Genomic DNA, 144179 nt, shown 5'->3' on the forward strand with positions numbered 1-144179 from the left:
ACCAGATAGTTTTTGGGGTCACCTCGGGCACCCTATGCCAGCAGCTCCTCAAGATAAAAAGCCTCACCCTAGCCACTGCCATCAAAGCCTGCGTCCTCCATGAAAATGCGACCAGCCGCTACTCCCAATTCCAAGCGGCCGAATCGGCACGGCAGGGGTCCTACGAAGCCGAGCGGGTCCAATCCATCGAGTTCCTCCCGGCCCGCGGCCCAGACGAGGGCAGCCATTTCGCGCGCTTTTCGCGGCCTCCCGTGCTTGTACGCGCCAAAAGAGATGTCAACGCAGAGGGACGTGACGCGCAGGCACGATCTACGCAGGACCGAACAGCGCATGCGTGATGGCGCTACGAACGCCATGACGTCACAACGTGCGGCAACTGTGGATCCGCACATTTAAAGCGGCAATGTCCAGCGAAGAACCGACAATGCCTCCACTGTGGCATGATGGGCCACTACGCTGTCTGCTGTCGAGCAGCTCAACCTGCCAACGCTCCCCAATTCCGCCAGCCTCGCAGAGACGTGCGGACAATTCACCCTCCGTACTCCGAGTCATACCTGGACGACACACAGACCGGTGAGACAGACGACCGGGAAGCCTTCCGCGTTGCGGTCATCGACAGGAACCGGATGTCTCCAAGCAGGACCCACCAGCCGATGCCAGTGAACAGTGTCAATCCGGGTGATGAATGGTGTGCCACCCTAATGGTCAACTGATCACCAATCACCAATCACATTCCGTCTGGACACTGGTGCCTCCGCCAACCTGATAGCATGGTCAGCCTTCTACGCCTTGAAGGTCAGACCACCAATTCGGCCATCCCGTTGTAAGATGGTCGACTATAACGGAAACGTTATCCCGGCCATGAGATCCTGCCAGCTCCAGGTGATTCACAATGTGTATAAGGCCACACTGTCCTTTGAGATTGTTGGTTCATCAAAGGACTCCCTGCTAGGCGCACAGGCGTGCAAGGTTCTCCACCTCGTTCAGCGGGTACACACTCTGTCTCCAGAAGGCACATCAGACTTCCCGGATGCTGAAGTTAGGGCACAGCTCCACTCAGTCCTCGCCCACAACCAGGAGGCATTCGAGGGCATGGGCACACTGCCCTATACCTACAGAATACGGCTCAAACCAGATGCCACCCCGGTCATTCACGCACCTCGTAGAGTCCCAGCACCACTCAAAGACCACCTCAAGCAGCAGCTGCAGGATCTCCAGGACCAAGGAGTGCTATCCCTGGTCAAGGAGCCCACGCCATGGGTCAGCTCCATGGTGTGCGTTAAAAAACCCTCTGTCGAACTCCGGATCTGCATCGACCCGAAAGACCTGAACAACAACATCATGAGGGAACACTACCCCATATCCAAACGGGAGGAGATCATGAGCGAAATGGACCGGGCTAAAATTTTCACAAAGCTTGATGCCTCGAAGGGTTTTTGGCAGATCCAACTGGATCAGTCCAGCCGAAAGCTGTGCACCTTCAACACTCCTTTCGGCAGGTTCTGCTATAACAGAATGCCGTTTGGCATCATCTCGGCATCCGAGGTATTCCACAGAATCATGGAACAGATGATGGAGGGCATCGAAGGGCTGCGCGTCTATGTTGACGACGTCATCATCTGGTACTCCACACCACAGGAGCACATCAGTCGTCTCCAGCATGTCTTCGCGTGGATACGGGAACACGGCCTGCGCCTCAACCGAGCAAAGTGCTCCTTTGGCCAAACTGAGCTAAAGTTTCTGGGGGACCATATATCCCTGTCGGGAGTGCGTCCGGATGCAGACAAAGTGAGCGCCATTACTGCCATGCCGCAGCCGGCAGACAAGAAAGCGGTGCTACGCTTTCTCGGGATGGTCAACTTCCTGGGGAAGTTCATTCCCAACCTTGCCTCCCACACAACGGCTCATTGCCACCTAGTTAAGAAGTCCACGGAGTTCCAGTGGCTGCCCGCACACCAGAAGGAATGGGAGGAGCTCAGAATTAAGCTCATCACAGCCCCGGTATTGGCGTTCTTCGACACCTCTCGGGATACGAAGATCTCGACTGATGCCAGCCAGTCCGGCATTGGGGCGGTACTCCTGCAACGGGACGACACTGCATCATGGGCCCCGGTCGCCTAGGCCATGACCCCCACAGAACAGCGCTATACGCAGATCGAGAAGGAGTGCCTGGGTTTGTGGACCGGCATAGATAAGTTCCACGATTACGTATATGGTCTCCCCCAGTTTACCGTGGAAACCGACCATCGTCCCCAGGTCAGCATCATGCATAAAGACCTGAACGAGATGCCCCCTTGCCTCCAGTGCATCCTGTTCAAGCTCCGGAGGTACGACGTCCAACTGGTCTACACCCTGGGTAAGGACCTCATCATTGCAGAGCAGGAAGCACACCACCCGATTCGGAGGGGTTCGTCTGTCAAGTCGAAGCGCATGTGGCCTTCACATCGGCCAATCTGCCAGCTGACGATTCAAGTCTGGCCCGTATTCGCCGGGAGACTGCGGCTGACCCCCTTCAACAATGTGTGATGCGCCACATGACGGGAGGGTGGCTCAAAGGACAGTGCCCACAGTTCTACAATGTCCGGGACGACTTGGCCGTCATTGACGGTGTCTTCCTAAAGCTGGACCGGATTGTGATTCCACACAGCATGCACAAGCTGGTCCTCGACCAACTGCACGAAGGCCATCTCAGGGTTGAGAAGTGCATACGGAGGGCCCGAGAAACTGTATACTGGCCGGGCATCAGTGATGACATTGCCAACATGGTGCTCAACTGTCCCACCTGCCAAGGGTTTCAGCCGGCGCAACCCCCTGAGACGCTTCAGTCCCATGAGTTGGTGACGTCCCCCTGGGCGAAGGTGGGTGTGGACCGCTTTCATGCGCTTGGCATGGACTACGTAATCATCATAGATTACTTTTCAAATTATCCAGAGGTCATACGCCTGCACGATCTAACATCGTCGGCTCTCATAAGGGCATGCAAAGACACCTTCGCTCGACATGGCATTCCGATTACTGTCATGTTGGACAATGGGCCCTGTTTTGCAAGCCAAGAATGGTCTTCTTTTGCTGCTTCGTATGGCTTCACACACGTGACGTCGAACCCTCTGCATCCCCAGTCAAATGGAGAGGCGAAAAAGGGCGTTCATATCGTCAAGCGGCTCCTCTGCAAGGCTGCTGATGCCGGATCGGATTTCTGCTTAGCCCTGCTGGCCTATCGCTTGGCCCCACTAGCCACTGGCCTCTCACCAGCCCAGCTGTTGATGGGTCGCGCCCTCAGGACCACTGTGCCATCCATTCTGGTCCCTACACTCGACCACATTCCAGTACGGCAAAGGATGCGTCAGCAGCGTGCTCAGCAGAAGGTGGCACACGACACTTGGGCAACTGATCTTCCTGCCTTGGCGCCTGGAGACAACGTCCGCATCCACCTACCGGACGGTGGCTGGTCGGCAACTGCCGAAGTTCTCCGATGCGTGGCTCCCTGATCGTTCCTGGTTCGCATGCCTGATGGCTCCATTCGGCGGCGCAATCGCCGGGCTCTTCGCCTGCTTCCGCGCTCGCTACTTGATCATCCGCCAGTGCCACGCCCTCCTGTTGTTCCTGATGTCGAATTCATGGAGCTTCCTGCCACCATGCCCATTCCTCTGCTGCCTGTGGCCAGGCCCATTCCTCAGCCGGTGGTTCCTGACCCACCCTTGAGGCGGTCAACCCGAATTCGTCACCCACCTACTCGGCTGGACTTATGAGCCTGTTTGAACATTGGACTCACTAAAAATTTTATGCCACCATGTTAATAAGTTTCTCTTTTGGCGTTACAGGAGTTCGTTTTGATGCTTGATGTTTACACTTGTTTTGTTGATGGTACAACCTCGTTGCTATGTTGCACCTGACACCTTCCTATGTATATAGTTTAGCCTCATGTACATGTTGTAGATATTGCACACACACACATTCAGCTGCACTCAGTACACATCTATATTTATTACCACATAGGCACATATTCTTGTAAAAAAAGGGGGATGTCATGATATTCAGATAAACATCATGGTGCAAACACACATACACACTGATGGACAGATCAATGGACCAATCAATACACACGCAACATCACAGCCAATCACAAGCAAGAGCAGACACACTATAAAACGGGGAACACGACACTTCCGATTCATTCCAGCAGGAGACAGCTCAGGGCACAGGGCTCACAGCAAGCCACTCAGACATTCACCATGTGCTGAGTGCCTCTCCAAGATAGTGTTAGGGCTGGGTCCACAGGTTAGAGGGTAATGAACGAACCACAGCAACCAGCTTACAAATGTTAATAATTGTGAGTAATAAAACTGAGTTGTACCTTCCGCAACCGTGTTGGTTCGCCTGTGTAGCAGAGCACCCAACACGACAAGAGGGTCGTTTACGAGTCTGGTAACAGTGGGGAAGAAGCTGTTTTTCAATCTGTTTGTTCGTGCGTGTTCTCAGACTTTTGCATCTCCTGCCCGATGGAAGAAGTTGGAAGAGTGAGTAAACCAGTTGGGAGAGGTCTTTGATTATGCTGCTCGCTTTCCCCAAGCAGCGGGAGGTGTAGATAGAATCAATGGATAACTGGGACGTCCTGTGGTTGTGAAAGTTGCTATATCAATGCGCATCTTTCTTTTTCCTCTCAATGGAAATGAAGAAACTAAGATTTGGGCTATAAACGAGGTGAAGGAGAGACAGTGACATCTTAACAAAGGGTTTAAAATGTCTCTTTTTACAGTAGTTAATGTGTCTTCAACTTCACGAGTTACAGATTCATTGGGAGAGATTTCCAGCTCTCCAGCTGCCCAGTCTATTTTCCTCTTTTCCTGTTATTGAAGGAATTTATTTGGCAACTTGATAAAAACATTTAAATAACCATAAATTATTTTGAAGTTTTTACTGTTTGAATTAAATGAACATTTATGATTCAGTGGTTCGTGGAACAAACACATTACTGGATATACAGACACTACTGCCATCATTTGTTCAACATATGTATTGCACAATTAGGAATAAGCTCCACTTTTGAACCCATATTGGTCAAATCTTATCTTTTTACATTTGGGTAAATGTCAGATACCACATGCAATGTAACTTCAAACCCAGAAATCGATGCTGTTTTGACTGTCAGACCACAGATTGGAGTTAGCACACCCACCTATCAGACTCAAACTTAATAATGATTAAACAGACATTTGTAGCTCACACTGTTTTCACTTGACAAACAGACCCATAGCTTCCCTCCGCTTCAATGAAGAGTGCAGGAGGGCAGGTCAGGAGCAGCACAAGGCATTCCTAAAAGTGAGGCGTCGATCTGGTGAAACTACACCACTTTGACATTTACGTGGCAAACAGCAAAAGCAGTGTGTGATACATCGCTAACTGATCCCACAAACAATACGGATGAAGGAGCTGCGATCCAAAAGCTAGTGATTCGAAACAAACCTGTTGGACTTTAACCTGGTGTTGTAAGACTTCTTACTGTGCCCACCCCAGTGCAATGGCGGCATCATGCATGCATACTGTATTTGAAGATTCTTACACAAATCACTTGAGACACAAATATCTGGATCAATATCACTTTTAGTTGAAGATGTTGCTGCATCACACAGCACATCATTCATCATTGCTGTGTTCTTGTTCTCTTCCTCCATCTAGTGGGAATCCTAAAAATGCAAGGCACCTGTCATTCCACTGATCATTGCAACTTATAGACTTCAATCATAGTTGCATTCTTTGCAACAGAATGAGCCGTCTATTCATTTACGTACTGAATGCAATTGTTTTGCCATTCTGTCCCATTTCTTCAGTACTCTGTGGGCAGTCACTACCTCTCAAATACAGACAATAGATTGTGCAATTAGGTTTTGCTCAATTCATTGAAAGGGAAGCAAAGTGTCATAACTTTCGAGTTAATGATGGTGTTTTGGCACACTATAGGTATAATCCCCACAGCAACACGATCTTCATTTCCAGAATATGCCTCAACGCTGCACGCGTTGCATCTGAAATGTCAATAACAGGCAAATGTTGACAGGAGGTGTCACAAAAGTGCACAATGCAAGGACTGCAAGAAGTAATCCATCACTGGGTGTAAAAGCTGTCACTGTCTTCACTTCAATCACATGGAAAAAGCCAGAGTAATAGCTTCAACTAAACAGCTGCAGACTCGGATTCCCATTCAGACGACTCGTATTGAAATCTTGGTCCTAGCCATCACTTGATTATCACAAACTAACTTCTCAAGTTAATCCAGATGCATAATTTATACTAGGGATGTTTTCCATTCCAAAGAGCACAAAAAGTTATCAGAGCCCACCAAAACAGCAGCCCCCACCCCCATCTCCAGGACCCCACTCATCCCTGCCCCCAACCCCACCCATAAAAGAAACATCCCCAATTAGCTCATCCTGAATGGGAGATGTATTTTAACATGGATCATGTTGGTTTCCCAGATAAAGAGTTACCATTTTCAGAACTACTGGAGGTTTTTTGTTGTTGCAGAGAGCAAGTTTCAAAGAGTACTTTACCTGTCAATACGTTACCCAACGGTTCAGCTGATGAAGCACTGTACACTCAAATCACATGGGATAGGAGACCGCATTTTTAATTCCTGGTTTGTGCAAAGGTGGGATGGGGTAATTAGGGGTCACCATATTTCATCACAACATCGCAGGGATTCCACCCGATTGCTGTCTCATGATCCCTTGCTGAAAGTGTGAGGACATTGATTGAGGCTTTTCAACTGTGTCTTCCCTTCGCTGGCTAATTACCAGTGGGACTAATTGTGGTAAACCACTGAACATACACTACATGTATTACGGTACACTGCCAGTGTATTCCAGTCATTACAGTAAATCCCGGCCTGCTGGCTGCACCCAGCAGGCTCTGTATAAAAGTGTACGCTCTCCTGCACTGCCCCCATTCTTGGGTCCAGCTGCCGGAGGCTTCACATCTAGCACAATAGTTCACCATTCGTCTCGTGGTCATTGATGGTACATCACTAATGGCACTCAGTTAAGATTGACAATCATCGCCATTCGAGTAGAGTTCAATTAGCATCTGTAGAAAATGCCCCAGCCGGAAAGCGTGCAATGAAGCGAAGTAGGGAAAGAGGAAGAAAAAGGAAACACAGCAAAAATGGGTACGCACATTTGTACATAACGGAGAATCGCGAACCAAGCCCCCCCTCCCCCATTGGAGCTTCTTGTACAACATATGCGGTCAACGATGAAGGCAAAGAGAAGCCTCATAAAGATATCCAACCTCTGACAAAGGTTACTGCCATACTCCTGCCGGAGAATATGTGCATGAGACCAGACTACACTGATGTAGGCTACCCCCACAGCTCATTGGCAAATGCACTCCTCCTGATGTAGGCTGGACTATTAAATATAATGTTCATTTTCCAGTTTTCTTTCATTTCCTCCATGGGAGTTTGCAGTCCTCCATTACATTGTAAGAAGTCTTACAAACCAGGTTAAAGTCCAACAGGTTTGTTTCAAATCACTAGCTTTCGGAGCACTGCTCCTTCCTCAGGTGAATGAAGAGGTATGTTCCAGAAACATACATATAAACAAAGTCAAAGATGCAAGACAATGCTTTGAATGCGAGCATTTGCAGGTAATTAAGTCCCCATTACATTGACCATTTTTCATAGGCAAGCTTGGGTTATATGTTGTGACAGATTGCTCAAATGTAATAATAATAATCGCTTATTGTCACGAGTAGGCTTCAATGAAGTTACTGTGAAAAGCCCCTAGTCGCCACATTCCGGCGCCTGTTCGGGGAGGCCGGTACGGGAATTGAACCCGCGCTGCTGGCATCGTTCCGTATTACAAGCCAGCAATTTAGCCTCCTGAGCTAAACCAGCCCCGTGGAGAGTACCACAGTGATTGTTTAGTCAAAAATGAAGAGTGGAAAATGGAACAAGCATCAAAGAGCAGATTTTCATCTTCAGTGCATATGGCATGCAGTTTACAAACACTTTCTAGGAGCCTCCCGAATTTCCTTCCATTCATTTCAAAGAATGAAATGAAGATCAGACGGGATCTGTGAAAAGGGAACAATTTATCTGGCAGACCAAGGCCTAAGCAAGTACAAAAATCTACCTAATTTGGTTGAGAAACAGAAAATCATTGCTGCAATCAGCTGCTTTACTCCCCTGTCATTCCAGCGCATTTGTGCATTTTTTAATTAATTCACTAATGTTTAGGTTGCTGTTAATTTAGGTAAAATATCTTAAACCTTAACTCATTCAAAGATATGGCACAGTTTCACACATTATCATTACTCATGGCTTCAGAACAACCTTGAAGCTGTAAATGTGGGATAACAAGTAGTAGTGTACCAGTTAAAGAGAAGCACACAGTAGGACTATGAATATTCCCTAATTCCACCTGTGAAAATACTAACCTGTCAATTATTCATGTAAAAAGATTAATCCAGCAACCTGGCCAGTGTACATCTAACATTGAGTTCTTTATTATTTTAAACATTCCGTCAGCAGATGTTTGTGGTGATGTGCATCAATGTAAATACATGTAGGTTAGCTAGACACTAGAGGGAGCACCAGAGACATCACACACACTCAACCAATAGATCAGTTAGATATGACACGACCAATGGACATTCATGATACACACAGAGGTGACACGACCACAGGAGGGCATTATACCAACCCATATATAAAGGACACCACACACATGATATGCCTCTTTCCAGTGGAGACAGTCAGTGAGTAGAGACACAGGGTTGATTCAATATTACACCCACCACGTGGATTGCAGCAACTGGTTAGTCAATCTGGGTAGCTATAGTAGGATTAGCAGTAGTGTCGAACCCGAGTAATAGAAGTGTAAATAGCGGGCAGCACGGTAGCATTGTGGATAGCACAATTGCTTTACAGCTCCAGAGTCCCAGGTTCGATTCCGGCTTGGGTCACTGTCTGTGCGGAGTCTGCACATCCTCCCCGTGTGTGTGTGGGTTTCCTCCGGGTGCTCCAGTTTCCTCCCACAGTCCAAAGATGTGCAGGTTAGGTGGATTGGCCATGATAAATTGCCCTTAGTGTCCAAAATTGCCCTTAGTGTTGGGTGGGGTTACTGGGTTATGGCGATAGGGTGGAGGTGTTTGACCTTGGGTAGGGTGCTCTTTCCAAGAGCCGGTGCAGACTCGATGGGCCGAATGGCCTCCTTCTGCACTGTAAATTCTATGATTAGTACCAGTCGTAGTTCCATTGGTGTTTTTGTCGTGCTTGTTGTCGACGTTGTTACCTTTGGTATGCTTCTTGCTATTGGCTTTGGTGTTGTTGTTGTGGTTGGTTTTGTTGCAATGTTTGCTGCGCTCAAGGACCACACTCTGAGGATAATACGAGTCCTTCACACAGTTACTCGTGTTAGCGTGCTTTGTGGCATCTGCTGTCTCCTTGAGCGTGCCGTCACTGAGTTTGCGGCGCTTCCCGTCTGGAGTCATGTCCGGCTTACTTGAATCAGCTTTGGCTTGTCTATGCTCCACGTCTGGAGCCCTTTCTGGTTCACCTGAATCAGCTTTGATTTCTGGATGTTCCCCATCCGGAGTCATTTCAGGTTCACTTGCATCTTCTGAGGTTTCTTGATGCTCCACACTCAAAACATTCAGGAATGCATTTGCTTGTGGAGAGGCTCGAGTGAATGAGGTTTGAAGTAACATGGTGTCACCGGAGTCACCAGTAGTCTCGCTGCGATTGCCGAGTGTCTCTGTACATTCTAGCTGAGGTCTGTCACGTTGCACATCTGGTATGGGAAGTGGGTAGAGCCACGTGTGTTCTTGTCGTTCACTTGAGCTGGGTAGACTGTCAGAGTCTTTTTCTGGTGGCTCAAATAATCTGGGGGGACTGTCATAGTCTGCTTGCTGTACACTTGAGCGTGGCAGACTGTCATAGTCTTTCTGTTGTTCACTTGAGCGTGGCAGACTTGCATCGTCTGCTGCTGGTTGCTCAGAGGAGGTTGCTAGACCCTCATGGTCTTGTTCATGCAAGGACTGCGCTCTGGAGTCTTGCGTTGCTTCTATCGTGGAGGCTGTCCACGAGTTCGCTGTGGAGGCTTGTGACACTGGAGTCACTTCTTGTGTGGAGACATGCAGTTGTCTCGCTGTGGAGTCTTTCATCGCTTTCTGTATGGAGGCTGGGACCTGTTGTGGTGCGTGGACCACTGTCTGTGTGGAATCGGGGACCCTTCGTGGTGCGTGGACCACTCTCGGTGTGGCAGCAGGCCGCTCTCTGTGGGCTTGTACCGCTCTCGGTCTCGTGGTGTCAGGCCACAGCATCATCCTGCACTCACGAGTCGGGATGTCATATCTGCTGGGCTGAAGATCCTCAAATCCGAAGAACTTGTCGTTGGGGTCGTCAATGTGCAACATGTCTAGTTGCGGTTCGGATTTGGTACTGGGGTACCTCCCAAGGTGAAAGCTTCTTCTGAGTCGTTGTCTTCCAAGACCATATCATCACGTTTTGTGTCGGAGCTGGCATTGGGCTCGCGATGTCCAAAGAAGAATTCAAGGTCTGAGTCATGGTCTTCAAGGACTGGATCATCTCTTTGGGCAGTGCTAACTGCTTGTTGCAGGGTTCTGTGGAGGTTACTTTCAGCTACTGATTGACATTCAGGCATTGTGCTGTCGTTCCAGGTGAAAGAATCTGGTTTTGAGGCTTTACATTTTTGTGTGTGTGTTGTGGGACATTTCCCCTTTAGGTGGGCGTGGTCCGGGGCCTCTGACGTCATGAAGCGTGAGACGTAGTGCGTAGGAAGCGATTGCGCATGCGCAGATCGCTGTTCCTTTATTTGGGGCCTTGTTCTCAATTGCGCATGTGCGGTATCTCGCGCATGCACAAACGGACCTTCCCGTTCTGTGCGCTCTTCGCGCAACTGCGCATGTGCAGCACCTTTTCCAAGATGGCTGCAATTCAATACTGCCGTTCGTTGCTGCAAGCCTACCTCACGGTGCGTTTTGGCACCTGTTACCTTTTCTTCGTGTATGTTCCTCACAGAATTCTTGGAATTTGTCCAGGACTGCCTGGAAATCGCTCATTTTGCGCTTTGAGTATTTGAAGGTCTGGAAGATTTCAGCTGCTTCTGGACCCGCGATGCTAAGTAGAAGCTTTATTTTCTCTGCATCCGCCACACCATCTAGGTCGGACGCTACCAGGTAGATTTCGAATCTCTGCCTGAACCAACGCCAGTTTTCACTGAGATTGCCTTGGTACCTGAGCTGCTGTGGAACCGGAATCTCGAACATCATCTTGCCTGGCTGCTGTTGCTGCTGGTCACTATTTGCTGAGTTTTAACTATATGGATTGAAACAGTTCACTCCAGGAACCATGTTTTGTTGTGCTCTTGACATAGCATAAGCTGCTTCCTTGGTGTGCACTCTGACAAAGGAAGGTTCAGGCTTGGAGATAGCTTTAACACGTTTATTAAACTATTAACAATTCTCCTACTTGGATTCAACGCTACTGTTAATCCTGCTACAGCTACTCAGACTGACAAACCAGTCTGCTACAATCTACGTGGTGGGAGTGATGTTCAATCAACCCTGTGTCTGTACTCACTGAGTGTCTCCACTGGAAAGAGGCAGAGCATGTGTGATGTGTCGTTTTATATGGGTTTGTGATAATGCCCTCCTGTGGCAGTGTCACCTCTGTGTATATCGTGAATGCCCACATGCCTATTTTACTGACCTGTTGGTTGACTGTCTGTGTGTCATGTCTCTGGTGCTCCATCTAGTGTTTAGCTAGGTGTAGTGTAGGTACATTAACCCTTTGTGTACTTAGTGATGTATATCACCACAGTCCCCACCCTCCATCAATGGAGATACACATACCTCGGTGGGACATGTTAGTGGTCAGGCTTCTGGGGCACAATCTGGTGAGCACCTCCTTGGCTACCCGCAGAAGCTCTTCTCCCAGGTTCACGTTTGACAAAAGGAGTACACAATGGTGCGGACCATGGGGAACCGCTGGGACTGGCAAAGCCAGATGATGCAAGGGCAGCCTGGGCTCGAACCAGCTGCCGCTCCATCCCAGGGCCACATGGGCACCGAACGGGAGGAGGGGGTGGAGTGCCAACCCAAACCCATCCCATGGAGTGGGGATGGTGGCCACCAGCTCGCCAGAGATCCACCCCTCTGATGAGGCCGCATCTCGAAATCAGCACACGGGTCAGGGCGGCACTGATGTGCATGTGCCACTGATAAGTAAGCCAGGGCCCCCCGGCCACAGAGTTGTCAGACGATGCCCGCCAGGGGCATCGCAAAACACGGGTTGAGGTAAGCAGCTGGTTGCCTCCACCACAGATGTGCATCCTGGGGACACATCTAGACGTAGCGGTAGAGCTAGTAGGACAAAGCACGTTGAGATTCACTGAGTGTACAAGGGGAAGGGGGTAGAGGGTGGGGGGGGGGGTAGGTAAGGGGTGGGTGGTATGGGGGGAGCGGCACCATGGGGAGAGTGAGGACTTGTATAACACATTAAACACCCTTGTGCACAACCAGTATGATGCCTCTGTCACTTTCTTCCGTAATGCGGGCCGACCTCCGAATCCTTGGCCCATCTCTTCAGGCATCTCCCCTCCCCATGGCACCCACCCACCCTCCAGCCGTGGACATGATCCCAGAGCTGTATCCCATCCCCTGGGTGTTCGGATTTTGGCTGCTGCGTGTGTGGTGTTTCCTCCTGCAGTGTTCAGGCACAGTGTCCAGGCAACAAGGCGTGATTGGGATGCTAGGCAATGACTCCCACATGCTACATGCCCATCCAGGGGAATCCACTTGGTTTATGCGAAGTGCTCAGTTAATCATGATTGCCAATTCCCTATGAGCGATAGCGTTCAGCTGCACGGCCAGTGGCCTCGACAGTCGGTGGGGGTTATGGATGGTCCGTGGGGCAAATGGGCAGGGACAAGGGTTGCCCCCAGAACGGGTAAACACTATCCAGGAGTTGGCATAGTGGTGCGGCAAGTGGTTGCCCCCCAGTTGCCACCCCACAGCACCTCCCCCCCCCCCCCCACCTTCCTATGGTGGCTCACCCGTGCAAAGGGTCCTCAACTCCGCCGAGCAGTGACAGCAATCCCACCAAACCCAGTCACTTTGTCTGTGAGCAAAAATGGCTACTTACCTCCTCGGCTCCCCACAGAAGCCCTCCTGCCAGGTTCACGTTTTTCAAAGTACTAATCAGCACCAGCATGACCACTTGCTGGGAAGGCCGCTGAATGACAGGAGGCCGTTGGATGTGGGGTCGCTCTCGGTAATTGTATGGAAATAAGCCTTAAGTGGCCATAATTGGTTTTCGCCACGCTACAGTGGGATCCCGATTTCACCGACGGGTGCAGGCTGGTGGCATCCAGCAAAGGGCAACAGAGCGGAGCCGCTGATTGGCTGTTGTGGGGAAAATTTGCATCAGTGCATTGCGGTCACTGTATCCAGAAGGTGTACCTGAGCAAGACACCCTCCGTGTTCAAGTGAAGGCAAGCATCCAGCAGAGGGCAGAAGTGCGGAGCCACTGATTGGTTGTTGCGGGGACAATTTGCATCAGTGCATTGCGGTCACTGTATCCAGAAGGTGGTTTGTGGAGGAGCTGTTGTCAAGTGACAGTTAAACCCCAAACACTTTTTCAGTGTTTCCCTCCCTAGCTCCTCCTCCAACCCAAAAACACCAATCACTGTAAGGATCCCAGCCGAGTAAAGATCAAGAGGGAGACTCAAGGGCAGGTAGAAGCAGAAGTTGAACCGTGACGTCACAACCAGCAGGTAAGTGATTGGCTGGTGACTGGTAAGTAGTTTTTCTTTTCCCTGAGGTGCGTTGATAAGGCACGGTTTTTCTATTTTTATTTTATCGTGTGATTGGTAACAATTATTTTTTTTTTCCTTTTTCATTTATCTATTATTTGCTATTACAGTTGGACGAAGTTAATCTTAAGATTAAAAATGGCAGGAGATCTCAGACCAGTGTTATGCTCCTCTTGCTCAATGTGGGAGTTCAGGGACGTGGCTGATGTCCGTGGCTCTTTCACGTGCGGGAAGTGTGTCCAGCTGCAGCTCTTGTTAAACCGCATGATGGCCCTGGAGCTGCGGATGGACTCACTTTGGAGCATCCGCGATGCACGTTTAGCAAATTGGTCACACCACAGATTAGGATTGCTGAGGGAGAAAGGGAATGGGTGACCAAAAGGCAGAGAAAAAGCAGGAAGGCAGTGCAGGTGTCCCCTGCGGTCATCTCCCTCCAAAACAGGTATACCGTTTTGGATACTGTTGGGTGAGATGGCTCACCAGGGGAAGCCAGCAGTAGCCAGGTTCATGGCACCGGTGCTGGCTCTGCTGTACAGAAGGGTGGGAAAAAAACGTGGAAGGGCTATATTCATAGGAGATTCAATTGTAAGGGGAGTAGATAGGCGGTTCTGTGGTCGAAAACGAGACTCGCGAATAGTATGTTGCCTCTCAGGTGCACAGTTCAGGGATGTCTTAGATCGGCTGCAGAACATTCTGAAGAGGGAGGGTGAACAGCCAGTTGCCGTGGTGCATATAGGCACCAATTATATAGATAAAAAACGGGATGAGGTCCTACAAGCAGAATTTAGGGAGTTAGGAGCCAAGTTAAAAATCAGACCTCAGAGGTAGTAATCTCAGGATTGCTACCAGTGCCACGTGGTAGTCAGAGTAGAAATGAAAGAATAGGCAGGATGAATGCATGGCTTGAGAGATGGTGCAGGAGGGAGGGGTTCAGATTTTTGGGACATTGGGACCGGTTTTGGGGGAGGTGGGACTACTACAAATTGGACGGTCTACACCTGGGCCGGACTGGAACCAATGTCCTTGGGGGTGCTTTTGCTAACGCTGTTGGGGAGGGTTTAAAGTAATGTGGCAGGGGGATGGGAACCAAATGAGGAGGTTAGTGGACAGTAAGGAGGTAGTAACTAAAGCCTGTAAGGAACTAGATCATGAAGTCAGCGTGACTAAGGGGAAGAGTAGGCAGGGAGCAGATGATGAACGCAAAGGGACTGGTGGTCTGAGGTGCATTTGTTTTAATGCAAGAAGTGTAGTAGGTAAGGCAGATGAACTTAGGGCTTGGGTTAGTACCTAGGAGTATGATGTTATTGCTATTACTGAGACTTGGTTGAGGGAAGGGCATGATTGGCAACTAAATATCCCAGGATATCGATGCTTCAGGCGGGATAGAGAGGGAGGTAAAAGGGGTGGAGGAGTTGCATTACTGGTCAGAGAGGATATCACAGCTGTGCTGAAGGAGGGCACTTTGGAGGACTCGAGCAGTGAGGCGATATGGGCAGAGCTCAGAAATAGGAAGGGTGCGGTAACAATGTTGGGGCTGTACTACAGACCTCCCAACAGCGAGCATGAGATAGAGGTACAAATATGTAAGCAGATTATGGAAAGATGCAGGAGCAACAGGGTGGTGGTGATGAGATTTTAATTTTCCCAACATTGACTTGGATACACTTAGTGTCAGAGGTCTAGATGGAGCATAATTTGTAAGGAGCATCCAGGAGAGTTTTCTAGAGCAGTATGTAAATAGTCCAACTCGGGAAGGCGCCATACTGGACTTGGTGTTGGGGAATGAGCCCGGCCAGGTGGTTGAAGTTTCAGTCGGGGATTACTTTGGGAATAGCGATCACAATTCCGTAAGTTTTAGAATACTCATGGACAAAGGCGAGAGTGGTCCTAAAGGAAGAGTGCTAAATTTGGGGAAGGCCAACTATACCAAAATTCGGTAGGAGCTGGGAAATGTGGATTGGGCGCAGCTGTTTGAAGGTAAATCCACATTTGATATGTGGGAGGCTTTTAAAGAGAGGTTGATTAGAGTGCAGGACAGACATGTCCCTGTGAAAATGAGGGATAGAAATGGCAAGATTAGGGAACCATGATGACAGGTGAAATTGAGAGGCTAGCTATGAGGAAAAAGGAAGCATACACAAGGTCTAGGCGACTGAAGACAGACAAAGCTTTGGAAGAATATCAGGAATGTAGGACCAATCTGAAACGAGGAATCAAGAGGGCTAAAAGAGGTCATAAAATATCTTTTTCAAACAGGCTTAAGGAAAATCCCAAAGCGTTTTATTCATATATAAGGAGCAAGAGGGTACCTAGAGAAAGGGTTGGTCCACTCAAGGTCAAAGGAGGAAAGTTATGCGTGGAGTCAGAGAAAATGAGTGAGATTCTTAACGAGTACTTTGCATCGGTATTCCCAGAGAGTGCCATGACGGATGTTGAGGTTAGGGATAGATATTTGATTACTCTAGGTCAAGTCGGCATAAGGAGGGAGGATGTGTTGGGTATTCTAAAAGGCATTAAGGTGGACAAGTCCCCAGGTCTGGATGGGATCTATCCCAGGTTACTGAGGGACGTGAGAGAGGAAATAGCTGGGGCCTTAACAGATATCTTTGCAGCATCCTTGAACACAGGTGAGGTACCGGAGGACTGGAGAATTGCTAATGTTGTCCCCTTGTTTTAAGAAGGGTAGCAGGGATAATCCAGCTAATTATAGATCGGTGAGCCTGACGTCAGTGGTAGGGAAGCTGCTGGTGAAGAAACTGAGGGATAGGATCTATTCCCATTTGGAAGAAAATGGGCTTATCAGTGATAGGCAACATGATTTTGTGCAGGGAAGGCCATGTCTCACCAACTTAATGGAATTCTTTGAGGAAGTGACAAAGTTGAATGATGAGGGAAGGGCTGTAGATGTCATATACATGGACTTCAGTAAGGCATTTGATAAGGTTCTCCATGGTAGGCTGATGGAGAAAGTGAAGTCTCATGGGGTCCAGGGTGTACTAGCTAGATGGATAAAGGACTGGCTGGGCAACAGGAGACAGAGAGTAGTGGTGGAAGGGAGTTTCTCAAAATGGAGAACTGTGACTAGTGGTGTTCCACAGGGATCTGTGCTGGGACCACTGTTGTTTGTGATGTACATAAAGGATCTGGAGGATGGTATAGGTGGTCTGATTAGCAAGTTTGCAGATGACACTAAGATTGGTGGAGTAGCAGATAGTGAAGGGGACTGTCAGAGAATAGAGCAGAATATAGATAGATTGGAGAGTTGGGCGGAGAAATGGCAGATGAAGTTCAATCCGGGCAAATGCGAGGTGATGCATTTTGGAAGATCCAATTCAAGAGCCAACTATACGGTAAATGAAAAAGCCCTGGGGAAAATTGATGTACAGAGAGATCTGGGTGTTTAGGTCCATTGTACCCTGAAGGTGGCTGCGCAGGTCGATAGAGTGGTCAAGAAGGCATAAGGCATGCTTTCCTTCATCGGAAGGGGTATTACGTACAAGAGTTGGCAGGTCATGTTACAGTTGTATAAGACTTTGGTTCGGCCACATTTGGAATACTGCGTAGTTCTGGTCGCCACATTACCAAAAGGATGTGGATGCTTTGGAGAAGGTGCAGAGGAGGTTCACCAGGATGTTGCCTGGTATGGAGGGTGCTAGCTATGAAGAGAGGTTGAGTAGATTAGGATTATTTTCATTAGAAAGACAGAGATTGAGGGGGGACCTCATTGAGGTCTACAAAATCATGAGAGGTATAGACAGGGTGGATAGCAAGAAGCTTTTTCCCCCGAGTGGGGGACTTAATTACTAGGGGTCACGCGTTCAAGGGGAGAGGGGAAAAGTTTACGGGAGATATGCGTGGAAAGCCCGGTTTGACCCTGGATCCTACCGCCCTCAACACCGTCCTCGCTACCCCCTTCCAAAATTCCTCCAGCGCTAGGCATGCCCAGAACATATGGGTGTGATTTGCTGGGCTCCCTGAGCACCTAACACACCTGTCCTCACCCCCAAAGAACCTGCTCATCCTTGTCCCGGTCATGTGTGCCCTGTGCAGCACCTTAAACTGTATGAGGCTGAGCCTCGCGCATGAAGAGGAAGAGTTCACCCTTCCTAGGGCATCTGCCCACGTCCCCTCTTCGATCTCCTCTCCCAACTCCTCCTCCCACTTACCTTTCAACTCCACCACCGAGGCCTCCTCCTCCTGCATCACCTGGTAAGTTTCCGAGATCTTCCCCACTCCCCCCCCCGCCCCCCGAGAGCACCCTGTCCTGTGTGTGGCAGTAGCCGTGGGAATTCCACCACCTGCCGTCTGGCAAACGCCCTTACCTGTAAGTACCTGAAGGTGTTCCCCGGGGGGAGCCCATACTTCTCCTCCAGCTCACCCAAGCTCGCGAACTTCCCGTCCACAAACAGGTCCCCCAACTTTCGTATGCCTGCCCTGTGCCACCCTGAAAACCCTCCACCTGTTCTTCCTGGGGCGAACCGGTGGTTCCCCCGTAATGGGGTCCACGCCGAGGCCCTAACTTCCCCCCTATGCCGCCTCCACTGCCCCCAAATTTCGAGGGCCGCCACCACCACTGGGCTCATGGTATACCTCCTTGGAGGGAGCGGCAGCGGCGCCGTTGCCAGCACCCCCAGACTCATACCCACACAGGACGCCGTCTCCAGCCTCTTCCATGCAGCCCCCTCCCCCTCCATCACCCACTTGCGCACCATCGTCGCATTGGCGGCCCTGTAGTACCCACAGAGGTTGGGCAGCGCCAGCCCCCCCCTATCTCTACTCCGCTCCAGGAACACCCTTCTCACCCTCGGAGTCCCTCGCGCCTCCTGTTAACCCGCCTGAAAAAAGCCTTCGGGATAAACACGGGGAGGCACTGGAACAGGAACAAAAACCTTGGGAGCACCGTCATTTTGATTGACTGCACCCTACCCGCCAGGGACAGCGGCAACGCGTCCCACCTCTTGAACTCCTCCTCCATTTGCTCCACCAGCCTTGTAAAGTTAAGCCTATGCAGGGCCCCCCAGCTCCTGGCCACCTGGACCCCCAAATATCTGAAACTCCTCTCCGCCCTTTTTAGTGGGAGCTCGCCAATCCCCCTCTCCTGGTCCCCTAGCTGAACTACGAACAGCTAGCTCTTCCCCATATTGAGTTTGTACCCCGAAAAGTCCCCGAATTCCCTAAGGATCCTCATTACCTCTGGCATTCCTCCCACCGGGTCCGCCACATACAGCAGCAGGTCGTCCGCATAAAGCGACACCCTATGCTCCTCCCCACCCCGCACCAACCCCCTCCAGTTCCTCAACTCTCTGTGCCATAGCCAGGGGTTCAATCGCCAGTGCAAAGAGTAGGGGGGACAGGGGTCACCCGTCTCGTCCCTCGGTGCAACCGAAAGTACTCGGACCTCCTCCTATTTGTGGCCAGACTCGCCATCGTGACCTCATACAACAGCCTAACCCACCAGACAAACCCCTCCCCAAACCCGAACCTCTTCAGCGCCTCCCACAGGTACCCCCACTCTACCCTATCGAAGGCTTTCTCAGCGTCCATCGCCACCACTATCTCCGCCTCCCCCTCCCTCGCCGGCATCATGATAACGTTCAAAAGCCTCCGCACATTCGCGTTCAACTGTCTCCCCTTCACAAACCCCGTCTGGTCTTCATGGATGATCTGCAGCACACAATCCTCAATCCTCGTGGCTAAGACCTTCGCCAGCACCTTGGCATCTACATTTAGCAAGGAAATCAGTCTGTAAGACCCACATTGCAGGGGATCCTTGTCCCGCTTCAGGATCAAGGAGATCAATGCCCGGGACATGTTCAGGGGTAAAGCCCCCCCTTCCCTTGCCTCATTGAAGGTCCTAACTAACAGTGGGCCCAACAGGTCCATATATTTTTTATAGAACTCGACCGGGAAACCATCCGGCCCCGGTGCCTTCCCCGCCTGCATGCTTCCTATCCCTTTGATCAGCTCCTCCAGCCCAATCTGGGCCCCCAGTCCCGCTTCCACCTTTGGAAACCTCAATTGGTCCAGGAAACGGCCCATCCCTCCCTCCTCCCGTGGGGGCTCGGATCGGTACAATTCCTCGTAGAAGTCCCTGAAGACCCCATTGATGCCAACCCCACTCCGCACCACGCTCCCTCCCCTGTCCTTAACTCCCCCGATCTCCCTAGCTGCGTCCCGCTTCCGAAGCTGATGCGCCAGCATCCGGCTTGCCTTTTCCCCATACTCGTCATACCCATACTCCCATACTCATACTCCCATACCCTGGGCCTTCCTCCACTGCACCTCCGCCTTCCTGGTGGTCACCAGGTCAAATTCGGCCTGGAGGCTGCGCCTCTTCCTCAACAATCCTTCCTCAGGTTCTTCCGCATACCTCCTGTCTACCCTCACCATCTCCCCCACCAGCCTCTCCCTCTCCCCCCACTCCCTCCGCTCCTTGTGGGCCCTGATGGAGATCAGCTCTCCCCTCACCACCCCCTTCAGTGCCTCCCATACCATCCCCACTCGGACCTCCCCGTTGTCGTTGGTCTCCAAGTACCTCTCTATACTTCCTCGGACCCGCTCGCTCATCTCCTCGTCCGCCAACAGCCCCACCTCCAAGCGCTACAGCGGGCGCTGGTCCCTCTCCTCCCCCATCTCCAAGTCCACCCAATGTGGGGCGTGGTCCGAAATGGCTATTGCCGAATACTCGGTATCCTCTACTCTCGCTATCAGCGCCCTACTCAAAATGAAAAAGTCGATTTGAGAATAAGCCTTATGGACATGAGAAGAATTAAAATTCCCCGGCCTTGCAAATCTCCAAGGGTCCACCCCTCCCATTTGGTCCATAAATCCCCTCAACACTCTAGCCGCCGCCGGCTTCCTACCCGTCCTAGACCTGGAGCTATCCAGTGCAGGATCCAACACCGTGTTAAAGTCTCCCCCCATTATCAGGCCCCCCACTTCCAAGTCTGGGATCCGACCCAACATACGCCGCATAAAACCCGCATCGTCCCAGTTCGGAGCATACACATTGACCAGTACCACCCTCTCTCCCTGCAACTTACCACTTACCATTATGTACCAACCGCCATTATCTGCCACAATGCTCGACGCCTCGAATAACACCTTCTTTCCCACCAAGATCACCACCTCTCGATTTTTGGCATCTAGCCCCGAGTGAAACACCTGACCTACCCACCCTTTCCTCAGTCTTACCTGGTCTGCCACCTTCAGGTGTGTCTCCTGGAGCATAACCACATCCACCTTGAGCCTTCAGGTGCGCGAACACGCGGGCCCGCTTAACCGGCCCATTCAGTCCCCTTACATTCCAGGTTATCAGTCGGATCAGGGGGCTACCCGTCCCCCCTCCCCCGCCGACTAGCCATGACCCCTCCTCGGCCAGCCACGCGTCCGCACCCCACACCCGGCCCGTTCCCCACAGCGGCATACCCCCGTCTCGACCCACCCCACTCGCCCCAGCTCCTCCTTGATCTTAGCAGCAGCAACTCGATTCCCCCCCCCACCCACCCCCCCACCGGCTAGGACCCATCCTAGCTGTAGCAACTCTATTCTCCCCCCCCCCCCCCCCTGGCTAGGACCCATCCTAGCTGGAGTCAGCATTCTTTAAGCAACAATGGGTAGTACACATTACTTCAATGGGCACTGGAGCAATTTATTAAGGCATTTTTGCAGCATCACCAAAATATGTGCATGCTAAAGCAATAAGTTGGCACTTATGTAGAAGATGTGATTCACAATGTGAAGATGTGATTTTATCTCCACAAGGACTGTGCAGTGGTCACTCCCACCAATATTGTCATGGGCAGATGCACCTGCGGCAGGCTGGTTGGTGAGCACGAGGAAGTGTGGTTTTCTCTCATCGGTTCCCACACTACCTGCCACAAACCCAGTCTACACCTTTAGGACTAAACAAGCCGGGTCTGTTGTGGTGCTACTGAGCCACTTGATGGACAAGTTCCCCACCCAAAATACATTCTGCACTTTTGCCAGGTGGTGTTTGACATAGAAGGGGGTAACATCCACCTGACTGTACACTACTGTCGCCTCTGCTGGACATACCTTACAGATCCTGATCCTGAGAGACAATTTTCTCCCAATTTTGAGGTAGGCCCCTAGATAAGGACATTGAGGGATCGACAGGGCTGAGTATGCGGTAGTCAGTTCTGGTATCATTCCTTTTGGACCTGCAAGTGGTTACTGGGCTATTTCAGAGGACATTTAAGAGTCAGATCAGAACAGATTAATGAACCAGATGGGTTTTTGCAACAATTTTATTGACTTCAATTCCACCATGTGCTATGGTGGGATTTGAACCCAGGTCCCCAGTGCGTTACCCTGGGTCTTGTGGTTACTAGACCAGTGACAGTACTACTACACTACCACCAACCCAGATGTGACAGCTAAATAGTTGTTGCAAAATACATCAATTGCAAACATCTTTATCGGTCTAATATAATTAATCATATTGCACATAGCACCAAGCTTCACATATGAAATTATTACACTGCTATCTAGCAGGTTCAAATATCATTGATGAAAACAACAAGCTACTTGGTGAACATTGTGATGCTAGAAAGGAGAGCGATGAAAGGGCAAGTTGCAATTAAGTACTAAACAACTAGAAGTTACCAAGTAATGCAGTGTCCCATGAGTATTTTTACATTCCACCACATTTTTATTCTATTTTTAAATACATGTTGACATTACGCACAAGCTTCAGATTGGAATATTTCCTAAATAATGCCAATAAGGTGATGCAAGAACTTTGAGCTTCAACTGGACGCACATTCACAAGCTGTAAACAGTCAAAACATGTAAACAAAAACAAAAATCACAAGAGCGAGCAGGTATTAAACAAGTCGGATTCATCATTCCTGGCTCAATCATTGTGGAAATACATAGGAAGTTTATGTGACATTTTAAAAGTCAGAATTTAATGCTCACACTCAATAGAATGGCGTGACAATTTGATACGTTGATGGTCTGATGTCAGGGGTCACACAGTTAGCTTATAATCACAATGTACTTCAGCCAGAACGAATCAAATATTCAGGTGCATTGTAGTACAGGTTGGTTGAAGGACAGGATAACTTCGAAAATATTCATTATCATTTGCCAAAATTGGAACACATTGAAAAGCACAACAGTTGATTTCTCCTGAACACTACATATAAACAGAACTACAATTTTACTTAACGCTAGTTTATTTGCCCTTCCCCACATCATAATGGCATGTAGCATGATCACTGCGCAATGGGTCAAACGGGTCACAGTGGCAAAAAGGCTACTTTTTTTAAAAAGGGCTTCTTGATACATTGTGTGAAGGAGCACATCAGAAAATATGGTAGCATTTACTTCTTTAAAAAAAAATATTGGAGCAAAGCAAGAAAGTGAAACAATTATTGATTTATATTGGTCCAAATATTTCAAGATATGCAAATCTACTGAGTGCAAACATGAGAACATATAGCTTCACTTTGGCCATAAACGTCAGTGCACAACATTGAAGAGAAACATCCTGCAAATTACAATAGCAATACCATTATTGTGAGCGTATCTCCAATAGTCAATATCTGTACCAGCCCAAAGGTCCGTTATCTTTAACATATCACAGGGAGAAGCTGGTCTTAGCTGTCACTACAGCAATGCAGAATAAGGATGATGATCCAAATGGAAAGCCAAACCAGGGTCCAGCCCACTCCAGAAGGGTTATGCGATTCTCAGTCTTAGATCAAGACAATCTGTCGTGAACAAAACAGAGACTGCTGTTTCTTACAAATTGCCCCATAAATAGTGCTGGGGGTGTGCACGCAAGCATGCGCATTGGGGGAGGTGGGGTGGAAGAAAGAGGTAGAGCAAAACAGAATGTCATTTAAAATTTTTCAGAACAAAATTAAATTTTAACTCATGATAACTGCTGTATAACATATCCCGGGCTGAGATCCGAGGAGTTTTAATCCTGCAAGCCTCTTATCAAAGTCACCCATTCATTTGGCCATCCCAGAAAATAAAACTTAATGTAGGATTTACAACAAATGCAAGATGAGAGGATTCCACAAAAATAATCCATGGTCCACTGAAAACCGGGCTCTCTAATGGTCATGAGATAATTATTCAATTGATGTATTAACACTGTCCCATTTCATTATGTTTACAACTGAGGTAATCACCATAGAAATCAGGGGAATGTGATTTACACAGTCTTGGAATGGAGGTAGCGGGTTCAACATATCCAAAGGTCTGACCCATACAATGACAAGATCAGTGTGAGGGCTTTAACTTCATATCTTCAGTCATGTAAATCTACAGGTACAAAGGTGGCTTTGGGATCATACCAACACCATGAGTGAATATTCACCGATGGCATGAGGGTATTAGACCCTAACCACAATACACGTGGTGCACCTATTTTTGCTGCAACATTTACAAATGCTTTATGAAATTCAATGTCAGCAGCTTAAAACTGAACCAGATAGGCTTTCCATTTATTGATCTTCACTTTTTATTAGATCAACTCCCAAGATATCCATAGCAGCTGAAATGATCTGCTTTAAACTTTATCCAAGCCAACAGGAAATCTCACATTTCCCTCTACTCTCCACGACGTTCCCTTTAAACCCAAATGAAAAGCGAGTTGAAGCCTTAACTACAGGAGATTCCCTCATTTATACCAGACAGGGGGATACAGGAGACATGGGCCAGCAATTTTTTTAAATGGTCACTCAGGCAGAAGGGAAGAAATGGGGGAGTTTGTTCAGTAACGTAGGACAGATATTGCTAATTGACTAATGTTTTCAGGAGAACCAGAGGAAAAGAAAGGCAAAGCAAGCAAGTGTAATTGCACAGTGACCAGAACAATTCTCCTGATGCAGCATTCAAGGTGATTTTTTTTTTTTTTAATTTCCTTACATAGCAACAAGTAAATCTTACAAAAGGTGGGTATTCTTAACAATTATCGAATAACTTCCCTCAGAGTGAATTTAGAGACACTTACAAGTTAATAGCTTCTATACACAGTCCTGTTTTGTGCACTGAACATTCACCCTGCCTGATAGCGGCCACTCAAGCTTCCTACAGCTAGATCATATATTTACAGGTTACAAATCATATGGTGCTTTCAATGTTTGGAGGCCAAGAATACCTTTCAGATGGTACATTCTACTGTCCACCTATCCCTCTCTCCCTGAAGTCCAACTCTCTACCCTTTTATAACCCACATAAAATTAAATAAATAAGTCTGTAGCTAGTTACAGTTTTGGAAATTTGCTTGTGTTGTGTCGTTACAAGGAGGTATAATACTGCAATACTGTCAGATTAGTCTTAGCCTTCCCAAGACCCAATAAGTGAAGCGCTTATCTATATGAACAAAACATGCGCTTATCAAAGGAACAATTATACTACAATAAACCATTAAGTGAACATTGAGTGGGACAGAAGTTCAGTTACAATGCAATATTCACACTTCACAACTGCATTGATTAAAAGGGAAAACATCTGGTTTCAGTGCATGCAGAAAAGTAACATCAAAATCAACTGCAACATTGTATTAGGATAGAGGGCATAAATTACATGATCTATATGCACATCACAAACCACACATTCACAACACAGGCAGACAGATCGTGAAAATTAATACATGTTCAGTTTTACTCTTCGAATTTTCCTTCAAGAATGCTTTCAAAGGAGAAGGGAACAAACTTGTAACCAGAGCCAGAGTAGAATTTGTTTTGGAATTCCACCCTGTGAAAACAAAAGATGCAGGTTAAATATGTTGCAGTAGAATCATGGCTGTAAAGACAAAACATTTAGATATCAACTATTTAGATAGAGCAGAGTACTTTCTAACTGGAAAAGGTTGGGTACAGTGGATGTCCAAAGAGACTTGGGGGTTCAGGTGCATAAGTCCTTAAAATGCCAAGAACAAGTGCAAAAAGTAATCAAAAAGGCTAATTCAATGCTAGCCTTTATATCTAGGGGACTGGAATATAAAGACACAAGGGTGATGCTGCTGCAATACAAAACCGTGGTTAGACCCCACTTGGGAGTATTGGGAGCAGTTCTGGGCACCACACCTTAGGAAGGATATTTTGGCCTTGGAGGGAGTGCAACGTAGGTTTACAAAAATGATTATAGATGGATTATAGGCGTTGAGTTACGAGGAGCGATTACTCAAATTAGACCTGTTTCCCCGAGAATTTGGACGGTTAAGGGGTGATCTGATCGAAATACTCAAGATGTTAACAGGGAAAGACAGGGTAGATAAAGATAAACTATTTCCACTGGCTGGAGATTCTTAAACTAGGAGGCAGTCTAAAAATTAGGGCTGGACCATTCAGTAGAGATGTTAGGAAGAACTCGTTCACGCAAAGGGTGGCAGAGCTTTGAAACTCTCTCCCACAAACAGTCGTTGAAGCTATAGATCAGTTGTTAATTTTAAATCGGAGACAGATAGTTTTTTTGTCAAACAACAACATTATGGCAGGTGTATGGAGTTAGGTCACAGATCAGCCATGATCTCATTGAATGGCAGGACAGGCTCGAAGGGCTGAATGGTCTACTCCTGTTCCGATGTAACATATCAGCACACTTGGCCACAGTAGAACACTGCTTCAGTATTCCACTACTTTGTGCTTTTCAAATGGCATGTCATAGATGAATGATCATGATTTCAAATAGATCTGAATAGTAATGCTGTGGACCATCAAGTGCGAAAACCTAAAAGATTCATCTGAAATTCCAATTTTAACACAGAAAATAATCTATTTAGTTTGAACAGGCTGATGCCTCAGTTGAAACAGCAGCAGAATTTCAGGTGAGTGCAATAAATTGTCTGCAAAGTAATTTAAAGGCAATTGAGTTCAGACTCAGCATCTGGGATGTTGCACCATTGTCCAGTGAGATAGAAAAAAATTGTTCAAGTGCTCTCACATCCTACCCTCGACTACTCATTGGACGAGATCACAAACCAGTGCCGGCAAAGGTCGAATGGGGACCTCTGCTCACCTCTGACTTAAGAGGACCAAACTTATTCAATCATCAGTTTAGAAACAGGTTACTGGAAAACAGGTTTTCTATTTCGGTTGACAATTAAAAATCAACTGAATTAGTAACCGTGCTGAAATGGGCACTACAGGGACACACAAGACGACTCCTTGGCTCTTGCCTGGGAAAATCTGACCCATCCAGAACGTCCACTTTTCAAGATCTCTGAATCTTCATCCAAAGAGTGCCAAGCTAACACAACACGACAGAAATTATTAAACGCTCATGGCAGACAATCACACTACAATTTCAGTTGCCCTGATCGAGATTCCCAACATTGTGCCCGGCACAGCTGCAATAATGTTCTTCATTTTAAATGAGAAACAGTGTCAGAATTACATGCCGATTTGGATCAGTGTTCCTCTGGCAGGCTTGCCATGTGAATTTCGCAGAATGAGATACCTCTACCCAGCAGTTTGATTCAATTTTTACATCAGGGCTAAAATGTACCCGAGCAGCGCCAGAGTGCGGCGACTAGGGGGTTGTCACAGTGACTTTATTGCAGTGTTAATGTAAGGCTACTTGTGACAATAAAGATTATTAAAAGTAATAAAGAGGAAGGGGGGCTGAGAAAGGATGTCCTGTTTGTGCAAGCCATGTTGGTTGGGGGGGGGGGGCGGGGTTATTTTGTTTTTGTGTTTTGTTACGGTTAAATACATTGCTGTTAAAATTATAAATGCCGGAATAAAATATTTTCAACATAAAAAATAATAAAGATTATTAAAAAGATACAGATGTGACAGCCTTAATTCGATGTCAGTTTTTGTGACTCATGACGAGTTGTGTGTGCCGAGAGTCTACAGTTAAACGCGATGAATCCAGCAGGAGGATACCTTCCATAAACCAGCTGAAACACTCGTCCATGATTTTGTTATCGTCTGGACTTCATATTCCAATGCACTCCTAACCAGCCTCCCAAGTTCTCTCCAAACCAGAGACAATTCAAAACTCTGCTGCCTGCATCCCAACTCACATCAGGTCCTACTCACTCCTCGAACCTGGATGCATTGACCCACAACGGCTGCATGGTTAAGCATTGCCCCAATCTTCAAAATATCATCCTAGTTTTCAAATTCCTGTGACCTCGTCTCTTCCTATCGCAGATTTCCTTTGGCTTTACAAACCTCAAGATCTCTACACTCAGCAATTGTAGCCTCCTAAGCATTCACAGTTTAAACTGCTTCACCACTGGTAGCCATGTATTCAGCTGCACTGGCTCTCAGGTCTGCAAATCCACACCAAACCTCTACCTCTCTTTTCCTGCTTTAAAATGCTCCTTTAAACCTGCCTCTTTAACCAAGCTTTTGGACACATACGGCACAGTATCGAATCTTGTTTGGTAACGCTTGGGAAGTTATATGTAAGGCACTATATAAATGCCAGACGATGCTGTTCTTTTTCTTATCCATAACACTTCATTTTAGCACATTAAGACCTCAATTCAGTTCACATGCTAGTTTTTGAAATCCCACAAAATCTAGTTTGTCATGCAAACAGCTAACAGACGATGAATATAGAACTTTGATAGTTACAATTTTTTTTATTCATTGTTGGGATGTGGGCCTTGCTGGCTAGGCCAGCATTTATTGCCCATCCCTAATTGCCCTTGGGAAAGTGGTGGTGAGCTGCTTTCTTGAACCGCTGCAATCCATGTGGTGTAGGTAAACCCAGAGTGCTGTTAGGGAGGGAGTCCCAGGATTTTGACCCAGCGACAGTGAAGGAACGGCGATATATTTCCAAGTCATGATGGTGAGTAGCTTGGAGAGGAATTTATAAGTGGTGGTTCTCATGTATCTGCTGAACCGGTTGTTCAGGATGTTAGCAGTCATGGGTTTGGGAGGTGCTGTCTAAGTGCACCTCGTCGATGGTATGCACTGCTGCCACTGTGCGACAGTGGTGGAGAGGCTGAATGTTTGTGGGCATGGCCTGCCATAGTTTTTATGTGGCTAACTCAGTTACTGCTAAATGGTAACCCCACCAGGATGCTGATAGTGGGGGATTAAGCAATGGTAATGCCACTGAATGTTAAGGGACGATGGTTAGATTCTCTCCTGTTGGAGATGGCCATCGCCCAGCACTTGCATGACAAATGTTACTTGTCACTCAGGTTTAGAGAGAGCTGGAGGATGCTGAATTCCAAAACGAGGGGGCAAAACAGGAGCAGAGGTAGAAATGGATAGATCATTGATGAAAAGTCACTCAGTGCAGAAGCAGAGGAAGCATAGAATAGATAATATTGTAGTAAAAAACTCAATTTGGGGACTTTGACAACAATAGACAACCTGCACTTTAAAAGGAAAGGGAGGAGGGGCAGAACTGTAGCTAAGCTACAGAAATACATCAATGAAGTAGAAAGAACCAAGTTGCACCTACACAACTGTACTCCCTATACACATGACTGTGTGGCAAGATTCAACTCCTCTCTATAAGTTTGCGGATGATACGACTGTGGTGGGCCGAATCTCAAAACAACAACGAATCAGACTGCAGAAGAGAGATAAATCACTTGGTTGCAACCTCTTTCTAAATATCGGAAAGACCAAGGAACTGATCATCGACTTCAGGAAGCGTAGCACAACACACACTCCCGTCTGCATCAATGGCTCCGAAGTGGAGATGGTCGATAGCTTTAAGTTCCTGGGGGTCACCATCACCAACAGTCTGTCCTGGTCCACTCATGTTGATGAAACAGTCAAGAAAGCCCAACATCGTCTCTACTTCCTACGGAAGCTAAAGAAATTTGGCATGTCTGCATCGACTCTCACAAACTTCTACAGATGTGCGATAGAGAGCATCCTATCCGACTGCATCACAGCATGGTATGGCAACTGCTCGGTCCAAGATCGCAAGAAACTGTAGAGTGTGGTGAACTCAGCCCAGCATATCACACAAGCTTGCCACTCCCACATTGATTCTGTATACAACTCCCGCTGCCTCAGGAAGGCAGACAGCATTATCAGCGATCCTCCTACCCAGGCATCGTCTTCTTCCAGACCCCTCTATCAGGCAGAAGGTACAGAAGTCTGAAGGCCCCCACATCCAGACATAGGAACAGCTTCTTCCCCACAGCTACAAAACTCCTCAACGACTCCCCCTCGGACTGATCTGTTCCCTGTAAGAAAACTATTCACGACGCCCTGTGCTGCTCTTGCTCATGTATTTGCTTTGTTTGGCCCCTTGTTCTGCACTGTAACCAATCACTGTTTGTCGATGTACCATTTGTCAATGTTTCTGTTAATTATTCTTGTCTACTATGTACGTACTGTGTACATTCCCTCGGCCGCAGAAAAATACTTTTCACTGTACTTTGGTACATGTGACAATAAATCAAAATCAATCAATCAACCGCAAGTGATATGTGCCACAAAGAACATTTCTTCTTCAGGTGAGTGGGCAGCACAGTGGTTAGCACTGCTGCTGCACAGCGCCAGGGACCTGGGTTCAATTCAGGCCTTGGGTGACTGTGCGGTGTTTGTACATTCTCCATGTCTGCGTGGATTTCTTCCAGGTGCTCCGGTTTCCTCCTACAGCCCAAGTGTGCAGGGTAGGTGGGGTTGCGGGGATAGGTCGGGTGAGTGGGTCTCGGTGGGTGCTCTTTCAGAGGGTTGGTGCAGACTCGATGGTCCAAATGACCTCCTTCTGCACTGTTGGGATTCTATGTATCGATGACACAAAAAGCTGAGAAAACTCATCTTTGACACAAAGGTAGATTAACCTAGAATACATTCCCAGACCAGTTATTTAGTTCAGGTTAATGTTATACAAATCAATTTAATCTTTTCATCTTCCTAGACAAACACAGCAAGAATGAGTATTCATTAGTTAATAAACATTTCCGTTTAGTCACTGCAGGACAAAAAGAATCCCTACAGACCTTTGTGGGATTGCAGTTCACCATGGCAGGTCAGAGCTGCCACTAAAATCTGCTTTGGGTTCATTTACACCACAAGCAAGGAAACTGCAATATCCAGTCACTGGAATTTCTACAAAATTTTAGGAACAGGTTTAATCTCGGTTAGCATTTATTCCTGAACAGCGTTCTCAAAGAAAGAATTGAGCTCACAGGTTCGACATATCAAATGGAGGATGTGCTTTGGCATTCACAGTAGGCCAAACTCTTAAAGATTAAGTAGAAAATAATAGTTCTGTCTTCCTAGCGCTGTTAAAGCCGGAAGTTAAGAGATGTTCTGCAGAGAGAGCAAACAGGTCTAAAGTTTAAAAATAAATCTCCCCCCCCCCATAAAAGCATTTACACATGACTAAAACACTATTTTTAGCACAGTAGCCTGGTGGTTAGCACAATTGCTTCACAGCTCCAGGGTCCCAGGTTGTATTCCCGGCTTGGTTCACTGTGTGTGCGGAGTCTGCACGTTCTCCCCGTGTGTGTGCATGGGTTTCCTCCGGGTGCTCCGGTTTCCTCCCGCAGTCCAAAGATGTGCGGGTTAGGTGGATTGGTCATGCTAAATTGCCCTTAGTGTCCAAAATTGCACTTGGTGTTGGGTCGGGTTACTGGGATAGGGTGGGGATGGGCTTGGGTAGGGTGCTCTTTCAAAGAGCCGGTGCAGACTCGATGGGTCGAATGGCCTCCTTCTGCACTGTAAATGCTACGATTCTTTTGATGATTGATTTAGATTGCTCATTAATTCTGCTTCATCATTCACTGCTTACAAAGAAGACATTTTCAACATAAGTGAATGAAGATGATTTGCGAATTGCCTGATAATGCATCATGGTACAGTAGGTGGCACCATAGGATAACAAAATGTTCTTTGACTTGGGTTCAAGTACAGCAATGAACAATAGAGTGAAAATTGCTTTTCCGGCAACTGAGAGGGCAATCAGTGAAACGGGTATAAATCTCTCCCAAATCAATTCCTAGTTGGTTGCACTCGCAGTGAAAAGTTGCCCATAATTTAACAAGAGCTGATACTAGTCAGTCTCACAACAGACAGTGGCAGATACCTTTCTTCTAAAGGCAAGAGTAAAGTACAGTATCGGGTAGAGAAGAACATGCAGCCTGAATCCACTTCCAAATTTACTATCCTAACTCGATAGTGCTAGACACTGGTGCTAAAAGTGGAAATTTCCTTTCCTTTTTTTTTAGAAAATATTTTACTGAAGCATTTGTAATTTTCATAATTTAACATGTTGATATTTCTAAAACAACCGCGCGGGTCGGCGCACAAAATACCCCCTAAAATAACAAATAAACCACGTACCCCACTTCTCCTGCCCTATTCCCAATTACCCGTATACTAAGTTCCCTGTCCTTATTTAACATGACCATGCCTCCTGTTTTCATCCCCCCCCCACCCAACCTTTTTCCCTTTCCCCCCTTACTGCTGATGTTCAGTTTTTGTTAAGGAAATCGATGAATGGCTGCCAACTTCGGGCAAATCCCTGGACTGATCCTCTCAAGAGCAAACTTGATTTTCTCCAGACTGAGAAAACCTCCCATATCGCTGACCCACACTCCTGATTACAGGGGCTCAGAGTCCCTCCATCTCAGCAAGATCCGTCTCCGGGCCACCAGGGAGGAGAAGGCCAGGATATCGGCCTCCCTCCCCCCCCCCCCCCCCCTTTGCCCCCGGATCCTCCGACACCCCAAATATTGCTAATTCTGGACTCGGAGTTACCCTACCTTCCAGGACTTCCGATGTAACATCTGCAAATCCCTGCCAGAATTCTCTCAGTTTCGGACATGCCCAAAACATATGAACATGGTTGGCCGGGCTACCCCCACACTGTTCACATCTGTCCTCCACCTCCTCGAAGAACCTACTCATCCGGGCTACCATGTGGGCCCTGTGGATTACCTTGAACTAAATCAAGCTGAGTCTAGCACAGGACGTGGATGCATTTACCCGTTTCAAGGCTTTTCCCCACAGTTCAGTTTCCAGCTCCCCTCCTAGCTCCTCTTCACGTCTCTGATAGGGGCCCCTTCCCACTCTAACGATTCCCTGTATATCTCCGAAACCTTCCCACCTCCAACCGCTGTTTTTGACAGCACTTTATCCTATAGTCCCCTCAGGGGCAGGCGAGGAAAGCTTGGGACCTGTCTCCGTACAAAGTCCCACACTTGAAGGTACCGAAACCCGTTCCCACCCGACAAAGCAAACTCCTCCTCTAAAGTCTCCAAGGTCAGAATGCCCTCCTGGATGAATAGATCCCCAAACCTCTGAATCACTGCCCGCTGTCATATCTTCAAGCCCCCATCCAGCCCCCCTGGGACAAACCAGTGATTGTCACAAATCGGTGATCACACTGACGCCCCCTCCAGTCTCATATGCTGCCTCCATCGCCCCCACGCCCTCAGAGCTGCCACCACCATAGGATTTGTGGAATACCGAGCCGGCGAGAACAGCAGGGGCGCTGTCAGTAAAGCCTCCAGACTCGTACCGTTGCAGGACGCTGCCTCCATCCGCTCCCAGACCAACCCCTCCCCCACTACCTGACCATCGATATGTTGACAGCCCAGAAATAGTTAATAAAGCTCGGGAGAGCCAAGCTCCCTTCCCCGCGGGCCCGTTCCAGGAGTGCCCTCTTTACTCTCGGGGTTTTACCCGACCATATACATCTCGATATCGCCACATACATACTTCTGAAAAAATCCTTTGGGACATATATCAGGAGACATTGAAAAAAGAAAAGCAGTCTCAGAAGGACAGTCATCTTCACCGTCTAAACCCTCCCCACCAGCGTCAGTGGGAGCATGTCCCATCTACAAAAATCCCTTCTCATTTGATCCACTGCTTTGCCCAAATCTAGCTCACAAAGCTGCCCCCAATCCTTAGCCACTTGAATCCCCAAATACCTAAAACACCTTCCAACCACTTTAAAAGGTAGCTCCTTCAGTCTCCTTTCCTGCCCCCATGCATGGATCACGAACATCTCTCTCTTTCTCATATTTAGGGCAGCACGGTAGCATTGTGGATAGCACAATTGCTTCACAGCTCCAGGGTCCCAGGTTCGATTCCAGCTTGGGTCACTGTCTGTGTGGAGTCTGCACATCCTCCCAGTGTGTGCGTGGGTTTAGTCCGGGTGCTCCGGTTTCCTCCCACAGTCCAAAGATGTGCAGGTTAGGTGGATTGGCCATGATAAATTGCCCTTGGTGTCCAAAATTGCCCTTAGTGTTGGGTGTGGTTACTGGGTTATGGGAATATGGTGGATGTGTGGACCTTGGGTAGGGTGCTCTTTCCAAGAGCTGGTGCAGGCTCGATGGGCCGAATGGCCTCCTTCTGCACTGTAAATTCTATGCAATTAACTTATGGCCTGAAAAATCGCCCAAATTCTCTTAATACCTCCATGATTTCGGTCATCCCCCCCACCGGGTCCGTGACATAAAGCAGCAAATCGTCTGCATAGAGAGAGACTCTGTGTTCCAACCCTCAAACCCCTTCCCCCCCCCCCCCCCCCCCCCCACCACTATACCCCGCCAGGTATTCGCTGCTCTAAGAGCCATTGCTAAGGGTTCTATGGCCATGGCAAACAGTAATGGGGAGAGCGGGCATCCCTGCCTTGCCCCCCGACAAAGACAAGTATTCTGACCGAACTCGGTTAGTTCTTACATTTGCCACTGGGGCCTAGTACAATTGCCAGACCCACTCCACAGATCCCTGTCCAAACCCAAACCTGCCTAATATATCCCATAGATACTTCCACTCTACCCGGTCGAAAGCCTTCTCCGTATCCATGGCAACTACCACCTCAGCCTCATGCCCCTCCGCTGGCATCATACTTACATGAAGAAACCGTCTAATGTTGGATGTCAGGTGCCTGCCCTTTACAAATCCCAATTACCTCCGGGACACAATCCTCTATTCGAGTGGCCAGGATCTTTGTCAATAATTTGGCATCTACATTCAAGAGGGAGGTTGGCCTGTACGATCCCCAGCTCTCCGGATCCTTGACACGCTTCAGGATGAGAGGTTATCTTTACTGTCACAAATGTGAGGTTATCCATTTTGGTAGGAATAATAGCAAAAGGGATTATTATTTAAATGATAAAATATTTAAACATGCCGCTGTGCAGAGAGACCTGGGTGTGCTAGTGCACGAGTCGCAAAACGTTGGTTTACAGGTGCAACAGGTGATTAAGGCGGCAAATGGAATTTTGTCCTTCATTGCTAGAGGGATGGAGTTTAAGATTAGGGAGGTTATGCTGCAATTGTATAAGGTGTTAGTGAGGCCACACCTGGAGTATTGTGTTCAGTTTTGGTCTCCTTACTTGAGAAAGGACGTACTGGCGCAGAGGAGATTCACTAGGTTAATCCCAGAGCTGAAGGGGTTGGATTAAGAGGGGAGGTTGAGTAGACTGGGACTGTACCCGTTGGAATTTAGAAGGATTTGGGGGATCTTATTGAAACGTATAAAATTATGAAGGGAATAGATAGGATAGATGCAGGCAGGTTGTTTCCACTGGCGGGTGAAAGCAGAACTAGGGGGCATAGCCTCAAAATAAGGGGAAGTACATTTAGGACTGAGTTTAGGAGGAACTTCTTCACCCAAAGGGTTGTGAATCTATGGAATTCCTTGCCCAGTGAAGCAGTTGAGGCTCCTTCATAGAATGTTTTTAAGATAAAGATAGATAGTTTTTTGAAGAATAAAGGGATTAAGGGTTATGGTGTTTGGGCCGGAAAGTGGAGCCGAGTCCAAAAAAGATCAGCCATAATCTCACTGAATGGCGGAGCAGGCTCGAGGGGCCTGAGGCCTACTCCTGCTCCTAGTTCTTATGAGAGAAATTGATGCCTGTGATAACGTTGGGGGGAGTTCTCCCAGCTCCTTGGACTCGTTAACAGCCTTAACCAGGAGCAGCCCCAGTAACCCAGAGAACTTCTTATAAAATTCCACTGGGAATCCATCAGGACTCGGGGCTTTATCCGATTGCATTGCCCCCAGTGCATCGATCACCTCCCCAAGGCCAATTGGCCCCCCACCCGGGCCTCCATCAGCTCGTCATTTACCTACGGGAACTCTAGCCTCCCCAGGAATTGATTCATGCCCTCCTCCCCAACCGGGGGTTCTGACTCGTATAGCTGGCTGTAAAATTCCTGGAAAACCTCATTCACCGCCCCCGGGTCCGTCACCGTCTTCCCCCTCATATCCTTTATTTTCCCTTTCTCTCGCCGCCTCCTGTTTCCTCAGCTGATGTGCCAGCATCCTGCTAGCTTTCTCCCCATGTTCACATATTGCCCCTTTTACCCTCCTCAGCTGACCCTCCGCCTTACCTGTGGAAAGGAGCCCAAACTCCATTTGAAATCTCTGACGCTCCTTCAGGAGCTCCTCATTTGGAGACTCCGAATATCTCCTGTCCACCTTTAAGATTTCTCCTATCAACCTGTCCACCTTCAACCGCTCAGTTTTACCCCGGTGGACTCAAATCGAACTACATTCCCCTCTAATAGCTGCTTTCAGTGCCTCCCAGACCACCCCAGCCGCAGTCTTTCCCATGTCATTGATCTTTATGTACCCTTGAATGGCCTCTCTCACAGATCTCCTCATCCACTAACAGCCCTGTATCTAGTCTCCACTGTGGGTGCTGGGACATTCCCGTGTCTGCCCATAGGTCTATCCAGTGTGATGCAAGATCTGAGACCACAATTGCGGAGTACTCAGTGTCCTCAAGCCCTGCTAACAGTATTTTATCTAACACAAAGAAATCTATCCTGGAGTACGCCTTAAGTACATGGGAGTAGAATGAATATTCCCTGCTCCTTGGTCTCTCAAATCTCCACGGATCTACCTCTCCCATGCGCTCCATGAACTCCCACAGTTCCTTTGCCATTGCGGATAGTTTCCCCGACCTAGCACTCGTCCGGTCCAGCCTCGGGTCCAGGACCGTATTAAAGTCACCCCCCCATGATCAGCCGCTGCGAGTCAAGGAAGGTCTGGGATCTTCCCCAGCACCTTCCTGATAAACGCGACATTATCCCAGTTTAGGGCATATATATTCACCAGCACCACTGCCATTCCCTCTAGCTTCCCACTAACCATAATAAATCTGCCTCCCGGGTCTGCTTCTATCCTCCCCACCTCGAATGTCACCCTTTTGTTAATCAGGATAGCCACCCCCCCTTGTTTTAAAGTCCAGTCCTGAATGAAACACTTGCCCGACCCATCCCTTCTTTAATCTAATTTGGTCTCCCAGCTTCAAATGTGTCTCCTGTAACATGGCCACATCCGCTTTGAAATGTCTCAGGTGGCGAACACACGAGCTCTCTTAACTGGACCGTTTAGTCCACGAACATTCCATGTAACCAGTCTGGTTTGGGGGAGGGTGGGGGGCTCTTGCCCCCCTCCCCTGTAGGTCAACCATGACCTTTCCTAGGCCAGCTCCTAGCCCGTGTTCCACACCTCACTTGATCCACCCCTCGGCGGCGACCGCCATCTGATCTCCATCTCCAGTCTCCTAACTGTCCCTTACACGTCAGTAGTAACCCCCCTCCCGTCCCCCCCGCCCCCACTTAGTCTTTCCTCTACCCCTACTTTGCTCCCATGAACTAGCTGTCCAGCTAGCTCAGCATCTCTCACCCTCTCGTCAAAAAACCTGCCGTCTGCCAGATTCTATCACACCTAAAAATAACACAAGCACTCAGCACAGTAACAACAATCCCAAAAAGCAAACAAACCATCCCCCACCGTGCAGGCAACGAGGCCAACCCCTCCCCCTTTAACGGATTCTTATCAGTCCCATCACCTTCAAACAGAATCAAACACAAAAGAAGCTTCAAGCAGCTTAAGCAAAATTATGCATGCAAGAATCAACCATCTTTCTTACAGAAAAGAAAACACCCCGTCGCAATTTAAAAGTTCTTTCCTCTGCAATCCAATACATAAAGCAATAAATCAAGATCAAATTACACGAGAAAAAAAAACCTTTTCTTCCCGAACATCGCAACTTAACTCACAGAATTAAGAGGCTGAAATTTTAAACAAGACAAAACAAAACAGAACTATTTTTCTCTCCTCCCACCCCCCCCCCCCCCAACTTTATCCCTTCCCCCAAACTCAATCCACCACAGTTACAATTTAAAAGTCCTTGAGCCAGATTATAGTCTTTCATAAAAGTAGCCACCCCATCTGGAGAGTTGAAGTACAGCTCCCAAAGAAGCGCCGGATTTAGCAGTCCAAATTTAATGCTATTCTCCCCCCCCCCCCACGCCGGGGGAGGGGGGAGAAGAGAGAGAATCACCGGGCGCCGCGCGAATCACGCCACACAGCCCCGACCCCCGCACGCGATTCTCCCACCCACCGGAAACCAGCGGCGCGCAATTCGCAACGGGCCACTCGGAGAACAGGCGAGCAGCGATTCTCCAGCCCGGGTGGGCAGAGCGGCCGCTACGACATGACAGGTTCCCGCTGGCACCGTCCACCCCTGGTTGCTGCCGGCGGGAACTCTGTGGGAACGCTGGGGGGGGGGGGGCCTGTGGGGGAGGGAGGGGGCTGCTTCACCGGGGTGGCCTCCGATGGGGTCTGGCACGCGATTGGGGCCCACCAATCGGCGGACCGTTCCCCCCCCCCCACGCCTACCTCCTTCTGCGCGCGGCCCCAGAACACCGGTGCCATGTTGGTGAGGGGCTGGCGTGCGTAAGACGTTCCCCACGCATGCACAGGATGGCGCGGCCCAACTGCGCATGCGCAGGATTGGGCTAACCCAACTGCGCATGCGCGGGTTGGCGCGGCGCCCATTTGGCACCGCGTAAGGATGCTGGAGCGGGGTGAACCGCTCCAGCGCCGTGCTGGCTCCATGTGGGGGCCAGAATAGGTCGTGTCCGGGCCCTGTTCGCGCCGTCGTGAAACGCCGCGAACAATTGGCCTCCATATCGGAGAATGGCCCCCAATGACTTTCGCAAACAGGGCCGCGTAACTTTGTTGAAACTTGCTCTCCTCTTTGCGAGTTCTGGTCCCCAGTCTTGGTACACCCGGATCTCTGATTCTTCCCACGTGTACCATTTCGTCTGCCTGGCCCACTTCATGATACACTCGTTGTCGAGGAATCGATGTAGCCTCACCACCATGGCTCTCGGGGGCTCACGACCCTGGGGCTTACGTATGCGCCCGGTCCACCTCCAGGTGCTTGTCAAACATATCGGCCCCGACCACCTCATGCAACATCTTCCCCACATACGCTTCCGCATCTGATCCCTCCTTTCCTTCTGGCAGCCGGACGATTCGGATATTTTGCCTGTGAGACCGGTTCTCCAAATCTTGCTGTCCTGTAGTATGCTAATTTCCAAAGCCTTTGCAGTGGACTCCTCCTCTCGTTCAGTCGCCAGCTCCTGCAACGTTTGGATCTCCTGTCCCTGGGTTGTCATTTTCTCCTCCACCCGGTCAACCACCTCCTTAATCGAGACTATCGCCTGGGTTATGTCTTCTGCTCACTCCTTGTGATGCCGGGCGAACTTCTCATCCAGGTACTAGGCCCATTGCTCCATCGACCAGTGAGTTGGCGTGGACACGCTTTGTCTCGTTACCATTGAGCTTGATGACCTCTGAGCCTTGCTTTCACTCATCTTTTGATTTCTTCTTTTTCGACTCTTATTTGGACACGATTCCATAAATTGAGGGTCACCTCCTTTTCCTCTCCCTTCGATCAATTTATGTTGAGAAATTTCCTAAAAAATCCGGCTTAAATACCATTAAAAAAAACACTAAGGGTGAGAACTGCTGAATGTGCGACATTTTATTCCATGGCCCCCACTGGAAGTCGAAATTTCCTCTTCACAAACAGCCCTCAAATTGATCAGCATTAAAAAGTTTATAAAGACGGATTTGTAAGTTTAGAAGCATTTATTTTAAAATTGCTTATCAGTGGTCACATGGAAAGAAACAATAGAGTTTGTCAAATTAAGGACCACTTTAACATGAAGAAAAGTGATTGTGTGTTTATGTACTACTGCAATCAGTAGACATACACACACCCACACACGGTGACAACTTTGCTGCTAAATGACAAAATTCAGTCGAGACCAAATACCTGCCCATAAGAAACAGGAGTGAACTTTCACAATGATCATGCACAGAGTACTTGCCAAGAGAACAGTGTGGGGCAGCACGGTGGCACAGTGGTTAGCATTGCTGCCAGCGGCGCTGAGGACCCGGGTTCGAATCCCGGCCCTGGGTCACTGTCCGTGTGGGGTTTGTACATTCTCCAAGTGTCTGCGTGGGTTTCACCCCCACAACCCAAAAGATGTGCAGGATAGGTGGATTGGCCATGCTAAATTGCCCCTTAATTGGAAAAAATAATTGGGTACTCTAAATTTATTTTTAAAAAGAGGACAGTGCGGTTGTTTTAGAACGTTAGAACAATAACTGTAATTTTATCCTCCAGATTAGTTCACCAAACTATTTTGGTTACAAGAAAATTGTCTCGATCAAATGAGTGCGGCTCCTGCAATAATTCAACACCATTTAGTCTATTTGCTAAGATCTAATTTCTCCATTTCTGATTTACGATTAATTTATTTGCAAACATCCGAGTACTTTGAAATCAGGTGTCCAAAATGTCATGCTTTGAATTTTCACAAAAACAAAATGGTACAATGTTACACCCAAGAAAGGCTCATCGGTGTTGGAACTTTGTGCTGTTTCAACAAAAATAAAATCTGTTTACAGATATCAAATTTCTTCTTTTATAGAAGCTGTATTGCTCTAGATGGAGATGAAGTATGCCAATGCTCTTTGGATTACTGGAAGCTTTGTAGACAGCCAGCTGTTCCAATAACATCCCCCACACACTCCTATCAGCAGAATATGATAAAATTAGTTTGACAGCCAAAGCACGTGCGTGGGTGCAGAGCACAATAAAGACCATGAGGCAGGTCTGTTTCCAAGATACAGGGTCAATTCCTTCCAACTGCCCGCACCCACAAGTTCACACCCATACTTTTATTCAAAAGGATTGCTTTGACCCAAATGTATTCTTTAATGAGGCACGGTAGCACAGTGGTTAGTACTGTTGCTTCACAGCGCCAGGGACCTGGGTTTGATTCCCGGCTTGGGTCACTGTCTGTGCGGAGTCTGCACATTCGGGGTCTGCACGTTAATTCAGTTTCTCTCTCCACGGAAGATGCCAAACCTGCTGAGTTTTTCCAACATTTTCTGTTTTTATTTCAGATTTTCAGCATCCACGGTATTTTGTTTTTACATTATTACATCTATAAGGATCCTTCAAAGTGCTTTACAGCCAATGAACGTTTTCAAAATGGAGCTGTTATGTAGGTAAACATATCAGTCAATTTGCATAGAACTAGAAATGAATGAATGGATGGATCCAGCCAATTTGTTTTTGGTAGTGATCAAGAATGTTAGCCAGAACACCGACTTGTTCGTAAACAGTACCTCCCACGCTGCACGTCAACTTGACAGGTCATATTGTTGGCACATCTAACAACATTTGGCATTGCATGGAAACACAATTCTAGATTCTGTGCTCAAGTCCTGGAGTCACCAGAAACCCTTGATTGACAGAATAAAGGGGAAATATGAGCCTATTAAAAGGCAGCCAACATCAATATGGATGTAAATAATGTTTAGGCTTCAGTGAATACTCTGTACGTTTTCACAGTGGAGCAAGAAAACAAAACACCAGTAATAGAAGAGAATCCAAGATAAGTCAAGGGGAGAAACTTAGTGGATTTAATTGAAGGAAAAAAATTGGCTACAGGAAACAACTTACGATTGAAACCTTCCTGGTCATGGTTTCTATCCCAGTGTATCAAAATAAACAGGTACAGTAGAATCATTTTTACTGAACTTTTATAAACATATAAATCTAAATCCTGAAAGGTATTTTAGGACGATTCACCAGAGTACAGTGCAAAAGACCACCTATTAACAGCTCATTATAAAAGACAAAAATTTAAACAGAAAATGAAAGTCTGCCGTCCTGTCACCTATGAAATCATGTTGCAGAAAAACAAATAGGAAACATTGGATTCAGTTAAATTTCACATGCAAGTGCAATATTAATTTGATCAGGCCTCAGTTGTATCAGTCAACAACAGTAATGGGCAAACTAAGCTAGTGAGTGGGCCGCATGAGTGGCCCACTTTCATTTCAGGGGGCCGCAAGATTAAAATCGGACTTGTTCACTAGCCATGAATAAGATTAAATACATTTAATGCACGCTGGATATTTCACAATAAGTTACAAAAATTGCATAATCATTTTTATATTAATAGAACTACCAACTTCAAATGGTAAAAAAAAACACATTTTTACGCTTTGGACGCAGCAGGAGCACACAGCTCTTCCAGTCAATGTGTGAGCAATCAGCACGCACCTAGTTGCCCCCAGGCCGCAGGTTGCCGACCACAGGCCTACAAGATTAGTGTTGAATGCAGAAGTCAAAAGAGAATTGGAGTATCAAAAGGAATTCCACGTAGTCTGCAACAAAATGCTGAATCAAATAGCTTGTTGCAGCCAAAGGTTTCTGCACAGCACAGAATTAAGCGAGTCAATGAGATAGTATATCAGCAGACTGTAAAGAAATCCTCAAGTAGATGGCCGTGTTAATATACCTGACAGCTCAGGACAGATGTATTCACTGATTTAAATAAAATGTGTACAAGATACCAGGCAGCACCCAGATCATGTCACTTAGCGTTATAGAAGAATGGCGTTCGAATTCTTAAAACGGTTCAGGTAACACGCCACCAAAACATTGTAATGTTTCTATTCCTTGCTCAGAATGGATACTGCTGATAGTTGGTACGAGAGAGAACATTCTCATAGATCCTGAGCTGCTTCAAGTAAATTGGTTCTGAGGAGCTGAGCAGACAAGACACAATCCAAGCATATGGGAACAGCCAAGCTGACTTCAGGTTGTTTATTAGTGGTATAACCTATTGCCGTGCAGTATTACTCCAATTTAATAATACTGATACAAAGCAACAGGGCAGTTGAGATGTTGAAATACTATCAACAGGAGATTGTCACGGGTCCTGAAAATATGTACTTTAGATATCTTCCAGCAAGATCCATTATGATCGACTACATTTAAAACATATGAATTTAGCTTCTAATATCAGGTCTGTTCCTAGAGTTTACAGTGCAGAAAACGGCCATTTGGCTCATTGAGTCAACAACGGCCCATGAAAGAGCAACCTACCCAAGCCATCATCACCTCCACCCTATAACCCAGAAATCCCACCTAACTTTTTGGACACGACGGGCATTTCTTTAGCGTGACCAATCCACCTAACCTGCACATCTTTGGACTGTGGGAGGAAACCCACGCAGACACGCAGAGAGCATGCAGACGCCACTAGACAGTGACCAAAGCCGGAATCGAACCCCGGTCCCTGTGGATTAATTTTTGCGATATGCTATTCGACGCTGCTGAAAGGTACCAGTTTTCACTGACTAGTTGGCTTTAGAGGGTAGAGTGCTCAGCAGCCAGAACATGACATCACATTGCATTAAAGTAGCACTAATTACAGCTTCTTTTACATTTGTTACTTTGAATGGAATTGTTTAATTTACACCAGGTTTTAAAATGCATTTGCACTGGTTATTTAAATAAGTAAAGTCACCATAGTCCCAGATGACCATAGGTTGCTTTCTCCTTTGAGGGGGAGAGCTGACTGGTGGTGTTTTTACCTGGGGGTCACCATAACTCAGGCGAGGGGCAAGGTCGAGAAGGCGGGGGGGGGGGGGGGGGGGGGGGGGGGGGGCCTTCATTAAAAACCTCAAGTTGGTATGGGAATTAAACCGCGCTGCTGGCCTCGCTCAGCATCACAAACCAGCTTTCTAGCCAACTGAGCTAAACCGGCTTATTATTTAAATAACCGGCTCTTAAAACTGGAAAAAAAGGCTAACAAAACACTTTTGCTGGAAATGTGTCACGTTAAGTTACAGAAGCAATCAGAATGGCCTGGATTTTGCAGTAGCAATGGTGATGAAACCATGTCCACGTCAGCTGTGATTACTCCTCAGAGGTTGGTGTCAGTTTCAGGAGTCTGCACAAGTGCAGTTAAACATGGAAATCCAGACGTTGCTGTCAACGAGTGATTTCACACCTCCTCAGTGTGCTGTCAAGTTTCCCCCTACTCTGCAATCAAGTAGAAATCACTGAACAGAAGAGAATTACACATGGATAGTCGTGCTGTGAAAATTATTGAGAAACTGCACCTATGAACGAGGAGCAACTGGGTTTCTAACAGCATAAAAGTTCCTAATTACTGAACAGCCTCAGTAGCTCCAAAGTTAATTTCCCTATTGCAGAACGCTAAATTCCTTCATTGAGTTATGAATTCTGAAAATGATAATTCTTTTTATTGCTTCCTTTGGTCAGCAACATCAACTGCCATTGCTTCATTAGTGACTGCGAATTCTGGACCAGTGTTCCTAGTTTATGTGCAAACCCATTTTCTTTATTTTTCCAGTGCATGTTCCGATTTGGTCCAATCTCAAAGACTTCTCTGCAATTGGATAACCACCACTGCACAGACTGATCTTCTGCAGCGCATTATTCAGAGAGTAGTACAAAGAGAATATTCACACATTGCACTGAAAATTAACTGCACAATGCTGCGCTGCCAATTTACCAGTTTTAGCTCCCCTTGTTAATAGTTTCCAGTCATGATTTTTCTTCCTTATCCAAATTTCCGTCTCCAAACCCAACCTTGCGTTATGGAAGGAAGAGTGGAAAGCATCCCCAATGGCTCATCAGGGAACACAAGTGTCGGTTTAGCTCATTTTAAGCCATATCTCAATTTGGAATGTTGCTACCAGTATTTTACAGACAATCATTGCCTTTACATAAAATTACACAGATGGCTCAGTTGGTAGCAGTCATGGCTGAGTCATCAGGCTCCAGGATCCCCACTCCAGGATATGGGCATAAAGATTGACACTCTTAGTGCAGTACTCGTCAGAGGAGACCTCTTTCAGAAGAGACGTTAGAACATACAATACAGAAGGAGGCCATTTGGCCCATCGAGTCTGCACCGACCCACTTAAGCCCTCACTTCCACCCTATTCCCGTAACCCAATAACCCCACCTCACCTTTTTGGTCACTAAGGGCAATTTATCATGGCCAATCCACCTAACCTGCACATCTTTGGACTGTGGGAGGAAACGAGAGCACCCGGAGGAAACCCACGTAGACAAGGGGACAACGTGCAGACTCCGCACAGACAGTGAACCCGCGGGGAATCGAACCTGGGACCCTGGCGCTGTGAACCCACAGTGCTATCCACTTGTGCTACCGTGCTGCCCAAGGCTCTGTCTGCCTTCTCAGGTAGACGTAAAAGAGCCATGGCACTATTTTGAAGGGGAACAGGGGTGTTAACCCCGATGCCCTGACTAATAATATTTCAGTTGACAATACAAAACCATCCATGCACCACGCAACCCTCCTCCCATCCTTCCTTAGCTAGCTATCAGCATAACCCTATTTCCTCCTCCTTCATCGGTTTATCAAACTTCCCTTAAACACATCTAGACTATTCCCCTGAACTACTCCCTGTGGTAGCAAGTTCCACATTCTCACACTCTCTCTGGGTAAAGATATTTCTTCTGAACTTCCTATTTGATTTCTTGGCAACCATTTTATTGTGGCACAATTCAATTTAGCTCTCTCAAAACCTTTCTATTTAGGTCACTCCAACAGCCTTCCCCATGGAAGGGAAGAGGCTGAAACCTTTTTATCTTTGACTTAAATGTCACACATCTCAGGAAATGTTTCAATATTCTAATATTAAGGTTCAATACAATTATTGAGTGAAATTCAAGATCGTAAAGTACACTCGCTAGCTGCACCTAAAGCTGTTAAGCACAATGCACTCTCTCATACATTATAGAAGTTTGAGGAAGGAAAATTCTGCAAACACAAGTCAGTTGCCTTTCCACAGTCAAGTAGATAAATTCAGAGATCCAACATTATGCTTTACTTAAACATCTTTTTTGACATTTTACTAGGTTAAAGGTGCGATATGGATGCAAGTGGTTGCTCAGATCCCAGAAGCAACTGGAGTAAATAAAAAACTAATTTCATCTTGAAAACACCCCAAATTCCGCAATTGTACGATTCATTATTTGTAAGGGAGATTGGTCAATAAGCAAGTATAATTGGCAAGTTTAGAAATTAAGCCTGCAAATAAAAAGCTGTTTTGAAGGTTTCCTATTTGACTGTAAGAGACTATGTTAACTGCTAACTTATGGTGAAGTAGAAGAACTGGCCAAGACAAAGCATAATCAACTCCAGGCTGAAGGAATCAGTTAAATTGACGGGAGTTTATTTTGTGGGACTTTACATTGTAGAAAATGTATTAACTTCACACAAACAGTAAGGAAGAAAGTATTCTTTGCAAAATTACTTTGGTTACATTGTTAAATGTTAAACCAGGGATTACAAAGAAGAGTGATTGAAATGTGATTATTTGCATGTGGATATTTACAATTAAAAACATGAAACGGTCCAAGATAAATGAGAGTGAAATTAGCTTTGTGCCGATTTGTCACCAGTAATAGTAAGTTCATTATTGCTGAAAACACAGGTAGTCATGAGATGGTTTACTTTCATAAATTAAAAGGCAGGAGGGTCTGGCAGCATCTGTGGAGAGAAACAGAGTTAACATCTCAAATCCGGATGACTCTTCTTCAGAGAAAAGTCATATGGGCTTGAAACATCATAAGACCATAAGACAGGAGTAGAATTAGGCCACTCGGCCCATCGAGTCTGCTCCACTATTCAATCATGGCTGATATTTTTCTCATCCCCATTCTCCTGCCTTCTCCCCATAACCCTGTTTCTCTCTCCACAGATGTTGCCAGCATTGTCTGGTTTGATTTTAGATTTCCAGCATCTGCAGTACTTTGCTTTTATTTTAGGCTTTACTTTCATATTTGGACTAACATATAGCCAGACTTCTAACCATGATAGTTGCCAAGGAAGCACAAGTAAAAAATAAGAAAGGATTGCTAAAGTTGCAAGTCAAATGGTTAGTGGGCACAGTAACAGTGGCTAGCACTGCCTCCTCACAGCGCCAGGCCAGAATTCGATTCTAGCCTTGGGTGACAGTGTGGCGTTTGCAATTTCTCCCAGTGTCTGTGTGGGTTTCCTCCAGGTGCTCCGGTTTCCTCCCACAGTCCAACGGTGTGCAGGTTAGGTGGGGTTATGGGGATAGGGCGGGGGAGTGGGCCAAGATAGGGTACTCTTTCAGAGGGTTGGTGCAGACTCAATGGACCAAATGTCCTCTGACAGCACTGTAGCAATTCAGGGCGGGATTCTCTCAGTGGCCGGCGAATCGCGCCACGCCGCCCCGACTCGATTCTCCGCAGAGCGGAGAATCAGCGCCGGCATGGTTGGCGCGGCGCCAGTCGGGGGCCGCTCTACAGGGCCCGCTCGCCGATTCTTCGCCTGGGATGGGCCGAGCGGCTGTCTTAAAAACCCGAGTCCCGCTGGCAACGTGCACACCTGCTCTCAGCCTGCGGGACCTCGGAGTCGATGTGCCTGGCGGCGGCCTGGTGGGGGTCCGACCCGGTGGAGGGCCTCCGATGTGGCCTGACCCGCAATCAGGGCCCACCGATTGGCGGGCTGGCCTTTCTTCCGCGCCGGCCTCTGTAGCCCTGCGCCATGTTGCGTCGGGGCCAGCGCGGAGAAGGGAGCCGTTGCGTCGGGGCCAGCGCGGAGAAGGGAGCCACTGCGCATGCGCGCGTTGGTGCCGGTGCCACTGTGCCTGCGCAGACCCTGCGGCGCTCAGTTCAAGCCAGGATCAACAGCTGGAGCGGCGTGGGTCACTCCAGTGCCATGCTGGCCCCCTGTAGGGGGCTGATCCTGAGGCCGTGTTGACGCCGCCGAGAAACGCGACGGCATTTCCGACGGAGTCAACACTTGGCCTCAGGATCACAGAATCCTGCCCTCAATGCTTCTTTTCCAAAAATATATTTTAATCCAAACACAATTAATAACATACAAACAACCAAATATAAACACACTTCAAAGTGTCAATTTTCCCCTTTTTCTCCCTTAAACTACCCCAACACCCCTTTCCGCCAAACTACTCCACCCCGCCCGCTAGCAACAAATAGATCCTTAAAGAGAGAAAGAGCCTCCATCGTACATAGAACCCCAAGAATGAATTTCATCTTCTCTAGTTTTAAAAATTCATGCAAATCGGCCAGCCCGTGGAGCACTGCCGGACTCTGAACTCATTAAGATTCACCGCCAGGTAATCAGTGAGGTGGAGGCCACGATATCACCAACCCCCCCCCACCCACTCCAGCAACTCAAACACCAAATATCACCACCAAATGGCACGGCGACATCCTCACCCCCACCATCTCCGAGAGAAACTAAAAAAAAACGCAGCTGGAAACCGCCAAACTTAAAGTGCACAGCCAAACATACAAGCGTGCTTCGCCAGCCCCCTCCCACATATCTCCACCTCCGGTAAAAACCCAGTCATACGGGTCACGAGTCACCACCTTAAACTCTATAAGGCTCATCCTAGCACAGGATGAAGTTGAATTTATCCGGCACATAATTTAACTCCAGCCCCCCCCCCCCCCCCCCCGAAAACTCAATTCCCAATTCTTCCCCTCATCTCTGCCCTGGTGCCTGCTCCACCTCCACAAACCATCTGTAAATACCACCACCAGAAGTTGTTTCTATGTAACCAGAAATACACAAGCCTCCAACTTCAAATCCTGGCTTACACTGAACCATCTGATTTTTACCTGAATTGCAATAGGGCAGCTAGAATTGGCTTCAGTGCAGCGAAGCAAAAGGTGGTGACAATGGAAAAAAAAGTCAAGGGTTTCCACTTGTGAGCTCCCTGCCAGACAATGCTCATAACCTGAACTTTCTCACTTGCTCTATACTTAGTCTAACGCTCATTAAAAGTTGCATTTTCACTTTAAAATCAATAATGGACTCTTGTTTCCCTCACTACAAAGATCATTCAATTATACAGCACGGAAGTCGCCTTCTGTGCCTTAATGACTCTGTGACTCATCTGTGGACATCAATTAATATGATACGGTTCAGCACTGATGCCCCATAACCCTCCACTGTTGATCAAAAGTCCATCCATCTCAGCCTTGAATATATCAATTAACCTCACCTCCGCTGCTCTCTGGGATAGAGAATTCCGAAGTTCAATGCCGCTCTATCCAAAACCTGTCATAATTTGAAAGACTTCTATTACAACACTCCCTCAGCCTTCGTTTCCAAAAGGCTTTGGGTAATACCTTTGAAGAGTCAAAACAGTTGTGAAAAGAAAAATCAGAATCTCTGGCCAAACTGGGACCTCAGCTCCAACCAAAGCCCAAACTTCATATGTCAATCTGCATTTTTGTGTCTTCCCATTTATTTCTCCTTGACTGATTTTCATCTGTTTCTCTTCTAATTGGCCACAGGTCCCCAAATTGCAGCGGATCACCAGTACATCTTACCAGTGAAACGGGAATGCCAGCATCAATCTGGCCAAGTTTGGGGCAACGGAGCCGAGCAGGATTCAGCCTTCAAAACACATATGGACTTTTCACCTGGGATAAGTCATCACATATCATTTATGTTGGGTGAACTGTGCCATCATAATGCACTGTATGAATGGAACTTGTTGTTGATAGCAATGTGATTTCCAGCTGTTTCCTTTTCTTCTTGCGCCTAGGGACAGTGGCCAAATGTAACATTTCCTACCCCCCCCCTTCACCCAAGATATAGTAATTCAACACAAAACTAAGGGTTGAACGGAGAACCTTCATGATGTGCATCTTTCAAGGTTACACCACGTATTGCATTTGGTCAATCGTTCAATAACACAGTTAAGTACTTTAAAAAGCTTAATTAAATGACAACTCCCATCATGTGGAGCAAACATTGGGAATTAAGCTCTTTTCTTACCAGTGCAAACGAAGAGCATGTAGAAACGCAGAAAGGCCCTCCATGATGAGAAGAATTGCGATTGTCAGCACAGCAAAGGCAGCAAATACAAAGAAGAGGAGAAAAGATCCACCAAAGTTGTTTACTGATAGTCCAAGGTGCATAACCATGGTCCACAACACTTCAGAGAGCTCTGAAACAGGGAAGTAACACTTAAATTTGAATCTAAAGTTGAATCAATAGACAAGCAGAAAAGTTCATATTGTTTAATTCATTATGGGATGTGGGCATTGCTGATTAGGCCAGCATTTGTTGGTCATCCCTAGCTGAGCTCGAGAAGGTGGTTTCTTGAATTGCTGCAGTCCTTGAGGTGCAGGTAACACCCACAGTGTTGTTAGGGAGTTTGTTCCAGGATTTTGACCCAGCGACAGTGAAGGAACAGCTATATATTTCCAAGTCAAGATGGTGCATGACTTGGAGGGGAGCCTCCATGTGGTGGTGTTTCCAGGTTCTGCTGCTCTTGTCCATCTAGATGGTAGTGGTCGTAGGTTTGGAAGGTGCTGCCTAAGGAACCTAGGTGAGTTCCTGCAGTGTATCTTATAGATGGTACACATGGTTGCACTGTTCGTTGCTGGTGAAGGGATTGAATGTTTACGGAAGGAGTAGCAAACATGCAGGTTGCTTTGCCCTGCATGGTGTCAAGCTTCCAGAGTGTTGCTGGGAGTTGCACTCAGCCAGGCAAGTGGAGAGTATTCCATTACATTCCTGACTTGCGCCTTCTAGATGGTGGACAAGGTCTGTGGAGTCAGGAGGCAAGTTACTTGCTGCAGGATTCCTAGCTTTTGACCTGCTCTGGTAGCCACAGTATTTATATGGCTTGTCCAGTTCAGGTTCTGGTCAACGGTAACCCCCAGGATGTTCTACTGTGGTTAAGACAGAATATGGTTGTCACGAGTGACTTCTTAAAAAAAAAGAATTCAAATGCCCATAACAATCGCAGGATTATTTACCTATTGGTACACTTGCCCTTCACATTCAGAAGACAAACAGATAAAATGCACTCCCCATCCAGCGTTTCAGGTCAGGACAATACTTTTATTTGCTTTGCATGAATTAGCACCTGCCTTAAGTTATTGCTGATTTTGTTCACAAATCTATTCACTGGCACAAATGTTCAGGCTGAACAAAATGTTCCTGCAAAGCATCAGCCTGAAGTTAGGTCCAGACAGGCAGCTGCAACTGTCTCGTATGGCATTCAACAAATGAAATCTACACAAAATGGCACTGTCAGTGTTCTACTCAGCTAAATGCCACTTTGGCCGGTGAGTGTTGGATTCTCTCTAGCCCTGGGAAATGCCCCTCGATTTGAACAGAAAGCGGAGCGACAACATTGCCCATGCTATCAGCAATCCAAATTGGTGGCATGGCAAAAGGTCATGATACCGCTTATAAGAACAACTTTGCAAATGGCAGTTATGCTTCTGTTGAAGCCAACTGTTGACCATTTATCCATCTGATTATCCGCCAACTTACTTTCTTTTAAAGAGACTTCAATGTTACTTTCTTCACGATCTTGGGAAGCAACGTTTATTTAATTGACAAAATTCAGCATGTCAAAATTGATTCAATTGTATGAAAACAGTTCAGCTGCTCCAAACCTTCCACCATTCGATAGAACATTGACCACATTTGATCCTTAATTTCCTGAGAGGAGAAATATCCAGCTGTTTCTTAAAATGTCAATTTAGTCATAGATAACTCTCTCACCTCCGTCAGAATATAATGGGTTCAAGGCTACGCCAGGATATGAGTGCATAACATGATTAACATTCCAGTGCTGTAGGAAAAAGTCTTGAACTGATGGATGTATCGTAAGCGACACGGGATGGGTTAAAGTAGATATTGAAAAATTTGGTAAACATTTCAACCATCACTAAGGACAAACTTGGAATTCTTTGGTTTGTTTTTTTGCACCCATGGCATAGGGCTATATACCAAGAACTTCAGACATAAATATAACTCTCCATCTCGTCTACTGGTAACACAAGATTAGTCATATAGAAAGCACTCCTAATAACGGTGCATCCATGTTGTACTTACGTGCATGAGCCAGACTCAGCGCCCACAATCGCAAGTAGGAGGCAGTATTAGAAACACATCCCAAGCAGTACTCAATAGTATGGATGGCTTGATGTACTGCAACATCGCCAAAGTTAAACTGTAAGCAATAGGTTGAAGAAGAAAGTGGCTTTAGTCTTTATAGGACATAAAACTGTATCCACATGTTGCTTTCCCAAATTTACGTGAAAAAAAATATTATTGGAACTTGGAAAGTATATAAAATATCCAACATTACATATTTGTAGTACATATTGAGCTGAGCATTGAGCCTGAAGTATGGGGCACATGAGTGATGAAGATGAAATGCTTTTTGACATTTTGCATTCAGGTCAGGTAAATTAAATTTACTTCGATAACACCCAGTCTGTTTCAATGTCAACCTCAGAAAAACACCACTACTGCACTTAAACAATTTTTTTACATCAGCAATTTTGGTCTCATCTGTATCAAATTGACGATTTACACAGGATTGTCTGCTGTGGACTCAGACTGCCTAAATTCAACTCGATCAAGATCGTTGTAATCACTAGAAGGTTTGGGTTGGATTCAAACATGCTCCTGGAGTGCCAGGAAGCATGATGGCCGACTTCACAACCCTCAAGACCTTGCCTTTGCATGAAAGGAGTGGGGTTGTGGCATTCCCGAAGAGACACAGGTGAAATAAAATAAAAACTTACAACCATAGCTTATCTTACATCTATTATGGAGCAATACTGGCAGCAAAGTATCTAAATCACCTTTACAACATGTTGAAATTAAGAATTCCCTTGAATGACATTCAATTTAGATGAAATGTCAAATAAATTTGTACAATTAAAAAGTTACTGAGCATATGCTATGCAAATGGCTTATTAAACAAACAAGAGCCTTGATAAGCACTCAAAACAGGCAATAAGCACAGCCTTACCAATTCTTCCACAGTGGGCTTGCAAAGAAAGTTACATATTTAGTAGTTAAATGCAATGAGAACATGAACGCATAGTTAGTAGATATTAAGATGCATGCAAGGATATGTAAAGAGCACATCTTTTTATTGAAAATCAGCAACAAAACAAAATTCTCTCAAACAGCACTCAGAAATTTGCTAAAAACCGTCTGTGTAGTTCCTGTAACAGTAGAGGCAAAAGTTCCTGGTCTTTTTCAAACAAGAAAGTTGGAGCTGAAATTAAAAGGGGAGTTTTATCTATTACAAACAAAATGTCAATTTTGAGACACTTTCTTTCAATCACTAAATTCCACGAGTGATATTAGAACTTGAACAGAAGTGGGATTTAAAACCACAAACCCAAAGGAACAAGAGTGTCTCTGCGGTTACATTTCGTCATAAAGCTTAAAGAACTCAGAATGAGGTTACAAATCTTATATTCTCAAAACCTACTTAAATAACCATACTAAAAACTGGAATAGAATTTAGAAACATGATTGTTATTCAAGAACAAGCTATACTGCTCACAACATATTTTAGCCATCACTTAAATAGTCTGGATCTTGATTTGAAACAGTTAAGGTTCACGTAACATGTCATAAACAAATGCCGCAACATCTTAGCCCTGAGCAACATTTCTGTTGAGATTTGCGAGGCTTTAAAGAAAAGAAAACTCAGCACAGTAAGATCAAGGACTGACATTACACTCCTCACAGAGCACAAGATACACGAGACCATTCAGCCCTTTTAGCCTGCTACTCCTTTCAATGTGTTCATGGCTGATCTTCTGGGGAATGAGCCTGGATAGGTGGTTGAGGTTTCATAGGGGAACATTTTGGGAATAGTGACCACAACTCCGCAAGTTTTAGGATACTTTTGGATAGGGAGGAGGGTAACCCTCAGGTTAACGTACTAAACTGGGGAAAGGCAAATTACGGCAACATTAGACATGAATTGAAGAATTTGGATTGGGTGCCGCTGTTGGAGGGTAAATCAACCTCGGACATGTGGGAGTCTTGCAAGCGACAGTTAATTAGGATTTAGGAAAGTCACGTTCCTGAGAGAACGATGGATAAATATGGTAAACTTAGGGAGTTTTGGATAACGAGGGATATTGTGAACCTCGTCAAAAAGAAAAAAAAGAGGCTTTTGTATGGTCTAGAAGGGAGTATAAAGAAAGTAGGAAGGTACTTGAGCAGGAAATTAGGAGGGCTAGGAGGGGTCATGAAAAGTCCTTGAAAAGTAGGATTAAGGTGAATCCCAAACTTTTTATTCATATGTAAAAAGTAAGAGGGTGGCCAGGGAAAGGATTGAACCACTTAAGGACAGTGGGGGGAATCTATGTGTTGAGCCAGAGGAAACGGGCGAGGTACTAAATGCGCACTTTGCATCAGTGTTCACCAAAGAAAAGGACTTTGTGGCAGATGATTCTTGGGTAGGGGGTGTGGTCAGTCTGGGTCATCGTGACATCAAAAAAGAGGAATATTTGGTGTCTTAAAAGACATTAAGGTAGCTAAGACTCCTGGGCCAGATGAGATTTACCCCAGAAGTCTTAGGGAAGAAAGGGAGGAATTTGCTGGGGCCTTGACTGACATCTTTATATCATCATTGGCTACAGGCGACATCCCAGAGGACTGGAGAATAGCTAATGTGGTACTGCTGTTTAAGAAAGGTAACAGAGATAATCCAGGAAACTATAGGCCGGTGAGCCCCACGTCGGTAGTAGGCAAATTATTGGAGAGAATTCTCAAGGACAGGATTTATACCCATTTGCAACCAAATGGACTCATTAGCGATGGACAGCATGGTTTTGTGAAAGGAGGGTCGTGCCTCACTAACTTGATCAAGTTTTTTGAGGAGGTGATAAAGATGATTGATGAGGGGAGGGTGGTGGATGGTGCTTACATGGACTTCAGTAAAGCCTTTGACAAGGTGCCTCATGGCAGACTGATACCAAGGTGAAGTCACACGGGATCAGAGGTGAGGTGGCAAGATGGATACAGAACTGGCTCGGTCACGGAAGGCAAAGGGTAGCACTAGAAGGGTGTTTTTCTGAATGGAAGGTTGTGACTAGTGGTGTTCCAGAGATCTGTGCTGGGGCCTCTGTTGTTTGTAGTATCCATAAACGATTTGCAGGAAAATATAGCTGGTCTGATTAGCAAGTTCGCAGATGACAGTGGGGCGGCAGAGTGTGGGGGATTGTCAGAGGATACAGCAGGACATTGATAGGTTGGACATTGGGCAGAGAAATGGCAAATGGAATTTAATCCAGACAAATGTGAGGTAATGCATTTTGGTAGGTCTAACAGAGAGGGGACATATCCAGTAAATGGCAAACTCTTAGGAATATAGAAAATCAGAGAGATCTGGGGATGCTGGTCCACAGATCATTGAAAGAAGCAACACAAGTTGACACTGTAATCAAGAAAGCATACGAAATGCTTGCCTTCATTGGACGGGGCATCGAGTATAAAAAATGGCAAGTCATGCTGCAGTTGTATAGAACTTTGGTACGGCCGCACATGGAATATTGCGCACAATTCTGGTCGCCACACTACCAGAAGGATGTGGAGGCTTTGGAGAGGGTTGCAGAGGTTTACCAGGATTTTGCCTGGTCTGGAGGGTGTCAGCTATGCGGAGAGGCTGAATAGACACGGACTGTTTTCATTAGAAGGATGGAAGTTGAGGGGTGACCTGGTAGAGGTCGTCAAGATTATGAGGGGCATGGATAGAGTGGATGGGCAGGAACTCTTTCCCATGTGGATGTGTCAGTCACTCAGGGGCATAGGTTTAAGGTCCATAGGGCAAAGTTCATAGGGCAAAGGAGATGTGCGAGGCAGTTTTTTTTTTTTACACAAGAGGGTGGCAAGTGCCTGGAACGCGTTGCCAGGGGAGGTTGCGGAAGCAGGTACATTAATGACATTCAAAAGGCATCTTGACAAACACATGGATAGGATGGGTATAGAGGGATACGGCTCTGGGAACTGCTGAGGGTTTTGGCAAAGGGTGGTATGACCGGTACAGGCTTGGAGGGCTGAAGGGCCGGTTCTTGTGCTGTATTGTTCTTTGTTATACCCCCCCCACCCCCCCACCCCGCCCCAAATGATGTTTTTAATATGTAGAAATCTATCGCTCTCAGTCTTAAACCTAATCAATAACTGACCTTCCCTCGCCCTCTGGGGCAGAAAATTTGAAAGATTCCCCCCCCCCCCCACCGAATGAAAAGGTTCCTCATCTCAATTCTAAATGGCCTACCCCTTATTCGGAGACCCTGTCCCCGGATCTAGATCCTCCCTGCCAAAGGAAACATTCTCCTGCACCTACGCTGTCGATCTCTGTATGAATTATGAAAGAAGAACGTGATCACCTCTCATTCTTTTGAGCCACAGAGCATAAATGCCCAGCCTATTTAATCTTTCCTCATAGAACAATCCCTCCATTCCAGGAATTAGGTGAACATTCATTTCACTCCCTCTATGACAAGTATATATTTCCTTAGGTAAGGAGACCAAAACTGCAAAACTACTCCAGGTGAAGTTTCACCAAGGCTCTACATAATTTCAGTGAAACATCTTTAGTCCTCTGCTCAAATTCTCTTGTAATAAAGGCCATCATACAATTTGCCTTCATACTTGCATGCTGCATTATATAATAAAGTTCCTTTGAACACTTCTCAGCCTCTCATCATTTAAGAAATGCTGTTCATGCTGTTCTTCTACCAAAGAAGATAAACTCTCATTTCTCCATATTGTATTCTATCTGGCAAGTTTTTGCTCACTCCCTTAGCCTCTCCAACTCTCCTTGAAGTGTCTGGTAATGGTAACCTTTATCAGTGTCACAAGTAGGTTTACATTAACACTGCAATGAAGTTACCGTGAAAATCCCCTAGTTGCCACACTCTGACACTTGTTCGGATACACCAAGGGAGAATTCAGAATGTCCAATTCACCCAACAAGCATGTCTTTCGCGATATGTGGGAGGACCCCGGAGCACCCGGAGGAAACCCACGGGTATTCTCCTTGCAACTCTCACTTCCACCTAATTTGTGTCATTTGCAAACTTTGAAATATTAAATTGAATCACCAGATCCAAATCATTGACATAGATTGTGAATAACTGGGACCCCCAAGCACTGATCCTTGCAGTACCCCACAAGTCAATACCTACCAACCCGAAAATGTCCCATTAGCTAGTTCTCAATCCATGCTAGTACATTACCCACAATCTCCTGTGTTCTCCCAATTGTTTACAAACCTCTCGTGGGACCTTATCAAACACTTTCTGAAAATCTAAATTTACCACATGCACTGATTCTCCCTGATCTATCCTGCTATTTACAGAGAAGCCCATGGAATATTAAACTCACTCAGCAGGCAAAACGGAGAACAAGATCACTTTAACAATGTAACAAAAAAACTCCAATAACAAATTGTATACAGCAACTCAAAAATTCACTTTTCTGCTAGTCTTCAACTTGTGTGGATAATTCACTATGTCTTTTCACTCTTCCTTCAAACTACAAGCTACAGGAATAACACAAGGCAAAAGATCAATACCCTCATAGCTGTTGCTCAATAAAGAAACCCAAATGCCCACGAACAAAGCGAGTTCGAGTTAAAGCATTGTGCCATACTTACTTCCTCCCCATCTTCTGAATGGGTATCAAGTTGATCATGTTGTATTATCTCAGCATCCTCCTCAGTTGGTCCATTCCCAACTCTTATTCCACCAAAGTTGTGTGTCCCCTATGAAATAACAAGACAAGAGTGTGAAATGTGCTAATGGTTAAAGATAGATTATGACTTTGGGGTTATATAATCCTTCTACTATGCACTATTTTTCATTTATTTAAAATAGCCAGTTCTCACAACCAATTTTCCTTCTAATAAATAACCACCATCTGCTTCCTTGTATTATATAATCACAACATGGTCAATCGTCCTCTATTTTGCTTTGCTGTTTCTTGCACAAGCATCATTTTGACCTTGTGGAAACGGACTCCCAACTGCAAGTTTCCATGATGATCTACCCATGCTTCTTCAAACCTTTGTTATATCTATTTTCCCCTGCCTTGCTCATAATACAGAGCTTGATGATGGTTAATATGAGGGATAGGATGTAGCCCTGGGCTTATGCCTTGGCTCTGAACAATTCTGACATTTCTTGCAATATCACACATGCCCCTCAAAACAGTCCAAAAATAATTCACAGCCACTTCTCTTCCAGGAATACCAACTCTGAAGAAGTACTGCTCTTCTCTCAGACAGGATTTCCATTAGGGTGTTTCGCCCTGTTCACCTTCATTGCTTTCCATTTCCCTCCTGGTGTTTGACAATGTGTTTACCAAAACTTTCACAGCCATATTTCCCCCCCTCAGGGGTCATCTGCATCTCCGACTTACCCCATCTATGTGGATTCCAACTCAAGTTCCACCCCTCATATTTTGAATCCACCCAGGATTACAGGTATCTTCACGTTTCTTGGACTGCTGTCCTCGTTGCATCCGGAGATCCACCTTCAGTGACCAGTGACACACTGCTTACCTCTGTTCTGTCATTAACACCTTCTGATTTCTTAATGTGCCCTACTTAGTCATTATCACCACCATTTAAATTCTCTTTGTCTTTTTGTCCACATCTTTGTCAATCTTCACCTATCGCTGGTCCTCTAGCCAGCCCCACTGCTCCACGCAGCTGCCACCACACACCCTCCCCCCAAACAACGACAGTCATCCAGACTGGAAAGTTAACTCCGTTCTCTCTCCACAGATGCTGTCAGACAGGAGACTGCCCAGCATTTTTTGTTTTTATCTGAAAGTATTTCCAGTTGCTTCAATGAATTCATCAACTCTCAAGCACCATCAAAAGAGAAAGGAACAAAGAAACAAATCGCTGAATTGTTATGACGCATAAGGAAGCCAATCAGCCACCATGTCTACACTGGTTCTCCAAACGAGCAATTCACTTAATGCCATCCTCCTGCCTTATCCCCATAACCCAAAACAAGCTGGATGAACTTAACGCCAGACTTACCTCTCAGAGGGAAGTAAGAGACTGCGGTGTGTTCAGTTTCACAGAGACATGGCTCACCCCTGCCTCACCAGACTGTGCCATACAACCTGAAGGCTTCTCAATTCACCGGGCAGACCGCATGGCATCATCAGGCAAAGCGAAGGGTGGAGGGGTTTGCCTCCTCATCAACTCCTCCTGGTGCTTGGATGTGGCGACTCTGGCGAGCTACTGCTCCCCAGACCTGGAATACCTGACCGTGAAGTGCCGCCCATGTTATCTTCCACGCGAGTTCACTTCAGCCATTATCACAGCGGTCTACATCCCACCCCAGGCAGTAGTGAGGAAGGCGCTGGACGAACTATACACAGTAATAAACAACTACGAAACAGAACACCCGGAGGCCTTGTTCATCGTGGCCGGAGACTTCAACAAGGCCAACCTCAGAGTGTACTGCCAAAATTCCACCAGCACATCTCCTGTCCCACCAGGGGCGACAACACTATTGACCACTGCTACTCAAAAATCAAGGGCGCCTACCGTTCCATCCCCCGACCGCAGACCATAAGACGGTGCTCCTTCTCCCGGCATACAAGCAGAAACTCAAGCGGGAGAATCCAGTTAAGAAGGTTGTGCAGTGCTGGTCCAAGGAGACAGAAGCGCTCTTACGTGACTGCTTAGAGACAGTGGACTGGTCCATATTTAAGAACTCAGCAACCAACTTAAATGAGTATGCCACCACTGTCACAGACTTCATCAGCAAATATGTGGACGATTGCGTGCCAAAGAAAGCAGTACGTGCGTTCCCCAACCGGAAACCATGGCTCAATCGAGAGATTGACTCCCTACTGAAGGACAGATCTGAGGCGTTCAAGGCAGACGACCCTGACCTATACAAGAAATCCAGGTACGACCTCCGCAAAGCCACCCGGAATGCCAAGAGTGAATATCAAACCAAGCTAGAGTCACAGACAGACTCTCGGCGGTTGTGGCAAGGACTAAACAACATAACGGGCTACAAAGCGAAGCCGAACAGTATCTCTGGCAGCAGCACACCCCTCCCCGATGAACTCAATGCATTTTATGCTCGGTTTGAGCAGGTAACCAACAATCCGCTGGCGAGTGCCCCAGCAGCCCATAATTCACCCATACCCACCATCACAGCTACCGAAGTCAGATTGGCCTTCCTGAAAGTGAACCCTTGGAAGGCGACGGGCCCAGAGGGATCCCTGGTCGTGCACTCAGAGCCTGCGCAGACCAGCTGGCAGAGGTATTCACGGACATCTTTAACCTGTCCCTACTCCACTCCGAGGTCCCCATCTGCTTCAAGAAGACCACCATCATACCGGTACCAAAGAAGAACCAGGCAACGTGCCTCAATGACTACCGACCAGTGGCCCTGACTTCAGTCGTAATGAAGTGCTTCGAGAGGTTGATCATGAAGCGCATCACCTCCATACTCCCAGAACGCCTTGATCCACTGCAATTCGCAAACCGCTGCAACCGGTCCACATCAGACACCATTTCCCTGGCCCTACACTCATCCCTAGAGCATCTCAAAAACAAGGACTCCTACATTAGACTCCTGATTATTGACTACAGCTCCGCCTTCAACACCATAATCCCAGCCAAGCTCATATCAAAGCTCCAAAACCTGGGACGTGGCTCCCCATTCTGCAACTAGATCCTCGATTTTCTGACCAACAGACCACAATCAGTAAGAATGAACAACAACACCTCCTCCACAATAGTCCTCAACACCGGCGTCCCGCAAGGCTGCGTACTTAGCCCCCTACTCTACTCCCTGTACACACACGACTGCGTGACAAAACTTGGTTCCAACTCCATCTACAAGTTTGCTGACGATACGACCATAGTGGGCCGGATCTCGAATAACGATGAGTCGGAATACAGGAGGGAGATAGAGAACCTAGTGGAGTGGTGGAGCGACAACAATCTCTCCCTCAATGCCAGAAAAACAAAAGAGCTGGTAATTGACTTCAGGAAGCAAAGTACTGTACACACCCCTGACAGCATCAACGGGGCCGAGGTGGAGATGGTTAGCAGTTTCAAATTCCTAGGGGTGCACATCTCCAAAAATCTGTTCTTGGTCCACCCACATCGACGCTATCACCAAGAAAACACAACAGCGCCTATACTTCCTCAGGAAACTAAGGAAATTTGGCATGTCCACATTGACTCTTACCAACTTTTACAGATGCACCATAGAAAGCATCCTATCAGGCTGCATCACAGCCTTGTATGGCAACTGATCAGCCCAGGACCGCAAGAAACTTCAGAGAGTCATGAACACCGCCCAGTCCATCACACGAACCTGCCTCCCATCCATTGACTCCATCTACACCTCCCGCTGCCTGGGAAAACCGGGCAGTATAATCAAAGATCCCTCCCACCTGGCTTATTCACTCTTCCAACTTCTTCCATCGGGCAGGAGATACAGAAGTCGGAGAACACGCACAAACAGACTCAAAAACAGCTTCTTCCCCACTGTCACCAGACACCTAAACGACCCTCTTATGGACTGATTTCATTAACACTACACCCTGTATGCTTCATCCGATGCCAGTGCTTATATAGTTACATTGTATATGTTGTGTTGCCCTATTATGTATTTTCTTTTATTCCCTTTTCTTCTCATGTACTTAATGATCTGTTGAGCTGCTCGCAGAAAAATACTTTTCACTGTACCTCGGTACACGTGACAATAAACAGATCCAATCCAATCCAATAACCCTGCACAGTCTTCCTTTTGAATGCTTCAATTCAATCTGCCTCCACCAAACTCTCAGGCAGTGCCATCCTGGCCATAGCCACTCACTTTTGCTTCTTTTGATAATTATTTTAAATTTGTGCCCCCTCATTCTCAATCCTTTCATGAAGCGGAACAGTTTCTTCCTGTCTATTCTGTCCGGATCCTTCATGACTTTGAATACCTATATCAAACCTCCCCTCAGCTTTCCTTTTCACCAAGAAAAATGGTTCCAACTTCTCCAATCTATTTTCATAGCTGAAGTCCCTCAGCTCTGGACCCATTCTCATGAATACTTTTCTGCACTCTCTCCACACATTCACAGCCTAAGTGTGGCACCCATAACTAGATGCAATAGTGGTGCAAACTAGTGTTGCATGGAAATTCAACATAACCTCTTTGGTCTTGTACTCTGTGCCCCTATTAATAAAGCCTAGGATACTGTATGTTGTATTAACCATGCTCAACCTACCTTGCCACCTTCAATGTCTTATGCACATAAATACCCAGGTATGCTCTGCATCTCCTTTTCGGAGCCTTAATTTTATATTTCTCACCATGTTCTTCCTAGCAGAATTAACCTCTTCACATTTCTCTGTATTGCACTTGATCTGCCACTTCCAACTCACTCATGTTCTTTTGAAGTTCTACACTATCCTCAAGGTTCACAATGCTTCCAAGTTTCATGTCATCTATAAATTTTAAATTGTGCCTTGCCTACCAAATTCTAAATCATGAAGAGCAAGGGCCCCAACATGGACCCCATGGTAACTCCACTACAAACCTTTCTCCAGTCTGAAAAACATTTATGAATCATTGTTTCCGGTCACTCAGCCAATTTTGTATCAATGTTACTACAGTCCCTTTTATTTCATGAGCTATAACTTTCCTTACAAGTCTGTTGTGTGGCACAGTATCAGATGCCTTTTGGAAGTCCAAATACAATGCATCTACAGCTTTGCAATCATCAACCCTCTGTTACCATTTGAACAAACTCCATACAATTTGGTTCAATATGATTTTCCCAAAAGAAATTACCATTGGCTTTCCTTAATTAACATGCATTTGTCCATGTGGCTATCAAGTTTGTTCCAAACTGTTTCTAGATGTTTCCCCACCTAAGTTAACGGACTGGCATCTTTACTTGAACAAGGGTGTAACATTTGCAATTCACCAGTCCTCCGGTATCATCGGAGTCTCAGAAAGACTGCAAAATTATGGCCAATTCCTCCACAATTTTCACTCTCTCTCCCCTCGGTAGCCTTGGATGCATCTCGTCCAGTTCTGGTGCTTTATCAACTTTAAGCAAGCAAGCCGTATACCACCACCATATCAATTTAAAAACCTTCTACTGTATTAATTTCCTCCTCTTTCAACTATGGCCTGAGTAGCATTTTTTCCCTTGGCACAAATATATGCAAATTATCCATTTAGCATCTCACGATGCCCTCTGCACACCCATGCATTAATCCCTTTACAGTCCCCAAACAGCTCTACTTCTTCTACTATTTATATGCCTATAGAGGACTTTTATTCCCTTTCAGGTTGACTGCCGGTCTCTTTTCACATTCCCTCTTTGCTTCGCACATTTTCTTTTGTACCTCCCCTCCAAACCTTCCATATTCAGTTAGTTCTCGATTGTATTTTCTAACTGGCATCTTTCATAAGCACATTTTTTCCTTCTTCATTTTCATTTTTATCTCTGTTGACATCCAAAGATTGACATCCAAAGAGCTCTGGATTTGTATTACCTACCTTTTCCTTGAGGGAATATACATTAACTGGGCCTGGATTTTTCCTGCCAACCTTTTGAATCCCATTTATTCAGTCCAGATCTATTGTTACTCCACGGAAATTGGCAGTTCCCCAGTTAATTATTATTTACCCATTTCGCAGTCAGCCGAAGTCTTATGATACAGTGATCACTGCCCCCAAATGTTCCGATGACACTTCCACCACCTCATTCCAAAGAATTAGATCTTGCAATACCTCCTTTTTTGTTGAACTGACAATATACCGCTGCAGCATGCACACGCAGCCAATTTCACTGGGCATTTTAAACCTACCCTACTTTACGATCTATTCTAAGCCCATTGAAATTGGTTTTCCCCTCAGTTAATTATTCTTACTCTGGATTGTTCTTTCTCCTTTCCATAGTCAGCCTAAACCTTATGATACAGTGATCGCTGTCCCCAAAACGTATTGCAAAAAAAAAAAAGGGGTGCAGCCTCATTTCACTGGAGTTGCACTGTGCTGGGCCTGCGGGTTCTCTTTTGTAGCAGGCTCCAAGCAGCTCCACCCAGCAGAGGTTTGAACCAAGTTTTCCAGTGCAGGTAAGTGCACTTTAAACTTGCAATTCCAGCAGGCCTTGACATTTTGCCACGAATAGGAAATTATGGTCCAATATATTTTGCGTGAACTAAGTTTTACTGTGTACCTTGCTATGTACCTGGGAAACATGATGCAAGATACCAATACCAGATGCTCTTAGGAAAGTGTTCCATCATCATGCATCGCGTCTCTCAAGCTTGACAAAATATTTACTACAAAATTTTAAATTCCACAAAACAGTAATCTGGCAATTATCGCAGAACTCAATACAGACGACTAGAAATCCTTCTCCCAAGTAGAACTTAAATATCCACCATCATCAATTGCTTTATGTTCAAGATGAAGGTTTTCAGCACCAAAAATAGAACACTTTCAACCTGTCCATATAAAGTACTCAGCCACTTCCAAAGTAATATTTTCTCTAGTATATCCAACACGAAATCATAGAATTCACAGTGCAGGAGGCCATTTGGCCCATCAGGTCTGCACAGGCCCTTGAAAAGAGTGCCCTAACCAAACCCACACCCCCACCCTATCCCCTTAACCCAGAACACCCCACCTAACCTTTTGGACACTAAGGGTCAATTTAGCATGGCCAATCCACCTAACCTGCACATCTTTGGACGGTAGGAGGAAACCTGAGCTCCTGGAGAAAACCCACGCAGACATGGGAAGAATATGCAGACTCTGCACTGACAGTGACCCACACCGGGTCCCTGGCGCTGTGAAGCAACAGTGTTAATCACTTGTGAGACCGTGCCGCCCACAAAGGCACTAAAGGTTTTCAAAAAAGCATTGTTACAACTTTTTCTTTACCAAATTTACTCCTTGATTAAACGGAAATTGCCAATTAATGCTCAATTAACCACATTTTTGTACTATGTGTCTATATTGATTCAGAACAGGGTTGTGGCTGATCTTACAAACCTAATGACGGAGAATTATAGCTAACAAGAGTATTTCATTCATTAGTCCTGGCTGAATTGAAACCCAGAATTCAAAGCAAGGAAGAATGGTGGAGTACTGCACTGAACTAAAGGCAAACGTAAAGTCGTCATAGTCCCAGATTGCCATAGGCTGCTTCTCCATTGAGGCGGGGGAAGCTACATGTAAATATTTATATTTGAATTCAAACAGATATTTTAAAAATACTTACCAAATGCTTTCTCCTCAAATACTGGTGACGCAGCACCAATGGTTTCACCACAAGCATACATGGAACGCACAGCAAAGCTACAACCACCAAGAAGGACTGCAGACCTTGCTGTTAGAACAGAAAACCTAATGTATTACTACAGTTTGGTGAAAGTGAACAGTTAAAAGCTTAATAAGGTTTGAACAAGTGTTGATTTAGTTCAGAGTGGAAAGAGATGAAACAGAAAATTTGTATTTTCCTTTCAACTCTTTGGGCAAACATGTCAATCTGCAGTTACACAAAATAGAGATAATCACAGGCCACTTGAGCACTATTTGCAAAGTCCTCAATATTTCAAATGGGGGGGGGGGAGAAAAGAAAGATTTAAGATGAATAGCAGTGAGGAACATCTCCGAGGTGTTACATACCTGTCCTTTATACAGATATTTTGTGTTTTTATCATTGTAACTAAATAGGAACATATTGATGAAATGGATGAGAAGACTGGGAGCATCTTTCGATGTGCTAGCATCATAAGCGGACCACTTGTAGAAGATGAGGATAACAAGGTAGCCAAACAAACACAGCATAAAAATTATTTCGGGGATAAAGCTAAAATAGATGTTCAGTGGCTTTTTAAAATATCTAGAAACAAAGGAGAAAAAGAAGAGAAGTCACGAGCATTAGATATATTCAACAATTAGGCACTCAACTGATTTCCAATTGTTTGCAAAAATAGAACCAGAGTCTCTACAGTGCAGAAGGAGGCCATTTGGCCCATTGAATCTGCGCCAGCCCTCTGAAAAAGAGTACCCTACCTCGGCCCAGTCCTCTGTCCTATCCCGTAACCCCACCAAACCTGCACATCTTTGGACTGTGGGAGAAAACCTCACAGACACAGGGAGAAAGTGCAAACTCCACACAGACAATCACCCACGGCCGGAAGTGAACCAGTGTCCCTGGCGGTGAGACAACAGTGTTAACCACTGTGCCACCCACTAGATCAAGTGCACCATACATTATTTGCCCCTCTCAATTAATTTAATTAATACCACTGGCAAGTTAACCTGATTACACTGGATTGGGTGATAAGAGTTACATTGTGTATGTGACAACAGGAACAGACCATCCTGAGAATGTACAGTGAAGGCAAAGTTGAGCATCACGTCTTAGCTTTTAAGTTCCGATTTGACCAGATTGAGTTAAAGAAAAAAATTAGCCTTCTATTGCAGATGACCTAAACTATCTTAGTTACACAATACAGCACAGCTGATAAGAATTTTGCATAAAGAACCTGTGCCTCTCCAGCCCCAAATGAAATTTTGTAAAGAGCCCCAACCACTTAGATTCCCTGCAGGAGCATTCGTGCTGGAATTTCGGAAAATTGTATGTAGCGGCTTCTACCTTGTAATTGTGACTCACCGGCTTATAAAGATTAATTTAACATTCAGATTGCTTAAACCGCAGCATTGTAGAGACCAGGGGCGCTAATCTCCCCCCCCCCCCCCCCACCACCGCCCCCCCCCCCCCCCCCCCGGGTGGGAGAAACATCGGGGCGCCGCGTGAATCGCGCCACGCCGCCCCGACCCCTGCACGCGATTCTCCCACCCCCCAGAAACCAGCGGCACGCGATTCGCACCGGGCCGCTTGGAGAACCGGTGAGTGGCGATTCTCCGGCCCGGATGGGCCGCTATGACACGACAGGTTCCCGCCGGCACCGTCCACCCCTGGTCGCTGCCAGCGTGAACTCTGCGGGAACGCTGGGGGGGCAGCCTGTGGGGGAGGGAGGGGGGCTCCTTCACCAGGGTGGCCTCCGATGGGGTCTGGCCCACGATCGGGGCCCACCGATCGGCGGGCCGGCCTCTTCCCGTCCCACCCCCGGGCCTAACTCCTTCCGCGCGCAGCCCCAGAACACCGGCCCCATGTTGGTGAGTGGCCATCGTGCGGAAGACGTTCCCCGCGCATGCACAGGATGGCGCGGCCCAACTGCGCATGCGCAGGATTGGGCTGCCCCAACTGCGCATGCGCGGGTTGGCGCGGCGCCAAATGGGCGTGAACCGCTCCAGCGCCGTGCTGGCCCCTGTGGGGGCCAGAATAGGTTGTGCCTGGGCCCTGTTCGCGCCGTCGTGAGATGCTGTGCGGCGCGAACACTTGGCTTCCATATCGGAGAATCGCCCCCCAGATTTCAGTTTCAGGAAATTGATCTCGAATAGGGTCAATCGTCATGTGGCAACAGATGACAGCTACCTTTTTCTTACTTTATGAACCCAAACCCAGCTGTAAACAACTCACATATGATTCAGAAGGCTGAGAGAAATTCCAAAGACCATATGGACAACACCGAGTATCACAGACATCTTCATTTTGAAGGAGTTGAGAAATGTAAGTTTGTTTGTAGCAATATTCCATATCTGAGAAAAAACATTGCAAAGGAACTTTTGATCGAGTTGAAACATAATTAATGGTATATTAATGGAATAAATAATTAACCAATGGTTTAATTTATCACACATCAATCAAAGCCACTCAATCTAGAATCTGCAGAAATAAGATGGGAATCAAGCATCAGGAAGTATTTCTTCTAAACTAGTTTAGGCATCTTAGCAATAAAGCACTCCTCCCATGTATTCGGTGTGATTTAAAAGTTAAAACTAAAGTTTAAAAAACATATACTGTGATTTGCTGGAACATTTGCTCTTTAAGCTGCAAACGGTGATGTGCACAAACTGATTTCTGTATATAACAATACTTTAATTTAAAAAGCAAAGGATGACAGTGATAAACACCACCCAAACACAAGTGCAAAACTTAAATTTAGGTGGTTCAATCAAAAAGGTAAATAATAAAGATACAATTGAAATGCCCAAGTTGGTATTTAAGGATTCCAGCCCCATTTCTCAAAGTACAAACAGTTAAAATTGGTGCCAGGCCGAATTTAATTTTCTATGAACCATGGAAATTTAAAAGAAAACACAGAATTAACTTACAGGATCTATTCCAAAAGGATATGGCCCATTAAAGACATTAGGATGAGCGGGATCTAGCTGAAGATTCCGATTGTCTGCAAGAATTTTATCCCTGCAAAGAAAATATAATTACAATATTATTAAATCTAAACCAACATTGTTGTTTTTTCTGGTTGACCAATGCGACATCCAAGGAGTGCTAGAAATTCCCACAATAGGTACATTCAATAACCAAATAAGGAAAAAAAAGCTTAAGATCTCAGGATGTCGGATAGTTGGTCAATGAACTACTGTTGAAGTATTGTCACGAGGCTGTCAATTAATTGCTATCAACTTTCACAATGAACACATTGATTTTTTTAAAAATGTCATTGAATCAGAGGTGTTACAGAGACAAGGGGCACGATTCTCCGACCCCCCACTCCGGCGCCGGCCTAGCCCCTCAAGGTGAGGGCTTGGCCCCTAAAGGTGTGGCGACTTCCGCACCTATGGGGCGGCCCGACACCGGAGTTGTTCCCGCCACTCCATTACGCCGGAACCCCCGGCCCCGCCGGGTAGGGGAGAATCGCGCCCAAGATTTTATTTGTGCAAAAGATACAAGCTTCGCTTTCTGGATATTTTAATAGTTCTTTCTTCCTGTCACACACTGCCAACTCTGAGCTGGTAGATAATCTGTTCTAGATCTCGGTTGATATTTTTGAACTGATCACCTAAAGTAATATAATTGTGACTTACAGCCATCAAATATTAATTGTGATTAAACTCGTAACTAAAGATTGGAAACTTAGTACATTTTGGTTTTAATTGGTACGTATCCATTACTTTCAAGTATGTTGTTGGACATTAGAAAATAAAGACCGAATCATGCTGCACCTGACCTGAATATTTATTGTTCAAATCTGATTTTTGAAATGTATGGCACATCTCCCAACAGGAACAGGTTCCATCTTGTAACACACAGCATTTAAAAATTAACATTTTTGCAATGCTATCTTACTTCTGCAATACTTACGTCCAGTTTCCCATCGGTTGAAACATTGGTCGAACACTCCATGATGAGCCAAACATGTTGAGAGTCTTTGCAAAGCAGTCATTGTATATAAGTCCAGTGTACACAGAGAAAACGCCCATGAGCAAAATAATGTAGCGGCCACTGAAGATAGTGCTGAAAATCTATCAGAACAAAGCTTAATTAAAAAACAGGTTAAAATAAAATTACACCAAGATGCACCCAATGAGCGCAATGCACTGGACAACTTTAATGTATTACTGTTGGGCTTAAGGACTCAATGGATTGGTTAATGCTATTTTTTTTTTTTAATCCTCCAAACAAAACCTTATCCACTCTCCACATAATGGGGGTTTCCTAATTTCTTGAGTTAGACAGGCAATCTGCCCAACATCTCCAAATATTGTAAACCCTCACGAAGATTGGAAATTTGCTTTCCTTGCTGGGCCTAAGAGTGAGGAAAGTAATTTATATACAGGCCAGATGAGCCTCTGGTTTTCCTCCGAATCGTGATATCATGTTTGCATATTCCTATCAGTTTAGCTCCACTACACTCCTGCAGTGGCGATCTTTGAATAGCAAATTTAGCAACCAATTAGAATCCAAGTCTCTGCTATTAATTTAGAATTCAGAGATGGATCAACAAGATAGACAAGTTGGAAAGAGACATGGAATCAGCACGAATAGCCAAAATAATCATTTAGATATCACAGAATCAGAATGGCACACTTGTAAGCACAAGGCAATATCTTGATTTATATGGCGCCTTAAACACAATAAGACATACCAAGCCGCTTCACAGGAACATTATTAAAACATTTTACACCAAGCAACATTAGGGTATATTAGAACAGATGACCAAAAGAAGTGAATTTTAAGGGGTGCATTAAATAAAGTACAGGTAAGTTTCTGGAGAATTCCAGAATTTAGGATGAATTCTGAATTTAACAAATCTGACTTCCTTGCATCACTCCAAATGAATTAGCTTCTGCACAAACAATGGTTATTTAAAGCAGTCTCGCAAATAGCAAATTAGGCTAAAATATTGTTTTTATGAGTTATTTATTTTTAAGCAGTTCTAACTTTTGTCAATGCCTTCTTTAAGAAAGGATGCTGAATCAATGAATCCTTAAAAGGTCTGCTTGCAATTTGAACCAATAAATGAAAATATAACTCAGTACGCTTAAGCGATATTTAACATGAGAAAATGCTAGCATTTTCCAATCCACAAAAGCAAAATCAAAAGTTTACAGATCTAGAAATTGGCCATCATTAATATAAAAGAAAACACCTCATTTTCACTTTTCTGGGATAATATGCGGCTCTCTCTCAATACCATCCACACAGCAAATGCAGTAATCAGGACTCCATGGCCAAAATCCCCAAACATAACAGCGAAGAGGAAAGGAAAGGTTATAATTGTATATGGAGCTGCGGAAGAAAAATAAACAGATTAGAAAAATAACAGGCTTCCCCCCCCCCCCCCCCCCCCCCCCCAAAATTTCAAAAGGCAAGTTGTTAGAAAAATAGATGATTTATTATGAAACATCCTGTCTGCTCAATGCGGTTGCTTACCAGGATTGATTTCCCTGTAAGTGCCAATTCCGTATGCATCCACAATGTTTTGAAATCCGTAAGTAAATTTGTTGGTCTTGTTATAAGTTGGAGGAGTCTGGCTGGTTTGCATCCGGTTCAAGATGGATGGGACTGTCGATCCGCTGTGCTCCTGAACAAAACACACTTCTACGTAACAGATTGTTTTGAAGGAGTTGTCTAAACACATTTACACCTGAAGCTAAATTACTCTGGGAAAGGGTGTGGCACCGAATGCATTCAAGATTGCCAAAATAAGCACTCAGCAGGGAAAATACAAACATAAACATTTGCAATAGAAAACCTAAAACGTCACTTCATGACCATTAAGGCCACGAGTGAAAATATACCTCCAAATATACTCCAGCGCAGAATATAATTAGGTTAAAAACTTCTCAACTTCCTTAATTGTTTCACTCCTTCTGGAGCCACAGTTCCCCCCCCCCATGGGGTTTGCCATCACAATAATTCAGCACTTTGCCACATGCTAGGAGCATTGCCTCACTGCACATCACAGATACCTAATCAAAAACATTTTATGAATTGGCAGCTCAATTGAATTAGTATTAATGGTGACTTACCGTACCCCTGCGGAGGGCGAACTGAATTGAATCCAAGTCAGTAACTGGACACCAAACTTCAGCAATTAAACACTTCTGTGTGACATCAATGTTACAGAGATTAAGGGTATGATAGATGGCCTTCATTTTCCGTACTTTAATAAACCATACACGAATAGTTTTCGCAGCTGCCTGCAGAACCCTCTGACGATGATCCTCAGTCTGATTTAAGACCTGGAGAGGAAAAAGAAAATCTTCTGAAATAGTGTTATATTTACTAAATTCATACTTTGGATCAGAATAATAGGCCGGGGTTTGCCCCACACACTGCATTGCAGACCTCAGCTCAGCCAAATGATGGGCATGAGGGTAAAGGAGCAAAAGAAACTAAAAGCGCCTGAGAAGGAAAAATGAAATGAAACTCAGCAATTAAATCTTAATTATCTCCAATCCTCCACTCCAAGCTGATGGTGGCACAGTGGTTAGTACTGCTGCCTCACAACGCCAGGGACCCTGGTTCAATTCCCGCCTTGGGTGACTGTCTGTATGGAGTTTGCACTTTTCCCCCCGTGTCTGTGTGAGTTTCCTCCAGGTGCTCCGGTTTCCTCCCACAGTCCAAAGCGGTGCAGGTTAGGTGGATTGTTCATGTTAAATTGCCCAATAATGTCCAAAGATGCATAGGGTAGGTTAAGGGATTAGTGAGATAGGTCGGAGAAGTGGGCTTGGGTGGAGTACTCATTTATAGGGTCAGTGCAGACTCGATGGCCGAATGGCCTCCTTCTGCACTGTAGGGATTCTATGATTTTTGAAAACAAAAGTGTACTCCGTGTTATTGACTAGCCAAAATAGTACATTCAGACACTGACCAAAACTTGATATTGAGAAACACAGATATTTTCTTGCTCTCCTCACAGTTCTTCAAAAAATTTAACTGGCTGACACAAGCACCCAATAAAAATTTGCATGTCCGATGAAAGGAAGCTTAGATTCTAAACCAACACTCAATATGTAAATGACTGAGTCGTTAGGTGACTTGGTGATGCAGACCTACAAACATAGCAACATTTCCAATTGAGAAAAATCCCAATGTCTATTGAGTTTGGGGGGGGGGGGGGGGGGGAGGAGGAGAGAGAGAGAGAGAGAGAGATATCAACTGTGAAATACATTAGCTAAGGTCGATCGATTAATCGTCAATGAAAAAATGAAATGAAATGAAAATCGCTTATTGTCACGAGTAGGCTTCAATGAAGTTACTGTGAAAAGCCCCTAGTCGCCACATTCCGGCGCCTGTTCGGGGAGGCTGGTACGGGAGTGACTATACCAAAGCACGCAAACGCCTTGCCAATGGGTTGAATTTCAAGAATGGAAGATGAATTTTAATATTAGTACTTCTTTTTCAAATATTTTGTTCCTGTACAAAAAAGAAAAACAGCAAATGTCACAATAGAAAAAGTATGCTCGTGTATAATTTAGAAACATGGATATTTAGCCTTAATAAAGAAACCAGAATGTTTGCATTGATGTCTTCAAAATGTCTCTAAACCTTCCAGGAAATAGTGCAAAACAGTGATAAAGGATGCTAAACGCATACCATTTGAAGATCATCAATACGTGTGTTGACACCAGCTAACATTTCCTTCCTTTCATTTGGAGTTTCTGGACAAGGATACAGGGAGGCTCGGAACCTGCAAGAACAAGGTCTCTTTAAGAATGCTGGCAGTAACTGAAGTAAATGATCTGAAAGTAGATCCTGCTATTAGGTAAACAACCAGTTTTATGATCTCATTCAGGAAAAAAAAAGTCACTAGTCAGTGGTATCAACGCAACTGCAACAAGGATTGCTCACCAATCAGAGTCGGATTGGATTGGATTGGTTTATTGTCACGTGTACCGAGGTACAGTGTAAAATATTTTTCTGCGAGCAGCTCAACAGATCATTATGTACATGAAAATAAAATTAAAATAAAATACATAATGGGGCAACACAAAGTACACAATGTAAATACATAAACACCAGCATCGGGTGAAGCAGACAGGGGTGTAGTGTTCATCAGGTCAGTCCATAAGAGGGTCGTTTAGGAGTCTGGTGACAGTGGGGAAGAAGCTGTTTTTGAGTCTGTTCGTGCCTGTTCTCAGACTTTTGTATCTCCTGCCCCATGGAAGAAGTTGGAAGAGTGAGTAAGCCGGGTGGGAAGGGTCTTTGATTATGCTGTCCAGCAGGAGGTGTAGATGGAGTCAATGGATGGGAGGCAGGTTTGTGTGATGGACTGGGCTGTGTTCACGACTCTCTGAAGTTTCTTGTGGTCTTGGGCCGAGAAGTTGCCATACCAGGCTGTGATGCAGCCAGATAGGATGCTTTCTATGGTGCATCTGTAAAAGTTGGTAAGAGTTAATGTGGACAATTCCTTAGTTTCCTGAGGAAGTATAGGCTCTGTTGTGCTTTCTTGGTGGTAGCGTCGACATGGGTGGATCAAGACAGATTTTGGTGATGTGTACCCCAAGAAATTTGAAGCTGCTAACCATCTCCACCGTAACAAGATTAACAAGTAAACCCTACAAGGAGGACTCCCTATCATTCTGTACTCCCATTGTGTGAACTGAATAATATTATGCTATAATCAAGAACAGTTTCAATAAAAAAAGATTAGCAACCTGCCACCAAAATAAAATGATATGCCACACACTGAAAACGGTTCGACAGTGGCAGTCATTTTCTGGAAATGCTGAGCCACAGAAACAATCCCAATATTTTCCTTGCAGTTTGTTCGAATCCATTAATGCAAATAAACACAAGTATAGAACTGTAAAATCATATCAGAAACATTTCTTTGCCTGCCACACAGACTTACACAAGGTTATCATGACTTTAAAATCTCCCTGTAATAACCTGAAACTATTTTAGCCCATTTTACAATGTTTTCCAGTGTTGGCTGCTCGAGTAACCAGAGTAACCGTAACTTTGCAGCCAAGCTTTCAATGAGGCAACTCAAAAATGTTTATCAGGGAAAGTTGATAGATCATGTTTTAAACTGCAATTCCAAGAGCCTATTTTTACTTTGAGGTCAGCCAAAGTTAAAAAAAAGTTTAAAAGTCTGTAATTTTTCAAAATATGCCAACAAATCTATTAAGTAAATTAAAAGTTTCTTGTGGGAGTTGGTGGCGTATAATTGTCACTGGATCAGTAAACCAGGGACCCAGGCTAATGCTCTGGGCATAGGGGATCAAATCCCACCATCGTGACTGGTGGAATTTTAATTCAAATTATTTAATAAATTTGGATTTAAAAGCGAACCTCAATAATAGTGATCATAAAACTCTCATCAACTGCTGTAAACGCCCATCTGGTTCACTAATGTTCTTTAAGGAAGGAAATCTGCCCCCCATTCCTTGTCTGGTCGAGATGGCACACCAGACGGGGGGGCGCGATCCTCTGAAATGGAGACAGAGTGTCCGCGCCGTCGAGGTTCACGACGGCGCAAAACTGCAGCTATCCCGACCGATTCAGGGCCCGAAAATGGGCTAGAGAGGCGGCGTGTCATTTGCGCGCCAGGCTTTGGCGCCGCATACATGACGCGGCCGGCACCGCATGACTGGCGTCACCCGCGCATGCGTGGGTTGGCCGGCGCCAACCCGCGCATGCGTGGTTGCCGTCCTCCCCGAGTCCGTCCTGCAAGAAGATGTCCGACGGATCTTGCGGGGCTGCGGAAGAAAGGAGGTCCTCCTTCAGAGAGGCCAGCCCGATGATCGGTGGGCACCGATCGCAGGCCAGACTCCATTTGAGGCCCCCCCCCCCCCCCCCCCCCCGGTGCAGGATCTCCCCCCCCCCCCCCCCCGCAGGCCGCCCCCCCCCCCCCCCAGCGTTCCCGCCGGCAGCGAGCAGGTGTGGCCGGCGCCAGGGGAACCCGCCGTTTTGGGCAGGCCGCTCGGCCCATCCGGCACTGAGAATCGTGGGGGTACCGGTGAATCGCTATTTTGGCTGTCTCGGGCGATTCACTGGACCGCGCAGTGCAAAACGCGATTGTGCCGATCTGGCCGCTTCCGTGAATCGCGGGAGGGCGTCGGACCGGCGTCACGGGAAGATTTGGCGACCCAGGCAATTCTCTGAAACGGCGCGGGAGCAGAGAATCGCGCCCACTGCCTTCTGAACTGGCCTAGCAAGCCAATCCCCTACAGAAAAATCAAAAAGGAATTAGGCTGGACTGAGCATTTGGCATTGACAGCAGCAACATATTATCTTCTTCTGATGGACATTCTGCATAATTCTGGTTGGATTTGATTTCCAGCTGAATTTTTCTTCTTTTTATTTCAAAAGTAAAAAACTAATTTGGGAACTATGTTTTTTCCTCAAACTTCAAAAGCAAATAAATAAAGCTCAAAAGCCATTTGAATCTCAAATTTGACAACTTCGCAGACAACCACTTGAAGAAGTTTAGTTCAGAAGTTTCAGGTACTTTCATGGATGGATAAAGGATCGATTGTTTAGCCAGTGGGAATGAAATGGATACTAAACATGGATCAAAAATAATCAAATCTCACCCTTCACAAATTTTCTTCACTCGGTTTTTCAGCTGGTCTCCTTGAAAGAAAATGATGAAGACAGACTTGTCGACCTGACCTCCCTAAAAAGAGAGTGCACAATCTGAAATCCATGTTTTACCAGGGTTGCACAAATAATTAATTATTTAAAACTGTGCTAAGATCCACGTTCAAGCAATTAAAGCATTTGAGTCCTTGGCAGTGTCAAGGGACAAACAATGGAAAAGTCACCAGTTCTTTCAGACCCTAAGACACGATTTATATTGGTAGCTAGTATTTGTGGGCAATGCTGTGAAGGCCATTTTTCTTACCTATCCTGGACTGCTAAAAGTCGCAACTTGTGATTAGCAAACACAAACTACTGGTCAGCAACGCCAATTCATTTTATACCATGGGGTCGTATCATTTTCAGTGAGCTACATTCATTGCTTAGCATGTGTACAGCCAGTTAGTCACTACCAAAAAAAACCCAATTGTTTGTAAAACAGATAAACAATTAATATCATAATCAGCAACAACTTTATTCATTGCTGCAGTCTCCAGCTTGGCCAATGTTTCTGCTGGCATTCGCAAGCTTACTTAAAAGACAAAAACACCCAAATATATTTCCAAACAAGCCACATGATTTGGCAGAATCAATGTCATATCTAAAGGTGTTTTTGCACCTGAACAAGGAGAATGATTGCCATGGAGTCCACGGCAAGAGCTTGAGCATGGTGTCTTTTAATGTGGGGATGCTGAAGTGCCACAGCGACCACACATTTGGTTTGTTTTAACAAAGTCGCTGTAGTGCCAGATGACCATACGCTGCTTTTCCCTTTGAGAGAGCGCTGATGGGTGGTGATTTAACCTGAGGCGAGGGGCAAGGTTGAGAAGGCGGGGCTTTCTTATACAACCTCAGCTGGCTCAGGAATTGAATCCACGCTGTTGGCCTCGCCCTGCACCATGAACCAGCTGTCCAGCCAATTGAGCTAAACCATCAGTTGATTCAACTGAAAATTTGAGTAGAACAGAATGTAGATTCCACAATCATGACAACCTGTCCAAATTTGTCCCTTTTTTGCTCTTAAACCCAAGGCGACTATGGGTAGCTCCTGGGAGAACGGTCCATTTTCTTAGCATCACAGCTAAATGGCTCGCTTTGAATACTGTACACTCTCTGCCGGAAGATAGTAACATAGTTTAAAATTCCCAGGATAGAGGTGTCAACCTTATTTGGAACCAGCATTTGCCAAAGTAGTAATTCTTCTACGGTTACACGCTGCCAAAATTCTGTAGATCCAGCGCGACTCTTGGAAGTGCCTGTGATAGTTTTACACCAACTCACCTACAGAAGAAAGTCTTAAAAAAAAAAACCTTGCTTTCAAAGTTAATTCAATAACTGTTACCAGAAAATTAAACCCCAGGCAGCAGCAGGGCTATTCTTTGCCATAATAGTTTGCAATTTAGGAATTGATTAAAAGTTCACTTACAGCCACAGGGTCCTCCAGAGGATTTTCAATTTCAGCTTGGCGTAGAAAGACGTTTCCCCTGCACACTCGCCACAACATCCGCTCAAAGGTTGGGATCCTCTCTCGGTTTATCACGCCAGCCACAAAGCTGTATGTAAAAAGTACGGGAACTCTCACCAAGTTGCATATACACAGGCAAAATACAAAGTGCAGTCCAGGATTGTCTATCAAAAATGGTAAGATAGGTCAAACAGACAATGGACACTTTACTTAACTATATTTTGCATATACATATTTGTTTACTTTGCTTATTTATTTGTCCATTACAAAATTTGGCTGGACTACATAAAGTTCCATTTGGGCCCCATTCACCTCTGTCAAAACTGTTCACTTCTCCGGGATCATGCTGGATTGTTAAGTAAGTTTCAGGTTCTTATTTACTGCCAACAACCTCCTCGAACAAAAATCAAGCTAATCAAAAATGGTTTGCAATTATATGGCATCTTGAACTTACAAAATGTACCATGTCTCAGCGATATACTAAATGGACAACAAGGCACAGGAGATTAGCAAGGCAGTCAAAGATTAATGGCCAGCTCCTACAAAAAGGTTTGAACGGACCTTTGACCTAAGGCAAACTGTGATTTTTAAGGCGATTTGAACCTCAACCTCAGAGCCTGAAACTCCCATCCATCAAGTCAACTGATCATCTTTGCTCATCTCAAGTTGAGCAATTTTGACAGAGGAATTGTACACCAACTTGTAGAGGTATGAAGCCCCAGCTAAGATTACAGAACAAGACTTTAATTAACAAATCAAGTTACCCAAGTCTCAAAGGGGCACCTCGTCCCAGCTCACTTGGCTCCAGGAGAGAAGACGATTCCTCCAGTAGGTCTGGATCAGACATCTGCTGATGATGCAATTCAGCCTGAATTCACAAATCAATTAACACACTATGAAATCAGTTAGCGGCATGCAGGGGAACCAGGAGCCAGGAGAAAAGGGGAAAAAGAACAAAAATTACAAAGTAAAGTGACCAAAATTTAAAAAGTTTTTAAAAAACACACTGAAGGGTGAAAACTATGGACTTTGAATACAAAGATGAAAGTAAAAAAAAGTAGAAATGAGTAGCAGCTTTTTTCAAGCATGTTATAATATTTTTCAGGCTTCTGATGAGAATATCAGAAAGAGCAATATGGTGCCAAAACGTACGTGCCAATGATAGACAATCACAGAAGTGGAAATTTTTGAAAATAAATCAACAGGATACTGACATAGCATCACCGAGTTAATAGTTACTCAGCCAATTTATTTTGACATTTTAACAAATTTGATCAATACTTGTGTCTGCAAATTGGGTATAGGTAGAAAGCGGTTGTCTGTTAATGGGAAACCAAGGCGATGAGGGGACATATTTATTGCCCCTTTTACTAGCAATTTCCATTCACTTGCAATTAATATAGGTGAAACAATTGGTAGCACCTTAAGGAATGCGACTATGATCTTATTTCTTTGAAAACCCGTCAGTCACAATATTTAAGCTACACTTCTACATAAAATTGTACACCCTAGAAAGCTTACAATTCCCATTTAAATAAAGTTAATGAATACTTTTGCTTCAATAAATTTTTAAAATGAGTCCCATTTCTGCACACCTGACTATAGCAAAACAAAATGCCACAACTAAAACAAGCAGCTACAGACCTAACTGGTCAGCCCCAACAGGATAAGCATCCTATAATGTTCATAAGAATTTCAAATGCAAGTAGTCACTTGGTACAACAGAACTTGAATGTTGCTGAAAAGAGAAATGGTGCTGAAGCTTTTTGTCTTAAACTCATCAGGGCAAATGCCAGACTGTTGAATTTCCAACAATCACAATTTATACTACAAGAGAAAGAGACACTTGTTTTATTTTTAAACAGATCAGCAAACTTTTCTCTTGTAATACAAATTGTTGTGATGGCTGGAAATTTGACATTCCGACATTTGACCTGGTAAGTGAAAAGTTAAAAATTTGGCAACATGTCTCTCTTTTCAGCAATATTCAAATTCCGTGCACACATATTTTGTACTGGAAGATCAACGTATTTGGCATTCAAGTCAGATAATAAAACCAGTGGCAAGTTCCCTTTACGCTAATCAATCAAATAGCTTGCTTTAACTCTCATCTGTATTTGTGTGAAGTTACTATATCAAAAATGCCTGTGGTTTTTAATTACACCAATTCAATTTACTGTTAAATAATGCAGAATTATGAGGTATTAATGTAGTATCAGCTTGTACTCAATGACAATGGAATCAGATGGTCCAAAACAGGTGGTATAGCGGAGAACAAAACATTTTAAATACAAATAAAAGTCAAAAAAACTTTTAAATGCTCAGGTTTACAGTAATTAAAACATAATTTAATTGTAATCAAGTCCATTTTCAAAAGCCTCATTCATCAAGATATTTTTCTTGGACCAGAGAAATGGTGTAATTTGCATACAAGTTACACCTTTGCTGATGCTTTGCAACAACTGGATATATACACTACCAAAGCATTATTGAATCATTGAAAAACGTTCTCGAATGGATATCTAGATTTCAAAACAGAAACTGAGATTAATCAATATTTAATAACTACTTCAAAAGAGAAATACCCCATGGGGTGATATTTAAACTATCCTAAATGAAGGGGATGAGCAGTTTTTAAAATTACGGCAATATCACCAGGAAATCTCTTCAGAACCAGGACAAACTGTGCACCCTCAGTGCAGTGCAATCGGTTGCATTAACAAATTATATCAAGCATTTTCTGATGATATAAAATGTCAGCAAAAGCAGATGTAAAGCTTGAGAAAAAGGCAAACTATAATACTGCAAATTGTGAAACTGATTTCCAATTCAATTTCTTGCAAAAAAAAAACATGCTCATGGAATAGCATTAATGTGTTCTTGGATTTTCCCTTTCCTCCCAAAATGTTCCGGTCAGAATCCTCAGTGCAATGAAGATGCTAGGTGGATTGACCATGCTAAATTGCCCCTTAATTGGAAAAGAATAATTGGGTACACTAAATTTCTAAAAAAAAAAAAATTGTCAAATTAGTCTAATTGGGGGAAAAAAAGGTACTGAACTCCCACTGCATAAAATTACTATGACGTGGAGATGCCAGCATTGGACTGGGGTGGGCACAGTAAGAAGTCTTACAACACCAGGTTACAGTCCAACAGGTTTGTTTGGAGTCACTAGCTTTCGGAGCGCAGTTCCTTCATCAGGCGAGTGATTACTACAATTTTGTGCTCAAACAATGGGGAAAGAAACATCATCCTATGTTAGGCATAAGATATATTAACTGATTTCAATCTAAACAAAATTAGTTAATTTTTATAACAGGCGGCCTATATTGAAAGCTAATTCTAAATCTTGACTGCAAGTTGAATATCAATCACAAATGGTCTTAGTTCTAGCTTCAGAAGAATGACTCCATTATCCACAACTAAATCTTCCAGGTCCCATGCCTGGTCACTTACACCAGAGATTTTCAAGGTGGGGGCCGTGACCCGCGAATGAGTCTTGGGATGGTGTAGAATGGGTCACCAAAAACAATCCCCAAAGATCACGCAACCATTTTTTTCTCTTTTCTCTCAGTAAATTCTCACTGCAGTACAGTGCTTGACCACATGAGGCTGAAGTAGAAGCCGGTGCCATGGACTTCCTTGCCTCTTGGGTCACAGTGTAGTTGGGGCAGTTTGCAGTCAGTGACCTGTAAAATTCTCTTTGGGTGGCATTTCCTGCTATTGTGTTCAGCATCGGGATCTGTATCATTTCTTGAGCTCAGTGTGTCACTAACAAACCCCGTGCATCCTTTACCAGAGTTAATCCGGACGTACAGGTTCCTCCACACCGACAAGCCCCTACGTCCACTCCTTCCACCTCTGAACTGTCTCTCCACACCAGGTCTCTTGCCCTTCAAGAACACTTCTTTCTTGTCAATCACCTCCCCTGCCACCCACTCTTCCCAGGTACACGTCCCCAACCATCACTTTCTGCCGTGTAGCTACATGGACTCCATCAGTTGAACCACAAGAACTTTTGATTATTCGCCAAGGATGGCATTAGCTGGCGACAGGAGCCGGTAAAATGTTGCACGTTTTGCATATTAGTCAGCTGAATTGTGAGCAACATTTTGCTTAAGCACGATTTCAGTCTGTTACATATTTACCTGGGAAACGATACTGACAGGCGCCCAGTGACATTGTCTCACCGCCTTTTTATTTCTGCAGTTCGGGACTCCTGTTTCTGAAGTGGAAGTTTTAAGTTTAATTTCCTATCCAAGATCATGTTAGGTTTTCAACAAGTGAACATGGCTCCGTTACAACGGTGTAATGTTGAGCCTGTTAATCTTTCCAGCCTTTGCACGCAATTCTGCAAATGCCAACAATGGGTGTGAAGATATAAAATAGTCAGAAAGAACTGTCCTTTAAGGTGAAACAGCAGCACACTTTACAATTTTTACATTTAATAATACAGAAGTGCCAACAATGTATGCGACATTTAAAAAAAGTAACTATGGGGAATCGATTGTGAATGTGGCTTGGGTCGCAAGATCGGCCATTCTGTAAAAATGGGTCACCAGAAAAAAGTTTGAAAAACATTGACTTATGCAACTAGGTTGTTAATTTAATGCCAAATTCACTTTTTCTTGTGGAGTCAAACCAACCACATCTTTGTTCAGACTGTTCAAAGGGATGCCATATAGATCTCTTCTAGCTGAAGGATGAAGAATCAGTTCTAGCTGGATGAGAATTCAGTGTCTAAACAGGAAGGTTGCTAACCCCTATATGACGTGTCACTACAATTATTAAGAGAAAACTTACATGAGCTACGAACAAAATTTAGAAAACAATACCAAGATCGGAATTCTATTATCAATTTGTGTATTCATTATTAAAAACCACAGTAAAAGCTACATTATGCCAGATGTGCCATGCCAGATGTACATTATGCCAGATGTATATGATAAAGGCTTGAGAATAAAGATGTGGCGTGCAACTTCTAAATTCACAATTAAAAATCTTCAAAGCAAATCGGTTATGGCCAAGAAGAGGGCTTGACTATAAAACCAGTCATTTCATCTAAAACAAAATTAATCAAAGCAAACTGGACACTAGAGCAAGCACCTAATGTAACGGGAATGGATCGGATTGGAATCTGCATGAAGAACCAATTGACAAATCTTACCTGCAGTGGAGACATAAAGCCATTTGCCAAGGGTGGGGACATAAAGCCATTTACCAAGGGTGGAGACATAAAGCCATTTATATTTAGATTTAGAGCAATACCAAATCGACCGGTTAATGTAAATCGCCCAGGTTTACATCCTGTCCTGCAGGCCCGCTGGAGGCCAAGGCACAAGTTCTCACTTTATATGCATAATGGCAGGTCTTGGTATCCTGAACTGGTATTTCCAATATGCCTACTGGAGAGCAGAAGCATTGGATAGGGTATTCTTATGAATATTTATATCTGAAAATAAAATCCAGGATGTTGAAAAGTTGTTGAGCTGCCCTGGTAAACCATGTGTTTTTTTGCATTGCAAGCTTGCACAGGACTTCATGTTTGCTTACTAAGTAGCACTCACATATCAGGAGCAACACAGCACATTTCAGGAGCAACACTGCAGAAATATGAAGCTGCCAAAGAGTGATCTGAATGCTCGAGAGCTCAGAACTAACATTTGTGTATTGGCGTTGAAATCATCTGACTCACTCATCCTTCTTATGGAGTTAACTGATTGCATTTTGTAATAACAGCTCTTTTCAAACATGAGAAGGTTTAGAATGAAGACAACCTCGTTCAACTAAACAATTTAGAAACAGACTTTGAAAAGCACCTGAAGGAAAGCCAATTGTAGCCATAGTAGCTTTTTCGGTAGGGCTACTTGTGACAGTGGCAAAATAATGATGCTCACTCCCAACTTCAAAAGAAAGCTGGACACAAAGACCTAATGATCACGGTGTCATTCAAGCAGGTTAATCATAGAACTTACAGTGCAGAAGGAGGCCATTCGGCCCATCGAGTCTGCACCGGCTCTTGGAAAGAGCACCCTACCCAAAGTCAACACCTCCACCCTATCCCCATAACCCAGTAACCCCACCCAACACTAAGGGCAATTTTGGACACTATGGGCAATTTATCATGGCCAATCCACCTAACCTGCACATCTTTGGACTGTGGGAGGAAACCGGAGCATGCCGGAGGAAACCCACGCACACACGGGGAGGATGTGCAGACTCCGCGCAGACTCCGCACAGGCAGTGACCCAGGCCGGAATCGAACCTGGGACCCTGGAGCTGTGAAGCAATTGTGCTATCCACAATGCTACCGTGCTGCCCCAAAGTTGGAATGCAAAGAATTCTCATTGGAAATAAAACTTCCACTTATAAACATTTTTTAAAGGGAGCAAAATTAAGATTCTCCTATAGATGGGACTAAGATGGAGGGTGAAATATAAAACTTAAAATATTTAAATACAATGAAACCATAACGGAGAAATTTGATGTTTCACAAATATAAAACTAGTTGTTCAGGGTCAGGGAGGTTGTTTTCTGTTAGAAGCCCAGTTATACCTAATTTTCCAAGCTTCTCTGAAGCAGTGACTCAATATTGAGAGAATCAAAATTCGCATTAATTCAAGGGATTTTGAATGACTTCCTTCTACAGTATCTGCGGCAACACAACCTCTGAAGAAGCTGGGAATCAGAAATAACTTCCATTTCGCATGTAAATACACATGTGCAAATGCCAGAGGTTTGTCAGTTTCGCTGCTGTAATGAGGGCAAACACTGACACTTTCACCAGCATAACTACAAAATCCAGGCCATTATATTTAATTCTTAACTGAAGTTACCTAAACTAGAACAAAGGTTACAAGGATTGGAGTATAGGAATGGGGATGTTTTACTGCATTGGTGATGCCACATCTGGAATATTGTGTGCAGATTCTGTCTTCTCAGCTGAGGAAGGAAGTTCTTGCTATGGAGGGAGTGCAGCAAAGGTTTACCAGGCTGATTCCTGGAATGGCAGGACTGTCACATGAAGAGATACTAAGTCAGTTAGGAATATATTCATCACTTCCAATGGCGGCAATGGAGTGAGTGGTCGCACGCAGGGCAGCTCCAGCTCGAAGGCATTGGTTTGAGTTCTTTTTACCCGAAAGGTGGGGTAGTTTCGGCAGGAAGGCGGAGGTGGGGATCCTGGGGGACCTTTGCAAAGGAAGAGCAGCAGGAGAACAGGAGGCAGAATACACATATAGTCAGCCTGCCAGAGGGTGTGGAAGGTACAAGTGCCACCAAGTACATTTCGAGGATTCTGGTGGCGGAAGAGGTGTTGGATAAGGCCCCGGAGGTGGACAGGCCACACAGGTTCCCAAGGCAAAAGCAGAGAATAAAGCCTAGGATTTTAACTGTGTGTTTGAACCAAGGATGAATAGGTTGAGCCCCAAGTTAATGGGAAGGTGGAGAATGGCAAAGCTGGGAGGGTTTAAGGAACGCATGGGAATGGTGGACCCATGGAGATTTATGAACCCGGATGGGGATGGAGTAGTCCTCCTTCTCGCACGTGTACAAGGTACACTCCAGAATTGATTTTTTTTTGTGGTAAACCGAGCGGTGCGGAGTATGCGGGAATCGGTATCGCAGATCATGCGCCGCACTGGCTTGAGGGCAAGTTTAGATTGAGCAGGAGCAGAGGCCGGGATGGATGCTGGATTCAGGGCATTTGGCGGACAAGGGGCTCTGTGAGAAGGTGCGATCGGTGATCTGAGATTATGTGGGGCTGAATCAGAATGGGGAACTGTCAGCGGCCTCGTTTTGGAAGGCGTTGAAGGAGGTGGTACCGGGGGAAATGATCTTGTTCAAGGCACACAGGGACAGGAGGGAGGGAGGGAGTAGTATGGACGGTTGTTGGACGAGATAGTCGAGGGGAACAGGAAATACTCGAGAACTCTCACCAAGGAGGGGTTGGTGGAGAGAAAAAGGTTGCAGGGGCAGTTTGACAGGCTGATGACAGGGCAGCCAATGGGGCAATTGCAGAGAGCGAGGGAGGTGCAATATGAATATGGAGAGAAGGCGAGCCGTATGCTGCCCACCAGCTACAGAAACAGGCCACGTCTAGGGATATTTTGAGGATGCGGACAGGGAAGGGGGAGGTAGTGTCTAAGCTGTGGAGGATCAATGAGGCATTTAGGGAGTACTACGAGAAGCTGTACAGGACCGAGGCAGGTGATGAGGAGGGAGATATGGGACGGTTTTTCGACCAAAGGCTGGATGGAAAGAGAGGAGACAGGCGCTGGAAGAGTCATTATGCCTGAGGGAGGTGATGGATAACATAAGGGAGATGAAGACGGGGAAGGCCACGGGCCAGTTGTGACACCACATTTGCTGCGGATGTTGAGTGAGGTGCTGGAAAATTACTTAATGATCTGTTGAGCTGCTCGCAGAAAAATACTTTTCACTGTACCTCGGCACACGTGACAATAAACAAATCCAATTAAAAATGGGGAGCTGCCAGATACATTGACACAAGTGTCGATTACACTCATCCCGAAGAAGGGGAAGGACCTGCTGGAGTGTGAGTCACATAGGCCCAATTCACCGTTAAACACGGACGTGAAAGTACTGGCCAAGTTAGTGGTGGGGAGGATGGAAGGGTGTCCCACAGGGGTGGTTGCCAGAGACCAAACTGGTTTTGTAAAGGGCAGGCAGCTCTATAGCATCAGGAGTCTGTTAAATGCGATTTATGACCCCGTCGGCAGGACGGGTACCAGAGGTCATGGTCTCTCTGGATGCAGAGAAGGCTCTCGATTGGGTGGTGTGGAGGTACCTGTCCAAGATCTTGGGACGGTTTGGGTTTGGTCCGGATTCTGTGGAGTGGGTGCGTCTGTTACATGCGGCCCCGGGACAAATGAGATGGGTTTGCGGAGCTTTGGTTGCATTGGTGAACAAGGCAGGAGTGTCTGCTGTTGCCGCTGGCGATAGAGCCCTTGGCAATGGCCCTCAGGGGGTCAGTGGAGTGGCAGGGGAGTGTGAGGTGGAGTAGGGAACACAGTGTCGCTATACGCGGATGACCTGTTGCTGCTTGTGTCAGACCAGCTGAAGAGTATGGGGTAAAGTATGGACATACTGGAGAGGTTTTTGGGATACAAGTTAAACGTCGGGAAGAGGGAGGTGTTCCTGGGTTGGGGGGGGCCAACCTGGGATCAGTGTCGTTCAGGGTAGCCAGGGATAGGTTTAGATATTTGGGGATCCGGGGGGGGGGGGGGGGGGGGTTAGCTCAGTGGGCTAGACAGCTGGTTTGTGATGCAGAACAAGGCCAGCAGCGTGGGTTCAATTTCCGTACCAGCTGAGAATTCTGAATTCTCCCTCTGTGTACCCGAACAGGCGCCGGAGTGTGGCGACTAGAGGCTTTTCACAGTAACTTCATTGCAATGTTAATGTAAGCCTACTTGTGACAATAAAGATTTTTTAAAAAAATAATCTTTACTAGTGTCACAAGTAGGCTTACATAAACACTGCAATGAGGTTACTGTGAGAATCCCCTTGTCGCCACATTTCGGCGCCTGTTCGGGTACACAGAGGGAGAATTCAGAATGCCAAATGCACCTGACAGCACATCTTCCAGGACTTGTGGGAGGAAACCGGAGCACCCAGAAGAAACCCATGCAGATACGGGGAAAACGTGCAGACTCCACACGGACAGTGACCCAAGCCAGGAATCGAAACTGGATCCCTGGCGCAGTGAAGCAACAATGCTAACCACTGTGCTACGATGCAGTGTATACAGTGAGCCTGGTGGTACCGTCTACGATCAGAGTGTGGACCCAGCCGAGGAGACACTTTAGGATAGAGGGGAGGTCGGTGCAGACACTGTTGTGTGGAAATCACAGGTTTAAGCCAGGGGAGATGGATGGCATGCATCGGAAGTGGAGGAGATGGGGTTGGTGAGGGCGAGGGATTTGTACCTGGAAGATACATTTGCAGGTTCGGAAGAGCTGCGGGAGAGGTTTGAGTTGACAAAGGGAAGTGAAATCAGGTATATGCAAGTGACGGATGGCAAGCGAAAGGAATGGAGCGGCTGCTGCTCCCAGATGTGGAGGGGGAGGGGGGCAGGATTGGCGAGAGACATGGTTAGCTGGAGCGAGGATCAAGAACAAAGAGGAGTTCGGGGGGGGGGGGAAAGAGAGGAGAGATGGGATGGGGAGTGTGGAGTGAGGCAATACGTAGGGCAAGGTCAACCTCCTCGTGCACGAGGATGAGCTTGATTCAATTCAAGGTGGTGCATAGAGTGCATATGAACCGGGCAAGGATGGGTGTGTTCTTCCAGGGTGTGGCAGATGAGTGCGAGACGTGTGAGCAAGGACCAGCGAATCATGTGCACATGCTCTGGGGCTGAGAAGTTGGAGAGATACTGGGAGGCGATGTTCGGGACGCTACCGAAAATTGTTGGGGTAGAGGATAGGCCGGACCCAGTGGTGGCGATCTTTGGGGTGTCGGAAAGGGTGGAGCTGATGGAGGGGAAGAAGGCCAATGACATGGCCTTCGCCTCTCTAATTGCCCGAAGGATATTGCTGGATTGGCGGTCAGCAACGCTGTCATGGGTTGTGCCCTGGCAAGAGGACCGATATGACTTCCTTCGGCTGGAAATGATCAAGTTCGAGTTGAGGGGGATCAGCGGATGGCCTTGAAACACGGTGGGGACTGTTCATAACAATGTTTGAGGAACGGTTTGTCGTGGGAGCACAGTGAAAAGGGGAAACATTGTACAAAGTGAATTGTGGGGGTGTTGAGAATGCTCTTGATTTGTGTTATTGTATTGTTTAATATGTTTGGAATAAAATATATATTTTTTTAAAGAATTATATTCAATGGCATTTAGAAGAGTGAGAGGGGATCTCATAGAAACTTAAAATTCTAACAGGATGAGACAGCATGGATTCAGAAAGAATGTTCCCGATGGTGGGGGGAGTCCAGAATTAGCGGTCATACTTTTGAGGATAAGGGGTAAACCTTTAAGGTCTATGGGTCAGAGAAATTTCTTCACCCAGAGGGTGGCGAATCTGTGGCATTGTTGAGGCCAAAACATTTCAAGAGGGAATTAGATATAGCTCTTGGGACTAAAGGGATTGAAGGGAAGGCAGGATCACGGTCTTGAATATGATCAGCCATTATCAATGACAGAGGGCTTGAAGGGCCGAATGGTCTACACCTGCTTCTATTTTCAATGTATGTTTCTATGTAATATGTTAAGTGGGCAGAATCTATAGTCTTGCAAAATTTACCTCAGCATGGATTTTAAAGTACATTTATAAAGCTGTAAATTCATTTCAACGTAAAAGTCCAACATATCTCAGTAAACTAATTTCTGCGAAAAAGGCAATTTCCTTTCCCTTTTAAGTGTGAAAAAGATCATTGGTCTTCAGTTACAAGCTCAAATGAAATCTTGAAATACTTCACTACACAATGCAAAGTTGTGTAGCAAACAGTTAAAAGGAAATCTAGTATTCAGGAAAAGAGAATTTCCAATTTTTAAAAAATGACAAAAATGCGTAAAGTCGCTTTTTCTTAATAAGAGAAATGGGGAGTACACCCAAGTGCAGCACACCATCATGATCTCACAAATTTGGCACGCTTTTGTTTTCACACTTAATTGCTTAACTTTGCAAGCACATCTGCCACACAATTCAAGAAATCAACTCTAGAATCGCTAACATGCAAAGTTGAAATCCAGCCCAAAGCTTTTGTGCTTCACACATTTCAAACTTATTGTTTTTTGTGGGGTTGCCAGAGGCTCTCATTTAGATTGCAACTTCATTACCAAATACCAGATTTGATCTAACCAACAGTAGGTTGAAAAACAAGATGCCATTGGGTTTACCATTGAATCTCTCAAAGTTATGAGGGCAGCATTTTTACATAGTTTAAATGTCTGGGATCATCAGACATGCACAACAAGGTTTTTAGGCTGTTATTTAGCCTTTATACAAATAGCATGAGAAAAATATCTGGGATCCAAACCTTTTGGGGAGAAGAGGAGGAAGATGTAGATTTAGTGAAATATTGCAACTGGAGAATTCAGGGTGTTTTAAAAACATTTGCAAAAGATATTCAAAACAATTCCCAAGATATTTTCGTAGGCTAGTAAAAGGGCTCAGCTCCTATGAACAGACAATTTAAAGGCACTTTATAGAATGATTTACTGTGCAAGAAGAAAGGTTTTGCAGAGAGTACATTAAAGCCCCATCTCAAGTAAAGATTGATCTCCAATTTGAAGCCACAAGCTCTGAAACACTTAGAACAAAGTGTATGGAATTAACCAAGTGTATTCCACTGAGAATTTTAAATACAAATGGCTAAAGAATACAAGAGAAAATAGGCTTCAATTTGCAAAACAGATACAAGATATTAAACATGTGGCTCTTGACTAGAGATCAAACGATAAGAAAAAAAAAAATCACTCCTGAACTTTTGAAAGATAGTCCAGGAGAAAAATAAATCAGATTTGCAACCATTTACTCAAAATAATAAGCGAACAAGAAAACAAAATAAAGATTCACAAGAAATCAGAGGTGGTGGAAGGGAGGGGGATGGGATCTGCATGCCATTAACTGTTACTTTTCCAGTCTTCCTTAGATTCCTGCACTTTAAGGTTGTTTACGCTGAAAGATTCAAAACTTAGCTCTCCCGTTGTTACTGCTCTGCCTATATTTAAAAAACAGAAGACTGGGAAAAGGACAAATATGATTAACATTCTTGATCCTTCAGCTGCAAGCTAAAATGGCTTTATCGTTTGCTACAAGTGCATACAATACTACTGCTTTTCTGAAGGAAGGATTGAGAACACAAATTAAACACATAGTTGAAGTGAATAAATTAGATTTGCATGGTGCCCACAGATCAGCGACACATGTTCAACAGGCATTTTTCCTCATGTCTCTTTGGCAGCTCATTATTGCCTCAGTTTTAGGTAGATGGAGAGTACTTAATGGACTGTCATACTAGAATAATCTGAAGGACAAATATTCATTGCAAGAATTTTGAGATTTGAAACTGGCATGACCAATTCAAATGTCACATCAAATCATGTGGGTCTTTTTAATAGGGATATACGAACAAGGAATAATAATCTTTATTTGTGCTTTATAATCTTTATAAATGCTGCGATGGTTAAACTATTAAGGATGAAAATCAATTCAAGGTTTTACCTAGTGCAAGAGTCGATAGGATTAAAATCAAGTGCTTTTGGACGGCTGATCTATTTATACAAATCATGAGAAAAAGTCCAGTGACTTGGAGAATACCAGAGTCGATCGCTGCTTGGACAGGGGAAGACTATAATGGTAATACCCTCAACTCAAATGGCTGACAGCTATTACTATGTGACAGTTGCGAACCAACCCTAGCCTAAGCTGTCCTGGCTTGTTCGCAGTCAGGCATGTTAGATAGGATTGCTGCATAATGAAAATTAACTTCTTAGCAACCATTCTGCTCTCAAATAGCAGATGGCGTCCTCAAATTCATCATTAAGTATAAATTGGGAAATAAATAGGGGAGGCAGTGGCCTAATTGTATTGTCACTGCACAAGTAACCCGGAGACCCAGGGCAATGTTCTAGAAACCCGGTTCAAATCCCACCACGGCAGATGGTGAAATTTGAATGCAATAAAAAGTCTAACGATGACCATGAAACATTTGTCAATTGTTGGAAAAACCTATCTGGTTCACTAATGTCCTTTGGGGAAGGAAATTTGACATCTTTACCTGGCCTTACCAGATCACCATCAAGAGCAATTAGGGACGGGCAATAAACACTGGCCTAGCCGGTGACATTCATGTCCATAAAATAATTTTTTAAAACTGCAGTTCAAAAGGTTCCCAATTGCTGTACATGAAGTCATCACTAAAGTAGCAATTAAACTGACAGCCCAAGCATAGGAGGAAAAATACCTGCTTTTCTCGGGCAATTTCATGGTTTAAAATTGTCGTTTTAGATTTTCCAATTAAAAACAATATTGGCTCACATGATATTAACCATTTTCAAGTCAGCAGCTGCAAGTCACTGTGCATGTCAGTATTTACATTAGTATTAGGCAGACTCGCTGTGACAAAAGAATATTAAACTCTTCAAATGTGCATGTCAACCTTCTCATTAATTCCATCATAAGAAATAAAAATGACAAGGATCAAAAGCAATGCCCATGGCAAAGGCCATAATACCAAAGCTGAGTGGGAGAACAAGTGTAGGTTAGCTTTTAACTTCACCTTGGACTATTTATAAATCTTATGTACATCTAGGTCCCTCTGCACCTTCTCCAAATTTCTGACGTTAAACACCCGCAAGCTGTCTGCTGCATCATGCGAATTGGGTGCAATGTTATTTACGTGCCCAAGATTTGTAATTTAACGTTCAGTGTATTTTAATTAGAATTAAGAATATTGCAATCAGCAAAAGCATTTCTATCCGCACAGAAAATGCTGGAAATTCTCACACTATCAGCTTTATCGCTTTTTAATTTCAGATTTCCAGCACCTTTAGTATTCTCCAAGATGTGTGGGTCATTTGCTTTTCTTTGAGAGAGAGGGAGAGGGGGGGGGGGGGGTGAGAGTAGATTTTATATTATGGTAATTGCCCCATTAAGAATTAAGTCTCGGAGATGATTTCTGCCAAAAGAAAAGTAAACGATGTGACCAAGTTGCTGGAGAGATAAACAATAGAAAAAAACAGGGGAGTAGATTGTGAGATGCTCTGTTCAAGCCAAGTTTAGCAACTGGCAACAAGAAACATCTATCAATAGAATTCAGTTGAAATTCTGTGTTGGCTAGAAAAGTGAAAACTCTTGTTAACCAAAGGACTCTAATGAGTTGAATTTCAGCTGAGCTGAAGATTCCAGAGTTTAAAATTTATTACAACCAGGGGAGTTCTGACCAACGGTGGCTATACATAAATGGCGTTATGGCGCCTGTGTTGAATAGAAGTTTACAACTATGAGGGTTGGAGGACATTTTAAGGAATAACTTTGCTGGAACTAAACAGAAGACCTAATAAATCTCAGCTGATATACAAGTCCTTGAAACTTTTTCAGTCCAAGTGGTTAATCCTCCAATTTTTGTAAGTAACTGACCCGATCTTACTTAGTGTGTAAGTCAAATTGGTGTAGAAGTGGGATTAAGAAGTTCAGTATAAAGTATAAGTAACTTTTGATATCTTAGTACAAGTAACTACTGAAGATGGAGTGCAATTGTTCATGTTCTTCGATTTCTGTGAAGCAAACTTCCTTAGATTTATATGGCAAACCTTCAGTAAATACCCTGGTTCTTGAATTCTAAAAAGACTAAACACTCTACCTAAATCATAATATCTGTTTTTCAATTATTTCCATCTTCACCTGGATTCAATGAATAACTTGGTTGCAAAGAGAAAAGAAAATCATGGAAATCAGATCGCAGGTTAAAAGGGGTGTGACAATTTCCACTAGATTAATTTAACATTCCCCTTTCCAGACTAATGATTTTACCTATCTTATTTTCCTGTACAAATGGGATGCAAGACCCAACACATCCATGTCAATAACAGGAAATTTTGCCCACCCATCTTTAGTCACTTTTTTTAAATACTGAAAATCAGCTGCTTCAATGGTTATCTAATGGGTTCAACAAATCAGTTTATGAACACGTATTTTGGAATACTACAAGTTGCAAAACTTGAATGTTTGATGCAGCTGAAACGTACATTTCCCAGTGATCAAAAGGAGATGCGATTCCCCAATTTTCAGTCACCAAAATATCTATTTTCAGATCCGCAACACAACATTCAAGCCAATCAATGGGAGGAACAGAACTGAGAGACGTTATCTCTAGCTTAGTACATCACCTCAGATTTGTTTAAAGTAGTCACCATAGTCCCAGATGACCATAGGTTGCTTTTCCACTTTTGGGGGGGGGGGGGGGGTTGTGACACCACACCTCAGGCGAGGGGTAAGGTTGAGAATAACAGCCTGTGCAGGAATCGAACCCGCGCTGCTGGTCTCACTCTGCATCATGAACCAGCTGTCCATTGAACTGAGCTAAACCAGCCCCCTTATTAGATTTGTTTACAGGGCAGTTCATCATGAATTGGGAGATTAAAGCACTACGGTTTAGAGCTATACTATTTACAAGCAATAATGCCACTAATTTAAATAATTCCGACTATAAACAATCCTCCTTATTTAACATTTCAGGCCTCACCCAGCAGCAAATTTCTCCTCCAGAAATAAGCTCTGTTTGTAGCTTGTTCCTCAAGTAAGTCGACAGCAAAACATTTTAATTATTTACAAACTGTTGGAGTGAATGCTCTTGGACAACATAAAGGGTTGACCAGTAAGAGCAGTCAGGTGAACACATCTCACCCCCTCTTTAGATAATACAGGGGAGGGTGGCACGGTGGCATAGTGGTTAGCACTGCTACCTCGATCCTGGCCCCGGGTCACTGTCAGTGTGGAGTTTGCACAGCATAGGCAGATTGACTATGTGCTAAACTGCCCCTTAATAAGGAAAAAAAGAATTGGGTACTTTAAGTTTGCAATTTTAAAAAGATAATACAGGAGAACAGCATTAAAAACCACCATCTGGGTTTCTGCAACATCCCAAGTGTGATTTTTTTTTTTTAAGAACTACTCTTCATGTAGCATGAGTTTTCAGTGCAAATTTACATAAAATTTCTTACGAAGCCAAGCATATTACACTTGTCCATCCAGCATCAGAATAAAATTTTGTTCAAATTTAAAGACATTTAACACTTGAAGAGCTTTTAAACAGCATTGACTTTTAACCCATCTAATTTCCCAGAAACATTACACTGATTACATTAGAACATAATTGATTTCAAGGCATCCCTGATTATCAATATTCAGGTGGAAAAGCAAATAAGCAAAATTTAAAATAATGTGTTTTGCTACCAGTGCAACGTAATCACCATACAAATGAGTTTTAGAAAATATCTGATGTAGTTGGTATGAACTCTTACGTTCTTTTGCGGTGTGCGATCAAAGTGGGGCCGGCAAACCAGAAAACATGGACAGGGTGCCAATGATGCGCACATGCACTGCGAGCTTAAACTATTCTTCAATAAAATATGTTAGAGTGAATTAAAATGACAAATTTACAATAATCTGACCTCATCGAAGAACTGCTGGGTTCTGCGTAGAATATATTTCAGCTCAGTTAACTCTAAGAAGTTGCGTTTTAATGCCTCCTGATTAGTATTGATTTCTTTCAGTTCGTTTTCAAGTTTCTCAAAGGTTGCCTGAAAAAAAAAGATGTGACCTTCGATTAAAATTCATTGTACATAAGAAATAATAGTTCCCGATATCAATTGCGGACTGTATTTTTAAAGTGATAATAATGCTGGCCTCATTCATTGGAGGTTAAGTGACAAACTGCCCAAGCCAGGCTCCGTTGCTGCTTTGGTCATCTGTATCCCCAAAAATATTTCTGCTATTTAATACACGATCACAGCTAATGGTCAAATGTATTCTATTTGAAAGCTCCCTCGTGGTGGGACTCATCATTCAACTGCACACAACTGTTTGCAAGATAAAAAACAAAGCAATGATGGATTTTGTTGCTGAATCTTGCTGAAAACCAGCCGAATTCATTAAAGTGCAGGTACAAGAGAAGCTTACTGAAGGGTTTTAAATTGCACCGGGGTACTTAACTGTCTTAAAATCATTTGAATTCAAAACAGGTGGGAATGCGGTCTTGCATTCACAGTTATTCTTTCTGCAATATACATCAACAGCTACACAGCATTGTCTATTTCTTGTCGAAGAATAAACCAGCAAGGGACAGTAGAGATTTCATTGTTTGCTTACTGCACATGTATAAAGGTGTTAAGCTGGTGGCAAGCAGCATCCAACATTAAACGAAAAAAGATAACGTATAGGTACTTTTCCAGAGTTATAATAAACTCAGCCAGAGTTAGGCTACTGGTTTTCAACCCGATTATGAAGAACAGCAAAATGTTGTGACTTTCAATAGAAAAGAGCAAAATTTAAAATGCTAAAATACTGACAAATATTCACAATACAGGGCTCAAAATTATGCACATGGCATGGCTGTCCATCAAGTTGCAAACCTCCTAGAATTGAAGGATTGAATTTGATAACTTCTGATCCAAGCACATGGTAGATTAGGTCTTTCCATTTACCTTTGGGTTCCAGTACAACTTGCTTAACAGAATTTTGAAGCATAGAAAGAGACCATTTGACTCCATTTGGCTGTGCCTATGTTTCTACTTCTCAGGAGTCTCCTCCCACTCTAGTTACCGCTTCCCTTCTTGTTCCATTCACATCTATTCATTTCATAAAAGTGAAATGCTGCCTGCTTCAACCATTTCATTAGGCAGCGAGTTCCAATTTCACAAAAGTCTAGGTGGAAAGAATTCCTCCTTAATTCTTTATTTCAACAATTAGTATCAACCTTATTCTGGACTCCCCAACAAATGAAAACACGTCCTATTCGTAAAGAGCTCCATCAGGTTCTCTGTTCGCCAGGATAGAAACAAAGCTTCAGCCAACTTGCTCCTTCCTGATGACATCATCAGATGGTGGCGACATGCCTCGGAATGTTTTCTGGACTTTCTCCAATGTTGCCATATCACCTTTCAAACAGGAGGACCAAAACTGTACACAAAACTCCCAAATGTGACCTAACCAAGAATCCACAACACAACAAAAAACTATGCAGACATTTCACTGCAGTACTGCTAGTGTTGAAGACACACATGTTCAAATGCAATATTAAACCAATGGCCCACCTACACCCCCAGGTGGTTGGAAAAGGTCCCATGGCACAATTTTCAAGAGCTAGGGAGTTCTCAATGATTTTGTAGCTAATCAATATCACTGATTATCTTGTTATCATCACATTCCTGTTTGTGGGAATATGATGCGAGCAGAATGTCATGTTTCCAACGTTACATCAGCAACTACTTTTGACAATTGGGCAGCACAGTGGTTAGCACTGTTGCTTCACAGCGCCAGGGACCCAGGTTAGATTCCCGACTTTGGTCACTGTCTGTACGTTTTCCCCGTGTCTGCGTGGGTTTCCTCCGGATGCTCCGGTTTCCTCCCACAAGTCCCGAAAGATGTGCTGTTAGGTAATTTGGACATTCTATTCTCTCAGGTATACCTGAGCAGGCACTGTAGTGTGGCGACTAGGGGATTTTCACAGTAACTTCACTGCAGTGTTAATGTAAGCCTACTTGTGACACTAATAAAGATTATTATTATTCGTTCCAGCCATCAGCCGCAAACGAATAAAATCTGAATGGAAATAATGAAAATCTAGAACATTATACATAGTCCTATGCTCACAATGTAGTGCTCATGAAAATGGTTTTGTCAGTAATTGTGAATACAAGTGTAGCTTGGCTCCTTTGGTAACCAAATTATGTATTTACATACCAAATTAAGAGGATTGGAATATCACAAAATGTGATGGGAGTGGGCTGGACATGTTCCAGCATCAATTAAGCGAAGGGGGAGAAAGGCCTCAGGAAAGTAATGGGAATAAAATCAGCTGACTTAAGAGCATTCACGGAATTGTCTCAAACATTTTCTGTTTCCGAAGACATTGACTGAAAATGTAACTCTTCGGTTTAAATAATAACCAAAAGTACTGGAATTCTGAAATAAAGCACTGTAAATACTCCACGTCTGGCAGCATCCGTGGAGAGAAAAGCAGCATCTGCGGAGAGTAATGCAAAGTTATTGGCCGTGATTTAGTAGCAAATCCTATAACGGCCATTAAATCCCGAGACATCAAAATCTGGGAGTTGCACTGGCGAGACTGCCAACCCCGATCTCCCAGCCCCCTTCCGAAAGCACGAGCAGATTCACGGCCAGGATGCTTGCGTTGAAGGGGGGGGGGGGATTTATTTCCAGGGTAGATCAGGGGGTCCTTTATAGATGACACCCCAAACCCTTTGAAACCAGCCTTGCTGGCTCGGTCAGGCTTCACCCCACCAGGGTGATGGCACATGCAATGCTGCCAGATTCTCTTTGTATTGAGAGCCTAAAAATCGGGAGACATACATAGTCTGAAACTGACACTGCCATATTTGGGAATAGTTCCAGCCAATGCTTCAAGTCTACCTTCAAGTCATCAGCCGGAAACATAATTCTGGTTTTATGTCTGCAGATGCTGCATAACTTAATATAAACATTAACAAAAGGCAGCTTATTGCATCCTGTTTCATGTACATTGATGGCCGAGTATTGGGTTCCAGGTCATGGAGCACGAACGCCATTACTGGGGAAAGTGGGATCTGGACCTCTGGGGCGGTCTACACCCGAACCGCGCTGGGGCTGGTGATCCTGCAAGCCAGATAGCTAGGGAAGTAGGGAGGGTTTTAAAAGTAGTAGGTGCAAGGGATCAAATTTGGGAAGATATGGTAACTCAAAGAGTAGAGACAAGGCAAAAAGAGAAAGAGTAGAGACAAGGCAAAAAGAGAAAGGTGTTACAGGAAATGAAAAACTGAGGAGAAGGGACAGAGAGCACAATCCAACAGTAAAACAGATGAGACTAGAGGTTATAAAAAAATTTTAAAGCATAAAACTAAAGATTCTGAATCGGAATACCCGACGCATTCAAACAAAACAGATGTACAGAGAGCGCACACAGAAATAATTAAGTATGATTTGATAGCCATTACGGAAACACGGCTGCAGGAGGACATTGATTTGTACCTGAATATTAAACGGTACAGGGTATCTAGGAATGACAGGAGGCAAGGAAAGTCTGGAGGGTTGTCTCAGTTAATGATGGTATTAGAGAGAGGGATGATCCAAATTCAGGAAACCAGGATGTGGAAAAGGTTTGGGCAGAAATGAGAAATGGTAAAGTCACTTGTGGGGGTCGTGTATCTAATAGTGTACCCTAACATGAACCACATGGTAGGGTGGACCATAAAGGAAGAGATAATGGCAGCTTGCCAGAAAGATAATCATGGGAGATTTTCATCTCCATATGGACTGGAAAAGCCAGATTGGCAAAGATAGGCCAAATGAGGAGTTAGAAAATGTTTTTGAGATAGTTTCTGAGAACAGCATGCACTGGAGCCAAAGAGCAGGCCATACCACATCTGGTATTGTGCAATTAATGATCTCATAGGGAAGGCATCTCTGGATAGCAACGACCATAATAGGAGTGAATTTTAAGTTTGAGGGAGAGGTGTGTGGGTTCAACACTATGCCTTTTTAAAGTTGGAAAACAAATCATGAGGGCATGAAAGCAGAGCTGGCTAAAGAGAATTGGCAAATCAGATTAAACGATAGGTCAAGGAGATGCAGTGGCCAACATTTAAGGGGATATTTCAGAAAAGAATAATTGAAACTAGCAAGAAAAAAGTTAAAGGGATGGACCCACCATTCATGGTTAACTAGAAAGTTTAAATATATGGGCGGAAGCTCTGAATAGGGTAAATTCAATTGCAACATGTGCTAGGCTCAGCCTGATCCAGTTCAAGGTCGTCCACCGGGCCCACATGATGGTGGCCCGGATGAGTACATTTTTTGGGGTGGAGGATAAATGCCTAGGTGTGCGGGAGGGCCAGCGAATCACATCCACATGTTCTGGGCATGCCCAAAACTTAGGAGATACTGGGAGGGATTTGCGGACGTCATGTCCCAGGTACTGAAAACTAGGGTGGTGATGAGTCCAGTGGTGGCAATCTTTGGGGTCTCGGAAGACCCGGAGGTCCAGGAGAGGGAGGCCGACGTCTTGGCCTTTGCTTCCCTGGTAGCCCGGCGACGTATTCTGCTCGCATGGAGGGACTCAAAGCCCCCAAAGACCGAATCATGACTCTCGGCATGTCGAGCTTTTTAGGGCTGGAAAAAATTAAGTTCGCCTTAAGAGGATCTGTATTAGGGTTCGCCCGAAGGTGGCAACCATTCATTGACTTCTTCGCAGGGAATAAAATGTCAGCAGGGGGGGGGGGGGGGGGTAGATTAGAGTAGAATAGGAGGGATAAATAGGCAGGTACTGTTTATGAGAGCGGAGTGGTGTTTTGCACTATGTTTCTGCTTTGGGTTGATATTTGCACATTACTGTACGCTAACTGTTTACAATGCCAAAAATACCTCAATAAAATTGTTTATTAAAAAAAAAGGTTAAAGATATTATCAAACTTGGGGAAAAAAAGCATATAATTGCAAAAGATGAATGGAACGTTGGAAGATTGGACGGAATAGAAAGAACAGCAAAGGATGACTAAAAGATTGCCAAGGTGGGAACAATTGGAGCCTGAGAGCAAGCTAGTCAGAAATAAAAACAGATAGCAAGAGTTTCATAAACATTTGAAAAGAAACGAGTTAACAAAGTTGGGTGTTGGTCTAATACAAAGTGAGCCTGGAGAATTGATAATGGAAAGCAAGGAGATGGCAGATGAATTGTAGGTATTTTGCATCAGTCTACACTCTGGAGGATTCAAATAACATCTGAAAAGCAGCAATAAAAATCAGCAAGGTCGAGAAGAACTCAGGAAAATTACAATCACCAGAAATGGTAAAGCTGTGAGCTGACAAGTGCCCAGGTCCTGATGGACTTCATCCTTGAGTCTTCAAAGAAGTGGCTAGTGAGTGCATTGGTTTTAATTTTCCAAACTCACTAGATTCCGGGAAGGTCCCATTAGATTGGAAGATAGCAAATGTAACTGCATTATTCAAAAATGGAGGGAGACAGAAAGCAGGAAAACGACAGGCCAGTTAGCTTACCATCTGTCAGAAGAAGTTATAGGAGGGCACTTGGATACGTTCAAGGCAAACAGGCAGTGTCAACATGGTTTTATGAAAGAGGAATCATGCTTAACCAACAATGGTAGCACAGTCGCGTTATAGCTCCAGGGTCCCAGGTTCGAATCCCGGATTGGGTCACTGCCTGTGTGGTGTTTGCACGTTCTCCCTGTGGCTGCATGGGTTTCCTGCGGGTGCTCCGGTTTCCCAGTCCAAAGGTTAGGTGGATTGGCCTTGATAAATTGCCCTGAGTGTCCAAAAGGGTTGGGCGGAGGTGTGAGCTTAAGTAGGGTGCTCTTTCCAAGAGCCGGTACAGACTAGATGGGCAGAATGGCCTTCTTCTGCACTGTAAATTCGACGATTCTATGAACTGAAGTTCTTTAAGGAAGTAGCATGCTGTGGACTTCCAGATGGTATTTGATAAAGTGCCACATCAAAAGTTATTGCAGAAAATAAAAACTCTGGGGGGGCAACATATTGGCATGGGTAGAAGATTGACGAGCTAACAGCCAGGTTGGCAAGATGCAACGAGTGGTGTGTCACAGGGATCAGTGCTGGGACCTCAACTATTTACAGTTTATATAAAATGACTTGGATGAAGGGATGGATGGGATGGTTTCCCAATTTGCTGATGATACAAAGATAAGTAGGTAAGTAAGTTAAGAGGGCACAAGGAGGCTACAATAAGATATGGATAGGTTAAGTGAGTGGTCAACGATCTAGCAAATGGAGTATAATGTGGAATTGGTCATTCTGGCAGGAAGAATAAAAAATAAGCATATTATCCAAATGGAGAGAGAGACTGCAGAGCTCTAATGTGCAGAGGGATCTTGGTGTCTTAGTGAATGAATCACAAAAGGCTTGTATGCCGATACAGCAAGTAATTAGGAAAACTAATAATGTTATAATTTATTGCAAGGGGAATGGAGTACAAAAGTAGGGAGATTATACTTTGGTTATAGAAGGCTAGTGAGACCACACCCAGAGTACTGCTTTCAGTATCAGTCACCTTATTTAAGGATGTGAATGTGTTGGATGCAGTTCAGAGAAGGTTTGCCAGACTAAACCTGGAATGAGTGGGTTACCTGTCAGGAAAGTTTGGACATATGAACAAACGAATTAGAAGCAGGAGTAACCTCCCCAAGCCTGCTCCACCATTCAATAAGATCATGGCTGATCGGATTGTAACTTCAGCCCCACATTCCTGCCTACCCCCAATAAACATTCATCCACTTGTTAATCAAGAATCTATCTAGCTCCATCTTAAAAGTATTCAAAGACTCTGGAGGAAGAGACCCTCAGAAAAAGAATTCTCATCTGTCTTAAATGAGCCACCTCACATTTTTAAACAATGACCCCTACTTCTAAAATTTCCTGACAATAGGAGACATCCTCGCCACGTCCACATCCACGTCCCTCAAGATCTTAAAAGTTTAGATCATGTCACATCTTACTCAAAACTCTAGTGTATATCAACATAACCACGCCAAACTTTTCTCATAAGGCAACCTGCCCATTCCTGATCTTGTGTCTAGTAAACCTTCTCTGAACTGCTTCTAATGCATTTACATCTTTCCTCAAGAAGACTAATACTAAGCACAATACTCCAGATGCAGTCTTACCAATGCCCTGTACAACTGAAGCACAACCTCTCTACTTTTAAGATCAATTCTTGTTACAATAAATGATAACATTAACGTCACAAATTGAGATTAATAGGTATGATCTTATAGCCAGTAGAGAAATAGTTAGAAGATCAAAACTGGAACTAAATATTCAGGGCGGTGTGATTTTTCCCAAGGACAGGCAGGAAGGAACGTGTGATGGGCTGGCTTTGTTAGTACTAAATGTAATAAGTACAATAGCAAGAGATGATTGTGGATCGAAAAATGTAGATCCATATGGGTGGAGGTAAGAAATAACAAGCGGAAGACGACAGCAGCAGGAGTAGTCTATAGGCCCCCAACAGTAGCTATACTGTAGGATGGAGAATAAATCAGAAGATAATAAAGGCATGTAAAAAAGGTAGTACATAGGGACAGAGCTGGGGGACTGCCGTTCAAACAGGCCCAGACCAAATTTCACTACCTGGGGATCCAAATAGCCCACAACCGAATATGGATTCACAAATGGAACCTGACAAGTCTGGTGCAGGAAGTTGAGAAGGGAGTTGCAGAGGTGGGGCTCACTCCAATTCGCAGGGAGAACACAGACGATCTAAATGAACACGCTGCCCAAGTTCTATTCCTGTTTAGACCCCTCCCGATCTACATCCACAAGGCCTTTTTCAACAAGTCGACAAACTAATCATGGCCTGTGTGTGTGAGTGTGTTGGTGGTGGTGGTGGGGGGTCGCCCATTTAAGACAGTGATAAGGAGTCATTTCTTTGCTCAGAGGGTAGTGAATCTATGCAATTTTCCATCGTAGAGAGCTGGAGCGGTTGGGTTTCATAGATTTCCTAGAATTTACAGTGCAGAAGGAGGCCATTCGGCCCATCGAGTCTGCACCGGCTCTTTGAAAGAGCACCCTACCCAAGGTCCACACCTCCACCCTATCCCCATAACCCAGTAACCCCACCCAACACCAAGGGCAATTTTGGACACTAAGGGCAATTTATCATGGCCAATCCACCTAACCTGCACATCTTTGGACTGTGGGAGGAAACCGGAGCACCCGGAGGAAACCCATGCACACACGGGGAGGATGTGCAGACTCCGCACAGATAGGTGACCCAAGCCGGAATCGAACCTGGGACCCTGGAGCTGTGAAGCAATTGTGCTATCCACAATGCTACCGTGCTGCCCTTAGTTGTTGAGTACGTTCAAGGCTGAGACAGACAGATTTTTAAATCAGTAAGGGAATCCAGGGTTACGGGGATAAGGCAGGAAGTGGAGTTGAAGATTATATCAGATCAGCCATAATCTCATTGGATAGCGGAGCAGACTCAATTGGCCAAATGACCTACTTCTGCCCCCGTGACTTATGGCTTTTTAGCATTCCTAATTACTCACTGTGCCTGTATACTAGCCGTTTGTGATTCATGGACTAGAACACCCAGACTCCTCTGCATCGCAGAGATCTGCAATCTCTCAACATTTACATAATCAACTTTTTTTATTCTTCCTGCCAAAATGGACAATGACATTTGCCTACATTATACTCCATTTGCCAGGTTTTTGCTCACTCACTTAATCCCTGTCCCTTTGTAGCCTTCCGTCCTCTTCACAATTTACTTTCCGACCTATCTTTGTGTCATTAGCAACCATATCTTCAGTCCCTTCATCCGTCATTTATATAAATTACAAACGGTTGAGGTGTCAGCACTGATCCCTGTGGCACGCCACTCGTCACATCCTGCCAATCAGAATCAGACCCATTTATGCTAATTGTTTCCTATTAGCTAGCCAATCGTCAATCCATGCTAATATGTTACCCCCTACACTATGGGCATTTATTTTCCCCAATAATCTTTGATGTGGCACCTTATCAAATTCTTTCAGGAAATCAAAGTACCATACATTCACTGGTTCCCCTTTATCCACAGCACATATTACTTCTTCAAAGAACCCCAATAAGTTGGTTAAGCACGATTTCCCTTTCACAAAACCATGTTGACTCTGCCTCATTGCCTTGAATTTTTCCAAGTGCCCTGCTATAAAATCTTTAATAATGGCTTCTAACATTTTCCAGACTAGCCTTGTATCCATTGGAGTAAAGTGCAAGAGGCGACTTGAGCAAAACATACAAGATCCTGAGGGAGCTTGACAGAGTGGATGTGGAAAGGATGTTTCCTCTTGTGAGAGAATCAGGAATATCATTGGGATGAGGGATCACTATTTAAAAATAAAGCATCATCCATTTAAAACAGATATGAGGCAAATTATTCCTCCAAGGGTGCTGAGACTTTGGAACTCCCTTCCTGAAAAGGTGGTGGAAGCAGTCTTTGAATATTTTTAAGGCAGAGGTGGATAGATTTTTGGTAAGCAAGGGGGTGAAAGGGTTATTGGGGGTAGGCAGGATGCAGATTGGAGGCTATCAGATCAACCATGATCTTCTTAAATGGTTCTACAGGGTTGAGGGGCTGAATGGCCTACTCCTTGTTCATCTCTTCATATATATTTAGAGAACAGGGCGGTGATTTATATCACTTCGGGAACTGTGCCACGTCTGGCAGTCCATATTAGTCGCAATAGGCGAGGAACTGAGTTCCTCAGTGGAGTTTTCTTTAAATAGTAATTGGGGATTAAGCAACCAATCCCTTCTCAAATATTCAGTAGTCCAAGATCCCCACATAAACAAGGGAGTTCTCTTTAAAAATGCATGATGGACCCAACATCATAGTCCATAATTGTCCCTCTCAAATAAATGTAGACTAACCTTTCCACCAATTGTAATGAAGAAATTGCAAACAATGATCAGATTTTAATCATATAAAATTTTTCATTTCCTGCTTTAAGTTGGCCATTATATCAAAGTATAAAAACATTGACAACATTATTATCCCTTTAGAACCCCAATTTACAAACTCACATAGTAGTAGTACAAGGGTCTGGCAGACAGTTAACGTGAAACTGAGTACAGTACTTCCCACACAGCGATATAAGAAAACACATGCAGGTACAGCAGATAATAAAGAAAGCGATTGAAATGTTCTTATTTATAGCTAAAGGAATAGAATATATAGGTTTGGAAGTGTTGTTGCAACTATCCAAGGCATTTGCTAGTCCGCACCTGGAGTATTGTACACAATTTTGGTCCCCCTTATTTGGAGGAAAGATGAGTGGCGTTAGAGGCAGTTCAGAGGAGCTTCACTAGGTTGATTCTAGAGATAAGAAATTTGCCACATGGAGAGATTGAACAGTTTAGGCCTATTCTCTCTAGAGTTTAGAGGGGAATTCAAATTGAGATATACAAGATGATAAAACGTATGGATAAAGTAGACATGGAGCGGATGCTTCCTCTTGTAGGGCATTCTAGAACAAGAGGTTATAGTCTTAGGATAAGAGGTAGTAAATTTAAAATGGAGTGGAGGAGAAACTACATCTCCCAAAGGGTTGTGAATCTGTGGAATTCGTTACCCCAGAGTTCAGCGGATGCTGAGACAGTGAATAAATTTGAGGATTTAGAAAGGAATCCGTTCCTAACCTATTGAAGCACACCTGTGCCTGCTGTACCCAAGGGAGTCACAATGAAATACTGAGAGAAAAACTATTACCAGACTAATTTTCTACATAGAACATAAATGTCTATGTTAACAATTCACTCTGAAGTAGAGGTTATCTTCCATTATCATTCCAGTTGTGAACATAGACAGCAAATCACATGCTAATTACCACTTGAAAGCTCATTGTTTATTGTTCCTTGCGTGCAAGCATGGAACCAACTTGCAGTAATCCTACTCATGCTCCAGTTAAGATTGGTTAACTGAGCATATGTCACAAATCCTGAAGTGAAGTTTATGCTTGTGGTACACTTAAAATAGTTGTGAGCCTGAGAAACAGTGATAATCATCTTCTATACTCGCAGAATCATTGCCCTTTGGAGAAAATTAATTTCTAATGCCCGACTTGCTTACCTCCAAGTCAATCATGTCACGAGGAAAAGGAACCTCAGGATTTTCTCCAGTATCCAAAATTGCAAGGTTTGCTTTTCGGATTTCCTTTTCAACAAAACCTGAAAACAATATACGGAGGGAATATTTGAAGCAATGTCAGATTTGTTTGCAACCCAGAAACAGAGTTATTCACCATATAACAAATACTTTTCTTAATCCTTCTTTTATAACCTCATTTCTGGCTGCTAAATGTTAAGTATTTCTATTCAAGATAAATGCTGTTACTTATTTTTCATTCCTGCTCCTTAGTACAATTCTACCATCACTTCAATTAATATTCTTTAAATGCAAAACAATTTAAATAGTATGTAACGCATAGTAAATTTTGTTATCTGCCACTGTTGCAACCAGAATACTCTATTAACCAGAACTTCTGACCTCCTCAATACACATTACCAACTTAAAGCAATTTAGAAGTTGTTTGGAAAGCAAAGATTTCCCAGAGCTGTCGAGTCACTGAGCCAAGCTATCAGTAGAGGTGCTGTTGGCATTTCTTTTTAGTAACCACCATTGTAATGTGCATTGCGCATAATCATTAATTATAAACCATATCATACCATTATGGCATCCAATAAACCAGAGAAAAGCAAAGAGTGAGAAGCATAAAAGAGTTGCGTTGACATTTAAAAACAGAAAATGGGACATTTGTTGATGCATTGAAAGGGTGTGAATCAGAACTTTTTGATGGAAGGATTATGTTGGCTCACCCACGACCGACACTATCACAGCTCAAAAGGATCTACTGAAGATTCAATAGTTCTGAATCAAATAAAGTTGAAAGATGCTGTACTTCACATGCGCCCAAATTAGAGTAGCTAAAATGTGTTTTAGACTAACTTTTTTTTTTTTTACACATTCGGAGGGTGCCTCTTTCGCCAATGCTCATTGAAAAGACAAAATCTGAGGAAACCTGAATTGAACCTTGTGCACTTTACACCCCATTTACCAACATTTTTGATTAACCAGCACCACCCATTCAAGGTGCATACCGATTACAAAAATGTTTACTATATTAAGATAAAAAAAGACAGTGCGTTTTATTTTCCTCTCACTCTTGTTTCCAGAAGTTAGAATTTTAATTAGAAAAAGCTTCCTCAATATTCTACTTGAAATAGTCTAGCTTTGTGACCAGCACTTTTTACAAAGGCGCAATACTCACGGAGTTTACGATCCATTTCTTCACAACGACGAACCTCATTTACAAATTTGCGTTGAAATACATTCACATCTGGATTTAACTGTACACGAGGAAGAAAATTAACAGATGTAATTTAAAGCAGGAGAAAGTGATGTTTAAATAAAACATTAAAGGGGGTTGGTTGATGGGTTCGCTCGGAAGGTGGGAGCCGTTCGTTGACTTCTTTCAGGATTGAGGTGTCAGGAAAAAGGGGGGGGGTTAAAATGGGGAAGGCAGGATGGGAGGAGGGGACAAGGGTGGGTGTTGGTTATTTGTAATGTTGGCCAATTTTGCTTCTGCTTTGGTTTGTTTTTTTATGAAAATGCCTGAATAAAATATTTTAAAAATAAAACATTAATGCAATAAAATGTTACAGGCTTTTCTGACCAACAAAGCTTTGAAGCACATTTAAATCAACGTTTTGAAATTGCGTCATATTGATGTGCACCTTGTAGAAACACAAATGGATCGGGCACATTTACTGATATAACTAAAAGGAGGACAAAACCAATGTATATTAATTTAATAAAATGCCCATAGATCCCCAAGACAGCAATGACCAAATTCAGCCATTAGGGTGAATACACCAATAGAATTTTTAAATACTGTCAAAGAAAGTTATACAAAGGTAAAATGAAGTTAGTGGTTGCAAATTTCTCTTGAGATATTTCGCCCGAGACAACTGGAAGCAATCAATTGCTGAAGCCAGAACTTCTTAGCTGAGAAACGCTTTGTGATGCTTCAATACCTAAATGGATATATGAGAATTCTATTGTTGCTCGGTTGGAATGGACCTGTAGTACACATGATTAATGGGAAAATTTGCTATGGCCATAATATTTTCATGTTTTAAACATGGATACTGCCTGTGAGGTAGGCAGAGATTATGGTTCCAGGACTTCCTGAAGGCAAACCTCAGGATATGTGGCATGTCAACCACAGACTAGGAAAAAAAGCATTCAAGGGGGAACAACTGGGGAGTAATTTCAAGTTGTGCAATTGTATCCTTCAAACAGCAAAGATTACAGGCAGCCAAGGGCACAGGACAAGTTAGAAAGAGCGGACAGCCCCAACAAAAATCAGATAGTTCATCTTTGCCTATACTGTGGAAAGTCATGCAAATTTGCAATTGAGCCTAACAGCCATGTTAGAAACAGAACAGATGGCTACGCATGCAAGAAATGGCCATCCTTTATAATGAAGGGAAACCGACGACTGTTGCTCACAAAAGTCATACTGGACTCTAGTTAGCTAAAAAGCACAGATTTGGGTTCCAATTTATTTAGTCTACACATACAATCTAGAAAGAAAGTTTTGTGTCTTTCTGGACTGTTTGATTGATGGGTTGATTTGGAGGGCAGAGCCTCACATTTGCAGAGGGACGTAGGGTGCATGGAGGGATGGAGCACGTGGCAGTAAAAATAATAAATGAGTGCCAACTGAGGAAAAGAGTATCTGAGGACTAGGATCTCAAAATGCAGACTAAGATCATAGTTTACTGGGTAGCAGTAGTCTTTGTGCCCCTATATGCTTCAGTGACTTGGACGAATTACAGCAGATACCTCAAAGCACTAGAGAAGGAGCATCAGCCTACAAAAGATTGCCCAAATCCAGTGACAAGAGTGGCAGGCCTAAGCCAACTTGTCGAACATCATGGCGCTGATCACTCAAAACCAGTGTCACTAGGTAAAACATGTCATTTGGGTGCCTGACATTGGGCTCCTGAAGTAATAAGTTCACTCGGAACTGTAGCGACATGAGACATCCTAGAATTAGAATCATAGAATCCCTACAATGCAGAAGGAGGCCATTCGGCCCATCAAGTCTCAACTAACCCTCAAAGAGCACCTTACCTACGCCCACTCCTCCACCGATCCCTGTAACCTCACCTAACCTTTGGATGCCGAGGAGCAATTTAGCATGGCCAATCCACCTAACCTGCACATCTTTGGACTGTGGGAGGAAACCAGAGCACCCGGAGAAAACCCACTGCGCCACCCCAACAAGCAGCTGTAGGCGTCAAACATACCTGCCAATCATGAGAGAACCTTGGCTTGCGACTGACCAAAATGGGGAAGGCTCATTCGGAAGGCACCAAACACATCGAGACACCTCATCGGCAATGTGCAGAGATGAAGTCAAGGCATCGAAGAGCACATGCAATCCCCCAAACGACCCACCGACCCAAACCTTTAATGACCCACATGTGACAGAGTTGGCATGGAGGGATTCATCAGTCATTTCACAACCCAGAGTAGAAGCAAGTAACCCTGTATTTTCTCCCTGGGCAGCGGTAATAGCAAGTTTGGAAGCATCATAGATTATCATAGAATTTACAGTGCAGAAGGAGGCCATTTGGCCCATTGAGTCTGCACTGGCTCTTGGAAAGAGCACCCTACCCAAGGTCAACACCTCCACCCTATCCCAGTAACCCCACCCAACACCAAGGGCAATTTTGGACACTAAGGGCAATTTATCATGGCCAATCCACCTAACCTGCACATCTTTGGACTGTGGGAGGAAACCGAAGCACCCAGAGGAAACACACGCACACACGGGGAGGATGTGCAGACTCCACACAGACAGTGACCCAAGCCGGAATCGAACCTGGGTCCCTGGAGCTGTGAAGCAATTGTGCTATCCACAATGCTACCGTGCTGCCCCATAAGCATAAATTAAGCCATCAAAAAGCAATTGTATGTGACCATCCGTTCTATTTTTCTCCATCCCGCCTCCTCCCCACCAAAAAATAAATCATGCTTGACTTATGAAACCACGACCCCCAGCCCCCACCTACCCAACGCCTCAGAAAACTGGACAGATCCATGAATCAGCAGGAAAAGAAGGACGGTTTTATGTAAACACATAGGCAGTTTGCACATTAATTTTGTTTGCACATTAATTTTGTACAACTAGGCAAGTCAGTAATATGTATCAACTTACATCTCGGAATTGGACCATTCCAAGCTCTCCCAACTCACTGACACAACAGTAAGCAGCTTCTGACTGCAAGAAAAGCTGAGCCAGTGTCATCTCCTCGCTCCGGAACAGTTCCCCCATGATGAAACACTGGAGTGGTCCAAACGGTTTTCAATAAATTATGTCTCTTTTGATCTAAAATTAATGGAGGAGGAAATATTATCCACCTACCGAAGTACTGAATGAGAACGCATAATACAATGTTCAATTCCAAACACATCTTTGAATACAACAAAGGTGGGAACCAATACAAGTTAATAAGTCTGGATTGGATTTGTTTATTGTTAGTCTGGATAATTATAATGTAACATGTTCAACTCTCAAACTAAAATTTGGTCTGCACTGAAGGTGGAGGAAATCAGGAAAGGCAGCTGATAAGCCAGGAGGAACAGCGAGAAGGCAGCATCCCAGCATTAAGAACATATCACTACAGATGAAACATTGCACGAAAATAAAGACATATTTTTCCACACTGGTATTTAAAAGGGAATGCTATGACTAGCTTATACCTATTGCATGTCTTAAGAAAGTCAACACCAAAACCCACAACAAGATTAAACGCAGATGCATTACAAACACCATACTATTTGCATTTTAAAAAAGCCCTTTACCCCAGCAGAGACAGGGGTTGGAGGTTTTTTTGACCAGTATTTCGCAAACTGAAATCTGCGGACCCCTAGAAAACCACAAAGAATTTCCAACATGTCAGCGACAGATGGGCATCATGGTTAACAGCAAGTGCGTGAGCAGCAGCAGAAAATGTGCTCTGTTTCTCCAATGTTCCTACTTTTTACCTTCTATCTCCAGGCCCCTGCTCTTTCTGGGCACCCTCCCAAGGTCAATAGAATGAGCCACGATAAGCACAACTGTCTCACTCATACCTGGAAGTAAATGCCTGTTTTCTCTACACTTTACATTTTGATAGCACCTTTAACATAGCATCCCAATGAGTAGCTTCACAGGAGCATTATGAAACAAAATAACTTTGGGACCTGTACCGGCCAACCTTCGTGACCCACGCCACATTCCCTTGCTTTTCATGAAAAAGGGGAGCCTGCTTGTCCTCATATCTCCCTTAAATCAGGTTCACAAGAGGAGAGGGAGATGCGCAGATCAGTTGCAGACTTCAGCCAGTTCCTTTGTGCCATCTTCATCTTGGTGAAAATAGAAAATCCAACCTCGCACATGTAGGTCGCTATGAAGGGCAATAGCAACAAAATGCTTGTTTTACTCAGTACTGGATACTCCCGAGAGATGCTACTCCAGAATGCTGACAGCCTCATCAACTTTTGGCGTGTTTTTAATGTAGTATCACAGGTTAGGTACAACAATGCCATCTGTTAATTTGGAGTTACCTGTAAGTTAACTGACTTTAGGGTGTCAACCACTTTTCTTTCAAAATCCAAAACTTCTCTTATTTGCCAGTACTTCTCTGCAGATAACACACATGGGCTTTGCATCCTTATTTGCATTGGCACAACTGACAAAACCATACCTCAAGAAATCTTCATAGGACTTTGTTCCCAAGTTAAGTTGTTTCTTTGTGGACTGTTAACCAGGGGCCCTGGAACGCTGTACAGAGCTAACACTAGCACTGCTGTGTCATGGACTGTCCTGTGCAGCTCTCTGTAGCAGATTCAATTGTGAAATCCTGTCCAGTTGGTATACTGCCTGTGTGAGGCTCTGGCCAGCTCTTTCTTCGAAGAAAACAATCCATCATCACTAGGGGCAGCACGATAGCATTGTGGATAGCACAATTGCTTCACAGCTCCAGGGTCCCAGGTTCGATTCCGGCTTGGGTCACTGTCTGTGCGGAGTCTGCACATCCTCCCAGTGTGTGCGTGGGTTTCCTCCGGGTGCTCCGGTTTCCTCCCACAGTCCAAAGATGTGCAGGTTAGGTGGATTGGCCATAAATTGCCCTTGGTGTTGGGTGGGGTTACTGGGTTGTGGGGATAGGGTGGAGGTGTTGACCTTGGGTGGGGTGCTCTTTCCAGGAGCCGGTGCAGACTCGATGGGCCGAATGGCCTCCTTCTGCACTGTAAATTCTATGATAATCTATGATAATTGCAGTCCTTTTGCTTTGCTTGCCAGCAGCTAGAAAACAGAAGCAGCTCTCCTCTGTGATTTGGTGCCAAAAGCACGTACAGGGCACTTGACATCAAGTGTATACTGGTGCTGACCTGCTCACTGCTGCTGCCCGAAGACTGCACACGACCTTATTTCAATTCATTTTATAAGGTGGCAGCGGCCACCATTCTCAATTTAAAAGCTGGTAGTGGCCGTTGGGTGTTTCTCCTGTGATCAGGACCACCGCAGGAGTGGCCTGATTGATCACCCCGCAACCCTCCCAACACTTGCCCGTGTCACTTTGAAAAACCCTGGGCTAGATGACCAAATGCATGTTCAAAGAGGATCGTTTTAAAGAAAGTCTAAATGGAAGAAAGAGAGACAAAGATGTAGGGAGGGTATCCCAGAGTTTTGGACCTTGGCAGTTGAAAGTGCAGCTCACCCATAGTGAAGCAATTAAAATAGAGGATGGCAATGAGGCCAGAATTGGAGGAGTGGTGCTGATATATCAACAGGTGGTAGGGCAGAGGGGATTACAGAGGTAGTGAGGGGATGAGGCCATGGGGACGTTTAAAAACTAGAATGAACATTTTAAAGCCTAAACTTCACTTGACCAGGAGCCAATGTAAGCCAGTGAGCACAGATGCAATAATAAGTGAATGGATCCTAGGTGCACATTAAGGTTTGGATGACCTCACGTTTACAGAGGGTAGAATGTGGGAAAACAGCCAAGGAGTATATTAAAACCATCACTCTAGAGGTGACAAAAGCAGGAATGAAGGTTTCAAATTAAAAACATTAAACATGCAGCACCTTCATATTATGAATATTATTGGAATTTAGATGAAGGGTATTTAATTACTGAGCCACTTGAAAGGGGGTCCTTCAATCAAAAGATATTTGAAAAGAACTGCCCAAAACACCAGGCTTGGTTTTATCTGTGTGTTACGGAAGGGAAACCGTATTATCAGAAATAATTGACTTGAGCTGTAAAGAAGTGCAAGATCTTCATCAATTGCCTTTCCTGCTATGTCATAACGGATGCAAAAGACACTGAAGGCTTCAATGTGCAGTACATATACACTAGAATTTATGCGAAATGCCTTTGTTACAATAAATATACTGTGGTTTTACTTTCATAATCGGTCATAGAATTTACAGTGCAGAAGGAGGCCATTCGGCCCATCGAGTCTGCACCGGCTCTTTGAAAGAGCACCCTACCCAGGCCCACATCTCCACCCTATCCCCATAACCCAGTAACCCCACCCAACACTAAGGGCAATTTTGAACGCTTAAGGGCAATTTAGCATGGCTAATCCACCTAACCTGCACTTCTTTAGACTGTGGGAGGAAACCGGAGCACCTGGAGGAAACCCACGCACACACTGGGAGAACGTGCAGACTCCGCACAGACAGTGAACCAAGCCGGGAATCGAACCTGGGACCCTGGAGTTGTGAAGCAATTGTGCTAACCACCATGCTGCCCGTCAAGTACTAGAACACAATCAAACTTGTACATTTCAACCAACACCACTGTTTATTCTTATAAGACTGTCATGCAACAATATGTCTTATTTACGTAGTTCTAATCATTTTAATTCAAAATTCTACACCTTTCCTTCACATCACAACTCAGGGCACTGACATTCATCAGAACTTTAATTTGAGAGTACACAATTATTTTAAGATACATAGACCTCGAGTATGTTCTATGTTCTAGTCAATGTTTTTTAAAATGCTTTGAAATCATGAAACACACACAGATGTTAAATTGTCCTAGTGTAACTTTATAGAAGCATTACTATTTTCTGAAAAGCCACAACATTATAGCATCCCCATCTCCAATCAACATGTTCTGACTAGCATCTAAGAAGACAGCTTTAATCATTAACAAACAAATTTGCAAACTAAAGGACCATTAATATATTTGACACCTGCACTGCAGCTATGAACACAATTCGGTGGGTCTAGCACCAAAATCTGAAACTGTAAATTAAAGCAACCTTCACTGCAACACCATTCATACATTACAATAATTAATATTGTTAACACAGCAAAGCATCACAAGGCAACGCACAGCAGCATTATCAAGGAGCGAGCCATAAAGATATCAGATGACAAATACCTTCATCAAAAGGATCAGTTTTAAAGAACGTCTTAAAGGAACCAAAAGGGGTGATTCGAGTGTAGGCAGTTGAAAACACAGCTGTCAATGGTTGAGCAATTAAAGCCAAGATGCAACAAAAAAATGGCAGAGTGGAGGAGCACGATGAGGATTTTAAGCGGTTACAGAGATGGGGAGGAGCAAGGACAGAGAGAACTGCAGATTTTTTATTAAACTAAGGCTGGACCAGGAGCCAATATAGGTCAGAAGTGATGAGTGAAATAGAACTTGGTGGAAGTTGTGGCACAGACAGCGGAGCTCTGGATGAGTTCAAGTTTCTGTCGGGTGAAAAATTGGAAAGAGGTGAAGTGAAGCCAAGACCAAGGAGAACAAAGGCATGGATGAGGATTTTCATCAGCAGATGAGCTGAGGCACAGGACAGGCTGGGGCAAAGGGGTTGAAGTGGACAGACTTGATTGTGCAGATATCCGTCAAAACTCATCTGGGCGGGTCTAATGTGACAAAGTTGCAACAAAAAACAAGACTAAAACATCCTAAATCAATACATTAAACATAATCTGTAACTATAGTATGTTGAAACCAATATCACATACATTTGCTATGCTGCAGAACACAATTTATTATTTTTAAAATAAATTTAGTGTACCCAATTTTTTTTTCTCTAATTAAGGGGTAATTTAGCGTGGCCAATCCACCTAACCTGCACATCTTTGGGTTGTGGGGGTGAAACCCGCACAGACACGGGGAGAATGTGCAAACAATTTACTATTAATCTCTCGGCTAAAATCCACCTACTGAACTAATTTAAATACATTATCTGACAGTTCTTTAGAAAACATACACAAAGGTAGCAGATTAAGAACTGTCTCCTTTCAGATGTGCATCAGCACCTCACAGGGTATTCAAATTAAAGGAGGGGAGGAAAAAGCAGAACATACAGGCCAACCAAAAACAACCACACTGACAATATCCGGATCAGCGGCACACCTATAATTCACAATATGTCACAGGCAGAAGCCATTCACCTCGGTTTAAAAAAAACCATTTTAAACATAAGACATTGCCCCCGCCCTCCTCCTCCTCCCTCTCTAAATCCATTTAAATAGGTGACTCGCCCCTGATGGTATTAAGGAAGAACCCAGAGGCAAAGTAATAAATGGCATCAATCTGGGGGATGGGGAGTGTGTCCAGGTAAAGAGGCTTCACCCCTCCCCCAGCGTCCAGCCCAGGCTCCCCCAGCGTCCAGCCCAGGCTCCCCCATCCCCATCCCCCTCCCCCATCCCCCTCCCCCTCCCCCTCCCCCGGCAATTTCGATCCCGTCGAAGGAAAACACTGCACAAACGACCGCAATCAGACAACCCAACATCGGCTATTCCCTAACCCCCGTTGTCTCCTTCGATCTACGACCAGAGGGACGAACATTGGACATTTTGAAACAAAGAGAGATCCTTCTAAGGCTCTACTCACCCCCGGTTGTCGTCGCTGCTGCCGCATTACCTGATCCCCGGGACCGACTGATGACGGAGCCGAGCGACCCTCACGTGACACGTTCTCACCTTCTCCTCTCCCCCCCCTCCCGGGGAGAGGGTGGAAGTACGCGCGTGCGCACTCCCCCGGCCTGAATCCGGCTCGGAGTGCTGCCCGCGCGTGCGCACTCCCCCGGCCTGAATCCGACTGGGAATGCTGCGTGCGCGCGCGCGCGTGCGCACGCGTGCGCGCACCCCCCCCCCCCCCCCCCCCGGCCTGAATCCGACTGGGAATGCTGCGACTCGGAGTGCTCCCCTGTCGGGAGTGGTGCGCATGCGCTACTCCCAGCAGCCATCTTCATAGAATCCCTGCAGTGCAGAGAGACGGCATTCGGCCCATCCAGGGCGCACCGACCCCCTGAAAGGGCACCTTATTTCGGTTCACGCCCCCCCCCCCCATCCTATTGCAGTAACTAACACGACCTAACATTTTTGGACACTAAGGGTCAATTACTTACGATCAATCTGCTAACCTGCACATCTTTGGACTGTGGAAGGAATCCGGAGAACCCGGAGGAAACCCACGCAGACACGGGGAGATTGTGCAAACTCCGCACAGGCACACAAGGGTCCCTGGCACTGTGAGGTAGCAGTGCAAACCATTATGCCACCGTGCCACCTATCCATCCACCTGAATCTTTCCTCCATCTCCACCCTTCATGACTGGGGATTGTTTTGCAATGTGATTTTTTAAAAATTATTTCAAAAAGAAGCAAAATTAAATAAAGCAGTTGAAAATGTCAACAGAAGCACAGAATTGTTATGGGGCAGAGGGAGGCCAGTGTCAGCACTGGCTCTCCAAACAAACATGACTGAGTACCATTCCTCTGCCTTTTCCCCATACCCCTGCAAACCTTTTCTATTCAAGTAATCATCTACATAGAATCCATATAGTGCAGAGGGAGGCCATTCGACTCACCGAGTCTGCATCGACCCTCCCAAGAGCCCCTGCCCAGGCCCACTCCCCTGCCCTATCCCCGTAACCCCAATTAACTTGCACATCTTTGGACACTAAAGGGCAATTTAGCTTGGCCATTCCACCTAACCTGCAAATCTTTGGACTGTGGAAGGAAACCAGAGCACCCGGAGGAATCCCATGCTGACACAGGGAGAAAGTGCAATATCCACACAGACCCATGGCCAGAATCAAACCTGGGTCCCTGGCGCTGTGAGGCAGCAGTGCTAACACCAATGCCTCATTTGAACCTACCTCCACCACAGTTCCAAACAGTGTAGTCCAAACCCGTTGTGCGACAAAGGTTTTTTCTCACACGCTAACTTACACAAAATTCAAGAAGAAGCTAAGGAAAATTTAGTTAAGGAAAGCTTGCACCCTCCCTGAAAAGTTAAACCTTTTGTTGGATTTACCTGCATGCATCTAGCTTACGTATGACTGTAGCCATGTAAAATGGCTGCGTTCAGATTAATCTGGCCAAAACCCAGTTTAAAATGGCTAACCCGAAAGACTGCTGGGAAAAGCAGCTAACAAGACACAAGCAGGCAGCTGCAGACAGTATTGCATATTCGGCTCTGGGAAGTTAGCCCAGATCGATACTCAGGGCTATCAACAGCCCATCAATCCAGGTATTTGCAGTTGCATTCAGGACTGTTTGCAGCCCATCTATTCAGACATCCACAGTTAAATCGGCTATCCCCGGGAACGATTGCAACATATTAGCAATTGAATACCGGGCCAGACCTGTCGGCGCCTGCAGTGGCCGAAACAAAGACAGGTGAACGACCACCCCCCGATCGAGGAATCGCCTCACCATTGGACACATCGACCCCAGAGATTGGGGACAGATCCAATCACTTGGGACTCAGGGTCAAGGGCCGCCCCGGGAGGCGGGAAGTCCCTGGGCCCTATAAAAGTGAGGGTCCAAGTTCAGATCTCTCTCTCTCTCCTCTTCACCTGCTCGAGACCTTCGCAAGAACAGCAACCGGCAACAGTAAGTTTGAATCCAGCGATCGCTATCCGGTAGAGACACCTAGCCACCGACCTGTAGCAGCCTTTTGAATCCCGCGGGCCAGATCTGATTGGACAAGCCATTCGTTTCCCTGACCTGGTGGGCTCTTCCTAAAGTTAAGTATTGGCCAGTAGTGATAGGTTTATTATATAGAAAGTAGTATTAGGGTATTAATATTGCTTGTTGTATATAATAAATGACCGTTGTTTTAATCCTTACTAAGCGGTGTGCTGTATTATTAATCATAACCTGAATTTGAACCACGTGGCGGTATCATAAAGATACCTGGCGACTCATGAGCAAAGGTGACGTAATCAGAGCAAATAGACTAAGGTTAAAAAGAGCAACATAATTGGCGACATCCTGACGGGACCCGACCTAGAAGTGGAAAACCACTCCGGGAGAACCCCAACATTTTGAATTAGAATCCAATAGTAAACAAAAAAAAACCACAAGTGTTCAAGCGGTTCTGGTTAATAATTCACAATTCGGAAGTGTGTATATGCATGCGTAACTAACAGGGTTATAAGGCAAAACTGATCGATTTTTTGTTGCGTCAAAACTGTCGGCAGTTGGTATTTTGGAAATTAGCGCAAGCCGTACCCGCATCTACCACACCACCTTAGCCCCCTGTTCCAAATTTGAACGTAACGAGCAGATAAGAGAGAGCCATGCAGGCAATGCAAGCGATGCAGCGCCTCATGAACCCCGAAAATGTTGCTGTCGCACCAGTCAGCAGCGTAGGAGCGGGACAGTGTCCCGTTTGGGAAGTGGAAATCCGCAAATTTCTGCAGGGCAAAGGATGGCCCACGTGGAAGGATTTCTGCAATAACGACGACTCAGGTCCTGGAGGTATAGGGCATACTTGGTGGGAGAACCTGAGTGAGATCCACAGAAAGAGTTTAGCAAAAGCGCGCAAGCCGATGGCAATTGTGTCCTGTCTGGCACAATTGCGAGGCACAGAGGAGGTCGTCAGGACGCTCCGCAAGGAAATAGAAGGCATACATCGGATGAGTAAAATCGATGTATGCAAAATTGAGAAAGAGAACCTGGAGTTAAAAGGGAAATTAGCAGCAAAGGACGAAGAGGTGGCTGACGCCAAACGGGGTCACCAATCTTGTCTGGCGCACTTGAGTAGTTTCCAGTCACAATATGAAAAGGCTTATCAGGACCTGCAGCGTGCAGTCCTGGTAAAGAAAGAAACAGAAAACCAGTTAGAGACGCTCCAGAAACAACGCAGTGATCTCAAGGCAGCCTTGAGAGCGCTCCACGCCACAACCACGGAACAAAGGCAGAGTACTTTGGACCAAGTAAAGTGCCGAAAGCAGATCGCAGACTTGAAAGCACTGCTTTCTGTCCAAAAGGGATTTCAAGAAACATTTGGGGAAAGTTTAGACCAGGAAGACGGCCCTGATTGGGAAGAATTGCAAGAGACAGCGCAGAGATATGTTCAGGGAGCATGTGCGCAGGGAAAACCCCAAAGGAGGAAAGCACCCCCACCCCCCACACAACAGATAATACAGGCTCCCATGAACCCTGTAACCACCCACCGCACCGCCACAGCAGACGAGGCGGAAGTCTTATATTCCACCCCCCTCACAGTGACCCAATTACGGGACGCGTGTGCCAAAATCACACCGTTCCTCCCCGCTTCAGACCCACACCATTTCTTTGCCACCGTCAAACACCAGGCGACCATGTACGGCCTGGATGAGAAAGAGCAGGTAAAGCTCAAGGTCCTCAGCTTAGACCCATCGGTCGCAGCAGCCCTTCCCGACCCACAGAATGTAGGAGGAGGCACCCTTGCAGAAATGCAGGCCGCCATCCTGGATGCAATCGGGTACAACCGGGGCGACCCCGTAGACGGTCTGAATAAATGCAGACAGAAAAAGTCTGACCACCCCACAGCGTTCGCAGGACGCTTGTGGATTCATTTTGAAGCCGTTTTCGGCAACGTAGATCGTGTCCATTTGTCCCCAGACAATATGGCCAAGTGGACCCGCACCCTTATCTCCCATGCCACGGAAGCAGGACAGAACCCGTGTAGCAATTATGACCCCTCGGAGGAGGCTCATAATGAGAAGTGGGTGGTCAAGAGATTGTCCCGCTTTTGGGAACAAGCGGCTCACGGTAAATCAGCAACAAGAACCCCCGAGGAAAACCAACCTGCCGCAGACGTGCAGGCAGTAAGAACCACTCGCCACAATCCCGCCTGGGTAAACGAGGGAAAGAACAGCCCCCCAGCCAAACCGCAAGAGTGCTACAATTGCGGACAATTGGGGCATTTTGCTAGAGAATGCAATGGTCCTTAAAAACCACAGAGTGCCCAACCGACAGGCACTCTCAATAAGAAAAAGGCAGAGCCCATAGCGACCGAGAACTGAGGTGCCAACATGATGATTTAAAGGAGACACTTGGTGAAAAGTGTTGGCCTTCCTGATGGAACCTGCAGAATGTTTTATGTTGTCTGTCTGTTTGTTAAATGTTGTTCGTCCTACAGGAGAATTTTCTCACCACCCCACACCCATTCACCTGAACTTTTTAACTTTTCCCACTGACACCCACCGCGGCCACACGTCCATTCTGCCGAAACCTCTGAGGACTTGCCTCAGAGGCCCACCGAGACCAGACGCCCATTCAGAGGAACTAGCTTTTCAGCTGATACGTGGTCACCAGACCAGACGCCCGATCGTAGCTACTCTTCTGATTTGATGGTAGAATCAGAACAGTAACCCCACCATGATGACTACATTTTTGTCCGTTCTTTGGTCGCTCAGGCAGTGGAGAAACGGCGTGAGACCCGCCCTGCCTGGGGATCCCCCCGTTGGTCAAAAACGCTCGGGTAGGGAAGTTACGGTATTGGTAACCGTCCTACCCGGGGACTCCACCCAAGTCTTACCCGTCGCGGCCCACACGCACCTCATTCGACCTTTTCTTTCAAAAACAGTTAATTTTATTTAGGCAACCTTTGGGTTGCTGCCACATGCTATTTACATCCTGGAACATTTGGATGATAAACCTAGCACTGGTCCACCATTGGGAAGTGCGCCGTGTCCAAACATTTGTTTTGAAAAAAAAATGGGGGGCGAGTCACATACTGTGACCAATTATAAGGGTTTAATTGGCCCCAAGAAGGACAGACACACTAACACACCAGATATTAAACCGAAGTATTTACACACACTACGCTTGTCTTACAGAACTCCAGAAGCTCCAAGTCCGGAGAAATCCAGCGAACACAGGAAAAGGAAGGAAAGAAGACAGCCATGAGGACTCCTTTCATCGTGCTCAACACTCTTTTGATGAACTTTTGGTTGCGCGGGAACGCGGACCGCATCACTCCAAACCCCTTTACTGTTAACACTTCACGGCCCAGTAGTACCGAGGGCCCAGTCACCAACCACGCTGCATTATCCTGGTGTGCCAAGTTCATAACTTGGTACTCTCTATCGTACATCATTGAGGCACCGTTGGCATTGGCTATACTTAGTTGTGCAGTACAGACAATGCGCCTCCGCAAGTGGAAAAGGAGAGCGTACCGCGCTCGAACCCCGGTCTATCGGATCCGATCCCCGATATTCGGCTATGACCAGACCCCAGACCCCCGCGACATATGAATAATAAAACATGCACTGGCGGTTTTTCCTGTAAATAAAAAGAAAGTTTATGGAAATGTATGATCCTGAGCTTGACTGCCAAGCCAGGAAAGAATATATTAAATGTTGTGATTGTTATTGTATGTTTAGAGAGATAAGATTGTATAATGCTTGAAAAATTGTTTAGGTAAAATTAGAGGTTCCCAGTTTATTTTTTTATAGATACATGCCCCTGCCTGACATAGTGCCCTCAAGAATTGTTTAGGTAAATTTTTGTGCATAGCTAGGGTCAGAGTAGTGGCCATTTAGGAGGTGCCCCCCCTCCCCCCCCCCTGTCAGGGAACGAAGAGGACAACATTTATGTGATCCTTCACGCTTCGCGTTAGGATCACAAGGCGAGAATGTAGCCACGTAAAATGGCTGCGTTCCAATTAATCTGGCCAAAACCCAGTTTAAAATGGCTAACCCGAAAGACTGCTGGGAAAAGCAGCTAACAAGACACAAGCAGGCAGCTGCAGACAGTATTGCATATTCGGCTCTGGGGAAGTTAGCCCAGATCGATACTCAGGGCTATCAACAGCCCATCAACCCAGGTATTTGCAGTTACATTCAGGACTGTTTGCAGCCCATCTATTCAGACATCCACAGTTAAATCGGCTATCCACGGGAACAATTGCAACATATTAGCAATTGAATACCGGGCCAACCTGTCGCCGCCTGCAGTGGCCGAAACAAAGACAGGTGAGCGACCACCCCCCGATCGAGGAATCGCCTCACCATTGGAAACATCGACCCCAGAGATTGGGGACAGATCCAATCACTTGGGACTCAGGGTCAAGGGCCGCCCCGGGAGGCGGGAAGCCCCTGGGCCCTATAAAAGTGAGGGTCCAAGTTCAGATCTCTCTTTCTCTCCTCTTTGCCTGCTCGAGACCTTCGCAAGAACAGCAACCGGCAACAGTAAGTTTGAATCCAGCGATCGCTCTCCGGTAGAGACACCTAGCCACCGACCTGTAGCAGCCTTTTGAATCCTGCGGGCCAGATCTGATTGGACAAGCCATTCGTTTCCCTGACCTGGTGGGCTCTTCCTAAGTTAAGTATTGGCCAGTAGTGATAGGTTTATTATATAGAAAGTAGTATTAGGGTATTAATATTGCTTGTTGTATATAATAAATGACCGTTGTTTTAATCCTTACTAAGCGGTGTGCTGTATTATTAATCATAACCTGAACTTGAACCACGTGGCGGTATCATAAAGATACCCGGCGACTCATGAGCAAAGGTGACGTAATCAGAGCAAATAGACTAAGGTTAAAAAGAGCAACAACTCCAAATCCACAGTAACATGGTTCACTCTTAACTCCTCTCTGAAATGTCCTAGAACATAGCAAGCCACTCATTTCAAGGGCAATTAGTGTTGGGTAACAAATACTGACCTTGCCTGTTAATACATTGATACATTTGTGGACATATAAAAATTTGAGTATTTCAGCTATCCTTTTGATTTCTTGACTTAGAATTCAGAAATGCTTCTGTTTATATCTCAAACACATTCTTTGCAGGTTTTGTCAGTGGGCTTATTGTGGCTTTTATTGTGATTGTGGAGAAGCCCCAAGTTAGCCGAACATCATTTGCAACCCGATATTCTACAGCTTTATTTTAAACAAGTTATCTCTGAAACGATTCAAATTCAAAGCAATTCAAGTCGAACCTTCTCCATAACAATTAGGGGCAACAAATTAACCTCTCCCTTGGTAAGTTAATGGTTAAGAGGATGAAACAGTTGCAGGATCTGAAGCTCATTCTCTGAACTGCAACGTTACATGATGTGTCGTGTTGGGTGTTCTGATGTACAAACAATCCAACACGGCTGGAGATGGTGTAACTCAATTTTATTAACTACTCAACTGTAACAGCACACTGCTAACTTGGGTAAGTGCATTACCAGCTAATCTGTGGACCCTGTCCTATCACTATCTGGGTGAGGCACTCAGCACATGGTGAAAGTCTGAGTGGCAGGCTCTGAGCTCAGTGATCTGAGCTGGCTGCTGCTGGAATGCCCGGGAACTGTCGTGTTCCCTGTTTTATAGTGCGTGTGCTCTCACTGGTGATTGGCTGCGATGTTGTGTGTGTGTTGGTTGGTCCTACTGCATGTCCATCAGTGTGTGTGTGATTGCACCATGATATGCTGATCTAAATATCATGACATGATGTGCATGCATTGGCTGTGCAGTCTTATCTCTTTCCACCCGCAGCAAAATCCTGGGTGGAGATTTTACAGAACCTATTGCACCATCTCAGTGGCCACAATGTGTGAGATATGCTGGGCGGAAGTTTCCAAAAATTGCACAAAGTTTTGGATCAGGCGAGAATGAAAATGAAATGAAATAAAATCGCTTATTGTCACAAGTAGGCTTCAAATGAAGTTACTGTGAAAAGCCCCTAGTCGCCACATTCCGGCGCCTGTTGGGGGAGGCTGTTACGGGAATCGAACCGTGCTGCTGGCCTGCCTTGGTCTGCTTTCAAAGCCAGCGATTTAGCCCTGTGCTAAGAGAAGTTGTGTCGCCCATTCTAACCAGATCTAGCGGCATTCTGTGGAATTTCAAAGTGCTCCCGAGGATTACACAGCCAGCTGGGGATCATGGCCTAAACTAACCGACAAAGCTGGGATTCAGAGATGGGGAGCCATTTCAAAAGTGGCCTCAAAGACAGGATGCGCTACGCTGCACAGAATCTGATACACTCAACCTCCAAAACATGGCAGCCAAATGTCAAACTCAATCGGGAACTCACCTTCCACCTTCGCCAGGGACAGGGCTTGAGGGCACACCCCACCCAGCCCCCATTTCAAAGTGAGATCTCCCCAGCACAAATCCCGTCATGGCCTCTCACGAGAGTTAGAGGTCGTAACTAGATTTGTGACTGTGGCGAACGCAGCCAGAACATCACCCCCGCTGTCAAAAGCACCAACTCTGAGAAATTACGATTCATGCTGTGAAAGGAAAAATCCCACTGATTGGCATGTTAATTTATATTTTCTAACAGTGTGGGTGTGGCAGGGACTGAGCCAGCCGAGAAAGCGTGATCAGAATTGCTGTTTTATGGATCCAGGGCTAGATTCTCCCATTGTGAAGCTAAGTCCGGCGGATCCATGGTGTTTTACGTTGAAAAAATCGCGTCGCTTCCTCACCGATGCGGCGACCAGTGAGGAGCTAGCAACCGCGCCACGTAAAACCCTCAGCCTCCATGCATGCGCACGACGACGACCTGCAGCGGTTGCGCCGTACAACATGGCGCTGGCCGTGCGCAAACCCGACCTGCCAGAAAGTGCCCCCCCTGAACAACACATCGCCGCCCCTTGGCCTGCCCCCACCATTCCCCCCAACTCTCTCGGAAGCCCCCCCCCCGGCCAGCACCATGGTTCCCGCCCGACTGTGGCGATGCTGGACACAGACCGCATCCGCGACACTGGGTTCCTGCACGGCTGGGACCACACGTCCCCCACGCCATCGTGAACCCATCGGGGGCGGAGCATCGGGGGAGGGCCTCCAGGTGATATGCTGAGTCTTTCCCAATGGCATGCGCTGCGTGCCGTGATGACACCGTTTCAGAGGGGCAGAGCATGCAAAACCTGCGTCAAACAGACATCTCCCCCGATTTGGTCGTAAAAAGGAATTCTCCGCCCGATCGCCGATTACAAAATCTTATCTTCACTGTGTTCCCAGGAAGAAAAATAAGTGAAAACATTTCTATTGAATGTTTCGGAATCTGCATAGAAATACAGAAACATAGAAAATAGGTGCAGGAGGAGGCCATTCGGCCCTTCGAGCCTGCACCACCATTCAATATAATCATGTCTGATATTGCAAATTCAGTATCCCACTCCCGCTTTCTCTCCATATCTCTAAGAGCCACATCCAGCTCCCTCTTGAATATATCCAACAAATTGGAGCCAACAGTTTTCTGTGGTACAGAATTCCACAAGTTCAAAACTCTCTGAGAGAAGAAGCTCTTCCTCATCTCAGTCCTGAATGGCTTACCCCTTATACTTAGACTGTGACCTCTAATTCTGGACGTTTCCAACATCAGGAACATTCTTCCCGCATCTAGCCTGTCCAGTCCATCAGGATTTTATATGTTGCTATGAGATCAGCTCTCACTCTTCGAAACGCCAGTGAATATGAGCCCAGTCGATCCAGTCTCTTTTCATATGTCAGTCCTGCAATCCCAGGAATTAATCTGGTGAACCTTCGCTAGGTACCCTCAATAGCAAGAATGTCCTTCCTCAAACGAGGAGACCGAAACTGCAAACAATGCAGTTTGGCCTCACCAAGGCCCTGTATAACTGCAGCAGGACATCCCTACTCCTATACTCAAATCATCTCGCTGTGAAGGCCAGCATGCCATTAGCCTTCCTCACCGCCTGTTGTACCTGCATGCCAACCTTCAACAAGTGTTCCGCCATGACAGTTTGGGCAGCATTGTAGCATAGTGGTTAGCACAATTGCTTCACAGCTCCAGGGTCCTAGGTTCAATTCCCGGCTTGGGTCACTGTCTGTGCAGAGACCGCACATTCTCCCCGTGTCTATGTGGGTTTCCTCCGGGTGCTCCGGTTTCCTCCCACAAGTCCCGAAAGATGTGCTGTTATGTAATTTGGACATTCTAAATTCCCCCTCTGTGTACCCGAACAGGTGCCAGAATGTGGCGACTGGGGGATTTTTCATAGTAACTTCATTGCAGTGTTAATGTAAGCCTACTTGTGACACCAATAAAGATTATTATTATTTATTAAGGGGCAATTTAGCGTGGCCAATCCACCTACTCTGCACATCTTTGGGTTGTGGGGGGAAAACCCACGCAGACACGGGGAGAATGTGCAAATTCCGCACGGACAGTGACCCAGAGCCGGGGTCGAACGCGGGTCCTTGGCGTGTGAGGCAGCAGTGCTAAACACTGTGCCACCGTGCTGCCCTCAAGGCACTCTTTCAAAGGAGAGCCTGGAATCCTGGCTAATATTTACCCCTCAACCAACATCACTATGAAATAAATAATTCAGAATTGGGTCACTGTCTGTGCGGAGTCTGCACGTTCTCCCCGTGTGCGCGTGGGTTTCCTCCGGGTGCTCCGGTTTCCTCCCACAGTCCAAAGATGGATTGGCGATGCTAAATTGCCCTTAGTGTCCAAAAGTGCCCTTCGTGTTGGGTGGGGTAACTGGGTTTTGGGGATAGGTTGGAGGTGTGATCTTGGGTAGGGTGCTCTTTCCAAGAGCCGGTGTAGACTCGATGGGCCAAATGGCCTCCTTCTGCACTGTAAATTCTATGAAATGACAACCAGGTCTCGTTGCACTTCCTCTTTTCCGAAACTGCCACCATTCAGATAATAATCTGCCTTCCTCTTTTTGCCACCAATGTGGTTAACCTCACATTTACCCACATTAAATTGCATTTAACACGTGTTTGCCCACTCAGCCAGCCTGTCCAAGTCACCCTGCATTCTCTTTGCATCCTCCTCACAGCACACACTGACACCCAGCTTAATGTCGTCTGCAAATTTGGAGCTATTGCATGCAATTCCTTCGTCCAAATCATTAATGTATATTGTGAACAGCTGGGGTCCCAGCATTGAACCCTGCGGTACCCCACGAGTCACTGCATTCCACTCTGAAAAGGACCCGTTTATTCTCACTCTCTGCTTCCTGTCTGCCAACCAGTTCTTTATCCATATCAATACATTACCCCAATACCATGAGCTTTAATTTTGCTCATTAATCTCTTGTGTGGGACCTTGTCAAAAACCTTTTGAAAGACCAGATGCACAACATCCGCTGGTTCACCCTTGTTCACTCTACTGGTCACATCCTCAAAAAAGTCCAGAAGACTTGTCAAGCACAATTTCATCATAGAATCTCGACAGTGCGGAAGGAGGCCATTTGGCCCATCGACTCTGCATGTTCCTGATGCTGGGAACGCCCTTGGAAAGCGCACCCTACGTAAGCCAACATCTCCACCCTATCCCCGTAACCCAGTGACGACAACTAACCATTTGGACATGAAGGGGCATTTTACCATGGCCAAAGCTCCTAACCTGCACATCATTGGACTGTTGGAGGAAACCGGAGTGCCCGGAGGAAACCCACGCAGACACAGGGAGAACGTGCAGACTCCACACAGACAGTGACCCAAGCCGGGAATCGAACCTGGGACCCTGACGCTGTGAAGCAACAGTGCTAACCACTTTGCTACCGTGCCATCTACTACCAGTGGAAGTTTCAACAATAGTAAGCCATTTGGGGCAAGTGCAATTGTTTCAATGCTTAAAGACCCCAAACTTCTGCCCAAAGGAGTCCTACCATCTTCAAAGGACCAGGCTACATCTGTACATTTAACTCCACTCACCTGAGGCCTATACTTCCACTCTTCAGAAAGCTATGTCTCTGGGCATCCCAGCCTTCAATGTTAGTCTAGGTTACTCAGTACAGGAGATGCAGCACAGTAGCACAGTGGGTAGCACTGTTGCTTCACAGCTCCAGGGTCCCAGTTCGATTCCCGCTTAGGTCACTGTCTGTGCGGAGTCTGCACATTCTCCCTGTGTCTGCGTGAGTTTCCTCCGGGTGCTCCAGTTTCTTCCCACAAGTCTCGAAAGACGTGCTGTTAGGTAATTTGGACATTCTGAATTCTCCCTCTGTGTACCCGAACAGGCGCTGGAATGTGGCGAATGGGACTTTTCACAGTAACTTCATTGCAGTGTTGATGTAAGCCTACTTGTGACAATAAAGATTATTATTACAGGAACTCTCAGCATAGGGAGTCACCAGCTCCTAAAGGCTAAGAGGGGACTACATCCATGAAGAGGCCAAGTCTTTCCCAAGCTATTTTCACCAGATTCCTGCTCGAGTTATGTCAGGAATCTGCTGGAATGGGCGATCAGGGGGTGATCCAAATTTTCAGGCATTTGAAACTCAATGCAAGGAGCAGGATGCGTAAGGTTGAAATTTATGGTGCCCTCTCTCACTAATAAATATTGCAGTAGTTTCTGAATATGCCAACTGATTGGGACTTCAACTCCTGATGTCTAGCCCAGGGAAAGGTGCATCGTAACCCAGAATCTGGTCCCCAGCTTCTTCTAGCTCCAAACACTGGTCTACATTCACTTGTAGCACATTGCACACATTGAAATTGGCCTGTATGATGTTGTGGGCATCACAAAGACATGGCTGCAAGGGGAACAGGTGTTACAATTAAATAAGGGTAACTACAAACACATGAGGGAGGAGTTGGCCAGAGCTGATTGGAAAAGGAGACGAGCATAGAAGACAGTGGAACAGCAATGGCAGGGGTTTTGGCGGGTTATTTGGGAGACACAACAGAAATTCATCCCAAGGAGGAGGAAACATGCTAAGGGGAGGACAAGGCATCCATGGCTGACGAGGGACGTCAAGGGCAGCATAAAAGCAAATGAATAAGCATACAAAGTGGCGAGGATTAGTGGGAAGCCAGAGGATTGGGAAGCCTTTAAAAGCGAGCAAAGGACAACTAAAAGCAATAAGGGGGGAGAAGATGAAATGTGAGGGCATGCTAGCTAGTAATATAAAGGAAGTTAGGAAGAATCTTTTTCAATATATAAAAGGTAAGAGAGAGGCAAAAATAGACATTGGACCACTGGAAAATGTGGCTGGAGAAGTAATAATAGGAAACAAAGAAGTGGCAGAGGAACTGAATAGTTATTTTGCATCAGTCTTCATGGTGGAAGACACCAGTGGGATGCCAAAGCACCAGGAGAACCAGGGGGCAGAGGTGAGTTCAGTGACCATCACTAAGGAGAAGGTTCTGGGGAACTTGAAAGGTCTGAAGGTGGATAAGTCACCTGGACCAGATGGACTACACCCCAGGGCTCAGGAGATTGTGGAGGCATTGGTGGTGATCTTTCATGAATCACTGGAGGCAGGAAGGGTCCGAGAGGACTGGTAAGTAGCTAATGTAACACCGCTGTTAAAAGGGGAGGGAGGCAGAAGACGGGAAATTATAGGCTGATTAGCCTGACTTCATTTGTAAGATTTTAGAGTCCATTATTAAAGATGAAATTGCAGAGTACTTGGAAGTGCATGATAAAATAGGACAGTACGGCTTTGTCAAGGGGCGGTCATGTCTGACAAATCTGTTAAGAGTTCTTTGAGGAGGTAACAAGGAAGTTAGACAAAGGAGAACCAGTGGATGTGATTTATTTAGATTTCCGATTTCCAGAAGGCCTTTGACAAGGTGCCGCATAGGAAACTGTTAAATAAGTTAAGAGCCCATGGCGTTGAGGGTAAGATCCTGGCATGGATAGAGGATTGGCTGACTGACAGAAGGCAGAGAGTGGGGATAAAGGGGTCTTTTTCATATGGTAGTTGGTGACTAGTGGTGTACCTCAGGGGTCGGTGCTGGAGTGAGAACTTTTCACAATATACATCAATGATCTGGAAGAAGGAACTGAAGGCACTGTGCCAATTTTGCAGTTGATACAAAGATCTGTAGAGGGCCAGGTAGTACTGAGGAAGCAGGTGGGCTGCAGAAGGACTTGAACAGGCTGGAAGAACAAAGAACAAAGAAGTGTACAGCACAGGAACAGGCCCTTCGGCCCTCCAAGCCCGTGCCGACCATGCTGCCCGACTAAACTACAATCTTCTACACTTCCTGGGTCCGTATCCCTCTATTCTCATCCTATTCATGTATTTGTCAAGATGCCCCTTAAATGTCACTATCGTCCCTGCTTCCACCACCTCCTCCAGTAGCGAGTTCCAGGCACCCACTACCCGGCAAAGAAGTGGCAGATGGAATACAGTGTGGGAAGGGATGAGGTTATGCACTGTGGAAGGTGGAATAAAGGCATAGACTATTTTCTAAATGGGGAAATGCTTCAGAAAGCAGAAGCACAAAGGGTCTTGGGAGTCCTTGTTCGCGATTCTCTTAAGGTTAACGTGCAGGTTCATTTGGCAGTTAGTGTTATGGGCCAGGGTTTAGCGAACCCCAAAGTGTATCATGGAGTTGTTGCTAACTTTGCCTTAGTTTAATTGCTCTGTTTTATCATCTTTGCTCTTGAGTCGCCAGGTATCTTTATGATACCGCCACGTGGTTCAAGTCCGAGTAATGGTCAATAATCCAATACACCGCTTAGTAAGACTTAAATCAAAACACATTTATTATACACAGTAATCACTACTCTTGTACAAATTCTACGTCTAAGCTACTTCTACAGCTAACAGGCCAATACTTAACTTGGAACTGGCCCACCAGGTCAGGGAAACGAATGGCCTTTCGTTCGGGTTCTGAGCCTGCGGGATTCGAAGTTGGTACAGATTGGTAGCTAGGAGCACCTATCTCGTAGCGAGCGTTGAAGTAAGACTTACAGTTTTTTGAGCGGCTGTTGAAGAGTTAAGCGAGCTGGAAGAGAGAGCGCCTTGAACTTGGGGCTCAATTCTTATAGTCCCCAGGGGCTTCCCGCCTTTCGGGGCGGACCCTGTACCTGGTTCCAAGTGATTGGACTTCGTCCCAATCACTTGGTTCGATTTTCTCCAATGCTGGAGCGGTTCCCTGATCGATGGGCGGTCTTGAGGTGGTCGTTCACCTCCCTTTGTGTAGGCTTCTGCTGGCGCCGAAGAGTCTGGTTTTGCTTTGTGTGTCTAAATGTTGCTTATTGTTCCCGGGGATTGCTCATTAATATGCAGATGGCTGGTGTTTTGTTATGCTGATGGTTGCTGGTATCGATCTTGTCTGGCCTTTCCAGAGGTAAATACACAGTCAACCTGCAGCTGCTCGTTTTTGTCCTGTTGGCTGACTTTCCCATCAGCCTTTGCCGTTCGCCATTTTAAATCGGGAGTTAGTCATTTTAAGTGGCTACAGAGTTCACCTGACCCACAACTTTGAATAGATTGTGGTATAGGGAGCGCACGGCCCACTCTACAGGTGTGGCACAGCAGAAATGGAAAAGTATTTTTTAAAGCAAAATAATGTTTATTCTATAAACTCAAGTTAACTTTTTTAAAACATACAGTGAACTTCTTAACAACCATTAATTCAAATGTAACCCCCAAAGACTACAACACAAAGTAATCCTTTAAGCTTTCCTTTTCACATCCATAAAACTTAAAAACACCTTTTTACAGAAAGACATCAGGTTTAACTTCACTACTGAGAACAGTTATCACGTTGAAATCAGCAAATGGACATTCATAAGCTTGCAGAGATTCACACACATCCTGCTGTGATTGCAGTTTCTCCAAAACTTAAAATGAAACCAAACCCACCCTGCAGCAAAAAAGTCTAAAGTGAAAGTAAAAAGCTGACAGACAGCCTAGCTCCACCCACTCTCTGACATCACTGCAGTAATAAACACCCATTTCTTAAAGGTACTCTCACATGACAGTTAGAAAGGCAAATTCAATGTTAGCATTCCTCTCGAGAGGGCTAGAATACAAGATCAGGGATGTACTTCTGAGGCTACATGAGGCTCTGTCAGACCCCATTTGGAGTATTGTGAGCAGTTTTAAGCCCCGTATCTAAGGAAGGATGTGCTGGCCTTGGAAAGTGTCCAGAGGAGGTTCACATGGATGATCCCTGGAATGAAGAGATTGTCGTATGAGGAACGGTTGAGGACTCTGGATCTGTACTCATTGGAGTTTAAAAGGATGAGGGGGGGGGTCTTGTTGAAACTTACAGGACACTGCGATAGAGGGGATGTGGAGAGGATGTTTCCACATGTAGGAAAAACTAGAAGCAGAAGACACAATCTCAGACTAAAGGGATGATCCTCTAAAACAGAGATGAGGAGGACTTTCTTTGGCCAGAGGGTGGTGAATCTTTGCTGCAGAAAGCTGTGCAGGCCAAATCACTGAGTGTCTTTAAGACAGAGATAGATAAGTTCTTGATTAATAAAGAGATCAGGGGTTATGGGGAGAAGGCAGGAGAATGGGGATGAGAAAAATATGAGCCATGATTGAATGGCGGAGCAGATTTGATGGGCCGAGTGGCCTAATTCTGCTTATATGTCTTATGCTCAGTGGAAATGAAGTTGCACCAGAGTTTCACCACAACAAATTTAACCAAGTAAACAGGAAATGCCAGACAAGCTTGAATTTAATGCCACTTTTTGCAAACAAATATACACAGTAACAAGCTGAATGACAACAAGAATTTGGAGAGGAAATTGTTCATTCCCGTTTACAGAAATTGCCTTCAGTCCCTTCAGTGCTGAAGATGAACCACAACGTCAATTTTATGCCATCACGTATATAAAATGGATGAATCTGCTGCTAAAGTCTTTTACTTAACCTCCATCCAACAGATGGCAAAAGAATAGCAGAGAAACATAAGCGACAGGCAGCTGTGAAACTCCAACCGCCGGGGCAGACGTCTGTGTTCTATAGCTGCCAAAATTTAATGTGCATTTTAAAATCATTTATTGTCCAGCATTTAGATATCCCTTTTCATGCATCTTTCAGATATGCAACTCATTGATTGCTGCCAATGGAGTTTTTTTAACACATTATTCGGAATGGAGCAATTCTTCCCCACTTAAAATATTCACTATTTTCTTGTTTTCCTTAAATCATTATGGATAGAGATTTTCTGTATAAAAGTACTAAACCACAAAAAAAAACTTTCTTCAGTTACAGAGCTGTATCTGTTGCAAGAATACTTGTAGTAGTGTCATGCAAGAGTGCCTTTAAGAAATGGATGTGTAAGCAATGTACCTTTAAGAAAAAAGTGATGTCAGAGAGTGGGTGGAGCTCAGCTCAGTTCAGCCATTTTGCAGTTTGGTTTTGCAGTTAGTTTAAAAAGTGCCTGACTGGTTTTGCTGAGAGCAGCTAAAAAGTGCTTGGCTGGTTTTGCTGAGAGCAGTTTAAAAGTAGAAAGCCAGTTTGAGACAGCAGCTTGAGAAGTTCTGGTTTGCTGTGATTTGCTTGAAGGGAGAAAGCCAGGTTTGAGAAAGCAGCATGGGTGTGTCTGTGGGTTTCCAGAGAGCTGCATGAAGAAAGCAAGGTGCTGGAGCTGAAGTCACCCAAGCTAATATATCTCTGCCATTCTACAGCATATATATATATCCTTTAACCTGATGTGATTTTGTTTAAAGGTGTTAAGTCTCTTGGAAGTTTGAAGGAACATTTTAAGGAATTATTTACTGTTGCAATATTTTCTGAGTTATCTTTGAAGTAAGGGGCGTTAAGAGATCCAATGTTTATTTAAGATGTTAAGTTGAGTTCATGGAATAAACAGTGTTTTGTGTTTAAAAAACCACGTGTCCATAATTGTAATATCACACCTGCAGTTGGAAAAAACCGTGTGCTAGGAAAAGCAACAAATCCATTAAAGGGTGAGGTTGGTTGAACTCCATGATACATTTTGGGGTTCTGAAAATGCCTCGCCCATAACAGTAGGCTGTCATACATTCAATGCACCGAGGTGCTTTCTATTTTCCCCATAAGATGTGTTCCTGTGAATCCCCACGCCCAGAAGCAAATATAATTGAAGCACGGTGGCACATCAAGTCCAAATTACATGGAATATTTACAGAGTGGGTCCAGATGTAAATCTGTTCTGGATTCAATTTAGAGGATCGTCATTATGTTTTTTTAAATACATTTTTTTTCTATTCAGATTCACTACATGGTACAGTCAGTTCTCATGTCAATGCCAGAGGATAAATGAGACTTACTACCCTTGGCAGCATTTGTCTGTAAATTGATAATCATTGTCAAACATGAAAGCTCTGCATTTTGTGCTGTTTCAATATTCTTCTGTTTAATTTTTAGTTCTTCGCATCCCTGAATTCGCTCCCTTTCCTGCACCAGCCTCTCAGGAACAAGCATCAAGGATCCCCAACAAAACTGGAGTCAATGGGAAGATTTTCCATGGCTTCAGTTACACCTTACACACAGAAAGATGGCCATGATGTGCAAATGAGGTGGATTAGCCATGCTAAATTGCCCTCAGTGTCCAAAGATGTGCAGGGTTACAGCGACGTGGGCCTAGATAGGGTGCTCTTTCCGAGGGTGGGTGCAGACTCGATGGGCCGAATGGCATCTTCCGTACTTTAGGGATTCTATGGATCTAGCAACACCATCCAAAACCTTGAACCTTTAATCCCCCCACCACCAAGGCACAGTGATAGTGATGTGTGCCATTTACAAGATGCGCTGCAGCAACTTGTCAAGGCTCCAAGTTGAACACCGTCCTGACTTTACCACTTTGTTTTAGGTGTCTTTACCACTGGAGTCAATATCCAACCCCTCCACCTCTTGCATACTGTGATTGCGATATGTACTAACTAGAAGACACATTGCAGCAGCTCACCAAGCCTGCCTCTCAGTCCCACATCATCAATCATCAAGAAATACAAGATACGCAACATCATAGGAACACTATCACCTCCACATTGCCCTCCTAACCACAAACTAACCTGACTTGAACATGTACTGCCACCCTTGTGTCAACACTGAGTTAAAATCCTGGAATTCCCTGCTTTATGCTATTATTGGAGCATTATCAGCACAACAAATCCAGTGTTCCAAGGAGATTCATTGCTAATTTCTCAGAGATGGACATCAAAGAAGGCATTACCTGAGAGTAACTTTATAAAAAATAATTCTTCGATCAAAGTCCACTATCAAATCAAGTTTTCTTCAAATTAACATTTCCATCTGACCAGTCAGTGTGACAGTAACAGATACCGTTTTTCCAATAAACATCCAGTTGAATGGGTACATTCAACTTTTAAGAAAGAAATGCAGAATGCCCTGGAGGATAGGATGACGCTTTGTACAAACAGAATAATGAGGACCAGCCAAATGTGGCAAAATTGCTTCAGAAGCAAACTGATGAAAATATTCCACGAGAGAGTGATTCAACAAATTATGATTCATTGGCAAAACAAAGGCAAGCAAACAAATCAAATTAATCCTCCTTTTAATTTGTGTTAACCTACCTTACTGAATGAAGATAAAGTTGCAGTTTGGCGTTTCAATCTTTCAGTCAGACTTCACAAAGAAAACGGAAGTGTAATACTTCAGGAATGTCATACTGTCAAAACATGATCTACTCTCGGAATGTCAAGTCATAAACATGGTCAGTAAAATGTAATAAAGATCATCTTAGGAACCACTTTGAAATCCTAGAATCACAATCTCAAATAGAATTTACAGTCCCATTTCTTTCAGAAACTAGATTTTATGTAACAACTGGTTACCTGAACCAGGGCGAGGAAACTCTCCAACTGATCTTTCTCTGCACTATAATAATAATCTTTATAATATAATAGTCTTTATTGTCACAGTAGGCTTACATTAACACTGCAATGAAGTTACTGTGAAAAGCCCCTAGTCGCCACACTCCGGCGCCTGCTCGGGTACACGGAGGGAGAATTCAGAATGTCCAAATTACCGAAAAGCACGTCTTTCGGGATTTGTGGCAGGAAACCAGAGCACACGGAGGAAACCCACTCAGACATGGGGGGAACGTGCAGACTCCGCAATGAGAGTGACCCAAGCCGGGAATCGAACCCGGGATGCTGTGAAGCAACAGTGCGTTACTGTTGCACTGTGTTGCACTGTGTTACTGTGCCGCCCCCATGGAAGTATGTTTCTCCACCCAGCGGAACTATATCGATGAACCTATGGAAGTGTTGGCAGACTGGATTGCTCTGCCACCCAATCAGAGAGCAATGAGAATCTGTAGGGCAAATGTACTGAGAAAAACGGGTGAGAAGGAAAGACAACTGATTGTTCTTTATCGAACGGTTGACAAGCAAAGTCACTTTTATAATCTTCCTTCCAACAAATCTGATGGATACTGAACACCATTCTTATCTTTTACGAATACAATCGGTACCACTGATGCTTGATGTTTATTGGCATTTCCTAAGTCTTCCTACATTTTCTATCAAACCAATAGATCTCTATTTGATGTGATAACGAATGTTTAATTGCCACTTCTCACTATCCATCACTATTCAACAGCATTGCAGTTGGAGAAGAGAATATTCTGCGCATTTACAGAATACAGTTAAACAGAGGTCTTGAGGAAGCCTTCCCAGCATTTTGGAATGTACATTTTCCATATGTATAAATCAACACTGACATACACAGCAACAACTTATATTTATTTGGCATCTATAAGATAGTAAAATGTCATAAGATGCTTCTTGGAGAATTATAAAACAAAGTATAACACCAAGTCACATGTTATGCCAGATGTCCAAAACCTTGGCCAAAGAGGTATGCTTTAAGGACTGGTTTAAAAATGAAATGAAATGAAAATTGCTTATTGTCACAAGTAGGCTTCAAATGAAGTTACTGTGAAAAGCCCCTAGTCGCCACATACCGGCACCTGTTCGGGGAGGCTGGTACGGGAATTGAACCGTGCTGCTGGCCTGCCTTGGTTTGCTTTACAAAGCCAGTGATTTAGCCCTGTGCTAAAGGATGAACATGCGTGGTAGAGAGGTGTAGGGAGGGAATTCCAGAGCTTGAGACCTAGGCAATTGAAGGCATGGCCTCCAATGATTTTTGTAAATGCTTTCATGAGATGTGGGCATCGCTAGCCAAGCCAGCAATTGCCTCATTGCAGTGTTAATGTAAGCCTACTTGTGACAATAATAAAGATTATTATTAATTTTGTTTTACTCATCCCTAATTGCCCTTGAGAAGGTGGTGCTGAGGTTGCCTTCTTGAACCGCTGTAGTCCGTGTCATAGGGTCATAGAATCATACAGCACAGAAAAGGCCCTTCGGCCCATCCTGTGTGCTCCAGCCCAAAACTACCACCTAACCATTCTAATCCCATTTTCCAGCACATGGCCCATAGCCTTGAATGCCCTGGGATCGCAAGTGCATATCTAAACTTCTTAAATGTTATAAGGGTCTGTGCCACCACCGCCCTTTCAGGCAGAGAATCCCAAACTCCCACCACACTCTGGATAAAAACGTTTTTCTTCACATCCCCTCTCAAACTCCTGCCCCTCACCTTAAATCTGTTTTCCCTGGTAATTGACCCCTCCTCCAAGGGGTAAGGTTTGTTCCTATCGACTCTATCTATGCCCCTTGTAATTTATACATCTCATTCATGGCCCCCTCAGTGTCCGCTGCTCCAAGGAAAACAATCCAGTCGATGCAATCTTTCTTCATAACTAACCCTCTCCAGCCCAGGCAACATCCTGGTAAATCGCCTCTGCACCCTTTCCAGTGCTATCACATCCCTCCTGTAATGTGGATTCCAGAACTGCACACAATACAATGTTTTATAACAGCTCCAGCATAACCTCCCTGCTCTTAAACTCTGAGCCTCGCTTAACCACTGTATCCACCTGCTCTGCTACCTTAAGGGCCCGGTGTGCATGCACCCCAAGGTCCCTCTGATCCTCGGTGCTTCCCAGGATCCTGCCATTCTCATGCCTTGCCTTGTTTGTCCTGCCCAAGTGCATCACCTCCCATATATCCGGATTGAATTCCATTTGCTACATAGAGTCACAGAGGTCTACAGCACAGAAAAAACCCTTCGGTGTCTGTGGAGTAGGTACACCCACAGTGCTGTTAGGGAGAGAGCTTCAGGATTTTGACCCAGCGATAGTGAAGGAACAGCAATATATTTCCAAGTCAGGATGGTGTGTGGCTTGGCGGGGAACTTACAAGGGTGGTGTTCCCATGTATCTGCTGCCTTTGTCCTTTGAGATGGTAGAGGTCTCAGGTTTGGAGGTGCTGTCGAAGGGACCTTGGTGTGTTGCTACAGTGCACCGAGTAGAGAGTACACGCTGCTGCCGCTTTGGGTCTGTGTGGAGGCAGTGGATGTTAAAGCTGGGTTGCCAATCAAGCAGGCTGCTTTGTCCTGTATGGTGTTGAGCTGGACAGTATTCCATCCATCACACTCCTGACTTCTGCCTTATCGATGGTGGACAGGCCTTGGGGAATCAGGAGGTGAATTACCCTCTGCAGAATTCCCAACCTCTGACCTGATTTGCTCTTAGGACCATAGAATCACTACAGTGCAGAAGGAGGCCATTCGGCCCATCGAGTCTGCACCAACCCTCTGAAAGAGCAGCCTATCTAGGCTCACTCCTTACAGATGCTGTCAGACCTGCTGAGTTTTCATAGCATTTTCTGTTCTTGTTTCAGTTCCAGCATCCATAGCATTTTTCTTAGAAACATAGGAACATAGGGATTAGGAGCAGAAGCAGGCAATTTAGCCCCTCGAGCCTGCCCTGTCATTCATCAGATCATGGTTGATCTCTTCCTGGTCTCAAATCCACTCCCTAACTGTTCCCCATATCCCTTTAATCTTTTTTTTTTAATCAGAAATATATCGATCTCATTCTTGAAACCATTTAATGACTCATTTAATGACTCAAACACCACTGCAATATGGGCCAGCAAGTCCCGCAAATTTAAACCACCACTCTCATTTAAAAAAAATTTTTTTTAGTGTACCCAATTCAGTTTTTTCCAATTGAGGAGCAATTTGGCGTGGCCAATCCACCTACCCAATGCATCTTTTTGGGTTGTGGGGGTAGACCCACGCAGACATGGTGAGAATGTGCAAACTCCACACGGACAATGACCCGGGGCCGGGATTGAATCTGGGTCCTCGGCGCTGCGAGGCAACAGTGCTAACCACTGCGCCACTGTGCTGCCCCACTCTCATATGATAATTGTTCTCTACCTAAAACAATGTCCATTTGAAGGCCATTGAGAGGCTCAGGGGTGAAACGCCCTTCAATCATTGCCAGATTCGAGTAATTGTTAGAGATAAATGTGTCAGAATTCTCCACGTAATAGTGGGATGGCATCTTTATCAGCAAACGCCTACAGTACTTGATCAAATCAATAAAGGGAGAGCACTTTATGTCATGAAAATATATATGAAGGAGAATAATACATTTTATATAATGATGAAAGAATTAGTTCTCATGGGTGCTAACCATAGCGGTCCTGAATTTGCCCAGGTATTGCATAGGATCAATTAGCAGAAATGTATACCCATCAGAAATTCTCCATTTCATCACTAACATTGGATTTGAAGCATTGCACATAATTGTACGCTCCTTTTTAGCTTGATTAACTTCAAGAGAAGATCTATGAACTCTTACACTCGTGTCAGCATTCATCGAAGCTCCTCAGGCATTCAGGCACATGGTATGCATCCTAAAAAACCTGATAGATAACCCATTGTTCGGGCAGAATGTCTCATGACTTGCTTCATGCCGAAGACTTTCAGCGATGCTTTGTGGTTTGGAACACTGGGTTCACTTTTGGAAGGCTATCGAACAGAGCGTGATAACCAACCAACGATCAGGTGGATGCAGAGGCATGAGCCAATTTGAACGGCTCAGGGGCTTTTTAAATCTGACCAGCCAGCCGCGTGCCCCAAGCAGCCGCCTTATAGCTACAAGTTGCTCGGCCAGTGCACCATCCTCTAGATCCTGGGAGGATAGGGTTGTAAATGCATGGGGGAGTCATGTGTAGAGGACGAGCCCAGGTCAGCAGTGACCCAGAGCACTTTTGTGGCGCCTGACGGAGGGTTCTTGCTTTTCCCACCTCTGCAGAAATATACAACAGAAAAAGTTGCACTTAAACAGTGCGGCTGGATTCTTCGGCCGCGGCCGCCGCAGGACCGCCACGGATGGGACGCGGACCATGTAAAGGCCCATTAACCTCAGGCGGGAACCTTTGGATGCCACGCGGGCACGGCCGAAGAACTCCACCCTGGATGTCTCAAAGTCCATCATAGCCAATGAAATACTCTTGAAGCGTAACGTTTGTCATAATGCAGGAAATTCCAATTTCTAATTCTCTACCTAGTGGTGCACTAAGGCAAACATTAATCTGTTTCCACAGCTAGTTATTCCTGGGACAGATCATTAGTCTGTTGCAGAAGGCTTATTGCTTGAGGGATGCCATTCCGCATTAAGCGTAGCTGACCAGGAGACTCTCCCAGCGGCACCGCAGCACAGTGGCTAGCACCGTTGCTTCACAGCTCCAGTGTCCCAGGTTTGATTCCCGGCCTGGATCACTGTCTGTGTGGAGTCTGCACGTTCTCCCTGTGTCTACCTGGGTTTTCTCCAGGTGTTCCGGTTTCCTTTCACAAGTCCTGATAGATATGCTGTTAGGTTAGACATTCTGAATTCTCCCTCAGTGTACTCGAACAGGTGCCGGAGTGTGGCGTCTAGGGGATTTTCACAGTTAATTGCAGTGTTAATGTAAGTCTACTTGTGACAATAATAAAGATTATTATTATTATTCCTGCCAGCCACTGGCCTGTCGGAAGGATTTGCAGTGGATACTCAACCTGTTTGGCCGTATTATGAACACACCTTCATTGACCATCAAGACCTCCTGATGTTGGAAATGCAGCAGCCAATTTGCGCACAATGAACTCCCATAAACAGTGATCTGATAATGACCAACTAATTTGTTTTCATGATGTTGATTGAGGGATAAATATTGAGTGGGACACCAGGGATAACTCCCCTGCACAATAGTGTCCTGGGATCTTTTACATCCACCGAATTCGGCAGGCAAATCCTTGGCTCAATGACTCATCTGAAAGACAGTCGGCTGAATTCCCCATGGGCGGGAAACTGCGTTTCGCCAGCAGCACACTCACGCCCGCCGATTTCCCGACGGCATGGGGGTGCCCATAATGGGAAACCTCATTGGCTGGCTGGCGGGACGGAGAATCCCGCTGCCGGTGGAGGCTCGCCGTAACAGAAAATGGGCGCGGCGGGACGGAGGATCCTGCCCAGCGTCTCCAACAGTGCAGCACTCCCTCAGTACCGCACTGGAATATGTTTACTCAACCCATTGTGAGGTCAGTCACATACCATTGAAGCTAATTTCGCTGAGTGGAACTGTCCCCACTGAGTTTTACCAGATGTATCTGTAGTTGTTCACTTCTTTAACTTACTTCTCTGTCACCTGTAATAAATAGGCGGACAATATGAAGTCTTTACATACTGCAGAATAACTAGATTTGATATAAAATGCTTCTCAATCTATGATTCATTTTCAGTCCTTTTTCTCCTTCACAAAGAGATTGACTGGTTGCTGGAAATGCATTCTGGAGTTGCCATTCACCCATCAGTACCAAGCCTTATCAGTTATTCTTCCTGCATCAGTTTCTGATGATTCTCCTGACCATTCGCCGAAACCTTGGCAGTAGATTCATGAAAAACCTGGAGAAATGGATTATGCCTTTTCTGATATTTCTTCAGAGTTTCTAGAACCCGCATCCCAAAGTGATGGTGCACACTTGGTGCTAGTATTGTCTCTCTTGATCTCTCTAATTGACTCCCACTTAATGGCAAAGCTACAGTTGGGAGCTTATCATGTTTGTCTAACAATCCCTGATAAATAAAATGGGCTTGGATTGTGATGAACTTACAGCGGGGAGTGGAAAACCCGTCTCAATACTAACCTGCCAACAAGAGAAACATTTGTACCCGTCAATTTGTACCTGCCAGCAACATTATCTATCCTAGAAGCTGAAGTTAACCATAGCAACCCATGTTAGTATAGACAGGAGCAAACACAGCACAGTTGTTATTAAGAGCCAGGTGATAGGATTACAGCTCCCCATTTTCTCTCTTGCTTCAAGACCTTTCATATTGCAATAGTGATGATCATTAAAGTTGTCTATTCTGTATTTTGTGCTATTCCCTACTCTAGGGTCTGGTTAACATCAAGTCAGTATTCTGATGGATGTAATCCTCTGTGACCAATAATTCAATACAGTCAGTTGGTTACTAACCCTATTTAGCATGGTGGCACAGTGGTTAGCACTGCTGCCTCACAGAGCTAGGGACCCGGGTTCAATTCCGACCTTGGGTGACTGTGTGGAGTTTGCACATTTTCCCCGTGCCTGCGTAGGTTTCCTCCAGGTGCTCCGGTTTCCTCCCACAGTCCAAAGATGTGCAGGCTAGGTGGATTGGCCACGCTAAATTACCGCTGGGTGTCCAAAGGTTAGGTGGGGTTACGAGGAGAGGGTGGGGGCGGGGGCCTGAATAGGGTGCTCTTTCAGAGGGTTGGTGCTGACTCGATGGGCCGAATGGCCTCCTTCTGCACTGGAGAGATCGATGATTCTATGATTACAAGAATTCTGGTTGTGAAAATATTAAATACAATTCTGATCTCAGAATTGCTTTGCCCAATGCGTAGGACCTGAAGATGAGGATAGAGCGGGGAATTCATTTATCCAAACTCTGATTTTCACTTGGGGCTTTTCAGAGCTCTTCAAAAGAAGACCATTTGGTATTTGATCCATGAAGTGTGCTAGACATCCACATAGTTCAACTGACGACATAGTGAGAACAAAGCATGCAGTGTCAAAGTTAGATTCATGCAACCTAAAGCCCGGTATCAACCATGGCTGTAAATGATTTTCATTGAAATTATGGTATTTATGGCATTTTCCGTCTTTCAGAGGTTTTACAGTTCTTGCATTTTCAAGTAAAGGTCTGGTTGACCTCCTAGAGTCGGTCTAATAAAGGAAATACTGAAGGTACAGAAATTCAAAGGCCATTATACTTAATTTATTAACAATTCAACAAAGTATAAGAACAGTCCCAGCAAGTTCAATACTTTCTCAACAATAGGCAATTGATAACATATCCATTACACTGAAAGGACAAAATGATTGAGGAACTGGAAGGGTTAGATATAAAAATAATGCTGGTGAGTGACTCAGATAGATTGCAACAGTTATCACATATTTTTATGATGCTGTGGTCCCAATAATATATAAGGTGTGGGGGGGGTGGGGGGGGGGGGGGTGTAGAACTTTTGCTTTGGGCACAATCAATGCAACAAGCACCCAAAATTATGTCAGTTCTTCCAAAAGCTCAGGAGACCTGAGAAGGCAAATGTAACATTTAATTTGTAAACATAAAGTAAAGGCCGCAGCGTGGCTTACAGCTCAAAGACCCCAATCGGGCCTCCCGGAGGTGCCAACCCCAGTCCGGGCCGGCATTCAAAGGGTGAGTATATGAGCCCCACTTGGCCAGCCTCGGCCCACTATAGGGGGAGCTCATATTCTCGGGATCCGACAAGGAGCTTTTCCCCCAATCTCCATTCAAGCCGAATTACATTTCAACCAACACAATCCACACAACTGAGCAATATTTAAAAATACAATTTTTTTAAATGTGTTAAAAAAATTCTGTGACTTTCTAAGAGTGGTAACTATTATATTATATTGCTCCTCCTGGTAGCATGTTATATTACTGAGTTTAAGTAATATATGTCGTTACTAACTGTAGATCATGTTGAAGAACACTCGAGTCTTCGAAGTAAACTGAAAGAATTTATTAAGTAACGATAAAACTAATAAATGAGTTTGACACTCCACTGAACTAACTCTAGCAATAAAGTAAGGATAACTAACTGTACAAACTGTATCTAAGCTACATGTGGTGTCTAGGCTAAGATCTCTCTGCTACACTGCTATTCTCTGGTAACTCCTGCATGGAAAGAGAGCTGAAAGAGAGCAGGAGCATCTGGGAACTCAGTTAATATAGTGGGATTTGTAATGCCCTCTAGTGGTAGTGCCACAGCTAGGTGTTGTGATTTTTTTGATTTGATTTGATTTGATTTATTATTGTCACATTATTAGTACGTATTAGTATACAGTGAAAAGTGTTGTTTCTTGCATGCTGTACAAACAATGCATACCGTACATAGGGAAGGAAGGAGAGACTGCAGAATATAATGTTACAGTTACAGCAAGGTGTAGAGAAAAGATCAACTTAATACGAGGTAGATCCATTCAAAAGTCTGATGGCAGTAGGGAAGAAGCTGTTCTTGAGTCGGTTGGTACGTGACCTCCAACTTTGGTATCTTTTTCCTGACGGAAGAAGGTGGAAGAGAGTATGCCCGGGGTGCGTGGGGTCCTTAATTATGCTGGCTGCCTTTCCGAGGCAGTGGGAATTGTAGACAGAGTCAATGGATGGGAGGCTGGTTTGCGTGATGGACTGGGCTACAGTCACGACCTTTTGTAGTTTCCTGCGGTCTTGGGCAGAGCAGGCTCCATACCAAGCTGTGATACAACCAGAAAGAATGCTTTCTGTGGTGCATCTGTAGAGGTTGGTGAGGGTCGTAGCTGACATGCCAAATTTCCTTAGTCTTCTGAGAAAGTAGAGTCGTTGATGGGCTTTCTTAACTATAATGTCGGCATAGGGGGACCAGGACAGGC

General features: G+C 45.0%; 1 protein-coding gene and 1 long non-coding RNA gene across 5 annotated transcripts; one reads left to right on the forward strand and one right to left on the reverse strand.

The window, feature by feature from the left end:
• The first annotated feature begins 4423 nt into the window (after nt 1-4423).
• Nucleotides 4424-49720, forward strand: LOC140398531 (uncharacterized). The gene is made up of 3 exons (XR_011937504.1): nt 4424-4517; nt 13677-13793; nt 49240-49720. It is a non-coding gene; the product is annotated as an uncharacterized lncRNA (long non-coding RNA).
• Nucleotides 22484-115509, reverse strand: LOC140398530 (V-type proton ATPase 116 kDa subunit a 1). Of its 4 annotated transcripts, none has more exons than XM_072487306.1 (22): nt 115355-115509; nt 109660-109830; nt 106699-106777; nt 105501-105598; nt 94309-94437; nt 77936-78018; nt 77133-77259; nt 75661-75743; nt 72716-72809; nt 71146-71358; nt 70547-70697; nt 70263-70402; nt 68975-69135; nt 67984-68074; nt 67289-67407; nt 65425-65641; nt 65018-65125; nt 57390-57497; nt 52734-52751; nt 51806-51923; nt 49727-49898; nt 22484-25571 (listed from the first exon to the last, which is right to left on the reverse strand). In XM_072487306.1, exons 2-22 carry the CDS (start codon nt 109774-109776, stop codon nt 25478-25480), a joined length of 2520 nt encoding a protein of 839 aa, XP_072343407.1. In that variant the 5' UTR covers nt 109777-109830; nt 115355-115509; the 3' UTR covers nt 22484-25477. The 4 variants fall into 4 exon arrangements, with proteins under 4 accessions (XP_072343407.1, XP_072343404.1, XP_072343408.1 ...); XM_072487303.1 differs by having other exon boundaries at nt 77936-78039; XM_072487307.1 differs by lacking the exon at nt 52734-52751.
• Between the last annotated feature and the right edge of the window lie 28670 nt (nt 115510-144179).

This window comes from Scyliorhinus torazame, chromosome 21, assembly GCF_047496885.1.
Source record: "Scyliorhinus torazame isolate Kashiwa2021f chromosome 21, sScyTor2.1, whole genome shotgun sequence".
NCBI lineage: Eukaryota > Metazoa > Chordata > Chondrichthyes > Carcharhiniformes > Scyliorhinidae > Scyliorhinus > Scyliorhinus torazame.

What these genes read in the sequence shown, in the direction of transcription:
- LOC140398530 (XM_072487303.1), bottom strand. Translation starts at nt 109,776, where the DNA reads ATGGGGGAACTGTTCCGGAGCGAGGAGATGACACTGGCTCAGCTTTTC. An exon ending in ATTTGAGGAGAAAGCATTTG is followed by an intron (nt 57,498 to 65,017) that starts GTAAGTATTTTT and finishes GTTATTTCATAG; the next exon opens with GGGACACACAACTTTGGTGG. An exon ending in GCTGAGTCTGGCTCATGCAC is followed by an intron (nt 49,899 to 51,805) that starts GTAAGTACAACA and finishes TCCCTGTTTCAG; the next exon opens with AGCTCTCTGAAGTGTTGTGG.